Source organism: Eublepharis macularius, chromosome 9 (genome assembly GCF_028583425.1).
Source record: "Eublepharis macularius isolate TG4126 chromosome 9, MPM_Emac_v1.0, whole genome shotgun sequence".
NCBI lineage: Eukaryota > Metazoa > Chordata > Lepidosauria > Squamata > Eublepharidae > Eublepharis > Eublepharis macularius.
The window spans coordinates 63,204,026-63,317,326 of NC_072798.1; the positions used below are offsets into that span (position 1 = coordinate 63,204,026).

General features: G+C 43.4%; 3 protein-coding genes across 8 annotated transcripts; 1 reads left to right on the forward strand and 2 right to left on the reverse strand.

Moving 5' to 3' along the window:
* Positions 1–12,933: 12,933 nt before the first annotated feature.
* On the reverse strand, positions 12,934–42,735 carry RAB3IP (RAB3A interacting protein). 5 transcript variants are annotated; one of them, XM_054989348.1, is made up of 11 exons: positions 42,659–42,735; positions 32,264–32,539; positions 31,843–32,104; positions 27,231–27,326; positions 26,592–26,669; positions 22,718–22,921; positions 21,342–21,470; positions 19,111–19,223; positions 15,837–15,936; positions 15,666–15,735; positions 12,934–13,349 (listed from the first exon to the last, which is right to left on the reverse strand). In XM_054989348.1, exons 2-11 carry the CDS (start codon positions 32,512–32,514, stop codon positions 13,267–13,269), a joined length of 1,386 nt encoding a protein of 461 aa, XP_054845323.1. In that variant the 5' UTR covers positions 32,515–32,539; positions 42,659–42,735; the 3' UTR covers positions 12,934–13,266. The 5 variants fall into 5 exon arrangements, with proteins under 5 accessions (XP_054845323.1, XP_054845321.1, XP_054845325.1 ...); XM_054989346.1 differs by lacking the exon at positions 42,659–42,735 and adding an exon at positions 32,957–33,028; XM_054989350.1 differs by lacking the exons at positions 31,843–32,104; positions 32,264–32,539 and having other exon boundaries at positions 42,659–42,700.
* Positions 42,736–50,064: 7,329 nt separating this feature from the next.
* BEST3 (bestrophin 3) lies at positions 50,065–86,949 on the forward strand. 2 transcript variants are annotated; one of them, XM_054987704.1, is made up of 10 exons: positions 50,065–50,161; positions 53,653–53,822; positions 57,121–57,215; positions 59,319–59,552; positions 60,958–61,112; positions 61,505–61,582; positions 63,123–63,275; positions 68,625–68,705; positions 78,384–78,535; positions 85,753–86,949. In XM_054987704.1, the coding sequence occupies exons 2-10, from the start codon at positions 53,671–53,673 to the stop codon at positions 86,693–86,695; spliced, it is 2,043 nt and encodes a 680-aa protein (XP_054843679.1). In that variant the 5' UTR covers positions 50,065–50,161; positions 53,653–53,670; the 3' UTR covers positions 86,696–86,949. The 2 variants fall into 2 exon arrangements, with proteins under 2 accessions (XP_054843679.1, XP_054843678.1); XM_054987703.1 differs by lacking the exon at positions 53,653–53,822.
* Positions 86,950–90,260: 3,311 nt separating this feature from the next.
* On the reverse strand, positions 90,261–109,876 carry LOC129335331 (cathepsin E-like). The gene is made up of 9 exons (XM_054987764.1): positions 109,821–109,876; positions 108,684–108,861; positions 105,801–105,918; positions 102,174–102,292; positions 100,669–100,868; positions 98,183–98,305; positions 94,312–94,456; positions 91,846–91,944; positions 90,261–90,458 (listed from the first exon to the last, which is right to left on the reverse strand). The coding sequence occupies exons 1-9, from the start codon at positions 109,874–109,876 to the stop codon at positions 90,261–90,263; spliced, it is 1,236 nt and encodes a 411-aa protein (XP_054843739.1).
* Between the last annotated feature and the right edge of the window lie 3,425 nt (positions 109,877–113,301).

Genomic DNA, 113,301 nt, shown 5'->3' on the forward strand with positions numbered 1-113,301 from the left:
CTAAATATGAGTTACGGTCCATCTCTTTGGTGTAAGTTCTGATTTTAATCCTGTTCTGGCTATTCCTATATGTTACAACATCTAGAAAATTTATTTCCCGACTGTTGTAATGCCATGTATATTTTACGTTGTTGTCTCTACTATTCAACCAATTACAAAAATCCTCAACATGACTGGCTCCTTTGTACAGGAAATAAAGATCATCTATGTAGCGATTGAAGAAAAACACATTTGCCCTGTAGGGGTTAGATGGATGTAAGATATACTGCTCTTCTCATTTGGCCATAAACAAATTGGCAACGCTGGATGCAGCAGCACACCCCATTGCTACGCCCTTCAGTTGTAAATAGGAGTCCTCGAATTGGAAATAATTTTTTTCTAAGACCAGATCTAACAGCTGTAGCGGAAAGTCTGATGAAAGGGAACTATCGTGCCTAGTTCTGAACACCTCCTCTACCACTTCTCTGGCGCTTTCATGAGGAATAATGGTGTACAGGGAATTTACATCCATCGTGAGGAACACTGTGTCCTCATCTATTTCAAGGTCTTCAACTTGTCTTATGAAATCCCGGGTATCATGAATCAGGGAACGTATTTCTGCCACTGCTGGTTGTAACTCTGAATCCAAAAGAACAGCCAAAGGTTCCAACACAGAGCCGCACCCCGAAACTATGGGGCGACCTGGGGGGGGGTTGACATTTTTGTGTATCTTGGGAAGTACGTAGAAAAGACGAATCCGAGGAGTTCTTGCTTGTAAGGCTTGATATAATTGATCATTTATTTCCCCTAATTCCCTAGCTTCATCCAGAACTATTTTAATGAGACCCCTGATGTGATCTGTGGGGTCTGATGTAATCTTTAAATAGCTCGATGTGTCTCCAAGTTGTCTCAATTTGGAGACAATATACATCTGCAACATACATCTCCTGGTCCATAATGACCACCCCTCCTCCCTTGTCGGCAGGTTTATCTATTATGCTGTTGTCGCCTTTAAGTGTCTTTACTGCCTGTCTTTCGGCTGAGGATAAGTTGTGCCAGACCTTTGACGGTTTCCTTTCAAGCTCAAGAATGTCTCTCATAATCATATGCTCGAATGTATCAATCCTATGATCAGATATGGGAGGCATAAATGTAGAGCCCTGTCTTAAGCGTTTAGGTACCTCAAAATCAGAATGAGCAACTTCCCCAACGGATTCTTTGAAAAAGGCTATTAATTTTATTTGACGAATGAGCTTAAACACATCCAAACAGGTTTGAAAAGAGCGGTATCTGGGCGTCGATACGAATCCTAAATGCCTTTCGGGTAGGGGTCTTGGAAGTGATCAACAAAGGTAGTCAGGAGGCTATTCAGGTGTCACTTCTCCGTCGTGAAGCATTTTGGATCCATAGGTTACAAACCGTTAAACCTAAGGGTTTGAATAATGAACTCTCCTTGAGCTGTTGTCTTTAAAAAGGATTTTACATTTAGCAGCAATGCTAACAGTTGTTACTGTTAGGGTCACATGTAGATTCACTTGCAGTATTTCCGCGTGTGAGCGTGGTTCCTTTAACAACAGGGTTACCAATTAGTTAGAATTAAAAGGAATAGTTAAGTGATGTAATGGCGCGAGAGAGAAAGCTCAGCCGCCATGTTCCGAGTTTTAAGTTTTGAAGTTTATTCTTCTTGATTGAACGTATGTAATTATGACTTTGATATGTGTGCACTGAATGAATTGTAAGAAGTTTGTTTGCCTCTGAATGTAAAGCAAATTGTGAATTTATGTTATAGCGGAGTATACGCCCCTGATGAAGTAAGGGATGAAATCTGTGTTGTGCAGCCGGCCCCAGATTGGGCGTGGCGTGGAACCTCTTCCATCGGCTCTACAGACAACCGCTTCTAAGAATCACAGAGGACACTTGAGAAGAAACAACAGCATGAGATATGATTATTGGACTCTTTATTATGCCCGGTTGGCTTCATTCTGACATGCCATGTATGATTGGTTTGTTAAATGGTGTCTGCTCATAATTGTAAGCTTTTCTAGTATTTGTAGCACTTGCACTTTAAATACACTTTGTAACAGTTTGAATACTGTGTAGGTATATCAGTTTTGCGTTCCCCGTGAGTTTATCTCTATCTTTGCCGGTTCATTTACAGAAACAGCCATCCTCTCTGTCTTGAGACTCCAGGTGGTAGCTGGAGATCTCCCAAAATTACAACTGATCTCCAAGTGACAGAGACCAGTTCCCCTGGAGAAAACGGCTGCTTTGAAGGGTGAACTCTATGGCATTATATCCCACTGAGGCCCCTCCCCTCCCAAACCCCACCCACTGCAGGCCCCACCCCCAAATCCTCCAAGAATTTCCCAACCTGGACCTGGCAACTCTAGTCAACATGCATGTTCAGCTTATTCTTACTGGTAAAATGGGCAATTCTCAGAATCCAACAGAAAGATTTCATTCCTATACTCTTTTGTTTCCTTGCAAGAGGAGCTCAATTGTTTTTTGTTTTGCTTTTACAGGAGGAAGAGTAATTGCAGTTTAACTGAAATAGTAAAACCTTACTATTTAGGTAAGCATATTGAACAGTTGCAGACCTACTGGACAAAGGTTGGGGCATGCTTTAGTAGATGAATAGTAAGACTTCAGCTCTGTCTGGCACTACTTATAAGGCTCAGCATTGAAAATTCATACTTTGACTATCAGTTAAAAAGAAACACCATTAAACAACATCAAATCTCAGTAGCACCTTTTTATTTTTATTTATTTAAAAACATTTATTAGCCATCAATGACGTTCCCTCCTACTCTTTTCCTCTTACTTCCTTAAACAGCAGAAATGGCACCAGAGGCATTTTTAAAATTCAAAAAGTAACTATTTTATTTATTTTAGAGGGGGAAAGGCAAGTGAAATCAGGGCTTGAAAATTTCTGAGGTAATTCAACATAGACATCTCTGGGGTAAAGTTAGTACATGCATAGACTTTAGTTCTTATGCTATTCACGGATACTTCGATTCTTATGTTTAAAGGCTTTTGTTGGAAAGGGGTAAAAGCCAGAACAGGCCAGAATGGGCATCAAACACAAATAGTGGTACCATAAAAAACAGTGTGATGTGTTAAAGACACTGGAGAACAATATTTTAGAAATGAAAACGTGGAAATATCATGCTTTTATTAACCCTTTCCCCACCAAAATGCTCCCAGAACACCACGGAACAGGCTGGAATAGGCACTAACTAAACATGCAATAGGCTTCTATAACCTCCACCCTTGGGTGTTTCTGGAGAGTGCATCTGCAATGACATTCTCCTTCCCTTTTATGGGCACTATGCCAAAATTGTAATCTTGTAGTTGAAGACTCCATCTTATCAGTTTACTGTTTGTACACTTCACCTGGTTTAACCAGGGCAACGGGGAATGGTCAGTACAAAAAGTGAATTTCCTCCCCTATAGGTATGGTTTTAACTTACCTATGGCCCACACTGTTGCCAAACATTCCCGCTCAATCACAGAGAGGCGTTGCTCTCTATCCACCAACTTTCTACAAAAGTAAAGGATGGGATGGTGATTTCCATCCTTCCCAATCTAAATAACTTGACCCCTATCCAAAATAAGATGCAACAGTGTAGAGGGTAAAGAGTTTCATGAAGACAGGCGCCCTTAACGCTGGCTCTGTGGTTAGTACCCTTTTAAAGTGGTCAAATGCAGTTTGGCATTCTTGTGTCCAAGTCACCTTATCTTGTCCAAGTCACCTTATCCGGAAGCGCGAGCGCCCGACTCACCGGGCGCTCGGTTTGCTGCCGCTGGGGTGGGGGGGGGTGGGGCGGGGGGCCGCGGCCGCGGGAATCGGCTTGCCCAGCGTCCATTGGGGCAAGCCGTCGGCCAATCAGTTTAAACCCCGGCCGGCCAATCGCGGCGGCCAGGGGGGCGGGGCCGGGCTTGCTGCCGGACCTCGGGGAAGCAGTCTTCCCTCTGGTCCGGCGGTTTTCTATTTAAACGGTCCTCGCCCGGCCCCTGCCGCACTCTGTTCCTGGCTGCGAGGGAAGAGCAGCGAAGACGCGGAACGGCAGCAGCAGACGGAGACGAAGGTCGAGCGGCTGGAGCTGAGCCCCTCACCGACGCCTGTCTCCGTGGCCGAACGGCTCCCTGCCCTCGGTTTCGCCCAGAGGCAGGTGGGAGCGCTGTGTCCAGAGGCCCTTGGGTTTAGCTGAGCCCCGGGCCCGGCACAGTGAAGACAGCGGGAAGGCAGCAGTCGCCGGGGGAGCAGATGGCGCCGTCGAAGAAGGCTGGGGGAGCGGGACCAAAGGCTCGGGGGAGGGGTGGCAGTAAGGCAGCCGCCCCCCCCATGCTGGCAACAGGACTGGGGCAGCCCCCTCCGGAGCCAAGGGAAAGGGGGGCCCTCAGCAGAGGACCCCTAGGGACAGGGTGCCCAGCAGGGGGAAGGGTAAGCTGGCTACGGGTCCTCAGCGGCGGCCAGCGTCACGTGGTCCACGCTCTCCTTCGGGGCTACCCCAGGCTTCCGCCGGGGCAGGGAGGAAAGGGCAAGCCAGAAAGGGCCAGCCCAGAACCCCTTCCCAGGCGGGGACCAGGAAGAAGAGGGGGCCCTCTGAAGGCACGGAGGCACCCCCCAGCTCCCTTCTCGGCATCAGCCGGGCGCTGGAGCTGCTCACTGCCCGGGTAGAGAGCCTGGGGAACTCCAGGCCCGGGGGGGAATGGGCCCCCCCAGAGCCTGGCGAGGTCCCAGAGAAGACAGGCAACCGGGGGAGGAAGAGCAGTTCAGCGAGGGGGCGCCGGGCCGAGAGGGATACAAGCGACAGTTCTGGGAGTTCCAGTCCAGAACGGCAGCCAGTCGCCAAGAAGAGGAAGGCCACTCGGAAGAGGGGCCGAAGGCACAGGCGGCAGGAGGACTCAGACAGCGGGGGATCCTCAGGTGAGTCCTCCTCAGAGGAGGAGAGCCAGGAGGAAGAGTATTGGGGGGTGGCCGCGTCCGCCCCTGGGCTCCCCCACTGGGCCATGCGGCGGCGGGGGCTAGATCAGGGGAAGGGCGACCCACGGGGCGTGTGGGGTGCAGACCCAGGCGTCGACCCCCCCCCTCGCAGATCCTTTACGGACGATGAGGACCCCCCGGGAATCCACCTCGCCCGCAGGGTGCGTGAGAGGATTTTAAACGGCTATTATGTGGACGTCTTCTCCCTCCTCCGGCCGGAGGCGGAGGATGGGAGATGCGCCCCCTCCTCCACGCTGGGAAAAAAGCGGGCCAGGAGAGAGGTTGCCGAGCGCAATTTTAATAATTGGCTCGAGGGGTTCACGGTTTATATGGGGGTCATCCAGGTAGCCTATCCAGAAAGGGGGTGGCACCTCTCCAACCACCTGGGCAACGTCCTGCGAGCCCGGGCCTTGGCGGGGGAGGCGGCGGCAATGGATTACGATGAGGCCTTCCGGAAGAGGGCCTCGCATAATCCTAGATCTAGATGGGATCTCATCAGCCAAAAGCTATGGCTGTGGCTGGTGGGCCCACAAATGAGGGCGAAAGGGGAGGCCCCACGCGGCCGCTGGGTGGGCCGGCGGGAGAAGCCCCGGGGGGTCTGTTGGGAGTTCAACCAGGGCAGGTGCCAGCGGTCAAAGTGCCGCTATGAGCACAACTGCGAGTCCTGCGGGGCCCCACATTCTCGCCTTTCATGCCCACGCGGGTCCGTGCCTTCCGCCCCCTTTCGGGGGGGCCGGTCCTCCAACAGCGGTGCCCACAGGGACGGGGGGCCTAGCACCACCGCCGCTCAGCCGGCCAGTGGCAGTAAATAGCTCGGGCTGCTGGGATCTGGGCTTGGCTCACACCCCGGTGCGCGTACAGGCCCTGCGCCCTCTTCTGGCGCGCTACCCTAACAAACTAGCGGCTTCCTTTTTAATGGAGGGCTTCTTGAAGGGCTTCCGAATCCCGTTCACTGGCCCCCGCGTAGCCACCACCTTAGGCAACCTTAAATCCGCCAGGGAGCTGCCAGACGTGGTCGCAGCCAAGATAGCCAAGGAGGTGGCAGCCGGCCGGGTCTCCGGCCCTTTCTCCTCCCCTCCCTTACCAAACCTGAGGGTCTCCCCATTGGGGGTGGTCCCCAAGAAGGCCCCCGGGGAATACAGGCTGATCCACCATCTTTCATACCCACGGGGCTCTTCCGTCAATGACTCCATCCCCCAAGAGCTATGCTCTGTAAAGTATGCCTCCTTCGACCACGCGGTTCGCCTGGTGCGGTCGTGCGGCCCGGGGGCTCTCATGGCCAAATGCGACGTGGAATCCGCCTTCCGGCTGTTGCCCGTTCACCCCCTCGACTTTTGCCTGCTAGGTTTTAGGTTCAGGGAGGGATGGTACGTGGACAGGGCCATGCCCATGGGGTGCTCCTTTGCCTGCGCGGCATTTGAGGCCTTCAGTACCTTTATTGAGTGGGCCGCCAAGGGCCGGATGGGGTCCCCTCACATTACGCATTATTTGGATGATTTTTTGATCATGGCGCCCCCTGGTGGTGACACTTGTGCTGTTCGTCTCCACATTTTTCAGTCCTTGGCCAAGGAACTGGGGGTCCCCCTTGCCCAGGAAAAGACTGAGGGCCCGGCCTCCCGCATCACCTACCTGGGTATTGAGCTAGACTCGGTGGCCGGGCTCTCCCGCCTCCCGCCAGAGAAATTGAGTCGGCTGCGCGACCTCCTCATGGCCAACCTGGCACGGGAAAAATGCACATTGCGGGAGCTCCAGTCCATTATTGGGCACCTCAACTTCGCCTGCAGGGTGGTCTCCCCGGGGCGGGCCTTCTGTGCCCGCCTCTCCAGGGCCTGCAGGGGGGCCTCTGCGCCTCACCATCACATCAGGCTCTCTAAGGGGATTAAGGAGGACCTCAGGGTCTGGCTGGACTTCCTCTCCGGTTATAACGGGGTGTCCATGTGGCAGGGCTCTCTAGACCTGGGGGCCGCCCTGCAGGTCAGGTCGGATGCGTCCGGCAGCTTGGGGTTCGGGGTCTACCTTAATGGGAGGTGGTGCGCAGAGCGCTGGCCCCCCTCCGGGATCCTCAGGGACCTTACATTCCTGGAGCTGTTCCCCATCATGGTTGCCGTGACGGTGTGGCGGGAGCAGCTCAGGGATAAGAGGGTCCTGTTTTGGTGCGACAACCAGGCCTCTGTGCGGGTGATTAACAAGCAGTCCTCTCGCTCTGAGCGGGTCATGCGCCTCGTTCGCCACTTTGTGTTGTGCTGCCTTGCTGCTAACATCTCCTTCTCAGCCCGTCATGTAGCAGGCCTGGATAACGGCATCGCAGACGCACTATCTCGCTTCCAGATGGAGAGGTTCTTCACGCTGGCTCCCGAGGCACGCCGCACACCCGACCCATTCCCGGCAGAGCTGTGGCTGATTGGCGGGACACCGTGATGCAAGGAATACTCAGCTCGGTGGCGCCGTCGACCCTGCGATCATACACCAAGGCGGTGGCACGCTTCTTGGCCTTCGCGGAGGGACTGGAGGGGCCACCCCCCTGGCCAGCATCTCAGGCGATGGTGTTGCAATACCTGGCCCACTTGCATGGGCAGGGCCTCGCGGCAGGGACCATGCGCAGAGTCCTGGCCGCTATTTCCTTCTTCAGCAAGGCGGGGGGCTTCCCTGATCCCTGCGACTGTTTTGAGGCTCGCAGAGCCGTGGACGGGTGGGGTCGGGCCGCCCCGCATGTTCCCGACCAGCGGAGGCCCATCACCTTGCCCATCCTGCGAGCCATACTCCGGGAGGTTCCTGGTATTTGCTGGTCCTCATACGAGGCGCAGCTTCTTCACACGACCTTTGTTTTGGCCTTTTTCGGGGCATTCCGGGTGGGGGAGTTGGTGGCCGGGTCCTGCCGGGACCCCTCGGGCAGGGCCTTGGCCCTGGGGGATGTTGCCCTCGCTAGACACAAGGTGGCCATTACCATACGCCGCTCCAAAACTGACCAGCAGGGCCGAGGGGTCGCGGTCCTCCTACGATCCTCGCGGGAGAGGGCCATTTGCCCGGTTCTGGCAATCCGGTCCTTCTTGGCGGTACGGCCCCATTCCTCCGGCCCCTTCCTCATTCACAGAGACGGGTCCCCCCTCACACGGTACCAGTTCGCGGCCCTCCTGCGGGCGTGCCTGCAGGCAGCCGGGTTCCCACCCAAGGAGTTTGCGACCCACTCCTTCCGCATAGGCGCAGCCACAGTGGCCTCCGCCCTTGGTCTTCCCCCCGCCGCCATCCAGCGCCTCGGCCGGTGGCGGTCCAATGCCTTTCGTTCCTACATCCGCCCGGCCCGGGCTATCAGGTGCTAATGTTTTCTGTGCTCCCATGTTTCCAGGTCAGCGGAGGACAGTGTGGATTTGCGGCCACAGCATCGTGCACTGGGCCGGGAAGTACGCGGCATCATCTGGATGGGGAAGACACCTCGGGCTGGACGACCGCGTCAAGATCCACTGGCTTGGCGTCCGGGGCATGACATGGGACGCGCTCGTCCCCACCGTGGTCCATCAGGCTCGGCGGCAGGGCCCACCCGACGCACTTGTTATTCAGCTGGGAGAGAACGACCTGGGCAGGCGTGAAGGCCCGGACCTTAGGCGTGCCATGTGCAGTGACCTGGACTATCTGCGGGGCTTATTCCCTGGGACCTTTTTTTTCTGTGGTCGGACTTGCTCCAGAGGCGCTGTTGGCGTTTCGCGCGCCAGCCAGACAAGGTCGACGGCATCCGGCAAAGGCTGGCACGCGCCATGGGGCAGTACATCACGGCGGCCGGCGGCCTGCTCATCATGCACCCTGACATCTCCTTTCGCGTGGAAGCGTTGTTCTGCCAGGACGGGGTCCATTTGTCCAGCTGGGGGCAGGACATATGGCTGCAGGGCCTGCGGGACGGCCTGCTGGAGTGGCTTCAGCGGTAGGAGCGTTGGCAGGAGCCCCCCCCCCGGGGGGGGCTCTGGTGGCGGTTGGTCATTGGATCGGATCTCTTTTGGGGGGAATCAGGGCCTCTGCCCTGGTTCCCGGCAAGGGGATTCCCATAAGGAATCTTGGGAGTGAGTGACGGAGGTGCATGCCCAGCTCGGGGGCTGCCAGGGCGTACTCACTACCAGGTGGCAGGGGAATCATGCAGGGGTGTACACCCATGTGATTCCCTCCCAAAATGCCACTCCTGGGTTCCCCCCTTCAGCACGGGTCTGAAGGGGGAGGGGCCATCGGCTGGCAGGCGGGCCAGCCGATGCACTGGGATCCGATCCACATGACTGCCAATGCTTCCTACCTGCTGTTGTTTTAATAAAGTTTGAGCCGAATTTTTTTTCCCAGTCACGTGTGTGGTCTCTGTTTGTTGCCGCGCCCCCCCCCCCGGCCTCCTCACCCCTTCAGCACTAGGCTGCAAGCGCGAGCGCCCGACTCACCGGGCGCTCGGTTTGCTGCCGCTGGGGTGGGGGGGGGTGGGGCGGGGGGCCGCGGCCGCGGGAATCGGCTTGCCCAGCGTCCATTGGGGCAAGCCGTCGGCCAATCAGTTTAAACCCCGGCCGGCCAATCGCGGCGGCCAGGGGGGCGGGGCCGGGCTTGCTGCCGGACCTCGGGGAAGCAGTCTTCCCTCTGGTCCGGCGGTTTTCTATTTAAACGGTCCTCGCCCGGCCCCTGCCGCACTCTGTTCCTGGCTGCGAAATCCCACCCTCCGCTCCCTCTTGTTTGCTTGCGTTGCTCCTTTGTCATTACTTCTTCTTGGCGGTTGGTCATTGGATCGGATCTCTTTTGGGGGGAATCAGGGCCTCTGCCCTGGTTCCCGGCAAGGGGATTCCCATAAGGAATCTTGGGAGTGAGTGACGGAGGTGCATGCCCAGCTCGGGGGCTGCCAGGGCGTACTCACTACCAGGTGGCAGGGGAATCATGCAGGGGTGTACACCCATGTGATTCCCTCCCAAAATGCCACTCCTGGGTTCCCCCCTTCAGCACGGGTCTGAAGGGGGAGGGGCCATCGGCTGGCAGGCGGGCCAGCCGATGCACTGGGATCCGATCCACATGACTGCCAATGCTTCCTACCTGCTGTTGTTTTAATAAAGTTTGAGCCGAATTTTTTTTCCCAGTCACGTGTGTGGTCTCTGTTTGTTGCCGCGCCCCCCCCCCCGGCCTCCTCACCCCTTCAGCACTAGGCTGCAAAGTGATGGAACTAAATTTGGGAATAAATATAATAACCCACTACCCCTATAAATGCTCTGATCTGCCTCTCCTGTATCACTTGCACTTTGCTCCAGTCAGGTGTTCTCATTCCACCTCCAAGCACGTGCCCTGGGTATTTCACGTGGCTCATTGCTATTTGACGCTTTGAAGCTTTTACAGTCAAACCAGCCTCTTTATTCTCTGAAACACTATTGCCAGATACATACTTCGCTTTATGTACAATACAAATACATTTTCTGCTAAGATAGCAAAATTGATTAAACTGCGTGCTCTATTTATCTTGTCAAAGGAACTCAAAGGAACACCTACACAAAGACTTTTTAAAAGCAAATTCTAGCGAGACAGGAGACTGAAAAGTGGTCACCTGTAGTTTCAGAATAGGTGCTCTACTTAAATACAGGCAGCCCTGCGTCGAAAACAACAAGTGGAGTGGGGGTTACTCCCCACACAGCCGGTCTCACCACACGAGACAAAATACATTCAAATTACACGTGTAATTCAAGTGTATTTGAGTGTAATTCAAGTGTATTTTGCCTTGTGTGGTTTGACCCAGAGCTGCATGTGCACATTTGCTTCCCATCAAGAGCCACCAATTTTCACTGCCATCAACAACTGTCCTTTGTACATATGGAGAAAGTGACGGTAAAAAAAGAAAAAAAATCCTATCTTCACAGGTCTCAGCACACTTTCCCAGTTAAAGCAGCTGCCATAGGTCCACTTGGGCAACCCAGTCCCGAAAGGAACTAAACCACTACTGTTCTGTGCCAGATATTAGTGCATCAGATCTAATTGTCCAGCATTAGTTTGGTATTGGAGTGAAAACAGTTCACTTACTTAGTTATATTTAATATCTTACCTTACCAGTTGAAGGGGCAAGGAGGGGATATTCATAATGTCTAGAACTCAGGAATGTTTTTAAATATAAGATGCTGCTGCCATTTGTTATATAGTATGTAATGGACAAGAAGCTTGGACCACTCTATAGGAGTTATTTCTTTCAAGCTTAGCTTACAGCACATGCCAAATGAGTCACCAGTTCAAAGCATAAACTAGGAAGTGTGAAATCACCATCCTAATTTTGATTGAGTGGTTATGTGAACTAAGTTCAGAGGACCCATTTGCAATGGCATCACACAGTCTAGAGTGATCAAAAGCCACAAGCTGAATAGCCATGTGAGCTGGCCCCTAATGTTCCTTTTAAAATGTGTTTAATGGTCATACACTTATCCAAAAGCTCAAAACCAAAGCATGGGAGAACCCACACATGAAACAGTAATTGTCTCTTTAAAATATTGAATAACTGGGATAAGTGATGTCTGATTCACAATGTGCATCTTGTATTAAATGCAAAATCCTTCTGCCAAGGTTCATGCATGAAAGTAAAACCCTTGTGTAGAAAACAAATAGGCATACAGAAAGGGATGAGATGCAAAAATGGCTTTTAAAAGATTAACTGTTCTAAGCACAAAAAGATTTGGAATAAAAATTCCCTGCACAGTTGCTCCTAGTTCTCGCATCTGCCATTTTAGATAGAGAAGGGCTATATGGTTTGAGCCTAGGTTTTTATGTCCCATTCTAGCCCCCTCACATCTAGTAGTAGGAATTTAGAGCAGAAAAATTGTTCATTTTAAAAAGTGTATTTCAAAGCCCTAGTACTTATTCTGCACTACCTGTTTATCTCAGAGACACACCAACAGATTTTAGTAATGAGAATATCTAATTAGGGGGGGGTGCAATCTGGGTCTGAGGAAAGCACTGTATTTTTACTGATTTGGATAAATCTGGCTTTCCCAAATCAAATCAGAGAATCCCAGATCTGATCCACAAACCCAGATCCAGACCCTCAAACAATTCCATTCCCTTGCTTCAGTTTGGTTCTGTTGGGCTTTCTCTTGGTTAATCTTGCATTTGGGACTGTGCCTCTAGCCAGTAGCAGCCTTACCCAAGTGTTTCTGCTGGGAGCCAACCTGGAAATTTTCCCACCACAGGAAACAATAGAGAGTGGCTGAGCAGCTTGTCGGGGGCATTTGGTTTTTGTGGAGGTGTCAGTTTGATTCTGGTGGGCTTTCTGTGTGTTAAGCTTGCATTTGGGAGTGTGCCATGGCCATAGCAGCCTTGTCCAGTTTGTTTTGGCCTGAGAGCCAGCTTTGACTTTTTTTCTGCCACAGGAAACAATGGAATGGCTGTGGGCAGCTTGCTCTGGGGGCACTTGAATAGTGGGGGAGAACTTCAGTTTGGTTCTGTTGGGCTTTCTGTGTGTCGAGCTTGCATTTGGGAATGTGTCTTGGCCATGGTAGCCTTGCCCCAGTGTGTTTCTGTAGTGGGAGTCACCTTTGACTTTTTTCCGATAGGGAACAATGAGTGGTGGGAGCACTTTGTTCAAAAATCCTTAAATCTGACCCCCGTGTCCAAACTTCTTGAAACTTGAGGGGGGTAGGTTTAGAGGACAGTCAGGAGTTAGTTTCCCTGAACATCTGGTGGCAACTAACTAACTCTCTCTCTCCCCCTCTCCCCCACACCCACCCACACAGCTTCCCAGCTAGGCCCCTGATATGTTTCCCCATAGAAAATAATGGCCAAATAAATCTGGGATTCTCTAATCTTGCTAAACCATATTACAGCATCTTGCCCTGATTTCAGTGAACCAGTTTGTTTCGTTTTGTTTCATTTCCCAGAAATCCTGATCTGGATTTCCCAGATTTATTTATTTATGTGCATATTAGGTAACCTAATACAGAAACTTACTTCCATGATTCATGGATAACATATTTCAAACATCACAAGGCTTAGATTTTTGAGCATTCATTTATTAAACTGAAATCCTTCATTATAAACTCTCCAGAACAGAGCACAAATCTTGAATAGCATTTATTTAATCTGCATTTCTCAACAGCAAATTACAATCAATACTACATCTGAAAATCCTCTTGCCTTTGCTTTCAATGGAATTTCATGGCTCATCCTTACATAAGATCATTTTATTGAACTACAATAGTACAGAGTGCAATTTTCACAAAAGAAGCAGCCTTGGACCCACTTCCAAATAAGTTTCAGGTGACAAGGATTTTCAGCTGTTTTAAATATATGTACATTTATTGAAGTTCAAGCATGCCTCCAAGTTACAGCTCCTCTTTGAAGTATCCCAGTTTTGCTAGTGACATCTCTTTCCTCAGCTGCATAACCTCCCAAAACATCTGATCCACTGTCCAAAAGAAAGAAAAAGGACATTGCTTAAACAAAAACAATTTCATTAAAGGCTTCTTGTGTTGAATATGTTATTTATACCAACTGCCATCTATTTGAAAACAGCCAACTTCTACCATGTTCCTTAATTTAATTTATTGCATTTCTAGCCCACCCTCCCCACAAGCAGGCTCAGGGCGGGTAACAACATTAATAATATTAGGATAACAAAATATAATATAAAAAAGGTCCTCTGGGAAACATAAGGTGAGAGGCGGTCCCTTGCCCCTGCCCCAGAATACTGGGGTCCTATCAAACATGTACAGACACTCCAGAAAATGCTGTTAAGCATTCTACCTTATAATATTATGTCAAAGAGACATTGTCTGTCTGGAATAGGATTGCCAGCTATGGCTGGCAATCACCCAGGAGGATATGGGGCATTATGGATATGTGTGCCAGCACACACGATCACTTCCGGTTTTCACATTACATGGGGGGGGGAGAGATGACCCTCTAGGACTTAACTATAGTTTTGGGTGAACCCTAGAACTTCATCCTGCCGTAAGTGATGCTGCACCACCCTGCACCTCTTCTGGCGAGAAACAGCAGGAAGCAGCAGGAGGTCTCCTACTACCAGAAACCTGGCCTGCCTAGTCTGGAACCAATTTTGTTTGTAGACAGGTATTATATTTGAATTCTTCAATATACAGACACGGCAATAGCTACTGACAACCTCAAAAGCAGCTTTGCCAGGAAGCTCAGGACTGGTGTATTTTGCATTAGGAAAGCATTCATTCGTTCCTCTGTAAACTGCCAATACATTCATTGCCCAGAAAAATAGTTTCTGCCTAAGACTCACTCTTCTATTTAATGCAAGAGGGAGTAGGGCGCTTATGTATCAGGCAATACTACAGGTACTGGAACCAAAGTAGCAATGACTGTTTTATAGATTTGTTATCATTTAGCATTAAAAACATTTTATAACAATAATTGAGCTCTGAGCATACCAAGATAAGAAGATTCCCTTCTCTACAAAACCTTACAACTAATTTCTATAAATATATATATGTACATGCACGTGTGTGTGTGTGTGTGTGCGCGTGCGTGCGTGCATGCAGCACTACCTGGGAAGAGTATCAAACTAGAGGGACAAAATTCCCAGGGCCCAATACAAGGCACTCCTTGCAAGATGCTACTAGCATGCAGAGTCCCAGCTCACATGCAATGCAACCCAGTCAAACTGTTGCTGCTGTATGCAACGACATCATCAGCTGCCAGTGGGAAAGAGAGAGAAATGGAGCAAGAGAGGAGAAATAGGAGAAAGCTATGCCTGAGGTCTTCACTATATTCTTTGATCAACAGACATGCTCAGTGCAGGACAGATCTGACCCAAGCTGAGCAAGCGCTGGCCTCCATTTTTAGTGACACTTGGAAGAGAGGACAAGAGTCACTGGGACTGGAGAAGAGACACATCAGAAATTGGGAGGGAGCGCCTCCTGAACACTGCTGCATTAATCTAATACTGATAGTGACCGCTCCGTTGGCCCCACCTCAGTGGCTTTTAAGATAGAAAAATACATAAAGATCCACAAACAGTTTTTACAAGCAAGCCAATGCCACAGTGGGGAAAGGGGGAGAAAACTAAGAATTCAGATCTGAGCCATGGTGTAGAGGGTCAAATTTTAACCCTTTCTTTCCCAGCCACAAGCATACACGATCTATCTGGAGCAGACCTTGTTCTATGTATTTATTCGCAACTACATGTTTAAAAATTAGAACCATAACCCTGAATACCAAACAGTCCAAATTCCTGTTCCTCTGCCCACAGAGTCTTCCCAACTAACCAAAAAAAGTGTCACAAGAAGGCAAATGCACTTCCTATATAGCACCCACTTATATTCTATTAATTTAAATGTGAACTCCCAGCATATTTCCTATAAATGTATTTCCATTTGTTAATCATAATCTGATATAAAACAATACATTGCTTCCATTTGCAGAAAACCTGATAAGCACTGCTTAAGAGGCTGACTTGATTTACTAAAGACAATTCCTTCCTGCCAGCCCTGAGCTGCTTTTCTGTGTTTTCAAAGCAAAGTCAAAACAAGGCACAGCCTCAGAGGCTGTGGAGCAGAGCTAAACAAATGACCAGATACTGGGGGGCACAAAGGCCGAAGATGCATCACCAGTGAGGACAGAGACAGCTGGGAAGTGACAGGATCCTCTAATCTACTGACATAGGGAGCTTGGACCTGCAGCACTTTATTTACAGCAATCCGGAACACACTAATTTCATTCTTTACATTTGTACTAGACACAAATCCATGCTTACCATCTTGCTGTTTCACAAGCCCCTGCTGAATATAACGAATGTATGTAAAGAAGTTACAAACAGATGTAATCTACAAAAGAAAGGACACGGGCATTTATACAAACTTGCTTAACTCCATACGTTTATAAAAAGCAAGCTCAGCATTCCGGCACAGGGAAGTTTATTACTTACCCTATATCTACAAAAAGGGGATACATAGTAATAGTTGCTCGAGTCTCCCAACTTGATTCTGTGCTTGCATGTTTTACTTTGTCCACTAAGAGCACATTTCCTGTGTAAATAAAAGCATTTCATAATTATATAGACATGAAAATTAAGCAACAGAATAGTTAAACAGTTAATCTGCCATCTGATTTTGCATCACTATTTGCGAGCACGATTTGCAACCTTAAAATAACAGTGGTTTACTGGATTATATTATTTTCACACTAGCTCCTCATTAAGTTTAGCTCCTCATTAAGTTTATCAATTCTAAAAATCTTTAAAGTGCTTCAAGGTACACCTACACAGTACTTGATTTCTGTTCCCCATTTAATGTGATTTGGATAGGCTGAATGTATCCTTGGACCATAGTGTTTGTGCTGGTCTATGACAGTATTAGTAAGAATAAAGGACAATACTGCTCAGGATAGCCAAGTCTTCAGCTGTGAAATATGCTTTTAGCTTTGTTCCAAGTCATGACCAATATTTAAGAGCAGCTGAAAGGACTGTACTTCCCACAACCTTCAGCAGTTGACAAGCACTGATACATATGAGTTGTGTGTTGCATATACAGTACAGAAAAACAGATTATGCCGTATCACAAAATGTACAATAGGAATCACTCAGATTAAAATTCTGATGTAGTTTTGACAGCAATGCTTATAGTTTATCACTAAGAAAAATCAAGGTTTAGCTGCCAGTTTGACTTTTAGGGCAGCTTCTGAAGATTTAGAAGAAACCCTTTTTTTAAAGAAACTACCTTAAGAGTAGTCAAAAAACCACCGGTCCATCTACCTCAGTCTACTCTGAGCAGCAGCTCCTTATTCTTAAATGGCGATGGTAGGGCAGGGATAGGCAGGTGGTCGCTTGGGAGTGACCAGTCACTCTCCTCGCAGTTAAAACAGCCCCTCTGGGGCTGCTCTAACCACTTCCTTATTCTGCCCTTCAAAGCTACCACAGAAGCTTCTCTCCTTTTTGTCTTTCGTTGTCTTCTCCTTCACACAAGCATCCACTTTTGCTCTGGACAGGAAGGTGACAGCACAGGAGCCCTCTCCTATCTGCTTCTCCTCCTCCTTCAGGTGTGCAAACTTGCACCCTTGCTCTGGATGGGAGAGGAACATGCTACTGATTCTATTTGCATCAAAGCAATTATTTGCCTCTTCCAGGGAAAACAAAGAAGTGTATATTTTTCCCTGCAGGTCAAATTACAGTTTAGTTGGAGAGGGGGTGAAATTACATTATAATTTGGGGAAACAGTACAAGAAAAGTTTCCCCACCCAAGCACTACAGAACTGCTATGAAATGCAATTATTTCTGTATAAGCTATCATTTTGGGACTGGTAGTTCCTAAAGCTCTTTTAAAAAATTGGGTTGCTCCTAGAAATATAGTCTGCTCTCTCCTGTGCTAGGGATCGAGCCTGCATGCAACCCACTTGCCTTGCCACAGAGCAATGGCCCTTGCCTGATGCAAAATATGACCTAGATATGCATGACAACATCACAGAAGTTGCACCAGTCCTTTTTCAGCCTGATGGAGCCAGATCTATAGGACTCACGCCAATTAACCTGTGTTAGGAAAAGGTGCTGGAAAGAGTGGTGAAGGCAAGCACCTACATATAGGAACGCTGGCTAGGAGAGCAGATATTCCATTCATAAGGTGAAGAGGCCACAAAGCAAATCAAAGACCTTGAAAAGGGTCTCTGTATGCTCGAGGAAGGCTCCATCTTGGCACCAGGATGTGCCTCAAAACAACACAGTAGATGTGCTGCATATGGGGGAGGTGGGGGGAAGAGAGGAAAGATGGAATGGAAGGAAGAGGAGAAGAATGGGTCTGCTGTGCCTTGCACATGGCTTTCTGACCCACACACCCTGCTCCTCTAGAGTAAGCTTGCACAGCTTGTGAGCCACCAAGATGAACACCATGAAATGTACCTTTTCAGGTGCCTCACAAGCTGTCTCATTTTTGTAATTCAAGGAGACAGCAAAAAGCAGGAAATGGTTCATTAAGCCCCTGGGAAGATTAAGAGAGATCTGGGGAGATGTAGTTGATTTAGCAGGAAGTAAGTAGTGGAGGTTGTCCCAGAGGCAGGACATCATTCAGATGGTTAGTTTGACAACAGCAAAGTAATTTCTAGTCAAAGGCCCCCAAGCTCACCGTGTCATTTACTCCACCTGTATTTCTCATCATTCTTTCGTTTTGCTCACATATGAACATGGGCGGAGACAGGATCACCCTTGCCACCCAACCACCTCCCATTCAACTGAACTTATGCAGAGAGTCTTATGCCCATTCAACTAAATGTACAGGAAGCAGCTCCCACTTGCATATGCAAGACAGAGCTTCAAATGAAGACAGTCCTTGTATACACAGATAATTCACTGTGCAAGTTCTACAAAACATGCAGTCAAGGGTGCAACCTGTCACCACAACTGGGCTCCTTCCCTCCACATATTCACTTAGTGATGTGAACCAGACTCTACAGATTTAACAATATGGGTGCTACAAGAAATATTAAGAGATCCTAAAAGCTGCATTTTTTGAAATAAGCATGCTTTTAAAAAGACACCAAGGGGCCATGGCTCAGTGGCAGAGCATCTGCTTGGCACGTAGAAGGAGCCAGGTTCAGTCTCTGGTATGCCTAGTAAAGGATCTGACAGCAGGTGATGTAAAAGACCTCTGCCTGAGACCCTGGAAAGCAGCTGCCAGTCTGAGTAGATAACACTAACTTTGATAGATCAAGGGTCTGATTCACTATTTTTTTCTCTACCTTAAATCTGAAAGGTCATCACTATTAATTTTATAAAAACAATTTCAGTTAAGAAACTGCACCTGATTTACACCTATGCCATCCACAAATCCACAAGCCCAAAACACACTGGAACTATTTTCACATAGGCTACCACACACTTTTAAATGTTGCCCTCCCTCCAAGAAGCTCAAAGTAGGTAGTGCACAAGTCTGTTCTCTGGAGAGCACAACGTACTCAGACTCAATCCATGTGCCTACACTGGCACAGCAGCTGCCATTAGCACTGCCAGTCCTGCAGTTGCTCCCTGCCTTTGTCACCACACGGTTATGGCTATGTGGCTCAATTGCAAAGGGAACAGTGTTTTTGGGGGGCTCTCTTTTGTAGCATTCTATGAGCTTTCAGGACTGGTGAAAGCCTATACCAGCCATGTCTTGTAGATGGCCAGGATTAGTCCTTGTCATGCCTGTAACAGGGTTCCTTCAGTTCAAACCTACTTTGGTCCTCCACATTCAACTGCAGAAGCTTTCACAAATCGAACAGGTTGCAGGCCAACTGGTTCAATGCTCAACGTATTGTTCTCCACAGCCTCCAGGACAGCAGATGCCAGCTGAAAACGGAACACAGAGATGGCTGAGGTTGCCTTCATGGAACACATTACAAAGTTCTGCCAAAGAATTTCTCTCTATATAGCCAATTATTTAAGTAAGTAAAGTTTAATTGTATATGGCCAAAGGCCGTCACAATACAAAGTTAAGAACAGTAAAAGCATAAAATAGTTATTAAAATACTAAAAATAAAATACAATTAAAATGGGACCTTAATAAATACCACAGATAGTTATGAAAAAAGTTAGGTTTCTGAGGAACCAATCTTGGCCCTAATCTTTTTCTTTTTTGCCAATTATTTAAGATAAAAAGCTGGTGCAGTTATGTAAGTATGGAGTTCATGGGAAATCACGGCCTCAGATAAATCGTTCTCTTTCCATCATAACCTACCCCTTCCAACACACACCTCACAGTAGAAATCTAACAGTGCTGGTCTTCTACACTGTAACTTTTACTAAAATAATATAAAGAAGAGCCAGGAGTGCTTCAAGTATTATATAAGTATTATATAAAGTGAAACCATTTATAATAATAATGGTAATAACAGTGTGCTAATATACCACTCTTTTGGAGAGATCAGTACCCACTCAGAGCAGTGAACATAGTCAGTGTTGTTGTCCCCACAATACAGCTGGGGAGCTGAGGCTGAGAGGAGTGGCTTAACCAAGGCCACCCACAAAGCTGACTTCACAACCATATTCATGAGATGCACTGCACATTAGAGGGTTTCACAGGTCAAATGTGCATCAGCAGAGATGTGTGTCAGCAGACAGCTTCTGGGTAGTTCTTCACTAAGTGAACAGTGTGGCTGACTTCCCCAGGATGCTCTGCTAGCAGAGGAACCAAGAAACCAAGTGGAATTGTCAGGATCACTGGAGCAGAGCCACACCAAAGTCCAAGACTAGATACAGCGCAGATGACTCTAGAATGGTTCCTACACACAATCCCATTTCTCACAAAATGGTGCTTGCGTTTCTAGGCAACCAGAGTACTGTGGGAAGCAAACACAGGGAGCAATAGCCACGTTACTCCTGTAATTCAATAATCAAAAGCTAGGTACAGGATTTTAATATCTTATTTTAAACTTGGTGTTCTTATTTCCTCAAGTCTGAAAAAACAACTACAATTACCAGATCTTAAAGTTAAAGAGAAACAGAAGGGGAAAAATTGCCCAGAGGAGCTAAGAGAGAAGAGCCTAGTGCCAGAACTGGTGGAATATCTGCATTGAATCGAGCATTTGTACTAGATGCAGCAGTTCTGAAATAAACTACACAGGAAGTAAAGCAGTGAGAATAAAAAATATTCTTCAATCCCAGATCATTTGGGGATTGAGCTCCCAATGGATCTGGACATTTTTTTATTGAATTGTATCAATACTGTTCAAGTCTCATAAAGTAAGTTAATGTAAATGTGCTGACAGTGGCAAGAACAGTTTTTGCAAGACATTGCAAAAACCAATTGCTCCTTAACATGCAAATATGGTTACTGAAGGTGGGGGACACTATGAGAATGATGAAGTTAACTGCACATCAACAAAGTAGATGTATTAAGTATATAATATAAAAGGGTTAACCTTAGATCCAGTGTTTAGAGATAGAATTATTATAAATTTTGTATTCAGTCTTTGAAGGGCGTGTAAAATATGGAATTTTCGTGACCTGGACATAGGATATTCGTGGATTTGAATGTTTGTATCTTATTCATGTGTTTGTAATAAACTGTGAAAAATGACATATTACAGTTTGCATGATTAGCATCAAACCATGATGCTAATCCAATGTTTCCGTTTTTAAACCATTAACAATATTAAATCTACTGGCATAAAAACCAAGACTGGGATTTGATGAGTTGTATATATGACACAGTTGTTTTCTGGTTCTCCTTCTTGGTGTAGCTTCTTGTGTCCTGAAATGCTGCTCCAAAGGGTCCATTCAGAGGAAGCACATGATGCAAGCAAAACGGTGCAAATTCATATGCAGCTGTGCTTTCAGCTAGCATGCAGGGCTGCCTGAGTCACCATCCTTGATATGAAGATGAACAATCAAAACATGAGCTTTCCTAAGTCCTCCTTCACACTGCATCATCAGACTAAATAGCAATGCAGGGTTTCAAAACATTACCTCACTTTTTGAGAAGGTTAAACACGGAAGGATATCTTCCTGGTAGATTTTATCTAGGAAAGGGCATGTCCTGTCCATAGTAGGATCATCCTTCCAGGATCTGAATTCATTATACAAAGCTAAATCAGCCTGACACAGAAACACAAAACCAGAAGAGTCAAAAGTTTAACAACATAGCACCCACTGCACCACAAAATCTGTATTTCAATATCTAAGTTTAATGGGCACAATTTAGACTGGCTCCCACTGATCTGTACGTGCTTCATTCGTTACAGAAGTCAGTGTGACCTTGGCAGAATTGTACAGTTGCAGCTTCCAGACTCTGAGCTGCACAACAGCTATCCTCTCCCAGTCCCACCATACTCAGGTTTCCAAAAATCATGAAAAACTTTGGCATGGGTTACTTGCCAGCTTCTTCCCTTTGCTTCCTAAAATCTTGACACGTTTAGCAGGAACCAATTTACGCATTAAGTTTTCAGCCACACTGATTATTCATACCATAAAAACATGTTTTATAGGAGAACTGAATGTTAGAAGACAGGAGAAATAACAAAATGTTTCTTCTGCACAATTATATGGGTGACTGAAAGCGTATGTGCAGAATAAATATTATAAGGGGGAACAGGGAACTCATTATTGCATGTTGAAAATATCTTCCATGGGATGAACAATCATAAGGAAAACCTGTATGCAGGAATCAAGTGCTCTGTGGGTACCTGCTTCAGCTCTCAGGCTGTTCACAAAAGAATGCATCTTGCCACGATTTCAGCTGAAAAACTTGATGCAGAGCAGCAGCCGTATCCATGGGGGGCTCCGTCAGAACACTATGGCGGTCCACACGAAGGCATCCCAGGGGGCAGCTGGGAGGCATCCCATGGAGCCATTTTTAACGTGTGAGCTGGCCACAGCACTGCCATGCCTCCTTTCTAGTGTAACAGCTGCACTGCCTCCAAAACCTTCCCTTGAATGGGAGGTGTCTAACGTCTTTGAAACTTCCTAAATTATGCTTTCCCAAACAAGTTTATTGACACACCCACCCACACAAAAATCATGAGTTGTCCTTTCTGTAACTAGGGTATATTTCACAGATATTTCTGTGGGTTTAAAACAACTGCATTTAAAAAAAGATGTCTAAGGTCAATCAAGTCAAAAACTGTTTGTCTAAAGGTTCTGATCAGGCTTTACTACATTTCTAGGTTACTGGTTGACCTAGCCCTTGCTTTACCTGTACAATTACACAACTGCATTAACTAGTTATCTGGAAGGAACACACAAACTTCATGGTGCTACAACTACCCATTCCCTGCAAGTCTCCTAATGCACTCTCCATACCTACCAAACATTCCATTATCCAACCACCCCACTGTTCAAAATACCTCTTTGCAGTCTTTCACAATTGGCTGCATCATGGTGAGATCCTGGTTATTGATGCCCATGGCACTGCTTGTACTCTTGTTCCTTGTATGGCCTTTTTTGAAAGGAGTCTTTCCACCAGACTCAAGTGACTTTGTGGGGGAGGTTGGCGATGTGGACAGCACTAATGTCTTCAGTGCTGCTACTTCGGCTTGAAGGACATCGATCTAAATTTTAAGAGAAAGACTACAGATTTACAGCCTGCACAAAACCTGTGGGAAAGCATGCGCTCGTTTTTACTGCAACTGACTATGTCTGGATATTACATGGCATGTTGCTCCAGAAGTTCCACAATATGAATGAAGTACAGTACAGGTTTGTGTCTGATAGCAAAGACAACCTGAAGTAGTGAGGCTATATATAGCCACAAGACCCACAGTCAACACACCAGAGGGATGATTATGATACTGGGGAGCAACTCTGTGGCAAATCCAGTACCTTTGAAAAGTTTTTTTACACATAATCCAACAAAGGAGCTTTGAGATAAGTTACATGTATGTCTGAATATGACCATCAAACAAAATGTGTAGAATATTGGCAACATGACATTAAAATGAAATTTCACCATTAAATTCATTACAGAGATTAGGGCTACCACAGAAAAGACATGTAGTGTATGGCACAGATAGCAGAGAATAAAACTCTAATGACCTGCAAGAGTATAGGTCTTTAAATGAGCTCCACGTGTGTTCAATCTGATTTGTCCCATTCCCTGTCACCTATATCCAAGCAGTTATCCCTGCTGCTTCAGACTTCAACTTCTACACAAAACATGATGCTGCCAAAAAAGTGGGAGAACACTTTTAACAGCTGAATACAACTGAGAACAAAAGTAAGACACACAGTAAACAGTCCGTCAACTGCAAGAAAAACCTCAGGGTTTGGGAAATCCCTCTTTGCACAAAGTGTCCCAAAGGAAGACCCCTATAAACAATCTACCACGTCTGCAGAAGTTCTGACCAATGGCAATTTTAGACTTCGAGTGTGTGTGACCTTTCCCAGAACCAGAAACAATTGTGGCACATCTGAATTTCAGATAATCTGTGACAGCAGAATAGTAGAACCAGGATGTGACAAATTATTCCTAATGGGACTGGGCTATTAATGAGAGATGGCCTGACTACGGATATTAAAGCTCTCCAGGATTATAACTCTCCAGGAGTGTACACTTACTACAAGTCTGCCAGGGTGTTTATTAGGCAGCAGAGAGCCTGTACATCAACAGAATTCCCAGTCTAAACTGGTCCCAATCTCAACACATACATTCAGCACTGAAATTATTGTGCAGTTAGAAGTCTCCATTTTAGACAATGAACTCTGATTCCATATGGTACCAATGCAGTAAGAATCCAGCAGAAACCAACTTAGCTAAAATCAGTCCTGCCGTGTAACCTACACAGTGAAGCATACCAGATCAGCCGCTTTCTTTCAGATCAAACTATGGATGAAAGCTGTTTTATAACTATGACATGGAAGAGTATCAGTTACAAACTGATGACACACAGATGCTAGTATAACTGAGGCTGGAACGAAAACAAGACCCCAATATCTTCTCACACACAATAATCTTAATCATGTTTCCACAGTGCTGAGATTCACTCAAGGCCCTGTACTTTATTGCTTGAAATCTGTTTGTTAGTAATGAGATGAAGAAAGTGTCCCATGGTCTCCAAGGCACCTCAACTTTTTAGGACCTAGCTCCCTTAATCATACTTACAGGTGCTCAGGAAAACCAATACGCCCCATTCCTTCACAGAGGCAATCAAGCATCTCTGATCAACACCAATATACAGGTAAAAGTGTATGATCAGGCAACTCTGACCAAAGCATTGGTAAATACTGAAAGGTGGATCAGAACAATAAAGTCTATAGCCTTCTGAACAACAGACTTTCTAATTTGTTTCTTGTTGCCATTTTTTTAAAAAAAAATCTTGTTTGAGGGATTGTTTCCCTTCCAATGTCCTCTAGCTGTGATTTATGCTGAACTGGGTCCATTATCTTCAACTTGCCACTAAACAAGAAAGACAAAGCTTTAACAGCTAAAGCGACAAGGAGCATTCTGAATGAAAGCCATAACCTGCTCCAGAATGTTCAAGGGTCCCTATTCTCCATCATTAGCTGTAAGTGTGGACTGGGACTTTTCACGTTGTTCAAATACTTGCATAGACTACCTACATGAGAATTCAAAAGAATACATAAAGGGCTAATACAAAGCAACTCTTCTGAAAAGTTAACACCCAGGAGAAATACAGTTTCCTTGAAAGCAGCTTTCACATTTAATTCACACTCTTTAACCTTCATGAGCTCAAAAAGGAGTCTGGAGGACTTTGGGAAGAGATTCTTTCTAAAATTATAATCCATATCATGCCATCCTATTGAGGTGGTTGGAGGCAGAAGATGATAATCAAGGGATGGGCTGGTTTAAACTGTTCCTCATGGATTGGACTCAAAGGATTGCTGTTGGAGACCAGCGATCTTCAGTGTGGGAATTGTCCTGCAGTTTCACTGGGTGTAATTTTATCTCCCATGTTTTTCAACATCTGAGTAAAGCCTTTAGGAGAAATCATTCATAGTTTTGAAACTGGATGTCATAAATATGCAAATGAAGGCTGGCTTTACATCATTCCATCCAAATCACCTGGTGAGGTAGAGGCCCTCCTGAGCCACTGTCTGACTGCCATAGTCAAAAGGCTGAAAGCGAATACTGAAACTGAACCCAGACAAGACAGAAGTCATGCTGGTTGGGAAGGCAGATTACTTGAATGATATTGTGCTTCTCACTTTTGATGGGGTTGAACTGACACTTGCCTACTCAGTTAAGAGCCCAGGAGATATATTGGATCCAGCATCATTGCTGGAGAAGCAAGAACCCGCTTCAAAAAACGCTTTCTTCCAGTTCAGTCTAGCCCTGAAGATGGCCACCTACCGTGACACGGCCAATCTAGCCATATGGATCTACACCACATTAACATCAAGACTAGACTGCTGCAATGCACTCTACATAGGTCTCCCCTCAAAGTCAATCTGGAGACTCCAGTTGGTACAAAAAGCTGCAGCTCCGGTATTATCAGCAGCCAGGCAGAACAGGCATATTACTCCCATTCTTCAATCACTCAACTGGCTGCCCCACAGTTACTGTGCTCAGTTCAAGGTATTGGCTATCATATACAAAGTCCCTGACATCCTTGGTCCCTCATATCTGCAGGACCACCTCCGTCCCTGTGTTCTGCCACGGCAGTTTTGCTCATCTGAGCAGGGCCTTCTGGAGATGTCATACTGCACATGAGCAAAACTCAACAACTGCCCATAAACATACTTCCCTCTACTGTGGCCTCCACCTTATGGAACAGCCTGCCCAATGAGGTTAGGAAGGCCCCCACTTTCTGAGCTTTCCACACACTATGCAGTTGAGTTGTTCAGGAGGGTTCTTCTGCACAGGTAATATGTATATACTGTAATGAAATGGTTCAGGCAGTTGCACCGATAAAGGGACAGGGATTGGGAATTATACTGTCATCTGTCTGTTCTGTAGTATGCTCTTACTATGTAATTTCTGTATCATTTAACATTTAAATGCTTATTGCTTGTTGTCAGCTCTGTTTCAGATTTCTAGTTGGCTTCAGATGTCTACAATCCAAATCCTATCGCATTCTATATTGGATGCCTCATCCTGTTGATTACATTTCACTTGCATTGTGTAATTCACCTTGAATTTCACTGAGAAAGGACTATAAATAACAAATAGAGACATAAGAACAAGCATGTGAAATTCTCTGGATCCCAGCCCACAACATTAATTAGCAACTTTGTCTGAAACATTAAGCAACCAAAACTCACTTTTCCTTGTGCTTCTTTCAGCTGTTTCTCTGCTGTGGCCTGCTTTATGTTTGCTTCTCTCACCATTTTATGCGCTTCCTATAGAAAAATGTTTACATTACATGATTTACACAAATAGACAGCTTGAAAACAGCATCCTATGAAAATAAAGAACATTATTCCTTTGTCTAAAAAAATCTAGACATAAACAAGATTTTGAGAACTTCAATCAAGCTAGTGAGTGCTTGTCACATGACTTAAAACTCTCAAAGGCCTTGTGAGGGAAGTTACCTTTAGGAAAACATAATGCTGGAACTACAATACAAGAGTCTGAGGTATGATTCAGACAGACAATTGCTGTTTGGCTTGTTTACCACAAAAGGAAGTCGTATCGCTGCCATTCCACATGGGAAACCATTAAGTAGTTTGAAAAAGCTCTCCAAGAGGGTTTGGATAATTTCAACCACAAGATTATACTCTGTGTGCGCACCAATATTATCTGAGGTTATCCCGCCTGTGTACTGAGCTGCTTCAGTTTTTACAAATGAAGACTGAAAATACGCTATTTCTCAAACCTACAGGAGGAAACATCCAAATACTATGCAGAAGAGCCTCCACATTCTCTTAAAATATATATTACAGCAAAGTCTTTAAACACACCTCAAACAAACTGGCTGTAAGCTCTTCCAGTTCCTGTCCAAGTTGGTCACGCACTTTAGAAAGTCTTTCACATTCTTCATCTTTTAACTTCAGTTCCTATAGAAAATTCAGAGTTTATTCCAATAGTGCAGAAATTGTGGTATTTCAAAGCTAGCAGAAACATCAAACATTACCAAAATAAAAACTTCATAGCCATCATAAATACTACTGGTACCTGGCTAATAGTTTCAGCTTGATCATATGCTTTAAGGCAAATCAGAAAATGCATCTACGCATCTCATTACAGGTTTCCTGGCAAACAGCCAATACTCTCACAAGTCTACCTAGTATCATGAGAGGTCAAAATGCAATCTGCAGAAGCAATAACCAATGCAACATGAGCTGTTTCCATCACAGGCCATCTACAAGTTAACAACATGGAAAAGTAGTTACTAAAGACTGCTATGTCCCTGCTCTTAAGATGGCTTCAAATGCAGTAAGTCACCTTAAGACATTTCTCTCCCCCTCCCCTTAGACTACACCTCCAGTGGATTAGCTGGCACTGGCTACTTCATCTAGTGGCACAATTAGGGATAGATCTTAACCAACCACGACGTACTAGCAATGGGAACTGGGAGGCCCCAACTAACACCATTACTCCCAATAACACTTACGGTACATATGGGGGGAGGGGCACTGACACAGCAAGAAATCCAGAAGCACACAGGGGAAGAGAAAGAACAAGGAAAGTTGGGCGGGGGGAACTAAAAGAGCTTGGAAGTTTTGAGAAATGAGGAAGAAATTGGGCAAAATGGAAGCTGCCTTACGCAGTCAGCCCATTGGTCTGTCAAGGTCAGTACTGTCTATTCTGACTGGCAGCAGGTCTCCAGGATCCCTGGAAGAGATCTTTCATATCACCTGTTTCCTGACCCTTTTAACTGCAGAAACAGAAAACTGAACCTGGGGCTTCCTGCATGCTGTGCAGATTACTCTACCGCTGTGCCTTAATAACTCCCTTCCGCTCCAAGTGGCCTGGGCCACAGCACAGGTAACACAGGCTTCTGCATTCTCAGAGAGATCATTGATCAAACAAGTCCATTGTTAACTGCTGCAACTACTCACAGCTCTGGATGATGCTGTTCCCGCAGCCATGTTATTTTTGTTGTTGTTGCTGCTGCATAGACAACCCACACCAAATAGCTTGCTCCTGGTTCAAGCTGCAAATGCACTCTCACAACCCACACACACAACCATATTCTATTCAAATTCCTGTATTTACTGCCCAGCCTGAAGTCATAAGTTGATTAAGTGAAATAAAGCCATGCAGCATTTTTTACTCCCAATGTAGGCACAGCTGTAACAATACAGAACACTAGGGGGCAGTGAATATTCAGCATACCAATCCATATGTAATTACAAGAGCAGGTTGTATATAAAGTAATCTAAATTCACCCAATAGTAAGCAGAGTAAAACCTTAAGAGGGACAACTGAGGCAAACTTGCAACAAGCTATAATGCTGAGCGCTATTATATCACCTTCCTTCCAAGCACAGCAAAGCTCTTTACAAAAGAATCTGTCTCAGCAGAAATGCAGTGTTTCATTGTCAAAACACACAAAGCAGAGCAGCATTGGCCAGGGAATATATTTCAGACTGCAAGCCCTAATCCATTTTCCATTTACATTAACGGCTTCTCTGGACTAAGCAGCTTGAAGCTTGTGACAGGAATAATCTTGATTTAACAGTAAAGCTGCCCCAGCAGAAAACAGAAGTGAGAGGATTGCTTGTTCTCTTCATGTGTGCTGCTAGGACTCCAATGCCTGTATTGTGCAATATTTCAACTGTATATGACGTGATTTTTATGCAGAAGAAGAAAACTAATTCCATTTCTTGGTTTTTGTTTTAAATATTTGCTTCTAGCTACAGGTCTTCTCGCAGACTCAATTGGGGGAAAAAGCTTCAAATGACAAATCTATTGATTTTTAACCCCACTGTTCCTCAAAGAATCTCAGGACAGAGATCATGGCTCTTGACATCTCCATTTTATCATCACAACAGCCCTGTGAGGTAAGTTCGGCTGAGAGAACATGACTGGCAAAAGGTCACCCAGTAAGGTTCATAGCCGAGTGGGATTTGAACCAAGTAGTCCTACTCAAACATGCTATTACACTGCCCATAGATATAGCACTTCAACAAAGGAATATATAACTTCAGAGTAACAAGAGAAAACAATATTTGCTGTCTTAGAAAAAGAGAAACAGTAGCAGCAGCCAGACAAGTTGATGTTCATAAACATTATCAAGAAACTTGGGGAAAGCATTTAACAGCACAGATTCTCATAATCTGTTATCAGAAGTAAAATGCCTGTTTAAAATTAAATACTTAAAGTAAAACATCTATAGTGCTGTAGGTACTTTACTTTCCTAAAGCACAGTTAAGTATCAAAGGAGCCCAAATTCTGTACTAGGGAAAGGTGAGTGTTTGAACGCAATACACTGTACAAACTGAGAAGTATTTTGCATCATTATTCTGTCTCTGCCATTCTCAGGGAGGGGATGAATAGCAATGGAGCACCCTGCACCAACCTCTGGGGAAAAATTCACCTTCCCATACTGACCAATCCCCAGTCCCCAGCTTTTGAGATTCCAAATACTGACTGAACATTTTGTAAGAGTCTTTATATGCAGCCAAAATGTCTAGAGAGATGATTGGGGCGGGGCGGCGGGGATGCAGTTTGGTTTTTCTAACTAAAGTTCAGATTCACAGGAAGCCAGACACTTTAGACAATGCTAAAAATTCTACATTTGCACAGAACTGCAAACTGTAGGCAGCCTTTGGCATCTACTGGTGGTGGAAAGAACTATCAAATCATAGCTGACTTTTTGCGGCCCCTGCTGGGGTTTTCAAGGCAAAAGTCTAACAGAGGTGGTTTGTCATTGCCTGCCTCTGCAAACCTAGTGTTCTTCGGAAATATCCCATCCATCATCCAGGCCAGCAGCCTTCCAAGTGTGGCATCTTTGAATAAGGTCCGCTAAAGCTTTCTAAAGCTTTGAAAAAAAAGAAACCAGCCCTTTTGGATGTTAGTATTCTTCCCTCTTTTGCACAAGGCAATCTCCTGGTCCTGATTTCTTTTTTACTCCCCCAAACAAAATCTGTGAAATTCATAAGCCAAATGAAAATAAGGAAATGGATGAAAAACAGGCTCTAAATAGGATCCCTTCTCAACTGATCAAGTGTTTCGGAATTAGCAGCTGATTTTACTACATCCCTGCAAGTCTCCCCACTCAGATGTTCATTCAGTCTAGTAGATCCATTGCCTCCCCCAGCAGCTGATCTGTCTCTCCACCTTCACAAGTGTCTTTCCTTAAGTGTCTTTCTAATTTAGTCAATCTTCTACCACACCAAAATAACTTACTACCAAAAAATGATAATAGGGTTCTGAGGATACTTCCTTGGAACCTAGCAGGTTGGAAGGGTCGCTCATTGGGTTAAGAGGTTGTAAATAGGCTAAGGGAATTCCAGGTGATCCTTCTGTAGGAAACCTGGGAGCAGCACCCCTTTTATTTTTCTGAATATAAGATGATTACGCATCCCGCTACAGTAGGGGTTGTGGGGGGGGGGAACATCCCCAGGCTGGGCTAGCTTACTTAGTAGCTACCTCCCTTGATGCCACGGTTTTAGAAATTAACTGTCAGTTGTCCTTGGCCTTACCAGTCTTTTTAATTATTAATTGTCTGGTTTTTTTGTATTTAACTCTATCTATATTCCTGCAGCTAGCTCAGTGCAAGCTCTCTGTTCTAACTGGGCAGAATTATACAGTCTACTTGAAGGACTCTTCATGAAATTCCCCAGAGCTAACTTCTTTCTAGGAGGGGATTTTAATGCTAGGGTGGGTCCCTCAGATGAGACTCTTATTGGTAAAATCCCAGCGTTATCTACTGATCTTAAATTACTGGGGTGTTTTGAAAGAAGAACTAGAGATCAAAAGATCAACCAGCAGGGACCCTCTTATTTAAGCTGGTTATTCAGCTTGGTCTAATAATGTTAAATGGAGGGCTAGGTCTTGATTCTCCGGGAAAGTTTACTTTTATCTCTATAAGAGGATGTAGCATTCTAGATTATTCTTTAGTCAATTTTGCTGCTCTTTCTTTAATCACTGACTTTGGAGTTGGTGAATTCCTCTGAGGTGTTCACTTGCCTCAGCTACTCTCTACCTATACAGTCCTCTTTATTTAGCAAAAGGTCCACACAATCATTTGAAAAGACAAGGGAAGGATTTGAGAACCTTCCCCGGTTTTCAACCTTTTGAAAGTAGTCTTGGACTCAAAAGAATGTCAGAATGTCGTATACCTTGATAATGAGTACCACTGACCGTGGGAAGAGGATTGGTCTCTTTTCTAGATTGATGGAAATTTTTTATCCATTTCTACTTAAGCCATTTGTTTGCAAAGCAGTTCCAAGAAATAATTGGTTTGACAGAGCTTGCAGGGACGCTGAACATTTGGAAGTCTCCCATCCAATTACTAACCAAGGCCGACCCCATTTATATTCCAAGATCGGGCTTGCCTGGACTATCAAGGTGAGGGTTTGGCCATACTACAAATACAAAATGTGCGATATATAATGAATCTTACCCTTTGAGCTTTAGCAAGTTCCTCCTTCAATCTTTCATAACCCTTCTCTCTCACTTCCAATACAGATGGGCTCCGCAGGTGAGAAAGGCTATCTGTGCTGTGCCCCAGAATTTCTTCACTCCCTTCAGAAAAATCTGTTATTGCTGCTCCCCGCAAAAATTCTCTCTCTGCATTACTGCTTTCCTTTTTGGAATGATCATGTTTGGATGACCCACCATGAGGTGCGGAGGTAGAACAAGGTATGGTTTCTGTGACATTAATGCTGAAAAAAAGGAGTTCTCTCTTTTAGCAATGTAACTTTCACAATTATGGCCTACTGCACATAAAGCAAACTTTTTTATAAACCCAAACATGCATCCTTTGTGAGTTAATTTTAAAAATATGCACCATATCAATAGAAAGACAATTTTGCACAACCAACCTGATACCTGATGTTTCTGCACAATTCAGGTGCCTGGGAGATGAATAAACAGGTTGTGTAGGAAGATCAGAAACGTTCAGAGCACTAGGCTGAATAGGAGCTGAGCATATAGCTGAGGGATGAAGCCGGTAAATAACTGTGGGTGAGGTAGTCTGTTCACAAGCCTTTGATTCATACACTCCCAGAAGATCTGGAGTAGTGGGTGAAGCTAGATTCACTTCATGAAAACCTTCCAAAGTGTCATTGGCCATAATAAAACGTTCATCGTACGGTAACCTAAAGGGTGAAAAAATTGAATTGCTGCATTAGGCATTTCAGCCACCCTAAAGTATTAAATAAACAAATGACAAATCTTTTCCTGAAACTTTAGCATATTCAAACTTTAAATATATATTTATTGGGTGTTACCTCCACAACATTTAAGCTCCTGGGCCCTATGCAAAGGTTTCCTTCTTGGCTCAAACCAAAGAACCACAACAGGTATTAAGTGCAATAAAATGCCACCTCCTGACAGACAGGCAAGGTTCCACACTTCCAGCTAAAGCCGGTTTTGTGACTCCATGGGATCTCTTCCACAGCCAGACCAAACAGGGCCTGCAGGACAGTAACCTGATATTCCAAACTATGCCTATGTGCCTCTTTCCCTTTTCCCTAAACCAGATTATTTCCAATTTGTCTGATCCCTTTCACTACCTTTGCTGTAATATTTTCTTCCCATCTTGCTCCTTCAGGACACTGTACATTCACAGGTGGGCTCCATTACATCTAGAGAGGCAAAACAGCCACCATTATCTGAACTGACATCGGTTCTTGATTCCTCTGTATTGCCTTTTTGAAATTTGCCTCTTTTCCTTTTCATTCTATCTGCCTCTATATCCAATGAAGAATCATTCAGGTCATTAAAAAGCCCAACAACTGCCAAATGCCTTTGGACAAGTTATACTCTCTTAGCTTAACTAACCCTCACAGGGTCAGGAGGCTAAAGGCTGGTCAAGAGACTCGGCAGAAGGACAGAAGACTAATATAATCAACACATCAAGTGTTACAAAAGTTTTAACACAGTATGAAAAATAGCTGAGCCACTTAATAATTTTCAGCTTCCAGAAAGCAGCACAGTAAAAAATTACTTTAAAAGTTCAACGGCATCTATGTGCTTGTGCAGCCAGCCAGGTAATGATCTTTTTGTACTGCTTATTAACGTAAGGACAGCTCTAACTTCAAAATATTTGAGCCACATAATTTTTCCCAAAGAGTGAATATCTGTTTGAACACAACATACTTTTGATTTAAATACTGCATGCAGAGGAGTTACACATTACATTACTGTCGTGACAACTGCACTCAAGTTTCAACTTAGAAAGGAAATTAGCTACACAGACAAAAATAAAATTATGCCATATGAAATTTTGTAGAGTGTTGCAATTTATTACTACCAAAATGCTTTGCAAAGAAACACTACTGTAAGACACAATAAGGAGCCCACAGACCTCCTTAAAGTTTTAGAGATTTTGTCACTCTTTTGTACTCTGGACAAAACCCAATCTGATCACAGTTTTGTGAGGTTTGTGCATGCACCTCATTTTAAAGTAACTTGTCTCCATTTGCATTTAATTCTGCATACCAACCAAATCTTGAACAGAAGATGAAATAGAAAGGCAAAAGAAACTACCAAAATAAATTTTATTTTGAAGTGAAGTTATTGCACAGTATTGCTAATTCCTCTCTGCCTATGCATACAGAACCAAGGCTGCAATCCCATGCACATTTACCTGAAAGTAAGCCTCAGTAGACATGCCTGGGATTGCACTACCAGAATCAGTTGTTGTATCACATCAAACCATTATTTTCTGGAAAGGGCAACTTCAGTGGGACATAATTTAGAAACGTGCATGACTAGTTTAAATTGGAAACAGAAAAACTGTGTCATTCCAGTTGGAAGAAGGGCTCTGTTGGCAAAAGAGGCCTTGCCTACCATCAGAAATCCAGAGTATGTCATTTTTGTGCAAATGCCATGCAGATTATTATTCATAGGCAAATATTCAATATCTCTATCTCATGATGAAGTTTCGAACCAACCATCAGCGTAGGGTTGCCAACCTCCAATGGGGCCTTGAAGTTCTCCTGGAATTACAACCTAGGGAAATACTACACACCCTGCCCCCAGTGCAGATCAAACTCTGAGTCAAGCAATACAGTCAAACAATTACAGCATCAGAAGTTCATCCTTTCATCTTAAACAGCCACCATATAAGCTGGATAGGCATACAAAGGGTCATAAATTTGTATTGTTATTACTATAGTGTCATAAACTCAAAGTAACCCTAGGTGAGCTATTCTCTCTCTCTCTCTCCTTCCCTCTCTCCTCTCTCTACCTCAGTCTCCCATCTATAATATGGACATAATGATCATTTAGGGAGTTGTTTTGAACATCTGATTGTGCTACAATTCGCATGAATTTCATAAAGCAAGATCCTGTCACATTTTCTCAGAAAGACTGGCATCAATCACTCCATATCTTTTTTTGCTTTTGGGGCAGGAATAAGGTGTTACATAAGGACTGCCTGCATAGATGATGGTCTAAACCAAAACTCAGCACATTTTACATCACTGACAAGCAATAGTCTGCCAAACAAAAATACAAAGGCAACAATGGAGACTGGGCTATGCTGCACTTCTAACCCTTTATTTTAGAGAGTAACTCAACCCCTTCAACTGACTGGGCCCCAGAGAGTTGGCTGCCACCTGATGCAACTCTGGGTCCCCCCCCCCCATCAAATATGTATTCAGACTCTCGGCGTTTTTCAGTAGCAAGCTGCATCTAGACAAAAGACGTACATAATTGACAGTGAAGAGGATGTAAACACATTTCTGTAAATGATTTAATGTTTTCAGAGACAGCACTGCAAGTAACCGTCTATCTATATTTTACAGATATGCATTGCCCTACTGTTCAGCTGCCAGCAGATACTAGAATGGGGGTGGACAGAAGAGAGATGAATCTATAACCTTCATTGTAATAAGATAAGCCGAATAATGGAGAAAGAGTTCCATTTCTGAGTGGTATTCATTCTTTCTTGCTTGAAAGCAGCATGCAGTCATTCAAATACAATTTACTCTACTAGTCAGTCATAACATTTGGATTTGCTACAGTACCAAGTTGTTAGTGAAGACTGCAATGTCCTCTATTGCAAGGTAAAGAAATTAGAAAGTAAATGTTAAGGCATTGTAACTATGAACACAAGAACTATGGCTTTGTACTTGTTCATATTCCACTATGACAGATAAAAAAATCAATTTTGTGGTTCTTCAGATTACTTGGCATTATGTCTTCAGTGCCCAGCATTTAGTAAAATTTTCATGTACAATGTTAAAAAGCACATTTGAGCCTCCTGTGACAAACCTGCACCACGCATGAATGTTATCATGGGAGGAAACACAGAAGAGGTACTGGATGTATTCTACAACCAATGCAGTTTTAATTTATTTTAGTTGATTTTTTATCCCACTTCCAAGGAGCTCAGCGTGCTCAACATACTCCCCTCCTCTCCATTTTAGTCTCACAATCCTGTAGAGTAAGCTAGGCTGACTGGTCCAAAGTCACCCAGCAAGCTTCACGGCACAGGACTGATTTGAACCTGGATCTCTCCAGTCAGATTTTGACGGCTAACCATCAGTGTGTGTCTGCATTTTACAGACTGTTTTTACATTTGCAGTTGTAAATATAAGCTAATTTAAGCAATGTGCAAAAAGATGCCATAGGCGTTTCTCAAAGCACTGAGATCACTATTCACGGCCCAGGTCAGGAAGTTGTAAAAAAGAAATCAAAACAAACTACCATTTATGTTTTAATTCCATAAACAAAATGAAAGTTATGACATTTCAGTCACTCATGGCTTGTTTATGTTATCTAATGCCCTCAGATAACCTCTTATACTTCAGACTCAGAGTTGTCAAAAGCTGCAAACTAAAGAAAGTCTCTGAATACTAAAGAGTTTGGACTTGTCTCTAGATAAGTGATATTACAGACATCTCAGGCAAACAAAAGCTATTGGAATACAACAGCACAGTAACCAAGGTGCAAAGGATGCACCCATTTAATTTTCATTTTAAAAAGTCCTGTACCTATTGAGGGGGCCCAATATGTAGCTCTCCACTTATATTCAAAAGTCATACGCCACTTCCTTGAGAGAGCTTGTATGGTTGCTTTTAAAATATAAAACTCATATACCTCATAACAGAAACCAACTACAACCATTCTCCTATATTTCATAAGTCAATATATTGCTACAACCACGAGACATATATTAGTATGTTAATAGTGATTATTCCATAAATTTACAACTTTTCTCCATTTTCTATCAACATGAAGTTTTCCACACCTTCCTTAATGTACTGCATGTTAGTTCTTTTTTTTTTGTACTTAATATATACAAATAGACATTCTTTTCAATCCAGTGTTATTCTAATGCCTTACCCAAACTGCAACCCCAAAACTGCTTTTTCCTAGTATATGGTTAGGATAATCAATTTATCTTAAGGCTCCCAATCCACCTAAGCAAACGCATTCAATCTAGAGATAAGATATTGCATTTTTACATACAAGGGATTAATTGCCAGAAACATGGACTATGTATACATAGCATGGACTGCTCATGCCACAAGGGACACCCTAACAGTCTCCTTTTGTTATTCAGGGCTAGATTTTGTATTCCAAGTGACCCATATTCCATGCATTACTAATTCCCAGTACATAAATAGCCCATATATACTAACTAATATAAGAATCAGCTAAGCAAAACCTCACATTTAAATCAGCACTCAGTGTAGCCACCCTGAATAAATAGCCTCCAAAATTACCTTACTTTATAGCAAAGTAAAACAAGTTGTCAAATCAGTTCCAAGCAAAGGAATGGTTCAATCTTTTCTTAACATCTTCTAGGGAAATGTCCACAAAGCCTTCTTTTATTTTAATATACACAAAAAAACTTTCTGAAGACTTGCCCAGAATCCATTGGATTTTTTCATTACTAGCCTTTCTACCCAACCACCACACAAACATAAGTCTTCATTAACAGTAACAACTTGTCCAAAAAGCCAGCCTGGAAGGACTTACTGGGAAATAGTTTCTTAATATGATTATATGTTTTAATCACTATAGTATCTTTGAAAAAAGGGGAGAAATACAATTGCACATTTAAAAAATTAAAACAAGCCCAATTTGATTTGAAAATGTTTTGATTTATTTTTTGTCTCAAATAATAACCAGATTCTAGGTGACTTAAGCAGAGTTTATATACAATCCTTACACTTTTTTTTTTTGAAAAAAATTTATTGGGTTAGGATCAAATGTTTACACATTACAGTCAATATTCCCATTTCCCAATTTCTAACCCCCTCCCTTTCCCCCCCCCATTTTGTTGACTTCCAACAGTTTTCCAACCCTTTATCCCTTTTCCCTTACTCTTTATATATTCCTCTATCTAACAAATATATATTCTCCCTTTATTCTAAGCAATACTTCTTTAACTATTTTTAATACTCTGTACCCTGACTATGAGTCCCTTTTTCCATAATGGATAAACAATTTATCCCATTTTTCATTATTTCACTTTCAAATATTTCTATATATCATTAACTATGTAAACCATACATTCATATAAATGTATAAATCAGCCAGTTTAACTTATACTCTATATGTTATTCATTCTATCTTCTTCTTTCTATTTTAGTTATATTTGTTTACATTAGTATTTCTATTCCCCTTCAGTCATAAGTCTATATATGATATCAATCAATTTGACTCATATACAACTTCAAATAAACATATTCAGTTTGGTACACTGTACGGAATCAAAAAGAAAATATTATTAGTTAATCAATCCTTATCGTTAACCCTTATGATTAATTATTTTCTATCAATATTCTATTTATTATTCTATATATATCAATCTAATATCATAACTGCTTAGAAATTCTCTTTTACCTCTTCTCCTCCCCGGTAAAGTCACCCCCCTCTACATTTTATTGTACTTCAGTAGTTCTCAAACTGCCACAGTTCTCCTCCCACCTCCCATTTCTTCTCCAAATATTGTTTCAGTTTCTCCCAGTCTGTGTTAAACTGTCCTGAGTCCAGGTTTCTCAATTTTCTTGTCATTTTGTCCATTTCTGCCATATACAGCAATTTGTGGATCCAATCTTCAATGGTTGGCACTTCTTGTATTTTCCATTTTTGCGCATACAAAAGTCTAGCTGCTGCCGTCATGTAAAATATCAACGTCCTATGATGGGCTGGAATTCCCTCCATTCCCAAGTTTAGTAGCAGGAGTTCTGGGTTCTTATTAATTTGAAATTGTAAAATCTCACTCATTTCTCTTATTATTTCCCCCCAGTACTGCCTAGCTACCTCACACGTCCACCACATGTGGTAGAGGGAGCCCTCATGCTTCCTGCATTTCCAGCATTTATTAGAAGTGTTCAAATTCCCTAGCGCAATCTTCTTTGGTGTCATGTACCAACGGTAAATCATTTTGTAAATGTTCTCTTTAATACTGGTGCATGTCGTTGTCTTCATTGTAGTCTTCCACAAGTATTCCCATGCCTCCATTGTTATTTCTTTGTTGAAATTTATGGCCCATTTCACCATTTGTCCTTTAACTATTTCATCCTCAGTATACCATTTCAGCAGTGCTTGGTATACCTTAGATATTCATACAATCCTTACACTTGACAGCAATGCTTCAAAAATACAGCAATGTTAGTATAGACATAACTTTGCATTTTCCATCCTCCCAAAAGATGAGACTTTTTAAAATTCTGAACAATTCACTTTATCATATATGCCAACTTGCCAAGAAATGTCTAATGTTCTACTAAATCATATAGACCTTTCTCTCAGATGCCATTGTTTTAGATTTTAGGCCTCAAATCTTTCACCAAGGCCAAGCATTTCTTGCTTAGAAAAACGGGGGGAAGCCATCAATATGTATAACAACAAGAACCTTAAAACATTCAGGGCTGCACACCACATCAAGGGGCCATTTCAGCAGTAGAACACGTTTCCCATGCCAGAAGACATCAATAGAAATCCCTGGCATCTGAAGGGAAAAGGAACGCAGATAATAGTTGCCAGGCAAGACCTCTAGCTAAGATCCAGGAGATCTGCTAATCAGAGTAGACAACGCTGAGCTAGAGAAACAAACGGTCTGACTTGGTACAAGGCAACTTCCTAGCTTAAATAGCAGAAGTGCTTATATGCTTCTCCTTATTTGTTTTCTCCCTAGTTTCAGAGACATAAAACAGTAGCATGTCCCCAGACACACATGTTTTAGGTCAGATGGTACTAAAGTAAGCATGAACCACTTTGCTAGCCTGTTAAGTTAAATTATGATCAGCGTCCCATCCACTGAATTCAAATGCTCAATGTGGACAGATCGCTATCTAGGACTGACTTCTAATGTGGTACAAGATCTGAAGATCCATAAGCCAAAATAAGAGAGAGAAAAAGAGCCAGCAGAAACAGCAACTTCAGTTGCTCAGAACTGAAACACACAGCTTACCTGAGGCATTCTAAACAGCATAATGAGGGCAAACTGTTATCCATCAAAGTACTAAAACTAACATTTAAAGATTCCACTGAATCTGTCATTTAAGCATATACACTGCAAGGAACAAGATTTAATGCAATTTACATCAGTGCAAAATCATAACAAATGATCAAATCTAAAACAGCTTCATTCTTAATAGCCTAAAGTTTAAATAATAACTATGAAGACTGCCTCTTCCTCCCACATTACCATTGCTCCTACATCACTTTTAGCTTCTTCAGCAGTCACTAGTTTTTCAGTCCCGATACAGAATAACTAGTGAAAGTAAACGAAGAAGCCAGTGCTCTATGCATCAGGATAGCATGGAAGCCAAGACGGAGGAGACCATGAAAATCCAGAATTTCAGAGGGAATACCAATGGCGCAGAGAAAGTAAGCCAGGACCAGCATACGATAACTAAACCAGGACTAATACTGGGCAGTTCTTTCATCAGACAAAGTGAATTTGTCTGGGAAATAACTATGCAATCGGCTCACTACTTCTATTTCAGGACAGATTATTAGAATATACAAAAGCATTTTTCAATGGCATTTTAAAAATCATTAAAAGTCATCTATTTGAATGACGCCAAGGATCTCCTGGGTATTGAGTCAACACAATTTTGTCCTAGTGAAAACAGTAATGCTGAGATATGTTGGAATATTCTCCTGCAAATGTCGCTCCTTTAAGCAAGATTTCAAGCATTCAAAATTCAGTGAAAGTTAGACACAACATTAGTTATTTATTAAAAGTGTAATGACTGGAATTAAATTATTTATCTGTCTTTATTCTCAAGGTAATGTTAACCTAGCGTAAGAGAAGTCTGCCTCCCCTAAAAGGAAAATAAAGACAAAAGGATACATGTGGCCATGCACAGAATACATAAAACATACATGAACTAGCTGAACAACAACAAAAAAGAGCCAGCATAATTCTGTTTCTTTTTTCAGGCTAATACCCGCCCCACCTCCTTAGATATATCTTGGTAGTGGGTAATAATATTCAAATACAGTATCAACCTTCCATCTCTGTCAAAAGTATTTTTCAAACAAACAACCTAAGATCTTTCTCTCCAAATGTATTTTCTCTTGCGTTTATTCCAGAATTAAACAAATTCCACAAGGAAGAATTGATGCAAAGATTTTGGAATGGAAAGGCTATAAAGAAATAAAGCTCTAGGTTCAGTTTTGGGGAAACAACGTATTTCACATAGTTGTTCATTACATACCAGGAACCCATGCTCTTTTTCTTAGCCCAACTTAATCTGTTTCATAAAACTATTATCTTAAATCCATAGTAACAGAACAGTTTTAGTAATCTCTAGTTGCAAGGAATTAACCTCCTATCAAAAGGATTCTATTCTTTTAAAGGGAAACAAATCTAGACATTACAACGTATAATTAAAAAACAGAAGCACATTATGCCTTACAATCCTGAATGAGACAAATGTTCAGCACTGGACTTTAGGCAATGTCTTGACAGTCAAGGCTTAACTTCAGGAACAAACTCTGATCATCATTACAGTAATTCCATATTTAACTACAGCCAGATATTTAGCAACCACCACCATACATATAATCTCAACTGCTCCTTATGAAATGTAGAAAAGTATACTTTCTCCAGCTTTCAAACTCTTAAACTACTTGATATATTATTATGCACAGCTCTGTGTACTGTACATATAACATCCAGATCAAGTAATCAAATTCTGAGCTAAGAATAAATTATGCTAGTTACATTGCATTATTCAGATTGTATAATCTATTCTACTTTCAAAATTAAGATTTTCAGGGATCCAGAAAAGAGGGAGCAGGGAGCAGGAAGGGAGCAGGGCAAGGGCAAGAAATGGCATTAATAAAATAATAATAAATGGGTCAGAAAACAAGGAATGACAACCACAAACGTCATTTGTGAAACAGTTCTCAGAAACTACAAATCATTGTTACTGTAGGGTGTTAGCACTTATTCACAAGCTTCAGGGTGAACTCACTGTGATGGGTTTTGGGCCTTAGGCCAACAAAGTAAAATAGGAAGAGATGTGAATGCCTGTGTGATGGGGGGGGGGAGGACCAGATCTGAGAGGTAGCTATAGATTTCTAGATGGCTTGAGTAGGGATCCGAAATCAAAAAAGATCCAAAAGTGAAAAGCAGCAGATGCTGGTGGCCAGACTCCTTGCAGGAAATTCCAGGTAGTGATCTCCATACCAGTACTGGGGTGTCTAGAGAGCCCAAAATAACAGGATGCACTTGCGTTATACACCGTGTATTATCTACTCATTTATGCTGCTTAATTTATATCACATTAACCAATTTGTACCACCGTGTTTTTGAACTCATCCTCATCAGCACAAGCAACACACACCCACAAACACAACTGAAAGTGGGGGCGGGGGGGGATTCATCCTAACAGCAAGCCAGCCAGCAAGGTGACTCCAACGTACGAACTGCCCCACACTGAAAACTATTAAAGGTCAACAGACCTTTGCCGCTGCGCTCTCTCCAAATGAGTGTAACGATAATGAACCTGGACGAGAGGGAGGGGAGACAGAGGGAAAGAAGAGCCTTTTTTAAGCAGAGGAAGAAATGAGTCTCTGGCCGTGCCGGGCAGGGGAGAAGGCCCCAAGCCACACGCCTGGACGCCTTTGGAGCTGGAGGCTTGCAGGCGCGCGAGTGAACGGGGGGCGAAAAAGAGGCGCCGGGATGCCCCAGGTGGGCGCTGAGGGAGGGAAGGAAGGAAGGAGGAGTGCCCACAGGCAATGCCAGAGGCGGTGCCCACGGCGAGCGAGGGAGAGCGGCGGGAGCGGAGGCTTACCTGCCCAGCCTAACGAATCCGCTCCCTGCCGGAGGAGGCAACCGTGGCGACAACAACGTCTGCCGGCACCGCTCCGCCTTCAGCCGCTTGTTCCAGCCTGAGTAAACGGCGGGGGCGGGGCTGCGCATGCGCCCAGGCGCCGCCGCCGTGGCTGCCTCAACTCAGGCGGAACTAGGCGGAGCAGAAGTCAGGTAGAAGCCGGAGGAGAGCCGCAGCCCGCAGGTACGAGGCGCCTGCCTGGAGCTTCCACGTCTCCCCCTAGAGTCTGCATCCCGTAACTGCGCCGTTTCCCGGGGGAACAAGATGGTAATGGTCGGGAAGGAGAGGAAAGAATACAGGGGAGGACTGATGCCGAATAGCCCTTCGCGGGGCAGGAACTCTGGGGGGCCGCCAAGGAAGTGCTGCATTCATCCAGGCTGGAGAGCACCTGTGACTCCTGGATCAGAGGCAGCGGGGGCTGCAGCTCCTCAGATTGCAGGTGGTGGAGTCTAGCTTTGCATTTAAAAATAACGTGCACGTAGAAAACTAACGAGGAGGAAAATTCTGCCCCCTCTCTTTGCTTGCTGTGCTGGTTTCCATTTGCAGGAGAGCGTTCCAAACTGCGATCCTCCAGTACCCACCACCAGAAGTTATACTAACTATTGTACCAACTCTACTGACTCATTGCCATGTCTCCTGTAAATATGAACATTAATCGAGCAGAACTTTGCTTGAAGCGATTAAGTGGGTTACTGTATGTGATGCTTGTGTTAAATCTTTAGGGCCAGTAACTCTTTAACAGGGACCATGTGTGTGCCTCGCCCCCCCCCCCGGAGTAATTTACAAATCTGGGGGGGGGGGCATTTGGAACTTTAGGACTAAATGAGCTACATTCAGGATTTGAAGCGGCCCTTTCTCCCCACTTGCAGTGGCCTCTGACAGGCAGAGAAAAGTATACTGGGGCCTGAGATTAAAATCCCAGGATTGCTCCCAAAATGCTTGAAATGGCACATAGCAAGTAAGAATCAGCTCTAATATTAAGAGGTTGCAGATGGACATCAACAGCATGAGAGTTTCATTGGATATATGGCTGTGTATTGGGCCAGTCCAGTCACTCTCCCTGCCTAGCCTACTTTATAGGATTATTGTGAAGATAAAAAAGGTGAAGGGAGAACTATGTATGTGACCCCGATGTCTCACAGCATGGGTGGAATAAAAATGTACTAGATAGATGACATAAATCTCCTAGTATAAATAAAGGTAAATTCATCTGGAGTGCTGTTTTTGTGTCTTAATTTATACTTGTGATTGGGGAGGCATTCAATGATAATATTGCATACTTGGCAGGCAGTAAGTACCAGGTTAAAAATTAAGAACCATTTCTGTAGGCAAATCACTGCTACTTTCTGTCAGGCTTTGTTTGAACCATAGCCTGCCTGAAACCTGTTTTCAATACCAGTGCTGGGCCCTGAAATACATAGAACAGTAATAAGGAAGAAACACATGCAGAGTGCATTTCCTTTCATACTTTATTAGGAACCTGTGGGCCTAAAAATGATTCTGTGACATTCATAGGTTGACATAGGCCTACACAAACTAAATCTGTTCAATACAATGCTGAAGTGAACAAGTGTAACAAATATTCAGCACAACAAACCTGTAAGAATCTCTTGCAGTCAGAGAGATGGCACGCTTCACAGTTTATGTTTCTGCGAGGGCAACAATGCTTGGTAAACACAAATGGGTCCATATGCCTTTACCTGGTGTTAGAAAGGTATATGAGAAATGAACCCACTGAATCTTATGCTCCTCCAGATTTTCAATCAACAATGCATGCCTTCATGTGCTCCTTGCCTTTCCCAGGAAATACTATAGAGGAAGAGAAGCTATAGGTGGACTTTGAAAGACTGAAGGTCAAAATATACAATACAGAATCCATGGTTTGGGGGACAAGTTCCCAACCTGACTCACAATTGTACATTCTAGCAGGGACTCACCTTTTAAAAGCTCTCAATTTCTCCATTCAGCTGCAACTGGGGTGCAGAATATGGGGAGAGGTTCAAGCTTCCCTTCTGTGGCATTTTTGCCACCAGAAGCAGTTCCATAGAGGTCCTGTTTGCCCCTTCATCTGGCACATGTCCATCCAAGGCACATGAAGGCAGAGGAAGGAACAACAAGGGCCCCCAAGCTCTGTTTCTAGTGGTGAAAATGCCACAGTAGAGAAGCTTGAAGCTTCTCTCTTCCCTACACTCCTTTGCAGCCAAACAGAAAAACAGACTTTTTAAAGGTGAGTCCTTCTCACTAGAACATATAACTGTAAGAGGTTGGGAGCCTGTGTCCTGACATGGATTTTAGTCCTCGACCACATGCTTTTTAGAAATACCCATTGCAATAAACCCTGAGGGGGGTTGGTGGGGGATCTTCCTAGTTAGGAAATATGCCTCACATATATCCTCTTATTTTTATCCCCAGGTTTGATTGATCCTAGCGCATGGATTTTTTTAGTGTTACCTTAGGGTTGGTCTTGGTTAGTAATTGGATGGGAGACCTCCAAGGAAGGCCAGAGTCGCTATGCAGAAGCAGGCAATGGAAAGCCAACTCTGTTAGTCTCTTCTTGCCTTGAAAACCCTAGCTGGGGTTACCATAAGTCAAGTATCACTTGACAGCACTTTCCACCACCACCACATTATCTGGTATCCATTATTATAAATCACTGTTACTCAAGAAAACTCATTTAAGAGAGGAGGAAATTCACAAATATAAAATCTGCCTTCAGCCATAGAAATTATTAAATCCTTAAAGAATCCTCATTGTATAGATTTCCTCATGAAACAACTTTAGATTGGGAAGTGGATTTTGACCCTGCCGAGTCACATAGTATAAACGTGCATATATACCTTCTCGTTAATTGCTTTTGCAGTTGAGCTTCTAATATTCACTCCTGTTTTGGACATATTTGCACAGTAAACCAAACCTATCACCGTCCTTACTACAGCCAAACCCTATCAGTCTTAAGGTACAAACAGACACAATGACGGTCATGGCAGTCTGCAAAAGGTTAATTGCACATGTGCACAGCCACAGTTCAGACTGGAGTTGCATGAGAAAAGGAGAGGGAATATAACCCTTAAGCCTCTGCTTGATTGTGCTAATAGAAAACAAATTCCCCACAGTGTGATTAGCATTTTAAAGGTAGGAGGGATGTGTCTGTTTTGTGCTGTTCGTTGTTTTATCTTTCGTTGTAAGCCACTTTGAAAATGTTGTATTAATGGAGTGGGATATAAATATTTTAAGGATTGCATAAGAATATGGAAAATAATGTCTGGACTCTGGAATATTGATCCTAAAGTTTCCTTTGAGATCATTGGTCCCCCACAGGTAGCTCAAAGAAGAAATTCCCTTAGACTTAATTCAAATACTTTTTATGATCACTGGGGGTATGCTTGGGATAGCTTACCTGAGTGTGACTATCACCAGGAAGTTCAGAGTTAGGGTTTTTTTCCCATAGCACCGTTTTGAAGTAGTTCATAGTAATCTCCAACCTAAATATAGGGCTCATTTTGAGGGGGAATGCTCTGGAACCCAGTTCCAGCAGTTCCCCAAAGAGGTCATATGACAGGTGGCCCCGCCCACCTGACTCTCAGCCATTTGGGGCCTGTTTCGGCCTGAATTGGGGCTGAAACGGCCCGGATAGGACCTCTGATGAGTGGTGGATCACTCTCCCACTCAGCAGTGGCCCGATCCTGACCATTTTGGGTCCCTTTTCAGCCATTTTCAGCCCCTTTTGCCATTTTGGGCCCAATTTCAGCCCTGAATGGCCAGGATTGGGTCCAAAACAGCCAGGATAGGTGATGTCAGGGGGTGTGGCATATGTAAACCAGTTATGCTAATGACACACTTCCGGTGCTGTCAAGGGGTGTGGCATATGCTAATGAGTTATGCTAATGAGTTCCTTCAGCTTTTTTTCTACAAAATGACCTCTGCCTAAATAGGTACATTTCTTGCAGGATTCTGTGCTGTTTGAAAATTTCTGGGTCTTAAGAAGCTTGCGGCCATTGCTGAGTCAGCCAGTGTTTTTCTCAAAGCTGCCAAGATCCCACCAAGGAGCTCCCATGCCCAGAGCAAACAGCCCTCATGGCCTTAGTCCAAGAATGACTCCGCACCTGCTGCTTCACTGACAGAGGCCCCATCCTCATTTAAAATACAATCAGCACCAAATCACACGTGCCTTGGAAAGCACAAGACGGTTGAAAGAGGGATTGTTAAATCAGTCTTCCGATATGACTACCAATAAGTTCGAAAACATGTCACAAGGGCATTCAAAACTGCCTTTCTGATTTTCGCATGTGCACACAACAGTGTGTTACATGTAAATTTAGCCTAATCGTGCTGATCACCTGTTAGGCTGACAGGAAGGAGTGATATAACCAGCCACCTTGGCGGAATCCAGAGTCTGCTCCCCATTTCTCCTTACCGAACAGGTAATCAGCACTGATAATTTATTTTTACATTTTAAAAATTTTATTTATTTTTATTTATAGCTTGCCGTTCTCACTGAGAATGAAGGCAGATTACACAGGAATTTGAAAACAAGCATAGGTCTAGTACAGAAATGAAACATAACAGAAACAAAATATAATTACATTGACGTACCATATTGAATAACCAAACTTCCAGTATGAGCATATCAGCCCCAACAGTACACAGTAGTGTATCCTACAGTCCTCATCCCTCTACCCAAACATCTCTCTGAGCCATTTTTTGCAGTATAGTCCTATTATTTGAGTAAAAAAGACCTCTTGAATAATTCAGTCTGTAGCAGGGCTGTAGTATTCATAAGCCTGACTAGGCTGAAGCCTAGGGGCCCAGCAAGGACTAAGGGCCCGTCAATTTTTTTTGCTGAGGCACACCCCCACATAAATTACAATTAACTGAGTCTCTTCTAAAACCTCTATTCATAAGATAATTAACTGCTTCCTTACTGAAGTGAAACAAATTGTCTCTTATATTAAAACAATTATCCCTAAATTATATATTTTAAGAAATAATAAAAATTTTATTCTCTTCAAAATATGACAGTATTGAACAATTATACCCCCAAAATGTGCTTTCCTGAAGAGTTCTACTCGAACAATAAAAATATTTTTATTGTTCACCAGGCAGCTGGTGATTTTGCCCATTTGCAGGGTAGTATCTGCAGGAGCCCAGATGAGCAAAGCTGCCGCAGCGGAACATAGGGAGATAGGCAGTCCTGCAGATATGATGAGCCAAGGCCATGCAGGGCTTTGTATGTGATAGCCAAAACCTTGAATTGGACTTGGTAAATGATGGGCCGCCAATGAAGTGACTGCAGGATGGGAGTAATGTGAATTATTCAGATATTGCAGAGAGGGCCGTCACATATAATCTGAATCTGGGGGGAAGGGCCCCCATCTCCTTCCTACAGTGTCTTTTGCTCTAGCAGAACAGCAGGCTTGTGCTCACAACGCTCAAATTCAATTGAGGTGCCTATGAGCAAAGATTGTTACTGGCAGCAATTGACAGGCACACTTAGCCCATCCTTGATTGTACAAGTAGGCTCAACTTGCAGGGACTTTAGCCTATGTGTTTATTGAGTGGTAAAGGAACTACTGCTCTAAGTAGTAAAGACAGATTCCCTCCCATGGCTGAATGTCTTCCAGCCACTTACTCCTGCCATAAGCAAAGCCAATAAAATGAGGTCAAGCATGCTATGTCCATTATGTGTCCATCTAAACTCAAAATTAATTCAAGCCACACATCAGCCATACTGAATTGGCCACATTACTCAGTGCTATTCAACGTTCCAGGCCATTGTAGCTTTGGATCCAATGGGATTCTCACCCACCCCTACTTCAGTAGTTCCACCTCTTGCTAAGGACCAAGCCAGATCGCTGCCTCCTTCCAGTTGCCCCCTGTCAAGTCCCATCCTTTCTCATCCTCCATGCTGTGAAAAAATGCATAACAACACAATTTCTAATTCTTCAGACACATTCATTCAGTCATTCATTCTATTTATATGCCTGCCTCTCTCTGAACAACTCGACACAAGGCAGGTAACAACAAAAGCACAAAGTACAATGAAACTGTATAAAGACACACAATTAAAAACAAATTAAACATCACATCAAGAAATATAAAATACATGAAAACTGCATTAAAACCACCAGTCTGAAACTCCTTATGCATAGCTAGAATGAGCTTTTGTCTAAACTCGGACTTCCCCAAACACTCTGCAGCAGGGCTTTTTTTCAGCTAGAACGCGGTGGAACGGAGTTCTGGAACCTCTTAAAATGGTCACATGGCTGGTGGCCCCGCCCCCTGATCTCCAGACAGAGCGGAGGGCAATCTAAACTCCCCTCTGTCTGGAGATCAGGGGGCGGGGCCACCAGCCATGTGACCATTTTCTCCTAGGGCAACCCACTGAGTTCCACCACCTCTTTTCCCAGAAAAAAAGCCCTGCTCTGCAAAATAACTGCCTAGCCAGAAAGCCAGGAAGCCCAAAGCCCTCCTGAACAAGAGGATTGTTAGGTGGGAAGCTGTGCTGGTCTGCAGTAGAACAGTAGGGTTTCTGTGCAGTGGCACCTCAAAGACCAACAAGATTTTCAAGATTGTAAGCTTTTGAAAGTCAGAGCTCCCTTCAAAGCTAAACTCTGAAAATCTTGATCTCTAAGGTGCCCTGCCCTGACTAAGAGGGAGGCTGTTCCACAGGTACAGGGCAACCACTGCCAAAGCCCAAGCACAGACCATTCCAGATCAAGGGGGTACCGCTAATAAACTTTGCTGGGAGGAGCCAAACGAGAGGTGGTTCTTCAAGGGCGTGAAGAGCTTTCAAGGTAAGGACCCGCACCTTAAACTGGGACCAGAAATTAACAGGCAGCCAATGAAGAGACTTCAGCAGAGGTGAGACATGGTCCTCATAGCAAACATTTTGCTCCAGCTGAAGTTCCTAGATTCTGTATAAGTTATGTCACCCAAACAAAGCATGCCACACGGATACAGCATAAATCATGTTTATGTGAACAACATGCTTCATCATGAAAAATGATGTCCAATATGAATAGTGACCCAATCACTGCTGAGGTTGGTGCTGGTTACTATCTTCCTCGGCACCATGCAAAGGGCAGAATGAACACAGCCAAACCCAACAAGGTTGATGTGGATCATTTCAGTGATTCCTCATTCAAACCAATCCTTTAGATAAGCAGTGGAGTGATAATTATAGATTAGAAAATAGCCAGATCAGCAGCTGCTGCTTGCGTTTGTTCCTGGCTGTAACTGACAGCAGTCTGGCACTTGGCAAAAACAGGCTTCCAGAAGTGGAAAGATACGTTAACCCCTGTGCTTGTCAGTCCACTCCCCCAGGAGCACCAGAGCAATTGAAGCATTGATAGGCTGGGTGCCGGAGGTGAAGAGGGGAACAAAGTGACCTGAAAGCTCCTTCACTGAAACCACTTGAGGTCCGCAGAAGACCCAAGAAGATCTTCATTTGTGTCCGAACTTCTGGTGAGTGCATATGGAATTTTATTTTGCGGCACCTGAGCTGATTTCTGATTTTGTAAAATGACTTTTAGAATGTGCAAAATTTCATTTAAACAGATTTTGTATCACAAAAGGCCTTGTTTTTACAGATTTAGCAGATTCTAGTCCTTTTGTGCTTAGATGTAATTGGTGTCCTTCCATTTCTCTGTAGTTTCCCATCATTTGTTTATTTGTTACATTTTTATCCTACCTGTCCCCTGAGAAGTTCAAGGTGGTGTACATGGTCTCTCCCCCCACCCCACCCCCCACACACTGGGGGAGGGGGAGGTCTTGAACCTGGGTCCCCAAGCCTTAGTCAGACATTTTAACTGCTATTCTTCTGTGTTAAAAAAAAACATTGGCAGGAAAAAGAAACTATGGTGGCCAGCTAAACAATATAAGTACTGAATACATGCACATAACCTTATGCAGTATTTTATCTAGCATGGCAACTTGCCAAAATGTTTGCATCTGAAAACAAAATTCTAATTGTATGTGCATTCTTGGTGGCTACTTTTGAGAATGAAATAATGTGCTTCCTATCTGGAACGGCTAATTCTCAAATACTTTTAAAAAATCTTGCATGACCATTTCATTAGGGTGGGCTTATTTAGTGAGCAGGTCTAAAGGAACAGGCAATATTTTTATGCTATAGTGTGAGATTGATCATTTTTGATATATAGTTTTGTTTTTTTAAATCGCTTGCTCTCAAAGCCCTTGAGATTCAGTGAGTTAGAAATTCAATAAATAAGTGGTCCATTGCTTATATTTGCAGGGGGTAATGTGGACTGAGGCCCATGGTGAAATCCTGCTAAATATTCTGCATGTCTAAGAGCCGAAACAGACGTGACGAGTTACCTCAATTCAACCTGGGTTTCCTTGCCTCAAGGTTTGACGGGAAGTGTAGGCGTCCTTGCAGGTGCATCGCTGCATTTCTCCTTCCCTTGCTTGCATGGCTAGGAGCTACATAGCTGCACATGCTCTGCCTCCCCCCCCCCCCAATCGCACTGAGTGTCACTTCATCTCCCCCCTCCCCCGTCTGGCCCAGTCCCCGCAGTTCTGGGCTGCGTGGCTTCTGGTGGGGGCCGGGTGAGTGAGGGGGAGATGCAGCATGGTCCGGGAGCCTTTCCTCCCGCTCTCCCAGTGCAGCCCGGTGTCGCTCTGTGGGGGCTGGGCCAGGTGAGGGGGGTGGAGTTGCCTCCCCCCATTGCACTGAGCGTCACTTCATCTCCCCCCCTCACCTGGCCCAACCCCCACAGAGCGACACCGGGCTGCACCGGGAGAGTGGGAGGAAAGGCTCCTGGACCATGCTGCATCTCCCCCTCACTCACCCAGCCCCCACCAGAAGCCACGCAGCCCAGAACTGCGGGGACTGGGCCAGACGGGGGAGGGGGGGAGATGAAGTGACGCTCAGTGCGACGGGGGGGGGGAGGCAGAGCACATGCAGCTATGTAGCTCCGGACCATGCAAGCAGGGGAAGGAGAAATGCAGCAATGCACCTGCAAGGACGCCTACACTTCCCGTCAAACCTTGAGGCAAGGAAACCCAGGTTGAATTGAGGTAACTCATCATGTCTGTTTCGGGTCTAAGTTCCACAGACTTGACTGGGACTTATAGAAGTAAGCTTGCAAGCCACTGTGTTGGCCCACAGGTACATTTCAAAAAACAAAAGTCATGCTTTTCTCTTATTAGGACCAATCAAAATATCACAAAACCACAGGCAATCAAAAATACTGTGCAAGCATTTGAGTTCTCTTCATCAGGCTAGGTGTTAAGTTCAAATACAAAGAGAGAGGGGGGGGAGGGAGAAAAAATAAGTTTGCGGCAAAGCCTACAGTTTGTGATATGAACTGCAGCTCATAGTATCACTGTGAAGTTCCTTATACTCAGGGCTTTTTTTCTGGGAAAAGAGGTAGTGGAACTCAGTGGGTTGCCCTCGGAGAAAATGGTCACATGGCTGGTGGAGATCAGGGCGCGGGGCCACCAACCATGTGACCATTTTCAAGAGGTTCCGGAACTCCGTTCCACCGCGTTCCAGCTGAAAAGAAGCCCTGCTTATACTAAGGGTATATATTAGCCTATCTCAGGCTCTAGTGTACTGCCAATAACAGCAAAACTCATATATATTCTAACTGTAGAATATAGCATAGTCAGTCCTCACAGAGTGTTTCACCAAGCGAAGCCATAAGTGGCGTGCCTTAGTCTGAAGACCACCTGCTCCTCCTGTAGCTGATTTTGCCTTGCAAGTGAGACGTCACATTCTGAGTACATAAAAACGAAAACAGAGATTCCCCCAAAGTATATTGTGGCATAACTGCTAATAGCTTGGTAGATTGCCATTACTTGGAGTTGAGTAAGGCTATGTGAACAAGTGTGAGTCAGCCTGTTGGTCTGTCAAGGTCAGTATTGCCTACTCTGCCTGACAGCAGCTCTCTGGCATCTTAGACAGAGGTCTGTCACATCATCTGCTTCCTGATCCTTTCATCAAGGGACTCCAGGAATTGAACCTGGGACCATGCAAAGCAGAAGCTCTGCTGCTGAGCCACAGCCCCTTGCACATTCTCTGCAAACAGAGTTGCTACACATGTGAAGAATTTGGCCTCATCAGCCTGGGAACACTGCATTTATTTTTAATGCAGGGCCAGATCCAGTGGGGGGGCAAGGGGGTAGCCTGCCCCTGGCGCCGCTAAAGAGGGGGCGCCGGGCACAGCTGCCAGCTGCCCGGGAGGCTGAGCGCAGGGTTGGGAAACCCTCGCCAGCCCCACTGATGGGGCGGCTGGCTGGCTTGCCGCGCGTGCAGCCAGCCGCGCGGCAAGCCAGCTGCCCCAGCTCATGCCCTCGCTGCTGCCAGCTCCGCGGCTCACCGTGGGCTGGAGCGGCTGGCTTGCCGCACGGGCGGCACAAGGCAGTGGGGCGTGCTAACTGTGCGGAGGGCCTCCTAGCCCTGTGCTCAGCTGGCCGCGCGACAAGCCGGCCACCCCAGTGCCTGGTGAGCCGCGGAGCCGTTGGCAGCGAGAGCGTGCGCTGGGGCAGCTGGCTTGCCGTGCAGGTTGCTGAGCGCAGGGCTGGGAGCCGCGTGCGCGGCAAGGCAGCCAGCCGCCCCACCGCCTGCCTGCGCTGCCGCCAGCTCCACGACTCACCGGGCGCTGGAGCGGCTGGCTTGCTGCGCATGGCTCCTGCCCACGTGATGACATCACAAGTGACGTCATCATGCAGCGCCGGGAGCGCGCGTGCCCCCGGGCGCCCATGTGCCTAGATCCGGCACTGTTTTAATGCCACGTATTTAATACTATATAGCTGTAGAGAACAGTTTGAGAAAATGTAGGACGGAATCACAGGGGCCTATCCAAGTTGCCAGTTGCAAATACTCTGCTAACCCCGTTTATACCGGCAGTCAAAACTATGTCAAAACCAGTCAACAGTACATAAAATATGTGATTGGTTTCCTGATATGTTTTGGTCTTCTGTTTTTCCAGAAATAATCATCAGAGAAAATGACTGTCACTTATTCCAGTAAAGTTGCAAATGCCACCTTCTTTGGCTTTCATAGACTCCTTCTCAAATGGAGAGGAAGCATCTACAAACTGCTTTACAGGGAATTCCTTCTCTTTGCTAGTCTTTACACAGCGATAAGCGTATTATACAGGTACACCTTTTTCACTCTTGTGGAACACACTATCCCTCCGGTGCCATGTGATACATATTGTGAATCTGTCCTTGGATCCTGATTGATGTGCTCCATGTGGCAAGATTTTCTGCAATAAGATTTCTACTATAACACACTAACCATATAAAATTAATACTCCGGTCCAGCAAAAACAGGTCCGTTTGCACAATCCTCATAGTAAAAATCAAGGAATGACACTAGTGAATTATACCAATGAATTATTTGAGAAATAAACATACTGACTGCTGAGACGGCTTCAAAGTGTTAATCCATCTGGAAGTCAGCTCCGAGTATGGTGAGTTGTTGTGCAGGTCCAGTCTGCTTCAAAACTGAACATACGTATTTGCACTGCAATCCTACATCCTTCTAAGACCATTGATTTCTATGGATTTAGGAAGGTAGAGCTCTGCTTAGGGACGTACCGTGAATCAACAATGGATTGGATTCGATTCCAAGCGGCATTGGGGTACTGTAGCTCATGAGGGAGCTACTTCGTTGTAGCCACAGCTGAGGCACCAACATCAATAGGAGAGCTGGAGAGAGGACTTTGACCATTGAGGCCCTCCTAGTACCTCCCACAGGCTCTGCTACCCAGTGTTCTGGAACCTCTTGGTGTCATCTGCCCAGAGACGTAATAACAGCAGTGGTGGCAGAAAGATCAACTGCTGTGTTGAGGGGGAGCACAGCCAGGAGCTGCAGTGCTTGGTCATCAGCCTGCGTTCACCTGACACCATCAACAGCACCTGGTATCCCAAAGACAGCTGCTTAAAGAAGAGGACCCTCTCTCTTTGCTTCAGAAATGTTCTCAGGCCAGCAAGATAACATTGCTCAGAAAATGTCATCTCCAGTGCTGATATACACTTCAAAGGGCTGCATCGTGATCAGAGCAAAAGGTTCTATCTGTCAACTGATGTTATTATAATGAATCCTTTGAGAACTATTCTGGCTGAAAGGAGTATACAAATACTATAAAATAAACAGGTTGCATCATAAGAGGTGAACGTGTTTAAGTGGAGGTTGATGTAGATTTGTAGTTTGTGGCAATTACAGTCTGCAGTATCACACAACCTGCATAATTTATTGTTATTGTTCCTTCATTTTTCATATGAGGATTGAGAAAATGCACTTCTGTTTGGATGGCCTGTATTATTAATGTTCTATGGCACGTATACTGTTGTAGAAATGTTGCTATAAAGCACTGATTTTTTTTTTCTAATGAATATTGCCCTTGTTATAAATGCATTTGATTTTGCATATCACAGGGCTTCCCGTTTAGTTGCCTGTCTTGGACTGTGGATCAAGCTAAACTAGATGCTGGGCAGGGGTTCAAAGCCATGGCCAGTGACACAATGTTACCTGGGAGGTATGGTTTCCATAGTCAGAGCAGCACGGGGGGGCTCGCTGGAGGAGGGGAGCAATTCCCTTGCAGTGCTCCACCTGGCCACCACCTCGGCCAGCTACTTGCCAGTCTCCCTCTCCCCCCCCCGCCCCGCCCCAATGCTCTGGGTGATGATGCAGGCAGTTGCACGCCACTGTCACCTTCCTCCTGCCTTCACTTCCTCTGGGAGTGGAGGCACGCAGCCACCCAGAGAACTATATACATTTTAAGATAAGATTTTAAATGCTAAATGTATCTTTCTATGTCCTTTACACTTTTACGCTGGATTTAACTATTTTATTGACTGTTAAGGATGTATTGCCATTGTAATGGTCTCTGACCGCAAATAAATGCATTCATTCACCCAGAGTACAGAGAAAATGAGCAAAGACAGGAGGAAGGTGGTGGAATGTGGTAACTCCAAGAAACCCAATAGTCTTCTTTGTTACTCAGTACAATACTGGGTTGGGTTGCAAATGTCCATTATGCACCAATGTATGAGTAAAGTGTTATGCATAGTGTTGCATGGATGCAGGGCTTTTTTCTGGGAAAAGAGGTGGTGGAACTCAGTGGTGGAACTCAAGACCACACAATGATGTCACTTTGGGTCAGCTGGAACAAGGGGGGAGTTTTTTAAAGGTTAAATTGCCCTCGGCAAAAATGGTCACATGGCCGGTGGCCCCACCCCCTGATCTCCAGACAGAGAGCAGTTTAGATTGCCCTCCGCACCTCTTGGGCAATCTAAACTCCCCTCTGTCTGGAGATCAGGGAGGCCACTGGCCATGTGACCATTTTTAAGAGGTGCCGGAACTCAGTTCCACTGCGTTCCCGCTGAAAAAAAGCCCTGCATGGATGACATAGAATCAGGGCGCATTTCGAGGGGGAACGCACAGGAACACAGTTCCGGAAGTTCCCCAAAGAGGTCACGTCAGGTGGTCCCGCCCACCTGACTCTTGGCCATTTTGGGTCCATTTCAGCCTGGATTGGGGCCAAAATGGCCTGGATCGGGCCTCTGACGGGTGGTGGATCACTCTCCCGCTCATCAGTGGCCCGATCCTGACCATTTTGGGCCCCTTTTCAGCCATTTTCAGCCCCTTTTTGCCATTTTGGGACCAATTTCAGCCCTGGATGGCCAGGATTGGGTCCAAAACAGCCAGCATAGGTGATGTCAGGGGGTGTGGCATATGCAAATCAGTTATACTAATGACACACTTCCGGTGATGGCAAGAGCCATGGCATATGCTAATGAGTTATGCTAATGAGTTCCTCCAGCTCTTTTTCTATGAAATGACCCCTGCATAGAATGAAAGTATACAGAAATACTCCTGCCTTCAATCCCTTCCCCTGCACTCTGGGGGCTGCACATTAGTATTCCCAGGGGGAGCAAAGGCAGAAGGAAGGCAATGGCAGCGTGCAACTCCCCACACCACCACTCAGAACTCAGAACTGAAGCGAGCTGGCCAAGCAGAGGCGGCCGCAGCAGCCAGGTGAAGGGCTGCGAGGGAATCCCTCCCCCATTCCCCAGTGAGCCTGCATGGCTCTGTGTTTGAAAACTACAGTTCCCTTGGTTGGCTCCCAGCAGGCTGGCAGAGAAGGGGTGCCATAGGATGGCAGGTGGGTTATCCAGTACTTGGATCCATGCCCCACCCATGCTTTAATGGATGTAATTGATATAGTTGTGGCCATGTTTTCTCCAGCCCTGTTTCATGGCCGCTTTGTTCTCCTTTGCTCCCGCCTCCCCCTTTTGTCCCAGGACCACAGTCCTATCAACTTCCTTATTACCTGCCGTGTTACAGGTTAATGCTGAGTATTCCAGATTGCCCATATTCTATTTTTAACATTTAACCATTTGTTTCTTTTATAAAACTCATTAAATAACTGTATTTTTTTTTCTTACAGATTTTTTCTGACAGGAAGCCAAAAGAGATACTTTGAAAAGCTTTCATTATATTGTGACAAATATGCTGAACAAATCCCAGTAACTTTTGTGCTTGGTAAGTATATGTTCTATGAGGACCAGGGCTTTTTTTCAGCGGGAACACGGTGGAACAGAGTTCTGGCACCTCTAAAAAAGGTCACATGGCCGGTGGCCCCACCCCCTGCTCTCCAGACAGAGGGGAGTTTATATTGCCCTCTGCGGCCCGGAGGGCAATCTAAACTCCCCTCTGTCTGGAGATCAGGAGGCGGGGCCACCAGCCATGTGACCATTTTCGCCAAGGGCAATTTAAACTTTAAAATATTCCCCCCTTGTTCTAGCTGACCCAAAATGACGTCATTGTGCAGTCTTGAGTTCCACCACTGAGTTCCACCACCTCTTTTCCCAGAAAAAAAAGCCCTGATGAGGACTAGCCTCACAATATGCTTCCATTAGGACTTCTTCACTGGTTTTCCATAAGATCGTGTCTTGGGGCAAAACTATGCATCAATTCAGCAAATGCATGCAGGGGAAAATTTGCAGGTGGGGTGAGAGGATGCTTGACCCTTCTCATGTCTTTCTTACAAATGCTCCCCAAGGCTCCTAGAGCAGGGCATTCCATACTTACTCCTGTTATTCTTCTCCTGCCTAAAAGGCTTATTAGAAACTAGTAATTTGTAGTGAATCACCACAATTGCCCTGCTTACCTATAAGGAAGACCAGGAGTGCCATCAAGAAAAAGATGGCATCATCTTAAAATGTCAGTTATTTAACTTATTTATTTATTAAAGAGATTTCTTTGCAACATCTTCAGATTCCAGCTAGGGCAGCTTACAATTAAAGTAATAAATTATCAGTGTAAAAAGAACAAGCCATTAAAACAAGCCCAGGGCCAAGAACAGCGTAAAACTATCCTTAGAACAGACTTCAGACCAGAAGCAGACCAATAAAAAGCTGGAAAAGTAAAAGCCCAAATTAAAAGGTATGTTTTGGCTTGATACCTAAAAGTCAATAAAGAAGGCACCAGGCAAGCTTCAAGGGGGAGGATGTTCCAAAGGCAAAGCGCCACCATAGAAAATGCCTACACAAGTTACAAGTATGTATAGTAATTTTTAATCAGTTCTGTGTATAACATTGGGGAGTGGCTACCATACATTCGGGGTCATCTTCCTTTGGGGTACTTTTTATCTTTTATTCTTCTCAGAATGTTTGTTCCCAGTGCTTGGCAGTGTAGTGGGCAAAGCATCTTGATACTTAATGTTGTGGTGATGAAGCACCTTCTTGTTCTAAAATCACTTACAAGTCCATTAGCTATAATAAGTGATTTTAGAACACACCCTATTGCCATGGCACTCGCTGCTGCTCCGGCGGTTTTCCCACCGCGCCTGGACAGATGTGCAGGCTCAACAACAATTCCACCAAGGTCCCCTGAAGCCCAGAAACCCCCCCCTTTCCACTGCACTTTTCTTTTCCCAGCTGAACCTGTAGCAGTACAGCTTGGCTCAGAAAGAAAAGGGGGGAACCCTTTAAAGGGCTGGGGGGAGGAGTGGCATGTGCCAGCAAGCTTCTGTGTGTCATGATGAAACTGAAACTTTGCCCCACCCCCTTCCCCATCGTGGCAACAAAGGGGGTGTCCACATGGACACACACACACAACACAGATTTCTTATTCAATCTGGAAGCAAAGAGGCTTATTTTCCCTCCAGTTTAGAGGGGGAAGACCCAGGAATTGCATTAATTATGACTGAAAAGAACACACTGTCATGTGGACGTTCCTCTTTAATGAGCAGCCCTCCTCCTTTCCATGGTGGGGAAAATCCACATGAGGAAACAGTCCTGGTGTATGGTTGTTGTGGGTTTTCCGGGCTGTATTGCCGTGGTCTTGGCATTGTAGTTCCTGACGTTTCGCCTGCAGCTGTGGCTGGCATCTTCAGAGGTGTAGCACCAAAAGCCTTCGACAATACATCAGTCCTGGTGTACATTGTTTCAGTTCCTGTTTAAGCAGGTCTATTCTGTCACAGGCCATTTGGCCTCACAACTGAGCTGCAATTACAGAGAGCATTCCAAGATAAAGTTGTTGTAAGTATAGGCGTATATTTAATTGGGCATGTTACTAGAAGATTCACATGTGTAAGTTTTACAGCAAGAACAGTGAATCTTTGTTTTGTTTTTTAATCTCCAGGGTTCTATGTTACATTGGTAGTGAACCGATGGTGGAACCAATTTGTCAATTTGCCATGGCCAGACAGAATTATGTTCTTGATCTCCAGTACTGTTGAGGGAAGAGATGAATATGGCCGCTTACTCAGAAGAACTTTAATGCGTTACGTGAACTTAACATCCCTCCTCATCTTTCGTTCAGTGAGCACAGCTGTCTATAAAAGATTTCCAACCACAGACCATATAGTGGAAGCAGGTAATGTCCCTTCTTTTCCAGTTAGTTTTCCATTACTGCCCAAATCAGGTGGCAATGACTGAACCATCTTCAATGTGCTGATACCATACAGGTGTATCAATGAGGCATAGGAAACTTCACACAAAAAAGCAGCTCTTGCATACCCATTTGGAGAGATGCTCAGCCAGAAAATGAGGGTTAGAAAGATAATCACTCACAAGCTACACAGCCATAATAATAACCCCAATATATAGCCATTAATTCCACAAGCAAATGCAGTTTGAGTTTAAAAGCCAAGATTTGAAATGATGGAAAACCATCATCTTTATTTAAATGAAGGCTTACCTAATCCAGTGCCCAGACCCCTGTGATGCCCTAAGCCTTATGCACAACACTGTTGATTTAGGGGCCAGCAGCAGCCGAGTTCTCGAGATCACAGTTCTTGCCTTCGTTATGGACAACAGGTGACCAAGATGGTTTCAAGTTCCAGTGCATATAACTTTTCCCAGTGGGTGGACTGGGAAATCAACTAGGGATTTTTACTGAAAAAAATGGCATCCTACTACCTCCTGCTGGTGCTCATGTCTGAAATTTGGCAAAAACCCCCAAAACAACGTTACTGAAATGAGTTGAACAAGAAGAAGCATAGGTTCTGTCAAAATAAATGTTAGGTGACATTAAATTTCCCTATGAGTTTGTGGGTTCTTATTTAGAGAAAGGACAGGGGGGCAGGTTTATAAAGTTATGCATTTGGTTGAAAAAGTGGATAGATGGATTTTTTTTCTCCCTGTCTCATAACACTAGAATTCACACTAGAATCTCTGACGAAGAGAACTGTGGTTCTCGAAAGCGTATGCTACAGTAAAGTTGGTTAGTCTTAAAGGTGTTACTGGACTCTTCTATTTTGTTACTACAGACTAACATGGCTAACTCTTCTGGAACTAGAATTCACAGGCACTCAATAGGCAGTAGATTCAGGAATAACAAAAGGAAGCACTTTTTCACTGAAAGAGTAAATAACTTGTGGGATTCATGGTTATAAAATGTAGTGATCGCTACTATTTCAGTTGGCTTTAAAGGAGGATTAGATATTCATGGTGGTTAAGTTCATCAATGATATTAGTCATGATGACTAAATGAAACTTCTCTATTTAGAGGCAGTTCTTCTCTGAATACTAAAGGGGAGGTTTCGGCCTCCGTTACCTGCTTAGAGGCCTGGTTGGCCCCTGTGAAACAGGATGCTGTACTAGATCTGTGCTGGACATTGGTCTGATCCAGCACAGCTATGTTTATGTTCTTAGTATCCATGTATACTTACACAGCTTCTTAAGATGTTCAATCAGTGCTCCATAAGCTACTGTTTCAAAGCATGTTCTTTCACAAGAAATAAAATAACAGAAGCCAGCTATACTTCTTTGTTAAACAGGTTTCATGACAGCAGAGGAAAGGAAAATATTTGATAATCTTCATTCTCCCCATCTTAAATACTGGGTCCCATTTGTCTGGTTTGGAAACTTGGCATCTAAAGCACGAAAAGATGGAAGGATCAGAGACAGTGTAGACTTACAGACACTGTTGAATGTAAGTTTTAAAAAACAAACAGCAGAATATTGTGAAAAATCCTTGAAACCTAAGGCCAGAATACTTGATACCCAGGGCAGTGTACAGTAGTGGGCTAGGACTAGATAAACCTGGGTTCAAAATTCTATCCAGCTGTAAAGCTTGCTGGGTGATCCTGGGCCAGTGTCTCCCAGCCTAATCTACCTCACAGGATTGTTGTTGTGAGGTCAAAATGGAGGCGAGGAGAACAATGTTGTAAGCTGCTTTGAGTCCCCATTGGGGAGAAAGGCAGGGTATAAATATCTTCATTAATTAATTAAACCCCATCATGCCTTCAAAGCAGGTCATCCAATAATATTAATAAAAGTCATTATTTTGGATAATACATCATACATTTTCTTTTTTTAATTTAGGAGATGAACAGATACCGGTCATGGTGTAGTCTGTTATTTGGTTATGACTGGGTTGGAATTCCACTAGTGTACACACAGGTACTGATTGCAAACTTTCATCATTTCCTAAGCTGAAGAAACATTTTTGAAAAGATCTTGGGTGCTGAAAAGTTTAAACAAATCTATATTCTAAAAGTCTGTAGTCCAAATAAGAGCTATGAGAACATGCAATAGGCAGATGAATAACTAATAATACTCCCTTTTTGTCTTGGGTTGATAAAACAACTTGCAGGCTAGTTCTGAAGGGGGGGAGAGCAAGAAGACCAAAGTGACAAAACACACCAGACAACCATGATGGAGTTAAAAGAGGCCAAAACTTTATTGATTTACAGCTCACGGAGCATTAGCGCTGCATAGGGCACAGATCTGAGCATCGGCTGACCCACCTGCCAGCCAATGACCCCCATGCCCCCTCAGACCCCTGCTGAGGGGGGGGACCATGGGAGGACAGTTAGTGGGATCCCATGTGGGCGGACACCCCTGGGTAGATCCCCTGCCACTTGAGAGTGAGGTGGACCTGACAGCTCCTGAACTGGGCATAAACCTGCCATGCCTCACTCTCCAGACTCCTTAAGGGGATCCCCATAATAGGGAAACTTAGCTTGCAGGCCCTGTTTCCCCCAAACGGATTGGTGCCCAATGCGCAAACCACCTACTCCACTCCAAAGTTGTGAGGAAAGGGAGGGCTGGGTGGGATGCCAGCCATGGGGCAAATGCCGAGGGGTGTGGCCAGCTTCCCTTAATGAGGCCTGGCAGCAGACTGGAGAGGAGGCCATGCCTCCCAGGTCCACAGCCCCTTTCCCCGCCACCCACTACCCAGGCCAACCTGGACTGATTGGTTGGCCTCAGCTTGAATCCATGACAGCACAGGCTGCCCACGGAGAGGCTGCTATGAGCCCCACTCAGGGCCAGCGCGCCCATTGAGGCCAGGTAAGCGGTTGCCTCAGGGCGCCAGGCGCCAGAGGGGGCGCCAGAGGAGGCGCTGGGGGTGGGAGAGCGTGCCATGGAGCTGTAGCCTCCCAGCCCTCCCGTGCTACCACCACTGCCAGCACATGCCCCCAGCCGGGCGCAGCAACTGCGGGCAGGTGTCTGGGGCAACACAGGGCAACCGAGCAGGAGAGCTGGGAGGCCACCCATGCGCCGTCCCAGCCACCCACTGCAGCAATCAGGCTGGCTCGTGTGCACGCCCATGATGATATCACACGTAACGTCATCACACAGGCTGGTGTGCAGGCGCCAAAAACCCTGGCGCTGCTCCTGGACCCACTGCCCTCCAAATGTAGAGGCTGCCACGTGCTCTCTCTTCCCTCCCCACATAGCCCACAAATGGGTCCCCCAGGTGACTCTGGGGGGCAGCATTTCTTGGCCCTGTTCAAGTTATATTTGATAGCAATCCATTGGGATATGTTTTGAGAAATGTATTTTAAAATATTACATATCTCAGTTTGCATAATGTTTTGTAAAATCACTATGTATGTTTTAAAAATGTTCAAAATGTAATGGCTTTTGGATATCAAGTGTAATTATTAAATGCGATTTTATTAACAGCAGTACTTGCATGTGATTTTGCTCATTTCAGGTTGTCACACTGGCTGTCTATACCTTCTTCTTTGCATGCCTGATCGGACGTCAGTTTTTGGAGCCTGAACAAAACTATCCAGGTCACGATTTAGATCTTTACATTCCAATCTTCACACTGTTGCAGTTTTTCTTCTATGCAGGATGGCTGAAGGTAACTTGTCTTTAAAATTAGAGGTGACTGGAATTTTCTCATAATTTTGCTCAGAAACATGATGAGAGAGCGAAATCCAAGTGAACAGAAGTAAAAAAGTTAAAACTACTATTTATATTTTTACTGTGACCAATAGAGCTAAGGTAACATTAGGCTGGATCCTAGAAGGAGCGCACGCAGCAGGAACAGGAAGCTCAATTCTGAGGTCAAAACGAGGGGGGGATTGCCTGATTCCCCTTGCTTACTGCAGCCCATATGGCACTTCACCAAGAGGGCCCCCCACCCCTCAACAGAGAGTTTCTGGGGAAACCAGGAGCCCCTGGGAGAAGGAGAAGAAGGCAGGAAAGATCCTGTTGTGCAAGTTATTTCTGATTGTAAAATTGACCCCAGTGTCTAGTAGTTTTCCTAAATAACATTAACTGATATTAACTGCCTGCTTGCAAAGGAGTGCCAGGACACCTGCGTGCCGACCATATTTGTTACAAGGGGTTGAACACTTTTATACTGCTGACAGTGGACACTGGAAAATGTTGGCATTTGTTGTATTTCTGGTTTACTGCCTTTGTCTCACCCTGCTTGTGATTTCCGAATGTTATGTATGCTGTCCACTATCAGCAGTATAAAAGCGTCCAGGCACTTGTAACTTTGCTTTCCAAATAGTTTGCTATCAACAATATAATTTTTTCAACTTTATGTATAGCCTATAATCATCACTGCAGTTTTGTTTCCTGTTACTTGTCATCCAACTGAACTACATGTGTACGTACATAAACAGACCTCCTTCCATTCTGTTCAGTGGAGAGTTCTGGGAAATGCAAAGCTTGCAGATTCCTGCCCCAATTTAAGCCAAGGCTACTTCACATGTTACAGTCTCCATAGTGGACACCTTCAGAAATGGCTTCCATGCAACGGTTCTCTGGCCCATGACCTTCTACCACATGTGACAGCCAGTTGCATGGAGAGTCTTTTCATAACTTGGAGGTCACCAAGAATGTGTGGCACAGGCATGCAGATATCATCTGACCCAGAAGAAAACTGCCGTGTAGAGTCTGTATGAGCTATCTACTGCCGTAACCACTTTGTTTGCTTACTCTCAAGAACAACCCAATGCATTCTATATTTAGTGAACATAAAAGGATGTTACTAAATGCTATGAACAAGGTTCAAATCCAGCAGCACCTTAAAGGCCAATAAAGTTTCCAGAGTATAAGCTTTTGAGAGTCAAGCTCCCTTTGACAGATACTAAATACTATAGAGATACTAAATGCTATAGAGTTGTTCAGCAAGAGGAAGCAGTAATTACTGCCTCTCGGTCACACAAAGCAGCCAGTTACAACAAACAAAAGTAGTACAGCATGCTGGATGTTTTCTAATTGATATTGATTTTCAACTGACTGATTTACAGCTCTTCATCAAACTTATAATTAGGCTATTAGACCAGTATAAATGCCACATCGATTCTTTTCTCTCCAGTGAATATGAACTCAATTAATGAAAAGAAAAACTAACTTAAATGAAGACTCACTAAGACAAGCAGTAAGATACATTGAACTGCTTCTGTTAGATCTGTTGATCCAGTTAGCAAGAACACTGCAATCCTTAACAGAGTTATTTCAGTCTAAGCCCATTAATTTCAATGGGCTTAAACTGGAGTAACTCTGCTTAGGATTGCACTGAGTTTGTACTGTAAGCTACCTAGCGTTTGACAGCAGCAACAGTCCACTTGTCCAGTTTAAGGTAAGTACCAAGGCTGGCTTAGCCATGGTAGAGTCCCGTTGCGGTGAAGTTATATCAGGTGGTTCAAAATCCAGACCACTAGAGTAGGTGAACAAAATGTGAGTTGATTAGTATTATTATATTATATTTTTAACTATTTATGGTTTTAACTGTATACAAGGCTTTTTTTCTGGGAAAAGAGGTGGTGGAATTCAGTGGGTTGCCCTCGGAGAAAATGGTCACATGGCTGGCGGCCCCGCCCCCTGATCTCCAGACAGAGGGGAGTTTCAATTGCCCTCTGCTCAGCAGCGCGGAGGGCAATCTCAACTCCCCTCTGTCTGGAGATCAGGGGGCAGGGCCGCCAGCCATGTGACCATTTTCAAGAGGTTCTGGAACTTCGTTCCCCCGCGTTCCAGCTGAAAAAAAGCCCTGACTGTATACATTAATTTTAATGTGTTTTAATATGCTGTAATCCATCCTGAGCCCTTCATGGGGAGGGCGGAATAGAAATCCATAGAAAATAAAAATAAATTAAAAAATAATGTACATTGAACCATTGACAAGATAGAAAGCACATGAACAGATTCAGCTTGGTTGAATAAATGAACTGCTGTAGCACAGTGATTAAATGGTTCAGCTGCAAATCAGCATTCTGCTGGTTTGAATCCCACTACTGCCTTGAGCTCAGTAGGTGGCCTTGGGTAAGCCACTCCTCTCAGACTCAGCTGTATTGCGGGAATAATAACAAAACTGACCTTGTTTACCACTCTGAGTGGGGCACTAATCTGTTTAGAAGAGTGGTATATAAGTGCAATTATTATTATTAATAACTGAATATTAATATTATTATTATCCAAGCAGGGATGGACTTGGGAAATCTGGTGCAGGGAGGGGCTGTCAGTCCGCTCTGGGGGGGCCGTCACCCCAGGACTGGGGCATGGCTGTCGAGGTCCAATGCGCATTCTCGCACTGTTGAAATGCAGTGATGTGTTCAAGTGGCACTGCTGCAAGTCTGTGGGGTCTTTTCACTCCCCTCGCTTCCATTTGGCCTTCTGGCTTCCCACGTGGTTTCCAATGAGTGTTCCTGTCACTCATTGAAGAGCCCGCCTCCCCCCTCACCTGCCTCTCCAGAAACTGGAGGCTGATTAAAGTTGCCAGTCTCCAGGTGGTAGCTGGAGATCTCCCAGAATTACAACTGATCTCCAGGAAACAGAGATCCGTTCCCCACTTTCTGGACCCACTTTTCAGGGAGGGGGATCCTTTCTTGTGGTGGCAGTGGCAGCGGGGATTTGCTAGTGCACCGAGCTGCAGCCACCAGACTGGCCCTCATCGGAAATGGGGGCTGGATGGGCAAGAGGGTGGGTGTCCAATCCACACCTTCAGTGTTACCTTTGCCCCCTCTCCCCCCATTGGCTGTGCCGCCGCTTGCCCCTCGCCTGCCTGTCAGGGGAGTGGTGTCATCATTGTTGAGGTTGTCAGGGGAATAGCAGGCGTGTGCTCCTGGCAGCAGCCGTGCCTCGCCTCACCGCACTTGGGCGCCAGGAGGACTCTCCTGCAAAAGTCCATAGGGAGCCACAGAGCGGTGCCCCATTTATGTTGACGCACGAGCGAAGACGCTGCCTCGGGGCTTAGGACTGAGCTGCCCGTGTGTATAAAAGAGAGATTCTGATGGATATTTTAAAAAAGTAATACTGCCAGACAACCTCATCAAGTTTCCAGCATTTTGTCCTTTCATACAGTATAGAGATGATGACAATGATATTTTGTATTCTTTTTCATTTTAAAAGTACTCACAGTGGCATATAACTTTAAAATAACAAGAGAAATTGACTCAAATTTAAGATACTGAATAGAAAAATATCCACAGCCTTATATATCTTGGACATAGAGAAGCAGCATAAAGCCATAATATAGGTAACTAGCAGCAGCACTTCAGGCCTCCACATGAGAAATGGGAGCACAAGCTACAGATCCTGGCTGCCAGTACTCAGTTGGTCAAACTGCCATTTCAATTCCCACACACAGAGGAATCAGTAGTCTAAATATGTTGTAAGATGAATTTTATATCAAAACAGGCTGTCTCAGGCCTGGTCTACATATACAGCATAACAAAGAAGTAGTAAGGTACCAGAGTGCTGAAATGGTAGAAAGAATTTCACAAATTCAGACTGTGGATGAGGGATGTCATTTTCCTACATTCATAATACCATTTAATCACAAAATAGTAGATGTGCTAAAAAGAATGGCTGGGAGTTTTTTATGTGGTGGAGAATTAAAAATGTGTCTCTCTCCCAGAAGCAGTTAAAAGAACTCATTCTACTTCCTCAGTTTTCCTAGAGCTTGTTCTGCACACATGTAGGCCAGGTCTTCCACTGCGCTGTGATGATATTAAAGTTGATATTTTGTAGATCTGGCAGATTCGAACAGCACTGCAATGCAATGCAAGAATGTTTTCCCTTGAGGGAATTTTTCATCTGTCTTGCTAAACAAAGGATTTTTATATGTTAAAATTCACCTTTTCCTTTGTAAGCAGAGTAATTTGTCTGTCAAACAGAGTTTTAAATCACTCATTGACTACCAGTCATATATATAGGACAATAGTTCACTCACATGAGGCACTTTTAATCCCATTCTGTGTTGTCCTGTCTTAGTGTATAATCCTTTTTGTTGTTGCAGCCTGGATGGAATCCCAAAATAGCCCTTAATTGCTCTCTGTTGCATTCTTTTTGGAGAATGATATCATGTGCCCCGTGGCAGGCTAGCCAGACCATGAGCCAATGCAAAGTTTCCTCCTGTAGTCACCCATACATATATCTTTCATATTTCATTTCTGGATGCCCTGCTGGGTGCTTGCTCGTTCACTAGTATCGGGTGAGCAAGTAGTTGTTCTTGTTATTCTGCTTCTTTTATGTCAACAGTGATGTTATTCTACATGGAATAATTCTTCCAAAACCCAGAAAAATCCTGGCTGGTGAGAAAACCAGATCTAATTCCTCATTCTGTTATGAAGCTGGCCTTCATTCCAAAACAAAGCAGGGAAGGCTATTGTTTCCATTTTAAAGAATATCAAAAGCCTCTGCCTTCTCCTTCACTTGTTATGTTTGATTGTTTGAAGACCATTTTTCCCAGCTGGGCTAGAAAAATTTGTTTCAGACTGCAGAACCCAGCAAGGTTAAATGTGTGTGGGGTGTGTGTGTGGCTTTAGCAATGCTCCACTTGCATGCTTCTTATGTTAAAAAATAGACAACTTCCAGACCTACTTTATATGGCAATTAGGCAAAGAGTGAGAAGGAATACCAATACGATACAGCTTATCTATTCTAGTCAGGCTCTCACCTTTCATGCCTATGACTGGCGAAATCTCAGTTCAGTTTGTGTCTGAAAGCTATCATATGATACAGCCTGTTCATACGCTTTCTATCCCCCACTTCTGAATGATGTAAGAGATCAAATGCTTCTTGCTAAGAAATCTGCTCTGAGAACCTTTACAGGTGACACCTAGCAAAAGTGTTGCCCTTGGCCTGAGACCATTCATTGAATCATTACAAATCTGCAAGAGTCAAGAACTGATTTTCACAGGTTGCAGCAATGGGCAATACACCCATATCTTTTTCTGTGTGATTCTGACTACAGGTTGCTGAGCAACTTATCAATCCATTTGGAGAAGATGATGATGATTTTGAAACAAATTGGTGCATTGATAGAAATCTGCAAGTAAGATTACCTTGCTTCTTTTCTTTTGTTATACAAGTCTTTCTTTTCTGCAACAGATCACATCTAATGGTACCATGTGGCCTCTGAAGTGGGATGCTATATAAAACTCATAGAGAACATTCCATTTTCTTATTTACAATAAATTCCGTTTTCTATGTAAGATCTTGGTCTTCTGTGTCAGTGTCCAGTTTGACCTTAAGGGTTCAGCATCCAGTCAATTGATTGTATCAGTTACCAATCAGATATAATCAATTGTCAAAAGTAGAGGTGGGCACGATCCCCCAAAAAATACCGATCAAGCTGATCGTGGATCCGCGCCAGCAGTGACCCCAGATCACCGATCCACACCGATCAAGTCCCGTTTCCAATCTGGGATCTGGGAGGCCAAAGCGGAGGAGCGCCCCCCCACACACACACACTTAGAGCAGGAGGGGGAGTTTTTAACCCGGTGATGAGCCGCCTCTCTCTCTCTCTCTCTCTCTCTCTCTCTCTCTCTCTCTCTCTCTCTCACACACACACACACACACACACACACACACACACTTAGAGCAGAGGGGGGGAAGTTTTTAACCTGTCCCTGCCTCTCCAAATAGAGAGAGAGAGAGACCCGTCAACATGTTTCAGCCAGCTTTTTTAAAAAAGCAGGGACAGAATCCTCCATTCCTCCCCACCCAATTTTAAAAGCAAGCAACCAGTCTTCCAAAAGCATATTTTAAACAGGAAGAAAGTAAAACCAGGGTCCACACGGATCCTCGTGGATCCTATGGTTTTTTAAATAGGAAAAACACAAATGAAACATCAAATCACATATCACAGCCAGGTCCACAGACTGAAATATAAAAAACACAGATCCAAAAATATTTGGTGCTGCCACAGTGAAAAAACATGAATCTGAGACACGGATCCTCATGAATTCATGTGATTTTTACATTGAAACAAAACAAAAAGGCTGTCATATTTTAGATCTTTTGGTCCCATTTGTGGCAATGGACATGATCTGGTATTTTATGATTGATTTTGGGTAGCCCTACATAAAAATCACGAGGATCCATGAGGATCCATGCTTTTAGACCATGTTTTTGCACTGTGGGAGTGCCACAAAGCAGTGGATAACTGATTTGTTTTGCCCCTTTTGTGGCAATGGACATGATTTGGGATTGTATGGTGGATTTCGGGTTGTCCCATGTAAAAACCTAGAGGATCCATGTGGATCCGTGCTTTTGAACCGTATTTTTGCACCGTGGCAGTTCCACGAAGTAGTGGATGGCTGAATTTTTGGTCCCATTTGTGGCAACAGACATGGTCTGTGATTGTGTGGTGGATTTTGGGTGGCCCCACTTAAAAATCAAGAGGATCCATGCGGATCCGTGCTTTTTTAGAATGTTTTTGTGCCGTGGCAGCGCCACAGATTAGTGGATGCATGATTTTTTTTGCTGTCTGTAGACTAGGACATGTTCTATAATATGACAGCCTTTTTGTTTTGTTTCAAAATAAAAATCATATGAATTCATGAGGATCCGTTTAAAAGAATCTGGATCCAGCTTTTACCCACTCCCTTCTAAACACACACACAGAGCCGTGAATGAGATTTTCCCACAAAATACAGTGTTTTAAAAGCAGGTTAAAAACAGAGTGACAGACAGAAAAACAGCCATTCCTCCTACAAAGCCCCATTTTTTAAAAAAGCAAAAAACGTTTGGAGCGCCCATGGCTACAGAACACCCCCTTCCCCCTCCCTCCCCTCTCTTCTCCCAAATGGTGATGCGTTGCTGGCTGCTCCGTGGTTGGAAGGAAGCCCTGCTGATCAAGGAAAGCTGGGCTTCCATTCACGTTTCCAGGGCGACAGAAGAAGGGCAAACACAGCTCAGGCATTCCCCTGGCTCCGTTGCCAGGGGAATAGATTCCTGGTGCCTGAGTGTCTGCAATCCCGAACAGAAACCGATCGATCCGATCAAGCTCTGAACAAGCAAACCCCCGACCACTGGATCGGTTGCCGTGGACAGCACCGATCAGCCAGGTCCCGATGGCGCAAACGCCATTATCAGGGGGGTTTTCAAATCATAATGCTGATCGAGCCCATCTCTAGTCGAAAGGATTGATAAGTTGCACCATATGACCCATGAGTCAGCTTTCACTCTATGTCATTGCTCTGTCTTCTTCCCAACCCTTTTTTTCTAAAAAAAAGAATTTCAGTCTTCATCCCATTAATTTTTCTCCCTAGAAGCATAACTAAATTGAGTGCTGAGTCGTTAGGAACATTGATACAAAATCACAAGAGACAGATGTGAGAAATGTAATGAATTAACCATATCTTCAGAATATTTGTATTCTGTTCCTTATATGGTACATGCCTAATACAGCTTATAGCCGTCCCATTAAAATATAGAAAACACACAACACACAAATGACAAGAAATGTATAAAGAAGTAAGCTAGCAATCTTAAAAGAACAAGATAAGACTATAAAAGCAGCAAAAAATTAAAAACACGAGCATGTTGGCTCAAGATCAGGTAAAACAGGAGAATGAAGATCATAAATACAATAGTACCATCTTATAAGTGATAATAAAGGTAAAAGGCTGCGTGGGAGATATAAACAAAATTTCAGAGTTGGGGCAATGGTTGACGATTAGGAAGCTCTTAATTTCAAGTGACTTAAATGGTTACATCTCTTACCAGTTTATAAATTGTTGCACTGGAAACCAACATTTAATAAACTGCTTACTTCACTTTGTCTAATTAATTGCAACAGCAAAGTTTATGTGATTCTTTAGAAGTTCCTACCCCAACAAAGTCATCCCCACTGCAGCTATTAAATCTGTAGCATCTACTACAGTCAGACATGCTTCTCAGCACATTTCAGAGATACGAAGATAAATACTGTGACAAAAATAATGTTATTGTCATTGCTGTTATTGTTACCATAACTACAGACATTTATGCATTCATTAAGATGCTTTCCAAGCTATGCTAAGGATTCAGAGTGGGCTATACCATTATGCCTTCCACCATTTCACAGATGAAAATAGGAAGAGTCTGATAGCACCCCTATTTTCACACCCAGGACCACAGTCATCTTTGAGCACCATGTGTAATAAATAGTCCTGATTGTGTGTGTGTGTCATTAATTAAATAACACAAACAGGAGCATACTATTTATTACCAATGGTGCATAAGGAAGACAGTGGTGCACAAATATGAGCACAAATAGAAGTGTTGCCAGGCCATCCCTTTTATAATGTACGATGTTGTAGTCTGCTCTGAATTCTTATGACAGTTTAGAAAAGCATCTTGATAGATGAACATAAAGCACAAATAAATGCACACACGCACAGAAACAGGAGCATACACATTGAGTTGGATCCAACCAGCGTTTCTGCTAATGAAAAAGGACAGAGATATTACCTTTGACCACTCAAAACAGGATATTCTGAGAACCATGGGACCAGAGTGTATAAAAGGTGTAGGGGATGGGGACTACTGTATGGAGATGAATTATGTGAGATTGAGGGAGTAAGTACATGATATGCCCATGACTAAGGGCATAACTACAAAATATGCCCAACACATGTCAGGTCATGAGTGCATGACTTGACTCAGAGTCAGATGTACCTTGGGGAACTCACCTTAAAAAGCATTTGGTTGCTTGGTGCTGCAAGGGAGCACCGTGAGGGAGGAAAAGGAGTTTCGGGTTTCCCAACCACTCCACTTTTGCCAGTGGAAAGGGTGGGGGGAGCTTTTCAGTCCTTTTCTAGGGCATATTGTGTAGTTCAGTCCTAAGTGGAAAAGCTGGCCAGATCCAACCCATTATTTATTACACATTGCTGTAGTCTCTTCTCTGTCTCTTGTATTTATTCACTCTGCATAGCCTGTTCCACACTGGTTTTGGAAGTAGGTCTGTTAGAAAACTGGCCTTAACCATTTGTTTTTATTTCAGAGTGTTTAATGGGATGTTTAATCTCATACAATGGATCTGCTCATGTTTATTATAGAACAGCTCAAAAGAAAAAATAGGGAGGAAACCCTTTAAACCGGCAAAAAAAAAAAAACCAAAAGTACCAAAGGGTGTATCATGAAGGTGGGGGAAATGTGCAATAAACCATCTTGAACCCACTGGTAGAAAATAATAAATATATTCAAATAGAGTGTGCAATATAAAATAACAATGTAAGTTACTTTCACAGAACATAAATAGTATAAAGCACATAAAAGGAAAAAAGATGAATAAATAGCAATTGAAAGGTGGTTAAAATACAATTGCCCCAAACATTCAGAGTGTAAAATTCCCTGACAGTATACTAGCAACTCCATTTTGAAAGCTCTTTTTTAGAAACACATGCTGATTCCTATGGGTTTGTGTTGAAATAAATTGTTTCAGTTTCAAATCTGGGGTTTCCAAACAAGCTCTGTTCCATAATTGGGCTTTTTCCAGGTGGAGCGTTGCTGGTTTGGATCTAATCCTTTGTTGTTGTTGTTGTTGTTGTTGTTGTTGTTGTTGTTAGCATGAGTTTCTGCCTAATTTTTTGCAATGATACTTCAAAGCTCTTTGGGGCAGCTGTTTTTGCCATTAGTGACACCAAAATCGCACAAAACAGTACTCCCCCTAAACCGTTGACTCATCGAATTTGAGCATACACAACAATGGGGTTCAGTGTTTCATTGTTTTGGAAGGGGGCTGCTACACCTTGGTTTCCTGAACTGGGCTCACCATTTGGGATGCAGCTTTAATGAAACAAAACAGTGAATTCCAGGTGTGTTTCGGGCTCATTTGCGTCATTTTGTACACCACTACTGATTCCTTTTAAAACACCATCTGAAATAAATCAAGTGCTCTAAAGTAAAATCCATTAATGAAAATGAGGTCATAAATTGATCTCAGTAGAGAAAACGATTGGAACTATAATTCAGTTCTCAAAAGGAGGTACAAGAGATGCCTCCAAGATCTTATTTCTAAAACATAAAGAACTATCTGTGGTAACTGTGTGAACTGCTCTCAGGCATTGCAGTGAAAGGTTTTCAGGCACCTGGTTACTGATGAAGCATTTGAATGTGTAGACACTTCTCCCATTGCAATTCCATCCATGTTATCTATTTATTGATATGTCCGAGTAATTTATTTTATGTTTGAAAGACTACGCATTACTTAGAAATCAGGATTTCAGAGCATCATAAAAAGATAAGAAACCCAAGGCTATATTCAGGAATGCATTGGCTTGTGCCACTCATTTCTACAGAGTTTGCAAAGGAGGAGATCACCATAATGGTACCATTTCCTAAGGATTGAGATATATAAGAGAGCCATTAAGATATTTACGCAGCAACTGTCTATGTAGAATGGATATTCATAATACAAATGTACTTTGAATACAATGGGTTGGATCCCATGGATCCATTCTGCTAGTGGTGGCACTTTCCTCCAGTCCAAAGGACCTTCCCCTGATGCAGGAGGCCTCTTTTGTTGGGGAAAAGCTCCTTGTGAGGGATCCAGCCAAAATTAAAACAAACATAATACCAAAGTTTCTATTTCCAATGGAAACATTGGACTTCTGAATGCCTAGGCCAAACAAGGAATTTCCCATTCTCAGCCTCAGTTTCCCACCTTTGGGAAGCAAGAGAAAAAATGGTCACCATACCATACTGTCAATTGAGGAATTTCCCCTACTCTTTACCATAGAGATTAGGGGAAATTCCTAGAGCATCACTGAAACATGACATAACATCCTCCACCCTCCCCAAGCATCATCTGCAAAATCTTCAGGTATTTACCTAGGCAGGGTTGGGAACCCTAGCCAAAACTAGGGGGTATATGTAACCTATGGTTGCCATGGGGACTTGCAACTGTATGGCAGCTCCAATATCCCTGTGAAAACTCAATTGGCCTGGGGGTGGGATTCAGATTAGGACTGCAGCACTGGTGGAGGAGGAGCTCAGATTTCCACAAGCCATTTTTCCAACACAAAACAGCCCAAAGGGCTGTGCGTGCAAGTTCAGTCCCCACGGGGCAAATAATGGCCCTAGGGCCATTTCAGGCAAAGAAAACAGTGCAAGCGGGTGGGTGGGGGAGACTGAAGGCCTTCTTCTCCCCATGCCGCAGTCCTGATCAGAACTGGACCCCTGTGGGTCTTCACAATTGAGTTCCTATGGGGAACTTGCAGCTACCCTCTAGCTACAAGTCCTGATGCCACATGTTACCTTCAACTTGGGCTAAAGAGCTCCTTTTGGCATGCTCAAGGTCTTGTATGCATCTAAGGAACTCATTTATATCTCCTTGAACCAGAAGCACACAGGGGTGGTGCGTCAATGGAGGCAAGTCGGGCAACTGCCTCGGGCGCAGAGGCACCAGAGGGGGCACCGAGGTGGGTGCACGTGCGCTGCGGAGCAACTGAGCGGGAGGGCTGGGAGGACACACGCACCCCAAGCATTCTCCCCTATCTCCTGCCTGTCATCTCTCAAACTGGAAATGAGCGGAGGAAAAGTGATAAGTTTCTTTTGGGGGACTGGGGGGGAGGATGAGATGGAATAATGACAGAAGAAAGCAAAGAGGAAGGGAAAGGAGAAAGCAGGAAGGACCTAGAGAATCAGTGGGGACATTTCTCTCTCTGCCATTTTCCCCCTCCTCTCTCTCTCTCTCTCAATCTCAATTTAAGCCTTGGGCGAAGCTTCCACGTGGAGCAAGGAAGAGAGACTCTAGCTGGCTGGGGAGCAGCAAGCTCCCGTCTGACCTTTTGTCCCCCTTGCTCCCTCCTTTCTTTTTTGCTTCCCCCCCCCGCCCCCCACCATGTACTAAAAGGAATGCCAGGAGGATTGCCCATTGGAAATAATAGGAGCGGCTTGAAGGCCCATTGCAGATAATGGGAGCCAGGGATGCCAATTTACTTGCCTGGGCTCCATTGAAATGCATCACAACACAAAAAAAGTTGCAAAGCAAATGCAGAATGGATTTTCCATAAAGGTCTCTGGGACCAGATAGAATACTCTGGGGGTGGAATGACAGCTCCCAGAGTGCAATAACTGTTCCTAGCTATAGAGTTTGTACTCCGGGACCAGAAGGACAGGTTTCAGAGTGGAATGACAGTCCATGGAATAGGCTCAGTGCTCTGGGACTGGAAGGACAGCCCCCAGAGAGCAGTGTAATGACAGCCCCTGGGAGTAGAAGAAGCATTCTGGGACTGGAATGACAACCCAGAGTGCAATGTCAGCCCCTCGGAGCAGAATCTGTGCTCTGGGAAGGAATGACAGGTTGCACAGTGGAATGACAGCCCCTAGTAGTAGTAGAAGCATTCTTGGAGTGGAATTACAGGCACCACAATGGAATGACAGCCCCTGGGAGTAGCAGAAGTGTTCTTGGACTGGAATGACAGCCCCAGAGTGGAATGACAGCCTCTAGGAACAGAACCTGTGCTCAGAGACTGGAATGACAGGTCAAAGAATAGAAAAACTATTTCTGGGAATAGGGTCAGGCTCTGGGACTGGAATGACACCCCCTGTCATTCCACAACCACTGCCATTCCAGTCCCAGACCACAGATTCTTCTCCCAGGGACTGTCATTCCACTCTGGGGCCTGTGTTGAAAGATCAAGATGGGTAGCCATGTTTATCTGTAGCAGTAGAAAAAAGCAAGAGTCCAGCAGTGCCTATAAGACTAACAAAATTTGTGGTAGGGTATGAGCTTTCATGAGCCACAGTTCACTTCTTCGCTACTGGACTCTTGCTCTTTTTTTGTGTGTTGTAATGCATTTCAATGGAGCCCATGCAAGTAAATTGGCATTCCTGGCTCCCATTTTCTCCAATGGGCCTTCAAGCCTCTCCCATTATTTCCAATGGGTATTCCTGTCATTCCTTTTAGTACATCCCTTTCCTCCTCCCTGGCTGGCATCAATTCTACTTCTCACCTTTCCTCAGCCTTTTTGTGTGTGTGTGTGTGGGGGGGGGGTGCTGCTTTTGGTGGAAAGAGTGGCTGGTTGTGTGCGCACCACTGCAGAGGAAGTGAGGCAAGACACACGTAATTCCCTTTCAGTCCCTTTGCAACAGGTAGGAGCAAATCACTGTTGTTGGGTTTAAAGTTGTTGTTTTAATTCTATTACTTTCCTCCCCCCTTCTCCCTTTCATTCTCCCTCCCCCTTCCTCTTCTCTGATCTCAATGCTGCTCCCCCCTTCATTCCAGTAGAGCAGCACTCCGCACTGTGCCCCTTCTTTATCACCTCCCTTCTCTCATCCCCTAGTTTCCATATATTACCCCACCTTCCCCCTTTCCCCAAAAAGTTTATTTCAATATTTATACACCACATGCTTAGCTGTCAGGTGCTGCTCACTTCAAACCCAAGGGTGGGGGGGGGAGAAGGATGAGCATGGAGGGTAGTTCCCAAAAGGGATCTCTGACTAAAAAGCGATATTCTGGAAGTCCGTCGGACATCTTCAAAATATGCAACGAAGCGTCAGCTGCCTCGCAAGATTATTATTGATTTTTCATCTAAGAAGACTCAGGACACCATTTTATACAATTCGAACAATGTGGACTTGGACTTTCTTGGCAACAAGGTTAAGATATTGAAGGACGTTCCATTTTCAGCTCGGAAAAGAAGATTCAAGTATAAAAGGTTTGCAGCTCTTCTGAGGAAGCGTGATATAAAATACAAATGGTTATTTCCGGAAGGCATCTGGTTCAGATATAAAGACCAAGCCTACAAGATAATATCGTAAGTACAGCTGAGGGACTTTGTGCTTAATCATCAAGAGTTCCAGCAAGAAGAAGATTCAGAATCTGAAGGGGGGAGTGGGGAGGAGTGAGTGAGCGCAGCTATTGTAGCTGTTCAGAGAGAACTGAGACCGAGACGCAAGGGGGGGAAGAAGACCTGATCCTGACTGTAGTTCGTATCTTATAAGATCTACCAATCTAATAGCATATTAGACAGTTTAACTTTAAATAATCGTATTATGAAGGGAATGCAATACTTGTAGCTGTAGTTTGTGTTCTTTATATGTTGTTTTTCCCTCTCCCCGTTTCCTTTTTTCCTTTTTCTGTATGTAGTTTTTTCTTTGATATTAGCAATTAAAAATAAAAATTTATAAAAAAAAAAACCAAAAGGGATCTCTGACAAAGGTGATCAAGCGGGCCCTGTAAGAGAAGCCCTCCTACTGCCAAGAGTCTCTGGGTTCAGAGAGAGGTGGGAAGAAAGAGGGAAACTTTTTTACACACACACAAGGAGGTGTGCTCAAAACTTTAATGCAAGTTACTGTTTCTGCTCACAAAATAGATTTTTGGCTCACAATAAGTAAAACAAAGACTGTTGTTATTTATTCTCACACTTATTTTAAAAATTTAAAATAAGAAATAAAAATTAAATTAAAAATGTAAAAAGTTTCAAGTTTTGTGCTTTTCATTTTTCCTACATTTCTTCTGTTTTTTAAAATTGGTTAGCGGGGAGGGGGGGGTGCAAGTAGATATCTCACCTCAGGCGCCAGAAACCCTGGCACTGGCCCTGGAAGCACAAATCCAAACAGCTTCTGAAACTCTGATATAATTCAATCGAAATGTGGTACAGGAGCTGCTGTTTGAAGGAATAGTCAAAGGCTGTTTGGGGATTGCTGAGTTAGTAAAGGTGTTCAGTGGATTGTTCCCTACACGTATTATACTTTAAAATATGTTGCAAATAATTCTGATTAATTATCGTTATCCTAGGTATCGCTTCTGGCTGTTGATGAAATGCATATGAATTTACCAAAAATGAAAAAAGATATTTATTGGGATGATTCTTCAGCCCGCCCACCATACACACTAGCTGCTGCAGATTACTGCATTCCATCTTTCCTTGGATCTACTATTGAAATGGGGTATGTGATTCTAAAGTTCCTTCCATACAAGGCAGAAATGGTTCCTTATCAGCCCAGCATACCAGATCAATAACAACACTCAATCCTATGAAGAAAATTGTATTAGACAGACTTCCGGTTTGGGATTCATGGAGGTCTAACGCAGCTCCATTTGCGGAGCTGACCGGATTGCCGTTTTAACCGGCCGGAGGGGTGAAAATAACCCGCGGCCGACTGCTCTCAGGTGGGGAGCAGGCAAAGAACGCTCAAGACCCTAGGGTGAGTTAGATCTCGGACGAGGGGGGGCTCTACACAAGGAGTCTCCCCCCCGATCCTTGAGGTCCCACCTTGCGACGGGTCGGCTATAATCTCTGCGGCAATTTTGGGGCCAATTCGGCTGGCATAAGACCTACATACCCAAGCTTCGATCGGGGAGGGAAGTCGAGAGGAGAATTTAAGATCGAAACAGCGATTACAACCCGAGAAAGCTGGAGAGAAGGTAAAGATCGCTATCTCTTGAAACGGGACAGATTGACAAAAACAGAGAGGAAAGAAAGTAGACTTTTAAACTGCAACAGACTAGCGAAAAGGAGGTGAAGACTCGGCAGGAGTTGTATTTTAAAAGAGACTAAGTTTAAAGAAGTTATTACAAAAATCGGACTATTGTTTTGAATACCTGTGGTTTTGGAGCTGTGGGAAAAAGACACCATCGCGAGACCTGCTGTGGGAAGACGGGAGACAGGAAGTGCGTAACAACAATAGAGTGGCTGGAGGGAAGCGGCCCTTGCCAAAGGACAGGAAGTGGGGAATCGCCATCTTTGAAAGTGGAAGGGTCGTGGCTTCAGCGGAAGAGGAAGTAGGCCATCTTGGATTATAATAACATAGAGAAACCATAGAGAAAAGACGCCCGACATTTTGGATATAAAAAATTAATTTTGGCAAAGATTGGGACATTTAAAAAAAAAGGAAAACGTTTAATTATACGCCACGGAGCTGAGGAAGAGAGCAGATTCGTGGGAGCGAGCTAAAGCAAGCCCCACGATGTCGAAAAAAGAGTGGCAATCGGCAATAGAAAACTTGGACAAAAAACTTATAGACATGATGAAAGAACTTAAGGACACGAAATTGGAGCTTATTAAAGAGGTCAAGGAAGTTACACAGACAGTAAAGTCGGAGCTGTCAGAAGTGAAAAAAGGTGTGGAAACGATTAGCAGTGAATTACAAGGAACGCAGCAGAGAGTTAAAACAGTAGAAGACGCGATGGAGAATTTAATAGACACGCAACAAACAGAGATGAGGCTGGTGAAGGGGAGGATGTCAGTTGCAGAAACTAAACATATGGAGAAGCAGCTTCGTTTTCGTGGTCTGCCAGAAGTGGAAGGGAAGTCAGCGCAAGAACAGATGACTGAGGTGTTGGCTGATTACCTGGGGAAGGAGGAGGAGGAAATTGTGGCTATCCTAGATGTGGCGTATCGTGTGAACTCGAGAATTGCAACCCAGAGGAAACTACCAAGGGATGTGATTGTGCAGTTTACAACTAGAAATATGAAAGAGAGGATTGTGACCAAACAATTTCAAGATCCATTGGAGATTGATGGCAAGACGATTATTATAATGAAGGAACTGCCCAGATCAGTGTTATTGGACAGGAAAAAATATAGAGTGCTAATTCAGACTTTGAAGGACATGAATATCAGATACAGATGGGAGTTACCGGAGGGAGTGTCCTTTGAGTTTGGAGGGGCAAAAAAACGCATCAGATCTGAGCGGGAGATGGAGAGATTTATCAAGGACAATGAAAAAGACTTACCAAAAAAACCATGAATATGGAGTGTAAAGTATTATCTTGGAATGTAAATGGACTAAACTCACCGAATAAGAGAAAAAATATTTTTCATTGGCTACTAAAACAAAAATGTGATATTGTTTGTTTGCAGGAGACCCACATTAGAAAACAGGATGTAAAATATTTAAAATCTGGAAAATTGGGCAAAGAATTTGTAGCGGCTTCCAACAAGAAAAAAAGAGGAGTGGTGTTGTATATAAAAGAGGAGCTGCAGCCAAAATTTGTTATGAGAGATGTGGAAGCTAGATTTGTAGCAGTGGAATGTAATTGGAACTTAAAGAGAGTGTTGGTAGTCGGACTTTATGCACCTAACGGTGCAAAGGAAAGCTTCTTTGAGGACTTAAGGAAGCACCTAGACGATCTTGTATATGACCAGATAATTCTTGCTGGAGATTTCAATGGAGTGACAGATTTGGAATTAGACAAAAAGACTACAAAAGCACAAAAGAAAAGAGGACTATTGCCAAAGCTTTTTTTTGAGTTGATTCAACAAGAAACTCTCGAAGACGTATGGAGGAGAGAATATCCTAAAACCAAACAGTTTACTTTTTATTCTGCAAGGCATCTTACATTATCAAGAATTGATATGATCTGGGCCTCAAAGGACTTAGCGCTATGGACTAAGGAGGTAGAAATAATGCCGATGGTAGGCTCAGATCACAACCCAATTATGTGGAAATTTGGAAAAAGGAGAAAAAGGAAAGCCTGGAGAATAAATGAGGACCTGTTACAGGAAAGTGAGAATATGGAAACACTGAGAAGAGAGACTAAGTTTTTTATACAATACAACGTGAATAAAGAAGTACCAACCAGTAAAGTTTGGGACGCGTACAAGGCGGTTGTAAGGGGCATACTAATGGACTTAAATGGTAGAGCAAGGAAAAAGAAAGAGGAGAAAAGACAAGAGATTGAGGAGAAAATAAAGGCCAAAGAAGTACAGTTAAAAAAGAGACCAGGGAAAAAGAAAATACATCAGGAAATCAAAATTCTTCAAGAACAGTTAACAGCAATGAGTAACAAAGAATTGGAGTGGAATCTTAAAAGACTGAATCAAAAAGCTTTTGAGGGTGCTAATAAACCTGGGAAATATTTGGCATGGCAATTAAAGAAGAAAAGGGAAAAGAAAATAATAAATAAAATTTGTGAAGAAAACAAAACGTATTTGGAGCAGACTACCATTAGCAGAGCCTTTTATAAATTTTACGCTAAGCTGTATAACAAAAAAGAAGTAAACAAAGAATCAATAGCATCATATTTGGAGAAAACCAAACTTCCAGAGATCTCGGAAGCTTGGAGAAATAAGCTGAACAGTGAAGTAACTGATGAGGAAATAAATATGGCAATACAATCCGCAAATCTAGGAAAGGCGCCAGGGCCAGATGGACTGACGGCTAAATTTTATAAGACAATGGCCAATGAACTGGCACCATTCCTAAAAGAGGTGATGAACGGAGTTTTTAGGGATCAAAGAATTCCAGACACTTGGAGCGAAGCGAATATATCATTGATCCCAAAAGAGGGCCAAGATCTGACTAGCGTGAAAAATTATAGGCCTATATCACTACTCAATAATGACTATAAAATTTTTGCGAAGATATTGGCGGAGAGATTGAAGGGGTGGCTCTCGGAAGTCATAGAGGAGGAACAAGCAGGCTTTTTGCCAGACAGACAAATAAGAGACAACTTAAGGACAGTGATCAATGCTATTGAATACTACGACAAGCGTTGTGACAAAGAGGTTGGTTTCCTCTTTGTAGACGCTGAAAAAGCGTTTGACAATTTAAACTGGGACTTTATGTTTGCCACTATGGAAAAGCTACAACTGGGAGAAAGATTCGTCAGAGCAATCAAGGAAATCTATAGAGACCAGACTGCAGCAATTGTAGTGAATGATGAATTGACCAAAAAATTGACGATTAGTAAAGGAACAAGACAAGGTTGCCCGTTATCTCCATTGTTGTTCATTTTAGTATTGGAGATTCTGATGATACAAATTCGACAAGATGAGGAAATACGAGGAATAAAAATAAAGGACTATTCATATAAGGTCAGAGCATTTGCAGACGACATAATGTTAATTGTAGAAGACCCACTGGAGAACATGCCAAAAGTGATAGACAAGATCAAGGAGTTTGGAGACTTGGCAGGTTTCTTCATTAACAAAAAGAAGTCAAAGATATTATGCAAAAACATGACTAAGCAGAAACAACAATTGTTAATGGAAACAACGGATTGTGAAGTAACTAGTAAGGTGAAATACCTGGGAGTTGAGCTGACTGCAAAAAATATAGATTTGTTCAAGAATAATTATGAAAAATTATGGACTCAGATAGAGAGAGACTTGATCAAATGGAATAGATTGAACCTGTCATGGTTGGGCAGGATTGCAGCAGTTAAGATGAATGTGTTACCAAGAGTAATGTTTTTGTTACAGACAATACCAATCATCAGAGACTCTAAACAATTTGAAAAATGGCAGAGGAAAATATCAGATTTTGTTTGGGCAGGCAAGAAGCCTCGAGTGAAAGTAAAAGTTTTACAAGATGCAAAGGAGAGAGGCGGAATGCAGCTGCCCAATCTGAGACTTTACCATGATGCAATCTGCCTAGTTTGGCTAAAAGAGTGGATGACATTAAAGAATAAGAAACTATTAGCCCTAGAGGGATATAAAAAAATTTTTGGATGGCACGCATACCTATGGCATGACAAAGTAAAGGTCAACTCGATGTTCCTGCATCATTTTGTAAGGAGAAGTCTATTTACAATCTGGAAGAAGTATAGAACCTACCTACAAGAAGGAACCCCCTTGTGGGTGGTTCCATATGAGGTGATAGATCCGAGAGCTGTGGATAATGAACAACAATGTTTAACGTACAAAGAAATAACTAAGATTGAAGTATCTAAACTTAGAATAAAGACGCAAGAGGAACTATCACCTAACTATGATTGGTTCCAGTATAGACAGATTAGAGACTTATACAACTCAGACTTGGCAAAAGGGGGCATACGAACAGAGAACTCGGAACTAGAGCAGACCCTTCTTAAAGAAGACAAGAAAAGAATATCCAAGGTATACCAAGTATTGCTGAAATGGTATACTGAGGATGAGATAGTTAAAACACAGATGGTGAAATGGGCTATAAATTTCAATAAAGAAATAACAATGGAGGCATGGGAATACTTGTGGAAAACTACAATGAAGACAACGACATGTATCAATATTAAAGAGAACATTTTCAAAATGATCTATCGCTGGTACATGACACCAAAGAAGATTGCGCTAGGGAACTTGAATACTTCTAATAAATGCTGGAAATGTAAGAAACATGAGGGCTCCCTCTATCATATGTGGTGGTCGTGTGAGGTAGCTAGGCAGTTCTGGGGGGAAATAATAAGAGAAATGAGTGAAATTTTACAGTTTCAAATAAATAAGAACCCAGAACTCCTGCTGCTAAACTTGGGAATGGAGGGAATTCCAGCCCATCATAGGACGTTGATTTTTTATATGACTGCAGCAGCTAGACTTTTGTATGCGCAGAAATGGAAAGTACAAGAAGTACCAACTATTGAAGATTGGATCTACAAATTGCTGTATATGGCTGAAATGGACAAGATGACAAGAAAACTGAGAGATCTGGACTCAGGGCAGTTCAACACAGACTGGGAGAAGCTGAAACAATACCTGGAGAAGAAATGGGAGGTGGGAGGAAAACTGTGGCAGTTTGAGAACTACTGAAATATAATAAAAGTATAAAAGAGAGGGGTGACTTTACCGGGGGAGGAAGAGAAATGTGAATTTATAAGCAGTTAGATTAATTGATTGAGATATATATAGATATGTATAGGTCAATTGATAGAGAATAATTAATGATAAGGTTTAAACATGAGGATTGACTAACTAACAATATTTTCTTTCTTTGACAAGATTTATATGCACCAAACTGAATGTATAGAAGAGTTAAATTGATTGAGTATCTGAGGAGTTATATAGAATTACCATAAAAAGTTGAAATGAGTAATATATAGAGAACAAATCAAATTGTTTGATTTAAATGTGGGAAATTTTTATGGTTTATGATATATAGGTTTATGTAGAATTACTCAAAACTGGAAAATGGGATAAATTGTTTGTCTAAAGACGTATAGTTTGGGTGTATAATAAGTAAAGGAGTTAAAGATGTACTGCTTAATATATTGGAGAATGTATATCTGTTTTAGACAGAGGAACTTAATAGAAGTAAGGGAAAAGGGACAGAGGGTGGGAAAGCTGTTGGAAGTCAACAAAAGGGGGGAAAGGGAGGGGGTTAGAAAAGAAAAATTAGGGGAAAATTGACTGTAATGTAAAAATAAAAATGTTCTAACCCAATAAAAATTTTTCAAAAAAAAAAAAAAAAAGAAAATTGTATTAGACTTTGCCACTGAACTCTTGATTTATTTTGATATAATTTAAAAGAATTTTTAAAGGCCATACTGGGCATCATGGTTTTTTCTTGGTGGTTTTTGGATATCACACCTCAAGCTATGAGGAAAATATTCTAATTCATAATCATGATGATTCCAAGTATCACTTATTCCAGTATAAGTTTTCATATTAGAGCTCACTTCAGCAGATGCATGAAATATTCAACCACCCCCCTGCTTCCACAACCATTTTCTCTCACCTCACCTCACCACAGAGCCCTGACACACTCAACAGGAGCCCATATGGCAGCTTCTTCCCATGCCTGCACTGTTTCCATTTCAAGGAGAGGCAACAGTGATGTGACAAAGAGCCGTGCTGTGGCTCCCTCCTTTGTAGTCTGAGGTTTCTCCTGTTACCTTTATGGTGTGGAGACAAACCTCACTGGCAGCAGCTCCCTAGTAACAGGGATAACACGAAAAGGGAGTCTTAGACAGGGCCAGATAGACGGAGAGCTTAACTGGACAAAGCTGATGTTTTGAATCCTATGGATCTGTTCCACTAATGGAGGCTATTTCTTCCAGTGCAAGGTACTTTTTCCTGGTATATTCAGGAGGCTCTTTTGCTGGAGACTTGTCATGCTTCAGGGGAAGGTGCCTTGGGTAAGAGAAAGGCACCATTTTTAGCAGAACAGATCCATGGAATCAAATTCGGATTTGTGAAGAAGGACATGTGGTCAATAGGAAAGAGATGAGTGGCAGGAAAGAAGGTTCTGGCTTTGTCAGTGTTGATGCAAACATGCTGGAAGAGAGAAGGAATAAGAAGTTCTTGTCTAAGTATGTTGAAGTCCCACTAAATTATGCATACACACATTCTATTAAAAATCAGTGGGCCTTGTACATGCACTATCGGTTGCAGTATTACCACTGCAATGTATATATACATACGGCAAACTATTTTCTTTTTCTAATAAGATGCTTTCCTATTTTCTAGTCTGGCCGATAGCCAGTTTCTTCGTGGAGACAACTGGATTTTTGATGATGATAAACCAAAACGGCAGCATTCAATGCTGAGAAAAGTGAAGCGATTTCTGAGTGTCCGTGAAGAATCCCCTGTCCCAACCAGGAGAGCCTACCAAAGGCAGTCAAGTGAAAACTCTGTTTTTTTCCCATCTCATGAGTTGCATCACATTGGCAATTTGCAAGAAATGCACTCTAGAGGGAGGCTTTTATCCTCAATTGGCAGGAAAACCCATGAATGGCCTGATAAGAATGCCAAGCACCCTGAAGGCATGGATCTAGGGATCATCAGAGAAACTAGTAAGAATGAACCCACAGAGATATGCTATCCATCCAGTCTGGATGACAGCATATCCAAAACGGATTCACCAGTCTTAGAAAATATTGTTACTGAAACAAAGGACAATGAATCCAGGTTGGGTTCACAAAGAGACAATACCACTAATATCCTGGCAGAAGAGGATTCTGGAAGTCAAAGTGAATCAAACCCTGACTCGAAAGGAATGGCATTGATCCTGTGTGAGCCACACACCAGTGCAGCAGATTCTCCAGTGTCTCCTTCAGAAATGGCTCCACTACATATGGACTTCAAGCAAGAGGATTCATCCACAGGCATGACAGACAGAAAGCTATCCGAGTCCCTTCAAAGTACAACATCTGGCGACACCACAGATAATCAAATGTGGAAATTTCCTCCTTTTCATAGTCAACCTATGGTATCCTACACAAAAACTGCACCTGTTTTAACAGAGTCTGGAATAGCCTTCAGAAAAGGCAGCATAAACACTGAAAACAGTCCAATGGCTGCTCCTGTTGCTATAAATAAATCTGACATTCTCAATTTGCTGGAACAACTAGACACTAAAGAAACTGATATAGTTGAGTTTAGCAATGAAAAAAATAAAGGAAATCTCTGACAAACCAGGAAGTACCAAATGTCTTTCACTATGGACTCAGCATTCAGAATATTTATTTTAACATCTCACCTATAGATTAATTCCATCATCCACCTCTGTGCACACAAAGCACATGCTGTTTATATTATATATTTTCAGTTTCTGAGTTTTGATACAGCAGTTCAAAAATGTTGATACTTACTGTTCCAAATGCATATTCCCTCGAGGCAGTGGTTCTGTTATGGGGAAATCCCTCCCTTTCCACATTTATTAATATTAATTCTGTTTCCAACATCTACCCCTCTGTCAAAAGTCTAAAAATCCACAATAGTTTCTCAAATACATCTTGAAGCATTTTTGCTCAGCGAGTTCTAGTCTTAATTCAAATTCATCCATCTCCTCATTGATGGATAAAAATTAGTTTCCTTTCACTAATTTCACATTTTATAAAAATAAGTTTATAACTGCTCAGTATCAGAGTAAGTTCCTAAGTTTCCATCATATCATCTTTAATTAGTGCTGCTGGGATCTTAAATTAGAAAGGGAGCTACAGAACTCTTTTCAAGGCCTCCTACAATGGAAGAAAGTCCAGTCCAATTCAAAAACGTGTGCAGGAACTTTGAAAAATAGCATCCCTTCACATAAATATTACACTAAATTGCTCATATGAAATAGGATAGTTTTTCTTGGATTAACCTTTGGCTTACCATTCTTACCCTTTTTCGTTCTAGTTTAGGACCAAACACTTTGTTTTACCAGGATACCCATGATAGATATCCTGGATTTTTTATTTTACTAAATGCAGCTTTGAGGGAGAAGCCCTGCTAAATTGATCAGCGCAAGCAGGGCACAGACTGGAGACGATCCTTTGCATTGTTTTACTGATCTAAATCACCCCCTCAAGTTGTTCCTTTCTTAGCAGGAGAAAAATACAGGAACATTTATCCTGCCAATATGTTTTTCTTCCTTTTTGGGAAGCAACTTTTACTATACAATCCTAAACAGAGTTAGTTTTAACCTTCTAAGACCATTGAAATCAATAGTATTAGAAAGGTATAATTCCGCTTAGGATGGCACTGTAAGATTGAAAAAATTATGGGAGGAAAAGAGTAAACAACCACATTCCTCTACGTCATCGCTGTCATAAAATTTATCAGGTCTCCACAAATGCATTTACAGTGAAATCCAAAGAAGAATTACTCCAATCTAAGCCAATTGAAATCAATAGGCTTAGATTGGAGTAACTCTGTTTATGATTTCACAGTTAATTTTAAAAGTGTGGAGATTAGTCATGACTTTCTTAACTTAAAGTGTATCTTAGCCCTTAGTAATAACTCAAGAACTCTAGAAATCTTCTAGGAAGGAAAAACAGTCCTAATGCATTGTCATGTTATTCACTAGTCCACAAAAGCATAAGCATAGTGGCCCCTTGGTTAGATAGCTATGCACCGGGGGACATTTTCATAAGGCGAAGAACGGGCAACTTCCCATGTTGAGATGTACTTTATGAAAAATAGTAGTGTATTGTTCTGAAGTTTGTTCTTTAACAATCATTTGGGAGAGGATTTGAGTTGGCAGAGAATACAGACTAAATAACCCCATGTTCCTTCCAATTCTTCGTGTCAATAATTTTCTAGTTTTGTCAAATGGTAAAGAGCACTGTTTCACAGAATAAAATGAGGGCCTGCAACATTCTTTGTTTTGCAAGAAGAAATATATCTAGGCAACTGTGTGTTGTTTGCTTGTTTTTAATACAGCTCATTTACACTGGGGCAGAGATCAGATAAATCACTTCTGACAACTGAAAATGGTGATTCAGAAACATGCTGAAGCAATGATATATTTGCAGTAAGATCTCCTGTAATGCCACAGACATCACTTCTGGAGTGCACTGAAGACTAAGCTCAATCTCGTAACATGCAGGCATTCCAGCCTCAAATGAGAAAATCTTCCCAATCGATGGATCTTAATCCATTCATTAACAAGCCACTAGCCCAAAGAGTGCCGGGCTGAACAGCCATAAAGTGTGTGTCTCTGGCTACCCCTTGACAGGATTTATTAATCTTTTGTTTAGCCGATTCTTCTGTCTGAATGCAAGCAACAGGCATGCTAGATTGTCAGGCAGCTAAAATAATGAAGCTTTAACCTACGCATACACTAGAAGAAGATAAATGAATAGAGGCTTTTATATAATCTACGAAGATCTTCTGTGGCATAGTTCTTGTTCTGCTTTAAGTAAGGCTGTCCTGTATACAATGATCATTCCTTTTGATATGTTTTCTGCCTCATCAGAGATTCTATGTCAAACCAAGCAGCATGCTGATGAATTCAGTGACTTTTGGAAAGAAAGAGGTGTAAATCAAAGTAAGTAGCAAGGGTAATATAGTTTCTCACAAACCCTTTGGAGATTTCCACTCCATTACATCTGGATTTGACCTTTTTAAGCCTCACAACAAAGAGCAGTTCCTTTGTATTGTGCAATTAAGGTCTTCCCTCCCCCATTCCCACAGCTTAAATTCTTAACAGAACACAATATAAGCAAAATCACTTTTATCTCTTTTTTATTTTATTTCACTTATATCCTACATTTCTCCTCATTGGGGGCCCAAAGCAGCTTACATCATTCTCCTCTTCTCCATTTTTTCCTCACAACAAACCCTGTGAGGTAGATTAGGCTAAAAGTTTGAGACAGGCCCAAGGTCACCCAGTGATATTCCATGGCAGAGCATGGAAGAGAATGTGGGTTGCCCAGACCCCAGTCTGTCAGTCTGGACATTAAACCGCACTGGCTGGAAACAAACTGGTCAAACAAAGTGGAAAAAATGACAATTCCAGAAGTTGTTTTCTTGATCAACTTTAATTCATGCGTACAACTGAATCTAGAAATAGAGCTAACAAGCAAAGCAGGCATTCATGAAAAACACAAGTTTTGTTTATCAGTCTGGGATCATGATAGATTTGAACACATTTGACCTTGTGAAAAGGATCTTTCCAGAGTGAAAACACAGATCTGTATCTGAAGATGGGAAATTGATATAATTTTCATAAATGACTCTTAAATTGGTTTAGGTGATTATCACATCCAAAATTTAAATTTAAAACCAGCATTGGCTAGAATGTACAGGCTTTTTAAAAAATTGCCTCTCTTCCACTTTCTATCCTATCAGTTAACAATATGTGCAAGTGTTACATTATGGATCAAAAGACATTTTTATCATATCCATAATCACATGAAAATAAAATAAAAGGTGACATTGTCTACTCATAATGCAACACATAAAATTGTTCCAGATAAGCCAGAAACAATGACAACAGGGAGTTGTCCCTGTGTGGAATTCAGTAGGACGGACTTATACATTGACTGCATTATTTCATTATTTTTCAATACTGCAGCTGGTGGTTCAAGAAGACTTTGGAGCTTCCAATCACTGATTTAATCATAAATGAACATATCAATTGCAAACGCAGAGAAACAGCACTACAAAAGTTGATTCAAGAATGTGAAGCCTACCCCCAAATAGTTGTATATATTATACACAAAGCAGGATTACAGGTATCAGGAAAAAGTCTATTAATACATATATTTCTAATCTGTCCAATAACTCTTCAGCAAGCTTCCTTTATGAACAGGTTTTGCAAACCCAACTCTGTCATTCCCACGATCAAAAATACAATAATAACTTGCCATAAAGACATCTCCGAGAATCCATATTGGTACATAGCCTTTGCCAACAGTCAAAGCCTGAAAACCAGAGATACACTCCGGTTCTTCTCTTGGGCCTTCCTGTGGTACAAAAACAAACATGTCACTTTTGTGTTGAATTTCCATGTGCAGAGTCAAAACTAGGGGACATGGTTTGTGAACATATTGAACCCTGCCCCTTTTTGGTGATTTTTCATACCACTTTGAAGTGCAAAGATATTCACAGGGAAGAGGAGTGAAGATCTTGGACAGAAAAAAGATTTTGTCCCTACTACTGAGGAAACTGAAGCCATATTTCTTTTCCCAACCCAGTTGTGTATATTTAGCTAATTAGGGCAGGTGAGATGGGAATGTACATTCAGATGCACATCCAATTCAATGTAAATGGACAACATCAGGATGTGTACCGAAATGCAGATGTTGTCCCTTCCATGCTGCATTACTTTTATCAGGGCCTACATATTTGGGATGAATGTTTTTCCATCCCTATTCTTCCTCAGTTAGAACTATACAAGAGGAAAGCTGGCTATTCAAGTTTATGGAAATCTATGGTAGGCAGATTTACAGTGCAGTTCTATGAGTCAGTGAGCTCCTACAAAGCTTTTGTAATGTTAGAGCAGCCTAGCATTGGTACACTGCATTGGAATGATCTAATTTCTGTACAGTATTTGCACTCAGGGCCTCATTCTACAATGTCTCTCCCCTCACGCCATTCTTAAGAGCCCACATTGACTTGCAGTAGTACTTCCCCTACTCTACTGCCATCAGGTAGTTGAATCTGGTTGGCTAGGCGATACTGTGATACCATCATGCTCACTATGTTATACCTGTCTGGCTAGGATGACTCAGGGCCAAAATACACATTACATTTGACATGTGTTGGGACACTGGGGCCTGACCCAACTCGTAGAGTGGAGACTAACCTTTAAAAACATTTATAAACATCTTCCTCATCCTGCATGGCTCCAAACTCTGTGAGGAGGAAAGAAAGGGCACCATGTTTCCCTCCTGCAGTTTTCATCAGCAGAAACGTGCCCTGAGAATGGACACGTGAGAATGGGGCGAAGAGGCCACCCATAGCTGTTTCCCCTGGCAAAAGAATGTGTGGCAGGGAAGTATGAAGCCCCTCCTTCTCCCTTGCAGCATTTGGAGCTGTGTGGGGGTGACAAAGACATAAAGGTTAGTCCCCATTATAAATTTTGTAACAAGTTAAGTCAGGCCCCTATGCCCTGACAAGTGTCAATTTTAAAGTGTATTTTGGCTCTCAGTAAAGAAGCCCTCTACATGGCTTTAAAACTACATTTGGAGGCTGCATTTAGAAAACAGAAAAACCACTACACTTTTAAAAGACATTTCTTACCCTTCTTAAAAACCACTTTTCATGTTGAAAATCACAAAGAAATTTCAGAATGGCACTAATTTCTATTGAATTCAGGATATGGCCAGCTTTGAGAATTTAAGTACATACCTTGATTATATACTCTTCTGCCGTTAAAGTGAATTCTTTCCCTGAGATGGTAAAGGTTATCTGAGGCAGGTATGATAGTCTTCCGCAGTCTACAACATACTGTAACGTAAATGAATTTGTTCCTTGACCTGAGGGTTATGTTGCTATTTGAACAAATACATCAACATTATTAAATGCTACACATCCCTCTCGGGCTTTTGGAAAACTCACAAATCAGGGTATGACAATAATGCAGGGCCTCTGATCTTGGCATCGGGTAACAGAGGTACTCTGCCTTTAATCAAGGTGGGCCCATTTTTAGCATTTTTGGCTCACTGATAAGCCTGACCTCTGTGATAGGCAGACTTACATTGCAGTCCTATGAGCCAGTGATCTAACACAAAGGCTTATGCAGCATTAGGGCATAATATCATCAGTGCAGTGTATTAGAATGATCTAATCTATGTATTTTCACTCAAGGCTTCACTCTGTAGCATCTGTCTTCTAACCTCCCCCCTTTTAAAAGAGCCCAAACACCCCCCATGCTGCAGTCTCAAGCAGGATTGGGTCGCCACAATATTTGTAGAGTGAGGGAATTCCAGTGGTAACATGGTGGTGGCATCCTCAGGGCGTCCCCAAGGACACTGTATTGTCTAGTTTGGCCCTGTGTCTCTGAGCAGTACAGCTGTGCCAAGCAAAGTCCGTTTCTCCAATGTAGTACGTACAAAGAAGTGGCAGTAAAGGGGTAGCCATCTTATCTTTTTTTAAAGCCACAGGAACTGTAGGTATTAGTTCAAAACTGAACTGGCCAGAACTGACAGCAAGGGTTGATGTCCACAAGACAAAGTTCACAGGTTGGGGACCCCGTCTCAGTCATACAAGATGGGTGTGTTCATCTCTCTTCCTCTTGTTTGCTGCTCCTACTCTGGTTGTGGCCAGAGCAGTGTGCTGAAAGGGTTTTAACCACACACACCCCAGTTATCCTGAACAGAAATGATTCAGAGAAGGAGCTATTTGACCCATTGCAACAGTCCAAGTAGATACGCATACCCAGAGTTATTTGTTTAACAAGTTCGTAGGTTGGGCCCAGGATTCAAAACATCTCAAACCCTGTGAATTCCATCTCATGGAAATCATCCCTAAAAATAGTAAGAGGACAGGGCCAGCTAGGCATAGGACTGCCCTTCACTATTAAGATGCCAAATATACAGAGGTGGCAATTAAATGAAAAGTCACCAGTGAATCTGGATAAACATAAATGGAATGTCTTCTAGATGGATCATTTAATAATTTCAAGAGTGAGTTCATGGTTTTGTTTTGTTTTTCTGAAAAGCACTTGGAATATGTGAAATGCATTACAAGTCAAAACCCCAGCAGTCGAACTTTCTCAAATGCATGATTACATTATACTTCTTCAGATGATATCCCAACCTGAAAAAGGTTTCAGCGGAACTCACAACAACCAGATCTGTGTGCTTAAGGTCACAGGCAGCCTGAAACATACCACGAGATGGCAGCATCTCCTTGCACCACAACTATATATGTGTTGCTAGCTCAAAAGATTCCATTCTCGAGCAGAGAAAACTATTTTCCATTAAATTGCAAGACAAGCAGGAATTATAAAGTCTACTCGATCAAATGAGGAAATCAACAAGGTTGCAGACATTAGGATATTGTGAGGAAACAGACTGCATGGAAGCTGAAGGTGGGGCTCTTTCTCTTACTGGTGACCAAACACTTGTCGTCACAACTTGCCAGCAACGAGCACAAGAATGAACCATTGGTGGCACTGAAGGCCACAGCACAGAGAAAAATGCCATCCTAGACTCCGTGCTGATTCCTGGTTCACCACTACATGCAATCATCTGCATGCATTCATTTATTTGGCATGCCACTGAAAATGTCATTTGTTGAGTATTTGTGGTAGTGTTCCAAAAAGCTGGATCCTGCACATGATGGCAGAATATGCCTGGGCAGTAGGCCACAGAGTGGGATACGAATTGTGTGGGAGTTTCAGTTATTTTCCCTCATGCAAGAAAAAAGCCTGTGCACATATATCCACAGATGTTCAAATATGACTAAGTGTTACGAGTCCCAGATTGGGGCATATTGAGCCTCAGGATTATATTAGTTCCCAGGTCCTTTCAACATAAACCAACGAGTGATAAAAGCAATTAACCCATAATATGATTATGATAAAGATATTTCCCTCAATTTTTCACTAATATGCCCCACCTGTATCTTTTTCATTCTTTGAGTACTGGTTCTTTTTTTCTTCTAAGAAAAATAATGGGTTAGAGCCCACCAATCCATTCCATTAGTGGAAGTGCACCAAAAGAAGGCTCTTTCTACTGGAGGAAAGCACCTCTGCTACAGGAATGGCTCCATGGGATTCAACCCAAGCCAATATGTATTGATTTATCCATCATTAAATCATCAGGTTTTGTATTTCCTGTGCTCCCCAGGTTTCCCCACAGACATGTTTACCTCTCCATATGGGGTTGGCCGGGCTCCGATATAGCGGTGCAGTTTGATTATTTCGGTGGGTGGGCCAGTAATAAGAGACGTGCCCGAATCTACAATGGCGTTACAGCCATTGAAACATAATGCCACTTGCCCTTGGATTTTCACACTGGATTATGAGGGAAAATAAGAAAGGAACACATATGAATAAACTTTAAATGGGCTGCAAACTTATGAGAAATAGCATTAATAAAAGCAAGCAAAACTATGTAAAAACTGTTATTCTTCAAAAAGAAACAGGAATCTTGTGGCATCTTAAAAACTAACAATTTTATTCTAGCATAAGCTTCTGTGAATTAGAGCTCATATGTAATTAGTGAATTCTTGCTATACAGGCATTTTATGAAGGAGGTATAAAAATAAACAGTGGGGTCAAATCGCCTTTTACTGCAAGAAGCACAGAGTAAAACAGAATCACATAAAAGTTATATCTAATCAATCATCAATATATTTAATTTTCAGCTTGGCAAATCTGAGGATTCGTAACTCCATGGATCAGGACCACATTGACAGAAGGGAGATGTTCCTCAAAACTTAGATTTCCCCCCACAGGTTTGCAGAAAAAATCTGAGATCTTAAAAAAGAGGGGGATCCAAAAACCCTAAAAACACAGAGTCGTTGCCTGCACTCGCAGAGACGACTGTGTCCTGGAAACCTCCTTCATCTTGCCCAGTGCTGAGGCCGCTTCACTGAAAGAATGCAGGCTACCCAGGCCAAGCTGCTGCCACTCCCTCCAATGTCACTGAAACAGCCACTAAGGCAGCAGTGCTGGAGGCAGGCAGGCAGGCAGGTAAGGAGAAGGGCAACCCTCTGCCACCCCATCCCCTGCTGCTGAAACTGGCTCTGAGTTGTGCAGGCAGCCGGAGGTGGGCTGGCTGGGCAGGTGAGTCAAATCCCCTTTTTCTGTAGCCTCAGAAAGTGGCCGAGGACCAGGAGCTCCCCCCACCCACCCACCCACCCCGCATGTCCCATATGGCCACCACTGCAATGTGAGGCAGAAGACTGGACCACTTGGTGTGCAGCTACAGAGGCATATTGCTGGTGGCCACAGCAGTGAAAGGGGGGGGATGGCCAGGTAAGCCAATAGCAGGAAGGGAGTGGGTGATCAAGCTACCCCTCATGAGTCTTGCAGGGAGAGGAGAGAGAAAGAAAGAGAGGGGAAGAATGACAGAGAAGGGCCAGGGGGAGGGGTGGGGAGATGAGAGAGAAGGGCTGAGGGAGACGGAAGAAGAAGGGGCATGAGTGACAGAGAAGGAGTTGGGGAAGACAGAGGGGGGGCATGAGCAACAAGGAATGGGTGGGGGAGAGGGAAGGAAACAAAGAAAGGGAGAACAGGCTGTCCCCTCCCAACAAATTCTTTGTGGGTCCCTGCTTGTAAAAATATAAAGACCAATTACTAGCTATGCTAGTAATTGGTCTTTAGTATGCTAGTTAACACCTGTGATGGGGCCATGAAACACAATCCTGAAAATATAAACCTAACCAAAAAAAATACAGCCCCCATTATGCTAACTCGGGTAACACAGATTTTACAAAATAATTTATACTTATACTCAGATAAAAATGTGGGGTGGGGGGCAGATAATCTTCAAGTAACCTTGTCAACTGGCAAATCTGAAAGAGCCTTCAGCAGTGGAAGGGCAAACAAGCGCTTTGTCCATTGTTTCGCTACAGCTTAGCCAGAGGAGGGAAACTAGAGCAGCGGATGGGTATCATTATTCAAGCAACACATCACACACACAGCTACTCTAAATTTCACCTCACATCTACAGCAGCCTTCCAGCTTTTAGAAGGGCTGCCCTTTTTGCAGCTTAAATGATTATTTGAAGGATACTAATTAAGATGAAAGGAAACTGTCCTCCAGCCTCAAAGGCTCATTAAAGCTGCGTAGTGGGCTGCGTCTCTTAACTCCACCCCCCAATGGGGACGGAAGGAATTCTTTCATTACAGTACAATCCCCATTCCCAAATTCCAATCTTATGGCAAGCAGTTTGTCTTCCCTCGTTTGAATGGTTAGTGTCATCTCATTTTTCTGCTTGAGGCCCTTCTCACTACTTCCTCCACTTCCACTTGGACCTGAGGCAGTTAATCCTTCTTGTCCTCTTGGTGGTGGAGAGTGCCCTCAAATCATAGCTGATTTATAGCAACCCCTAGTGGGGTTTTCACGGCAAGAGACTAAAAGAGGTGGTTTGCCATTGCCTGCGCAACCCTCTTCGTTGGAGGCCTCCCATCCAATTACTAACCCAGAGCCGGCCCTGCTTAGCTTCTGAGATCTGACAAGATCAGGCTCACCTGGGCTATCCAGGTCAGGACTGTTGCCCTCTTAGGGTCATTCTAAACATTACTTCCTTCATGAGTTTGTCTCTGAGCCAACCTGGGCTCATGCAGACACACAACAGCTCTGGAGTATGATTTGTAAGAAAGAAAAAAAAAAGGAGACTCCAAATGGGCTTGGAAAGCTGCCGCCAGGAGGGAAAGGGGAGCTCCTCCCTTTCTCCCAAGCATCTTTCCCCATGGAAAAGCAGCACGGGTGGGTGGGTCCCATTTCTGCTGCCGCAGAAATACTCCCATATGCAGCAGCAGAAATGGGGAAACTCTTCCCCCACCCCGTACTCCCAGAAGTAACGTCATCACATTGGCACCAGGAGCGCATGTGTGCTTTGCATGCACGTGAGGAAGAACTTCCCAGAAAGTGGGACCTGGCAACCCCAGGCTCCACGCTGCCAGTATGCATGCAGCACTGGAGAAACAGCTGCTGGCAGTGCTACTTCAGACTGCAGGGGAAGAGAAGGCACTGCTTTCATGTGTGTGTGGGGGGGGGGGGATGTCTCTGAATGTGTGCCTTCACTCTGCCACTAAATGACTTTGCCTCACTATGCTGCTGTTCCTCTCATCATGTGTGCAAGGAAAAGCCACAGGCATGGTGTGCATCAACAGCAGGCCCTGGGGCTCATGATGACCCAGGAGGGTCCCATAACCTGGCCCATGAGTTGAAGACTGCTGAACGCCCACATGAAGCTGCCTTATACCAAACGAGACATTTTGGTTGGTCCATCAAGGTCAGCCTTGTCTACTCAGACTGGCAGCAGCTGTCTAGGGATTCATGTTGAGGCCTTTCATGTCACTTCCTACCTGATCCTCTTAACTAGAGATGCTGGGGATTGAACCTTCTGCATGTAAAGCAGAGGCTCTTCCATTCAGCCACAGCCCCTCCCCAAATGCTGCTGTAGGGCACATGTTGCGCACCATGCTATTTTTGAAGAGACAAGAAGGATCTGCTGTTCTGGCTTCCAGTTGGAGGTGAAGACAACAGGCAGGCTGGATGGGAGGCTCCCCCCACCCCCGCCAAATGATGCCTGAGGCAACTGCCCCCATACTCCTAATGGCAGAGTTGGTCCCACAAATAACTACAGGGCAGAATGAGGAATTGTCACTCTGCTATTTCATCATACTGGCTTTAGGGCCAGTTTTAGCACAGCTGTGTTTTTCCTTTCGTCGGGTCTTCCTGTCTTGAGATGAACTGAGATTCTTAGAATTTTTCTGTATGTTTGGGTATTCCCTATGGCATGCAGAAAATCTCCCTCTTATTTGTGAGTGGCTTGCAAATTCTTTGCATATTATCTCATGTAAGAATTCCTCTTGAGTTCTTGTGAGATCTCTTTGTTTCTTAAAATTATTGACTGTAGCATATATGTAACCTTCTCTTCCTATAACTCACTCTCACTTAACGGAATGACACACATAGGCCTTTCATTGGTAGCATGTTTAAATGGAGATCAGGAGATGTTCCCCCTTCTATGATCCCACCCCAAGATTTCTGTTCAAGCAGACTTACTTGTTAACTTCAATTTGCCAGTAGTTTTTCTCAATGACTTTAGCCCAGTGAATGGACCCTTTGTAGAGAGTATGGTCTATGCCCCCTAGTAGCAATTCGCCTCCGTCTTCAGCGTCGCCTGCACTAAAAACAAAAACAAAGGTTTGGCTCCTATACGGAAAGCTTGTGAAAAGAGTTAGCAAAGAAGACCTTCTGTACCTTGCCATTCTCCCCACAGCCCTCTCCACATCTTAACAATTCTGAAGGGAGACGCTTGTAACCAAAATGTTAAATGGCACGGGAGGGGACTCCAGTGAGGGAAGAAATTGGGTGAAATCATTACCTCTTTTCCACCAACAGTGGAGCAACCTCTCTTCCAGTGGAAGAGGCAGCAGGCGGACATGTTGTTTGATTCCATCTTCCACTGCAGTCCCTTTTGCTGCAGTGTTGTTTTTTAATGAGGATCCCCAGGCCCTAAGCAATGGATTTGCAGAGCGCAGCGATGGCTGCTCGGAAAAGGGCAAGTTCGGGATGAGTCACTCTGCCAACTGCTTCTGCAGCTCTTCCGTAGGATCCAAACCATAATATTTACATTAATTGATTAGCTACACAAACATGCTATCATGGTGTCACATGGAACTTAAGCAGGCATTATTTCTGGTTCAACCTTCTTAGATACCAACATAACTAAGCCTTCATATTTTCTAATAAAAATGTGATAGATACAGGGCTCATTTTAAGGGGGAACGCGCAGGAACGCAGTTCTGGCAGTTCCCCAAAGAGGTCACATGTCAGGTGGCCCTGCCCACCTGACTTTTGGCCGATTTTGGGCCCCTTTCAGCCTGGATTGGAGTCAAAATGACCCGGATCGGGCCTCTGACGGGTGGTGGATCACTCTCCCACTCAGCAGCAGCCCAATCCTGACCATTTTGGGCCCCTTTTCAGCCATTTTCAGCCCCTTTTTGCCATTTTGGGCCCAATTTCAGCCCTGAATGGCCAGAATTGGGTCCAAAACAGCCAGGATAGGTGATGTCAAGGGGTGTGGCATATGCAAATCAGTTATGCTAATAACACACTTTTGGTGATGGCAAGGGGTGTAGCATATGCTAATGAGTTATGCTAATGTGTTATGCTAATGAGTTCCTCCAGCTCTTTTTCTACGAAATGACCCCTGGATAGAAAAATGATTAAAAATGGCAAAAGAAACACAGCATTAGCCAAAACCAATTAATAGATAGGATCACAGATGGACATTTTAAAATTTAAGTAGATATTCCTTTACAAGGTTATCAATGTGGGATGAAATTACAACGGAATAATTTTAATTGTCTGCCATTACATCACAATCATTCCAGTTATTCAGGGCCATCTAATCCATACCTAAAATGTAACAGTCAGATGACATTAGATCAATAAAAAGAACAACACCTTACTTGGAATTGCATTATAACATTTTATTAAAGATCCACAGAAAATTCTTTAGAGATTATGGCCCCGATCCACAGTGCCCATCAGTAAGTTGCACATGTGTGGTAAGAGCTGTGCATACTCACAGTGACAGCGCTGGCCATTTGTACTGATCTCTTGTATGGGGGGGGGTGGATTTTTTATTCCCCACAGCATCTTTTGGGGTTACTAATGGCATCCAGCAAAGTGATCCATGTATGGAAACCAGCTTCCATGCATGGGTCACACTTGATGAACCATGGAGAAAATGCCATTATAGGCATAGTGAAATAAATGCAGAATTAAATATATCCTTCCTGATTGAAAACTTTGTATACAAGGAATTCCTGCACACATGGACTTCCTTTTCTCTCAGGCTCCTTCAATGAAGTAAATTATGTCAGAACTTCGTGATCAGAGAACTTCTGTGTCAACAAGAGTGGGGAATCTTGAGATAGGCCTGCCAGCAGAAGAATACCAAGGCTGAACTTCTGTTTCCTATCCTGCTTTAAGCATTTAAGTTTCAGTGTGGCCAGAGGCACAAGCCTTCTGACAAGAGATAAATGGCTTGCCGCCTGAGTGAACTAGCCCAGTGGTTCTGGGACCAGCCCATTAGATGAAGATGCTCTGCGTATTTTGTTATAGTTATTGTTGTCTAGATTGCATTTTGGTGTTTCTTGTAAGTCACTTTGAATTCACAGTGTAGATGAAAGCAAAATAAAAATGCATAAATAAAATGGAGTCCCTGCCCACATTCAATTTTTATCTTCTTTCGATACGACTGCCAACCTCCAGGAGGGGTCTGGAGTTCTCCAAGAATTATGACTGATCTTCAGACCACAGAGATCAGTTCCCTTGATGAAGTTGTCAGCTTCAGAGGGTGGACTCCATGACATCATGCCCCTGCTGAGCTCTCCTCTCCAAACTCTTCCATCCCCAGGCTCCGCCCTCAAAACTCTAGGAATTTCCCAGCCTGGAGCTAGCAACCCGGTCTGTCCATTATTTCCTTTAAAACTATACTGAGAAAACAACAGCCCTTCTTTTCACTGTAAATTACTGACCGGTTCAAGGTGAAAGAGAACACAGGCTCCTCTACCAGCTCTTGTTTGATCATGTTGTCAAATACTGGAAGTCCACTCCCAACTGCCAAGGATGGATAGCCCAAGCCCATCACTCCATCAAACTGAGCAAAGATAAAAGCTGAGCCAGGCTCCATGACCGACTCGCCAAAGTCCTGCGCCTCAATGGAAATGTTGCTGATCTGTTCATTCATTTGCCAAAGAGAAACAATATACAAAGTGAACAATCAAATGGTTTCTTTGTGGTAGGTTATTTGCTTCAGGCAGTTATATTTACAATTAATATTTTATTTATGCTGTAAAGTTATAAGACATAAAAAACATTTATTGTAAATGCCAAGTATTTGTTTCAACCAGAACCCCAGAAGAGCAACTTCTGCTCACACAAAAGGGGGTGGGTGAGCTCAGCCAGTTTCCTTTCCCATTGTAGCTCCTCACCCTATCCCACATCCTATGCCATTCTAAAGGGTCTCTTGAGGACCCTCAAGGCTGGCTTTTCAAGCGAAAGAGAGGGCTGCATAAAGGGAAAGCAGCAAAAATCCATTCGGCTAGCCTGTGGGAGCTAATGGTTTTCTGGATCCAAGTCAGTAAAAGTTAACCAATGTATTATATTTTATCTCAGTCTTGCTTTAAGGAGCACAGGATGACATAAATGTTTCTGGCGTTTTCCATTTTATCCTCACAACAACCTTGAAAAGATGTTTTGTTGTTACTGGAAATGAAGGACTATACAAAGTTTCTTGGTAAGCAGCATACCAGTCCTTTGGAGGAAACAGTACTGCCAGCAAGGTAGGTAGATCGGTTTCTATATCCTTCCTCTTTTTGGCTCTGCTGTCTCTTTGTTTACCTGGAATGCTCCTCTTAGGGACCTCCTTCCTTCCAGCTAATTCCTTCTCTTCTTGCTTCTTTGTCTAATCTCATTGAGGGCAAGATCTTCTCCCAACATCTCTCTCTATCCTAGCCTAGAAAGAGCTACAAAGCTGATATTTCCTTTCCTATCACAGTATAGAGCCGCTTAATAATAAAAGATGTCAATTTCTTTCATAAAGTGATAAGCCTTGTGTGGAAATTATTCCTAAGGCAGCCTCCTCCCTTCCACTGTGTTATAAGTTAACCGTTTCTCTCAGACCTAACATAATTAATTCCCATTCAGATATGCTATTTACCTGAAAGGTTCACCCCAGATGTACTGTCAAGAAAAAGATGCGGGGGGGGGGGAGCTTAAATTTGCATACAAGTTACAGTTACAGTAATTTTAAAAAACTAGTGTATAAATGTTTTGGCCACTCACACAGGCTCCCCCCCCCCACTTTTCCCAACAGCTGTCATTTCAAGTCTTTTTTCAGACAGCAACGGAAAGAAATAGTCATGATCCTGTCCAACAAGTTAAGTCTCTGAATTACACCGTGGTCTGTACTACCAAGAAAGCGAAAAGTTGCCAAAAGACAGAACAACTGAAGGAAACAACAGTTAAGAGTTTCACTCACCTTTACTGTCTCTTTGGCAGTGATGCCCAGCAGTTGCCCAGTACCATATTGCAAAAAAAAGGGTTGTCCCACATGTACATAGGTTTGCGAAAGAAATGACTTGAATCTTGAGCGTCTGGCTGTGAAAACAGAGCCCACTCTTAACCTTGGCATGATTTCCCCCAATATAAGGCATAACTTTTAGTTACTTATTATAAAAATGCTCCTCACAGAAAAGAAAAAGCAACTGGAGAAATACAGGTTCATTGGCAAGCACTAGGCCAGTTCAAGGGCTTATCTGGTGCCACAGCCACCCAGGTCTAAGCCGAGCCCCGCCCTGGGCCATTGCTGTAAAGGCTCAGTGAGATCTGGGGGAGCAGTGAATCAAGTGGACGAGCACAAGTCAAGCCACCCCTCTCTTTGGTACATCGGTGCCTTCCTTATTTTGCTGCCTCAGGCAGTTGCTTGGGTGACTTGCTTGGAGAATTGACCCTGATAGAGCAGAGTCAGTGTCCAATTCTGGGTTCTAAACTATTTGGATACAAATGGCTATTCAAATCAAGCAGCCCCATTGCCTTTCCATTTCTTTCTGTTCATACTATGGCTTTAGGACAAAACAGGGACCATTCCAGCACATTTGGCACTCGGTGTTTTTTTGAAGTGATCCAATGAGTATACACTGGGGAAGTTACATCACAATCATATCCCAAGAGGGTGTTCAGAACCTGCATGCTTACACATTTGTCCTGTAAAATGTTTTGCACTGTAGTTGCAATCATCAGGAGGGGGAATGACCTTACCCAATGTTTTATACAGCTATGCAGTTCCCATGGGTAACCATTCCACATGTATGTCCTCATAGATGCCTTCAAAAGTCATTCTGTGAGTGATAAACATCATGTTGGAATTAGTCCCTTGTCCATCATAACACACCGAGAACACAGGACTCCCTTTAATCTGGGGGACTCAAGTCAATCCCAAAGTTGACTATGTGGTGGACTATCTGCTTTTACTCTTGCAAAAATAAGGGTCTAGGAATCTATCCCACCCACCCCGATGACAGCTGCACATTTCCTTAACTAAAGCCCTGAGTAAAATTAAGGATACATATACGGAAATTCCTGCCTAAGTTTTACTCTCATCTTTTGGTAGCATTGTAGTAGTTTTCACTAAATGTAGGAACTCCTCATTAGAGTCATGAGGCATACTCACACATTACACAAAGACGAGTTTGGTTTGGACGAAAACCCATCCCACCTTGTGTTTAACATGTGACTGTAACCTCACCTTTAAAATGGGGGAGGAAGTGCAAATCATCTCCTGTGTGCATGTGGAGGCACGAGGGGTGTCTTCATCTCCCCCCCCCTCCTGCATGCACTTTAACTAGGCAATAAAGGCCATGGATGAAGACTATTTGCATTATGGATGATTCCACTCATCTGCAAGGAAGATCTTTGGCAGACCTGTGGAATTGTCAGTAACACAACTAGCCCTTCCCCACAGCCTTTCTTGGCTTTTTAGAGTGCCCATGAGAGGTATGAAGACTCTCCTTGTGCCTCCACACAGGAGATGATTTAACCCTCTCTGTGGTTTTAAAGATAAGCTTACAGTCACACTTTATACAGGAGGTGGGGTAGGGTTTTGTCCGTATAACATGTGAGGAGACCCTTACAAGAATGAGGGCAATAATCAAATGTATAAAAAAAGGTCTAACAGGTTAGATTCAGTGGGTTGGATCCAACCAGCATGCCTAGTGATGAAAAAAGATGGAAGCATCCTCTTTAACCATCAAAAAGTCTCTGCAGGGAACCATGGGTCCTGCATGTACAAAAGCCATGTGAGATGGGGGCTGTAGTATAGAAGTGGAACTGGGTGAAACTGAGTGGAAAAGCTGACTGAATCCAACCCCATGTCAAAATGTCAAATGCTGACTCAAACCATTTACTTAGCTTACAGCTATACCAAAGCACTTTGTGCTGGATATTTATCTCCGATCAGAATATAATAGTGGTAATTATGTAGTATTACAATATTATGAAAAAAATATGAAAATTGGCAACCCTGTAAATCCAAGGTAGCTTGTAGCTTGTGGTAGCTTGTTCAAGTGAGTAGCTTGTTCAAGTGGTACAGTGACATCATGGCTGCATTCAGACATTACAATGGCTGTGATTTATTTAAACCATTGTTTATGGAACAAACTGCCCTGTCTTCCAAATTTATATAATAGATTCCATTTTTTGAGTAAACCCTGGTCAGTGTGCTCTTTATTCCTTAGCAGGGAGGCCACATACCCTCTCCTGCTACATCTGTGGCCAGGCAGCTGTGAAGGGTGGTACTCCAGCTGACACTGAGCAGATTACCTCAGTGAAAAAACTTGGCTCAAACTGACCCTTAGACACTTGATATTGCGAACTGGGTATCTTTGCTATTCAGTCTCCCAGAGTCAAATTCAGCATATCACTTCACTCTTTAAGTGCTGTATTAAGTTGGAAATGCTAAATTCCAGGCATGCCTTATCAGAACAGTATACAAATTCTTCATGAGCAGGTTAAGTAATAATAATAACAGAAATGAAGAACTTAATACAGTTGCTCAGTAGTAATGGTTCCTGTCTCTCTCTCTCTCTCCAAATCACAAAACTGTTAGAAGAGACAAGCTAAGTTTTCATTTCTTGCATATCCAGGGCTTTTTTTCTGGGAAAAGTGGTGGTGGAACTCAGTGGGTTGCCCTCGGAGGAAAATGGTCACATGGCTGGTGGCCCCGCCCCCTGATCTCCAGACAGAGGGGAGTTTAGATTGCCCTCCGTGCTGCCGAGCGGCGCGGAGTGCAATCTAAACTCCCCTCTGTCTGGAGATCGGGGGGCGGGGCCACCAGCCATGTGACCATTTTCAAGAGGTTCTGGAACTCCGTTCCACCCCATTCCTGCTGAAAAAAGCCCTGTGCGTATCTATTATGGAAATGCAAACATGCATCCGCATGCAACATAAGAATTCCTATGTGACTGTGCTTCCCCTTTCACTTCAATGTATGGAAAAGCTGCAGGCATGTATCCATGTGCAGAGGCTTGCCCTGTAATTGAAGTGAATCTAGAAAGAAGCCACATGTTTGTATTGGAGCCCTCCCTCCATATGCCAACAGGAAGCAGAGCAATACGTTTTGGTGCAATACGTTTTGGCAGTTTCTTGGAACAGGTGGTAAACAATGGTTGATATGTGGACATCTGCTGAAGACTCAAACTAGCAGTGAGATGGAAAGCACTGGCAGGGATGAGCCTTCATAGCTCTTTATTCCTCTCCCTGGGTTAGATTCAGACTAAATTTTTCATTAATGGAAATTTTCGCCAATTCCCCCTTTTCGCTGCAGACCCCCTCAGGGTTCCCTGTCCCCCAGATGTAGCATTTCATGGAGAACAATGGGCTGAAGTGGGGGCAGGCAGGAAAGTTCCATTGCACTCCTCTGATAAACATTCTGTGCTATCTTCCCCCTCTGGCCATCTGATGAGCTTTTCTGTTCCTCCAATCCATGTTTCACTCCACTTCTTGAGAACAACCCCCCTAAATTGCCTTCATTTGTGCTTACTCAGGGTAGACTTTGTAATAATTGGAGGTTCTGCTGCTTCAAAGCATTAAATGATATCATAATTCTTACTGCAAGCCTCGCTGGGACAATAACAGGATGGAACCCAAAAATTAGAAGAGCCAGTGTCAAACACCACGGTGAACGTCTGAGGTGGAGTGCCGATACTCACCACTCCATAATACTGGGCCTACAAGGAAAACAATTCATCAGTTCAATATTCAGTCCCCTCCCCACTTACAACTGAAGTCAATGCTCATGACTTGAGCAAAGAAAATCAGTGGTGCAAGTAATAAATTGATATAAATGTGAAACTCTAGATGGCTATTTAGATGTGGTCTAACTTCTCTGCACCACAAGTTGAAACTCCATTTAAAGATTCACATTAGAAATATGCACTAATGATTATCAATTAGATCATCTTGAAATGGTTAGGATAATGGAATGGTGGATCAGGAAGGAGGATCACTAGGAAGTTGTACATACTCAGACCCCGCTGATAAAAGAAACACCCCAAATTTCAAATCTGGTTTGACCAGCACATAGAAAAGGAGATACACAAGGAAGAAATATTATTCCCTCAGCATTACCTGAATGATTGGATTACAATCTGAATGGAGATAAAAGGAAGCCAAACGTTGAATTCTGATCCCTACATTATTTTCTTTAAAGAACATTCATCTGCGGGTTGAATGGTGGAGACCATCTCCCATCAAATGGAGAGGAAGAAATGCATGTACAGAAAAGGCATCTCCATGACTGTCTCCTCTCCCTATAAAATAGCACGGCAAATCCCTCACAAGTCTCTTTTCTTGCAGCTCAAGCTTTGCAGCTAGAACCCTGAGACTATTCATTGGCGACCTCTTTGCTCCTTCTTCTATCACTCCTGCAAAGGCACACACAACACAACAACCCAGCTGATCAGAATGAGAAAGAAACAGACCCAATGAAAACCCATTGTCTGTTCATTGAAGCTGGCTGTGAGAGCAAGATTCATCTTTTGGCTGCAATCCAGATGCTGAGGCTACTCGAGTCATCGTTTGGATCACTCAGACCGTGTATTCCATGGCATTTGCATGACTTGATTATATTTGTTTGCCTTCTATTATACGTGTGTGCGCGCACCTCCACAATGCCTGACTTCAAATCGCACCATATAATTTAAATTATAAATAAGAAGTGCTGGGACTCATGTTTATCAAGAAATCATTCTTACACTTTCTGACATGGAAAATATTTCAATGTGTAGAGAGTAATTGTAACATATAAGTGTTGTAAGAGAGGGCTGCTGAGTGGTTGCTGTTAGGATCTCTAAACAAAGCTGTATAATATTTAAATATACATGTTCTTTTGTGAGAGACTGAGATCAATTCTCAGGGGAAAACTAATCTTTTCTAAGCCTCATTATGACAAGCGGCAATGAAGATGGGATTCTACTAGGTTTTCCACTCATGGCAGGAGGGAGAAAGAGTTCCTTTGGTCATAAAAAGATCTTCTGGAGAATCTGAAGGATCTTTCTAACACCATTGTTTCAAAAAGGATCACCTTCCTTCTCCCTCATGCCCCAGTAGAAAAGCTGATAGGGACCAGCCTGACATAGAGAAAGGGGGTTAAAATATTAAACCACCATCCCTCAAGTCACCAACACAGAAAACTCCTGTATCCACATTCCATTTCAGACTACTCAAAAGAATTTACGGCCGGGGAATTCAGGACCATACGCTGCATGAGATTTCATCAAAGTTCATACACAAATGTGTATCTACGGTAAACATCGGTAGGACGGCGTAATATTAAAGCTGCTTAAACAGCCTCTGCTTCATGGCTTTGTTGTACTATGTTAAGTGTCTGAATGGGTTCAGAAGCCAGACAAAGAATACTGTGTGCCAAGAGCTAATCTGTGCACTAGCGAACTTTGACTGAAAGACTTGATCAGTTTCCACCTCCATATCAGACTATAGAGCTGTGCAGCAGCCCCTCACACTTTATTTTTAGGAAAGGTTGTTTCAGGGCCCTGTTGCGGACTGTGAAATGATATTTTGTGCCAAAAGCAGATTCAGCATTTTCAGTATTGATGTCTTATTGATACTGTCATTGATTTTTCTGGGTAATTTATGTTTTGTACATTTCACAGGCTCAGCAAAGCCTAAAACAAAACAAAACAACCCACCAGGTCAGAGAGGAGGCTGTAAGTCTGCTTCCAGTGTGATTTCCACTCTCCTCAACATGAAACAAGAGCTTTAATTCCAGCTTCTAAATAGAATGTGAGGGAGCAGCAAACAGAGGAGCAAGTGACTTTTGCAAAGATGCTTCCAGGTATCTTTTTTTTTTAAATCCTGCCACCTCTCATCCAAAAGGATGCTGTTTTCCAAAATTCAGTCATTTTCTAGACGAGAAAACTGATTGATATCCTCTCAAACGGCTGCTCTGTACATCACAAGAACAACTCTTTCTCTTTGCTGTTTACTTTTTAAAAATTTTATAGAGTTAGATATTTTCAGATTATGATTCAGTTATATTTTAAGAAATATAATTTAAAAAATCAAACCCCTTTGAACCCTCTCCCTGCCTTTGGAAACCCATTGTCCTAGGAATGAACTGATGATCTCAATGCAATTTTACAGTATGATAAAATTACTTCAGGTGGATTCTGTACTGTTTTTTATTGGCATAATGGGTGAATATCGTTATTAAGACAAACTGAAATCTGGATTCATTCTCAATTTCAGTAATAATCTATAGGTGCCAATTCTATCCTAATTTCATTTAGGCTTATCAGATGCTTATTTGGAAAATGGCACAAATATTTTTTTAAAAATGTGGATATGCCCAGAATATATGGTTTTATAAGAACTCATATCTTCCAAAGTTCATAGCAAAGGGCAGATTCTCCAGGCTACCTTGAAAAAAACTGCCTTTATTCTTTTTCATTGTATTATGGGAGAACATACTCACATTCATGTAATCACAGAGTTTTTCTGTTGTAAATCTCACTAATGAAGAAAAGTCTGGAGGGTAGCAATGCAGGTACCTCAGTGCAGAAACATCAGGTTGATGATCTTTCATGAACTGCAAGAACTCTCCTCTCGCTCGAAGCTGTTGTTTGATAGATGGAGATCGAGCCAGAGGGATCCTGCAGCATAAATATATATTTTGGTGTGGTATACGGTGCTTACTAGGTGCCATGATTTGTACTGTTCTCGGGTTTTAAATATTGATAGTCACAATTTGCCAGGTCTGCCTGCTGAACCAGCCTTATTGAAATGATAAATGTGGCCTCATACAGTTTCTAGAATTCTTAGTGGAATTTTTAGAATTCTTAGTGGATTTTTCCAAATATTTGGATCTTGGACCATCCTAGAGCAAACATCTACATCTTGCAAATACCACGTTTCTTTAAATAAGATTCTGAAGTAGCAGACAGAATCCTTTCACGAAATCTTCTCACATTAATCCACATTCTAGTTTAAAACAGGCTGTACTGTACTGCAGTACACTCTGTTTGGGTCTGACCTTAAAGACGATTTGGAAACCTTGGCTGGTTGAGAATATAGTAATTTGTGTATTGACAGAGGCTAGCCATTGGAAACATATTTCCACAATCATGAAAGCTCTTCAAGAGATTATAGTTTGGTCTGAGCATAATTCAGTTACTGGCACTGATAGTAAATCCCTAAACAGCAGAACCACTTGCTCGCAGATTAACCTACCCTACCGTGAAGATCATCTCCTTCTGCATGCCACCCTGCCATCAGGAAAGTAGTGTTGTGGTACCCTAATTATGGAACTCCGTGTTTCTTTACATTTCCCTGGTGCCTTTGTTATCATCATTGTGTCAACTGAAGTCCATCCTGTTCACCCATGCTTTTAAAAACCTTGGCCCTGCTGATATTTATATGGCATCTTATTGTCAGCTTGGCTTTCCTGTTTCATTATTTTGTTTTGCTATTTTGCTTTAATGTTTGAAGTTGTTTTGTAGGACATTTTAACAGAAAAGTAAAAGAAATCTTAAAACAGTACAGATCATAAAAATATTCAAATAAGGCAGACACACCACCAAGAACACTTGAGACACCTGAAGTGCTTTCTTACCTTACTAGAGCAGTGATAGATGGAAGATAAGCCAGAATTGCTAGTAGAACCTTCATGACTTCAGTTGACTAGGAAGAAAAATAAGGCTGTTTCTCCCCCCCATAACCTCTTTTATACTTCACTAGATTACAGCCAGCTGCTTGCCAGGTCAATCAATGGTTGGCGGTTGGTACTTGGCAGAACATTTTGGTATGTGCGCTTAAAGTAATCCTTGATGTATGCAAATATTGCAATCCATTACAGCATATAACAAGGGGGAGATAGAGACCTGCAATGAAATATCAATCTGGATATATATACATAAATATACAGGATAGACATAGGCTATTTTTATCTTTCCAGGCATAGATGAGGGAACCCCAAAGAGATAACACACCAAATAATTATTTCACCTTGCTCCCTCAGAATGCAAGGAGCTTTCAATGTGAGGCCAAGGTTCAGAGACATCCCTGTTATCTATTCTATTGTTTTTAAAAGTATAGCTAGAATGCTGGGAAGCAACAAGTCACGGGAAAGGAAACACGGTAAGACAAAGAATCATCAACTTCTTGTGGCTGGATTACTTGGCAATGGTAACAGGCATTAGAAACAATGCAGGCCTGCTTCTCTCCTTGTTGTCTCCTTTGCTGACTACTCTTTTAGGCTGCTATTTCCTCCAACAGGAATAATGCTTTCCTGAGCAAGAAATGCTTAATCTGTTCCTATCACCCTAGGCACCAACCCAGCCTCTGTCTTGCTAACCTCAGGTCTCAGAAGCACCTCTTCTTTAACAAGCTACTTCCTGTTAGATATCCTGTCCTGGTGTGCCAGTTGAAACAAGAGCTACCACCCAGAAATGCCCTGATTGCATCCATGCCATTGGCCTTTTTGTTGTCTTGCGGGATATGTCTGTATCAGCCGGCTTTATTCTCTGTTTTGCCAGCCCCACAAGCACGGATGAAGAACATCAGACTGGAGAGGTGAGAAAATGGCCAGGCAGAGAGAGAGAGAATTTGTGGGTGGTGGGAGTATCTCTAAACCAAGCTGTTGGCTGGTTCATTCTAATGGTAGAGTATTAGAGTTTTGGAGCCCTCTGCTTGTTTCTTGTCTCTGAATGTTTCTGTTTTCTGTCACATGACATAATGGGCTGTGATGTCGTGTAACTTCCTATCACATGCTTTCAGCTCAGTGGATACCAAGCCTAGGAAGGTTTGACAACTGGTCTAGCAGGTATAAAGAAGGCTAAATTATGATAGCATTCCAGGAGAAGATTGTTCTTTGCTAGCTTGTACCAATGCTGCTCTCAGAAGATATTTTAGGATATTTTTTAATGCCTGGATCTCATTAACTCAGTTCAAAGAGACTTTGGCAACACAGTGTGTAGCAATCTAAGGTCATTTTAACTTATTTTGATAAACTAGATTAATTATTAATCTGTGAACTATATTTTCCCTCCACCCAATATACTTTTTATTTTCAGCATAGTATTTAAGACTGAAGATATTGGGCAAGGGGATCTGATCTACAGAAAGACTTATGAAAAGAAGCATAAAGCTCCCAGGATTGCTATTCTCCATCTATTGCCATCTATTTCCAAAAGTTTCTATTTTACCGTTTTCTGATGATGCAGTTCTCCTATCAAGAAGAACTTCAGGACTGTCCTCTCTGTTAAAAGCTTTTGTCTCTCATAGTCTAGGAAAAAGCCTGATAGTTAACTGTCAAAAATCAAGGTCATTGTCTTCAGTAAAAAATGTCACACACGCCATAAGTGGCAAACTCATGGTAACAACGTCGAGGAAGTCCTCTATTTTAAATACCTGAGTTTGGTTTGATCAAAGATTAACTTGGTCAGTGCAAGCTGTTCATGTTAAAAGATTGGCTACAGTGGCAACAAATACAATCTGTCTCTTCTTTAATTCATCTGGGGCTCAATATATTCCAACTGTCATTAAACTCCTCAGTGTTAATGTGGCCACGCAAGGTTTATATGGGGTGGGTATTTGGATCGATAAAAATAGGGTAGTCCTTTGATTCAATTCTCCTTAAATTCCTACATTCCATCCCTGAGGTTCCAAACAGTGTAGCCATGGTGGCCCTCTAAGCTAAATTGGGACAATCATCTCTTGAAGCTTGGGCTAGGATGAAGGCTTTCCCCCTTAAAATTAAAATCATACACTCTGACATCCAAGAGGGCTACTTCAGCTTGATTAGAGAGGACTCTTTTGTTTCTCATTGAGATAAACTTGTAGAGCAAGGACTTCAGCTCCTTAATCTTTCCTTGGACTCCCTCCATTCAGTCACCAGACAGGAAGATATGAGCATGATTAAGAACCATTTATTTAGGTATGATTATAACAGCATTATTTGTAGAGCACAGCATGTTTGCTCTACACAGTTTGTTGGTATTCTTCCATCTGGTCAGCTTCCTCCTGACTATTGTTCATACTTGACTGTTCCTTGGTATTGTCGAGCTTTTATGTTGGTGCTAGAGATCGGCACGAAATGTAATACGAACCAAAGTTCATGACGAACCAGGCCAGTTTGTGGTTCGTGAACTAGTGGATCGTCAGAGCCCATTTCTGACGAACTGCCATGAACTTTAGGCTGGTTCATTTGGTTCATATTTTGGTTCATCACTGCAGACAGCCTGGTGCCAATCAATTAGTTTCCTAGGCAACAGGGGATGGACTTCCTGCAGAAGTGGCCTTCTGCTGACCCGGAAGTGATGATTTGCTGACCTGGATGTGATATTTTCACAAACCAAACAAACCAGTTCGAGAACTGGGGCAGGATCGTGAAAGTTCGTGGTTCATGAAATGCAACGAACCACAAGCAGCACATGTAATGATTTTAAGTAAATTTGTGTGTGTGTCTTTAAATGCTTGCTGTGGTATAGATGAAGAGTGGGGATGAAAGAGAGGAATGAGTGAGTGATATGACTAGTTAATGACTGAGAGTGTGGGCGGAGTGAATGCAGTTTAGGACTGAGAGTGGAGAAAAAAGATCTTATTATGACCCCTTTTTTTCTCTCAGGTAGATTTGGTCTTTAAGACTTTTATTCTTGCCCCCTTTTGGTATATTGCTGCCACCAGGAATTAAATTCCAGAATAATTTAAATTTCTCCTTTTAGTAACGTGCCCAAGAGTCAGGCTTTTCATGGTACTATGTGGCCCTGAGGAAAAGAATGGGATATAGGAATAACTCTGGGATTTAAAAAAAACTTTTATTTTTTATAAGAAGCGTATCGTTTTCATATTATTTTTAAAACTTGATGGTTTAGAAAGAGTTCTCAGTTCTTAAACCCAGTCACACAGATCTTCTCTTAGTCTTCACACACAACTTGCCTGCTTTTGATATTAATTTCTCTCTCAATTAAAAGCAAGACCTTTTCTCAGGCGCACACACAGTTTGTCTGCTTTTCCTGACTGAAAGTTCTTTCACAAACACACAGTTCAGGCTACCGCACAGGTTATATTTCTCTCAGTCAACATACACAAGCTCA

Coding starts and splice junctions, on each gene's coding strand:
- RAB3IP (XM_054989346.1), bottom strand. CDS start 33,006: ATGTACAGTGTCCTGAAGGAGCAAGATGGGAAGAAAATATTACAGCAA. Junction 32,540..32,956: donor AAGAAAATATTACAGCAAAG/GTAGTGAAAGGG, acceptor TTCACCCTTTAG/GTTACCGTACGATGAACGTT. Junction 19,224..21,341: donor TAACCTTCTCAAAAAGTGAG/GTAATGTTTTGA, acceptor TTCCGTTTTCAG/CTGGCATCTGCTGTCCTGGA.
- BEST3 (XM_054987704.1), top strand. CDS start 53,671: ATGACTGTCACTTATTCCAGTAAAGTTGCAAATGCCACCTTCTTTGGC. Junction 53,823..57,120: donor GCGATAAGCGTATTATACAG/GTACACCTTTTT, acceptor TTTTTCTTACAG/ATTTTTTCTGACAGGAAGCC. Junction 68,706..78,383: donor GCATTGATAGAAATCTGCAA/GTAAGATTACCT, acceptor TCGTTATCCTAG/GTATCGCTTCTGGCTGTTGA.
- LOC129335331 (XM_054987764.1), bottom strand. CDS start 109,876: ATGAAGGTTCTACTAGCAATTCTGGCTTATCTTCCATCTATCACTGCT. Junction 102,293..105,800: donor TTGTCCCAGCGAGGCTTGCA/GTAAGAATTATG, acceptor CTGTTTTCACAG/CCAGACGCTCAAGATTCAAG. Junction 100,869..102,173: donor CTGCCAAAGAGACAGTAAAG/GTGAGTGAAACT, acceptor ATGAATGAACAG/ATCAGCAACATTTCCATTGA.